General features: G+C 38.4%; 4 protein-coding genes and 1 long non-coding RNA gene across 11 annotated transcripts in view; 2 read left to right on the plus strand and 3 right to left on the minus strand.

Annotated features, from left to right (window-relative positions):
* Window positions 1-5,973: 5,973 nt before the first annotated feature.
* On the minus strand, window positions 5,974-50,264 carry LOC114469926 (nipped-B-like protein A). Of its 3 annotated transcripts, none has more exons than XM_028457829.1 (48): window positions 49,927-50,264; window positions 48,006-48,141; window positions 47,758-47,923; window positions 44,831-44,931; window positions 44,606-44,717; window positions 44,370-44,533; window positions 43,744-43,892; window positions 39,119-39,209; window positions 38,289-38,504; window positions 32,802-33,017; window positions 32,122-32,729; window positions 31,028-31,241; window positions 30,763-30,939; window positions 30,510-30,683; window positions 30,029-30,190; window positions 29,849-29,952; window positions 29,694-29,780; window positions 28,963-29,194; window positions 27,480-27,631; window positions 27,328-27,408; window positions 27,134-27,234; window positions 26,891-27,020; window positions 26,706-26,788; window positions 26,382-26,514; window positions 26,107-26,250; window positions 24,911-24,997; window positions 24,537-24,757; window positions 24,362-24,464; window positions 24,133-24,231; window positions 22,727-22,873; window positions 22,293-22,427; window positions 22,128-22,226; window positions 21,991-22,044; window positions 21,805-21,913; window positions 21,579-21,709; window positions 21,347-21,487; window positions 21,172-21,265; window positions 20,840-20,994; window positions 20,683-20,773; window positions 20,443-20,616; window positions 20,164-20,354; window positions 19,977-20,084; window positions 19,534-19,734; window positions 16,732-16,878; window positions 16,284-16,663; window positions 16,032-16,206; window positions 15,711-15,908; window positions 5,974-6,749 (listed from the first exon to the last, which is right to left on the minus strand). In XM_028457829.1, exons 2-48 carry the CDS (start codon window positions 48,067-48,069, stop codon window positions 6,387-6,389), a joined length of 7,464 nt encoding a protein of 2,487 aa, XP_028313630.1. In that variant the 5' UTR covers window positions 48,070-48,141; window positions 49,927-50,264; the 3' UTR covers window positions 5,974-6,386. The 3 variants fall into 3 exon arrangements, with proteins under 3 accessions (XP_028313630.1, XP_028313631.1, XP_028313629.1); XM_028457830.1 differs by having other exon boundaries at window positions 32,554-32,729; window positions 38,289-38,507; XM_028457828.1 differs by having other exon boundaries at window positions 38,289-38,507.
* A 3,526-nt stretch (window positions 50,265-53,790) lies between these two features.
* On the minus strand, window positions 53,791-66,588 carry LOC114469927 (excitatory amino acid transporter 1-like). Of its 4 annotated transcripts, none has more exons than XM_028457831.1 (10): window positions 66,462-66,588; window positions 65,903-66,162; window positions 64,895-65,032; window positions 56,897-57,101; window positions 56,576-56,618; window positions 55,659-55,927; window positions 55,357-55,590; window positions 55,012-55,206; window positions 54,461-54,595; window positions 53,791-54,243 (listed from the first exon to the last, which is right to left on the minus strand). In XM_028457831.1, exons 2-10 carry the CDS (start codon window positions 66,084-66,086, stop codon window positions 54,036-54,038), a joined length of 1,611 nt encoding a protein of 536 aa, XP_028313632.1. In that variant the 5' UTR covers window positions 66,087-66,162; window positions 66,462-66,588; the 3' UTR covers window positions 53,791-54,035. The 4 variants fall into 4 exon arrangements, with proteins under 4 accessions (XP_028313632.1, XP_028313635.1, XP_028313633.1 ...); XM_028457832.1 differs by lacking the exon at window positions 53,791-54,243 and adding an exon at window positions 54,684-54,735 and having other exon boundaries at window positions 54,480-54,595; XM_028457833.1 differs by lacking the exon at window positions 53,791-54,243 and adding an exon at window positions 54,666-54,735 and having other exon boundaries at window positions 54,546-54,595.
* LOC114469929 (uncharacterized) lies at window positions 61,172-63,063 on the plus strand. Its single transcript, XR_003674811.1, has 3 exons — window positions 61,172-61,959; window positions 62,097-62,170; window positions 62,746-63,063. It is a non-coding gene; the product is annotated as an uncharacterized LOC114469929 (long non-coding RNA).
* Window positions 66,589-88,802: 22,214 nt separating the features above from the next.
* On the plus strand, window positions 88,803-109,552 carry golm1 (golgi membrane protein 1). Of its 2 annotated transcripts, none has more exons than XM_028457484.1 (10): window positions 88,803-88,951; window positions 89,607-89,748; window positions 89,884-90,063; window positions 92,814-92,868; window positions 92,960-93,062; window positions 96,814-96,934; window positions 97,551-97,650; window positions 97,738-97,887; window positions 99,831-99,953; window positions 109,306-109,552. In XM_028457484.1, exons 2-10 carry the CDS (start codon window positions 89,617-89,619, stop codon window positions 109,398-109,400), a joined length of 1,059 nt encoding a protein of 352 aa, XP_028313285.1. In that variant the 5' UTR covers window positions 88,803-88,951; window positions 89,607-89,616; the 3' UTR covers window positions 109,401-109,552. The 2 variants fall into 2 exon arrangements, with proteins under 2 accessions (XP_028313285.1, XP_028313284.1); XM_028457483.1 differs by having other exon boundaries at window positions 97,741-97,887.
* Window positions 109,553-121,674: 12,122 nt separating this feature from the next.
* naa35 (N-alpha-acetyltransferase 35, NatC auxiliary subunit) overlaps window positions 121,675-125,000 on the minus strand; it is an 8,872-nt gene continuing 5,546 nt past the window's right edge. Inside the window, 9 exon segments of the mRNA XM_028456436.1 lie at window positions 121,675-121,886; window positions 121,945-122,025; window positions 122,163-122,285; window positions 122,362-122,502; window positions 124,320-124,387; window positions 124,454-124,590; window positions 124,655-124,733; window positions 124,736-124,832; window positions 124,913-125,000. The exon segment at window positions 124,913-125,000 is cut by the window's right edge and continues 11 nt beyond it. Of these exon segments, the coding sequence (XP_028312237.1) occupies window positions 121,827-121,886; window positions 121,945-122,025; window positions 122,163-122,285; window positions 122,362-122,502; window positions 124,320-124,387; window positions 124,454-124,590; window positions 124,655-124,733; window positions 124,736-124,832; window positions 124,913-125,000 (874 nt within the window). The 3' untranslated portion in view covers window positions 121,675-121,826.

Consider the following 125,000-nt stretch of genomic DNA (forward strand, 5'->3'; position numbering starts at 1 on the left):
CTTCCCCCTCCCTCTTCATTTAGGTGTAACACTGCTCTCCCTTTTTATACCCTCCCTATAAAAAAATATTTCTTACTCTTCCTTAGGGAGGGCTGGTGATGGTCACAATTAAGCAATAAAATAAATCAATTTATTTTTATTTCAATAATAAAACATGCATTACTGTCTCATAATAACTGCAGTTCTTGTTGTGTTGACCTTTGACATCATGTGCAGACAAAGAGAAAAAAAAAAAAAAAAAAGAACGTCTAATATTGTCCTGTGTGTAGTAAATCCAGTTTGATCACTGTTGATCAGCTCAGGCATAAAGTAATCTCGTCTCCCTGATAAGATTGATTGTAATTTATAATGTTGATTTAACGTAAAAATCAGTCTGTATGAGCTGCACAGCATTTTATTCTTTCCCTCTTTTAGGGAAACAGTAATAATTGCCTCATTCCACGGCTTAAATGAATTCAGGAGTTTTTGGGACAAGTCTTCTTTAAAAATCTTATACCACTCGGCTGGTAATCCATCACTTCCTGGTGTCTTATTATTTTTTAATTAATTTACAGCGGTATCTAAATCTTTTTTCGTGATCTGTGATATTAAACATTTATTCTGGTAGATCTAATGAATTTAAGAATGTTTTTATGTTCTCATCATCTTGTTTTGGTTGTGTATAAAGCTTTTATAATATGTTTGAATTGCAGCATCAATCTCATCCAGGTTGTTATAAATTTGTCCTGTTTTGGTGTCCAGTATTTTATATATTGATTGTCTGTCTTTTCCGTATTTTTTTTGCTAATAATTTTGTAGCTTTTGGTCTGACCTCATAATGACTGTTTTAGGAACTTCTATTTTTTTATGGATATCTAGAATTTGATTTTTGGTTTCTTTCATTTTAATCATAACTTGGGGATCTTGTTTCTTGCTGTGTTTCGTTTCCAGGTCTTTTAAATTATTCTCAAGTTCTGTGAGTTTATTTTCTTTTGCTCTTTTAATTGCTGAGCTAAGGGATATTAACTTAATGTGGGTTAACCTTAACCTTAACCCTTAATGTGTCCTAGAGTATATTTAGGTTTACTTCTCCAGTATCATTTATCTCCAGGATGGTTCTGTGATTTCAGATTTTATTTGTTGTATAACTGTTCTGTTGTTAAATAAGCTTGTGTTGAGTCTCCAGATTGTTTTCTTTGGTCTACAGAACCAGATAAGTTGGTGAATGGTCAGAAATATCCCTAGTTCATATCTCACATTTTGTAATTCTATGTCTTTCATTCTAAAACATAAAACAACCTTGAGTAAACTCCATGGAGAGCTGAGTAAAAAGTATACCGTATACGGCTGCATGTCTCTCTAGACATCCAGAAGACCCATCTCATCCAAACCTCTTCTCAAAGTCTTAGTTTCTGTTATTATTAGATCCCATTTGTTATTTATGATTGTATTAAAGTCTCCAGCACAGATTAATATACCTTGTGATTCTGTAGTTATCAGCTCCAAAACTTTTTTAATGATGTTTTGTTCACTTAGCGTAGGTAGGTTTACACAAATAAAAGTGATCCGTTTATTCTCTATTTTTCCTTATACTGGAATATATCGGCCCTCGTTATCCCGTATCTCCCTAATCAATTCAAAATGGATGGAATTATGAATTAATATTGCCACTCCTCTTTTATGACCTCCTTTATGAGTGCTATAAAAAGTATTCTTATATCCAGATTTTTTTAATTTTTCATGTTCGTCCTGAGAGAGATGTTCTTTTCTTCTTTTTCACATCACTCTGTTTCTTTTCACTGGGTTATTTAGAACATTCACATTCCAAGTTACTATTCTGAAATTACTGTACCTCATCACCTGCTCCTGCATCATTAACATATCGACTGTGACAGTAACAAACAATATTAACAACAACCTTAACATGAACAATAAAAAACAATAACATGTTGACTTCCAGCCTCAGGGACTCACACTGTCCTCCCATCTTCACAAACCTTCACCTCTGCCAGTGGACAATCAGTCCTACCTCTAATAGGGGGCGGGGCTCCCTCTTTGCTACAAACAACGTCTCTTTTTCTTTGAGCTGAACAGTCACATATTCTCTTCCTGGTCAGATTGTGTTATAGATGTCCTGAGCTCAATGGGGAAAGTTATTAATAGAAAAATAAAAAATAAAATAATAATAATAAAGATTAATTGGAGGGGGGGGGGTAGATTCCGTGTAGAAACATCCAAATTGTACCTTGTAACACCATTAAATGTCCATATTTATTGTCTCTGAAAAACTCTGAGTCTCTCCCGGACCCGTTCCGTGTGGTCTCCGCCTCTGCTCCCAACTGGTGTCTGTCGTCCGCGGTTGACCCATCAGATATCCTCTCTTTATCATGTCCTTGTCACTTGTGTAGAAGCAATTTTCGTGTTTTAGTGGGGCTTTTTTTCTTAAATTGACCAAGAGAATTTTCTAAGCTGCCATCTTCAATCGTTCACCGGAAGTCTCCTCATAATTAAGAAGTTTCATAGCATCAAAACATAAGACAACGGCGACCATACCTCTGTTATCAGCAATTGAGGAAATTGTGTTTAATAATTTGGATGGTAAAAGACACATAACTAGATTCTATAACCTACCGACAGAGGCTGCTCAACAGAATCAACAGCAGATCGATTAAATGCTTGGAGAACAGATATACAAGATTAAGATTAAGATTAAGATTAAGATTAAGATTAAGATTAACACATTAGTGATGAAGATTGGAGGATAACGTGCCTAAAAGCTCAGAAATACTTAATCAACACAAGTTTAAAACTACTTCAGTATAAATGGATAACAAGAATCTATATAACTCCCGTTAATTAATTAATTAATTTTTACACTCCACCGTATATCTCCTAATGTTCCTGATGTTTGTGGAAAATGTCTTAATGAAAAAGGAACTTTAATTCATTGTTTATGGGAGTGTCCTAGGATTCAAATTTTCTGGGTCAAAGTACTTGAATGTTTATCATGTATGATTGAAAGTAATATTCCACTGAAACCAGGCATTTGTATAATTGGAATATACCCCAAAGGTTTTACAAGAAGTGTGAATGCAAAGGAAATAACAATGATTGACTTTGGTCTTCTCCATGGAAGGATTGCACTAAGCTGAAAAAATACAGAACTACCATTGTTTGGAATGTGGAAGAAAGAGTTATGTATGATGAGTATGAGTCATATATGATTAGGGGCAGACATAGAGAATTTGTTGACATTTGGGATTAATTTATGTCCTTGTCTAATAAGTCGTGTGTCACTGACTGAAGAGAAAATTGTTCGTTCACCGAAATTGATTTATTTCTATCTTGTGTTTTGTTGTTGTTGTTGTTTGAAGTGATTGTGACACCATGTGAGGGGATGATTGTGTTGTGTTTTGTAAAAAAAATGCAAACATTAAATTAAAAACTTTGTTAAAAAAACAAAAAAAATCATTCATCATCTACTCTCCATCTCTCTACACTGCTGTGTGACGTCAGCCGAGCTGTTAACCCAACAGGAAGACGTATGGTACGTGTGCTCCAGAGATCAGTTGTTACAACTGAACTTTAAGAGTTTATATCGTGTGACACACGCTACAACACAGCTGCTTAAGTTCTTTCTGAAGGATTTTAACCATGGTTCCCATGGTAACTCAGACGTCCAAACGAGGAAGAAGAGGAAGCGAGGAAAAAAAGGTGGTGCCAGGCTGCGCCTAAAGAAGCAGCAGCTCACCAGGTTCCCTCTGAAATAAAATTAAAATAAACATTCGGAAATGACCAAATTCCTCCAAAATAACAGATGCACAAACTCGAGGTATTTGGAAGCCTTTGACAAAGTTTCAGGTCGAACAGGCTTCGAGGAGATATTCACTCCACACACACGCGCGCACACAGACCATCCTAGTATTCATAGATAGACTAGTACAGTGCCCGTTGGAAGTATGCATTTATGTGGGAGCTTAAGTAGAGTTGTCAATTATGACCAAATGAGTATGTGTTCAAAGGTTGGATGTACAAAGAGGTGTACATAGTGTGTACTCTGTAGTGTTAAAAAGGGGTTTATTTGCCAGTGCAAAATGTGGGTGCAATTTTCCTGGCTTAATTCTATGGGACATGTGCATGATAAATGTGTTTGTTGCTTTTTTGTTTTTTGGAGTCATTATGTGTATTTTTGTATCTTTCTGTTGTGTTTTTGTGCATTTTTTTTTTCTATAATTATTGTTTTTGTTGCTGTTGTAGTGATTCTGGAGTCATTTTGCGTATTTTTTGTATAAATATTTAGAGCCATTTTCATATTTTTGTTGTATTTTTCTGTAATTATCTCTTTTGGAGTCATGTGTATTTTTTTTCTTTCAGTTGTCTTTTTGTGCATTTTTTGTATGTTTGTTTCTGGTTGTTCTGAAGTCATTTTGTGTACTTTTTGTATAAATATTTAGTTTTTTTGTTTTATTTTACATATTTAGTATATTTAGTATACGCTGATAACCAAACTCCATAGACATTGTAGAGCCAATCAGAAAAACAACAAAACTGCGCAAAACAAAACATAAAGCTCCAAACTACATGAGTGAGTAAATAAATTAAAGTATTATCTACAATTCAGCTGTTTGTTTTTTTTTAAACAAAAATCATTGTTTACCTTTGAACCGAGTGGTCAGAGTTTAACTTCCATGTACGGCACCACAAAGAATCTGTAGTTTTCCAGATGGATTATTGAACGGGTTGAGTTCAATACAGACTCTAGTGAAACAGTGCGTTAGTGAATAATTACACAGACAGTTATATGGTTTATACAATGGGAAACTTGTCTGTAAAAGACTCACCAGTGGCTGATGGTTTCATATGATCTATTCAGAGAGCTCTATGTTTGAGATGCTAACGATAGCATGGCAGGCACAGAGATGGAGATGGAGGAGGAAGTGGACTTTTTTTTTATATTATTAAAGGAAATTTTGCATCACAGGGATAATTTTAAATAACCACGAAATATTAACTTAAATAACTTTTAGCAGTACAAAAACATTTTTAATATTGACTTTTTTTTTTTAACCCAAACAAATTGCGACACAGTGACATCATGAACCAGGAACCGGAAGTAGCGCAATCATTACAGAGGGAGCCGTAATCTTAAAATTAACGTTTTGAATGTTTCGCTACACCAAATTACTCCAAAATAACAGATGCACACAAGGGGTATTTGGAACCATTTACTAAGTTTCAGGTTGAACTCCATGCGCACACACACACACACACCTTTTTTGATTTTAGAGATAGATAAATGTTAAAAGAATGGGCAGAAATGCGTCAGGATTGTTCCATTCAAAATAGATTTTATCAAGACAATAAAACCTGCAGAAGACCTCGCGGCTAATGTTAGGTATATTATTATTTTATTAGAGGCTTACAGGGGCTAATATGATAATCTAACTAAAAGTATATATAAAGAATTATTTATATTTATCACACTGATATTTGATACATTCCTTTTTCAAATGTTTACCCGAGTCTCATCCACTTCCTGAATGTTGAAGCTTTCTAATTTGAATGTTTAGGCAGCATTTCCTTTTCTTCGTTTGTAAAATGAAAAGATCAGATTAACAATTTGAGAAGACAAGTGACAAAGAAGTAGAAAATTTATTGCAGTATTTGTTCCACCAAAGGGTTCAAATCCCCTTTCCTCTTATTATTCAGGTGACCTAATACAACAAAATCTACAATTACAAAATATCCTCCTGCAATAGGTCACATATACTGCATGCGTAGCTTGAAATAGAATAAATTATATCCAGAGGACTCTGCCCTTGTACAGCATGGACAAATAAAAGTGAACAAAAATAAAAACTCATATTTTTAATGTATTTTTGTTGAGTAGGTTGTTGTTTTTTTTCAAATGTCAAAGCTGAAAGGAAAAAAAAACAGGGTGCTAAAAGTATAATAAACTCCAAAACACTTTAATAAGAACATCAAAAAGACTAATTTCCAACATTCACTTAAGGTTTTATTATTTTTTTTACAGCTTTTTTTTCAGAGATATAAACATTTTAGTTTTTGTTGTGTTAAACTATAATACAGTGGGAGTAGAAATGAGCGACTAGAATCTGCTGCACAACAGCGAAGGAGCTCCCACAACAATGTTGACAAAACATTTCCCGCCTGGTCTTTGAACGCCTTCAGGATTCTAACGTCCAACTTTGAGCACTAACAAAACATTTAGCAGTCCCTCTAAAATACGTCTGTGTTTTGTGTCATTCTTGTGAGAATGATTCATGTAAAAGTATGTAGTGTCAAATATTCTGGCCCTCTTGTGTTTTCTCAGAAAAATGAGGAAGAACAGGGAGCGGGTGGGAATCCAGTGAAGATTGGCCGTGTGGTTGGTAAAGAAGACGCCATTAGCTAGCTCCGCCTTCTCGTACTGCATACAGTGAGCGTAAAGTCTGAACTACTTTGTTGCTCAGTTTGTGGTTGCTGGTCAAGGCAATCTTCTTAAAAATAATGTCCGACTCCTTGATAGTGTCCACCCAAGGCACCAGTTTACGGCCGTCTCGTTTCTTGGCCTCCGCCCACGGCCCCGAGTACGAGCCGGCCATCCAGTGGATGTTGTATCCGTTGGAGCTCTTTTGGATGACTCGGGCAATCTGTGGCCGGTCTTTGTATTTGGGGCAACACAGGGCAATCACATCCATAGCTTCCACCGTCTCATTCATACGACCGGGATCCGACGAGTCGCCCGTTCGCTTCGACCGACGCGAAGACTGTGAAGAGGAAACATTTTTACTTCACACTTTGTCCAAAAGTAATTTGTTATGTACATTAAATAAATCACAGTATTAATACATAAACACACCATGGGTTTCATGAAGTTATAAGTCATTATTACACTTTATAGTTCATTACACTAATATCAAAGATAGTTCATTAAACACGAGAACAAAGCATCTGGTAAAGTGTATAAAATCATTTTGAACTTGTTTTTAGTCTGTGGTTCATCAATGATGGTTTATATGTTTTATGTATAAACATAATAAATGTATCAGTGATGGTTCTATATAATCTTTATGTTATACAGATTATATACCTATATATAGATTATATAGGTACTGACTACCCAGGGCCCAAGGCAGGGGAGGGGCCCTCAGAAGTCTGTTTTATATACTATATGTACAAAAATGCATTTCAAACTTTTTTAGATGATTTATAGTGGAATAAAAAGGGTCCTGTGTGAAAATAAGTTGCTTTCTAAGCACGGTTAGGGTTAATCAGCTTTAAACGGGACAGTTGGATTTTACCCACATTGGCAGGTGATGTCACCTAACACGCCTCCTAGAATGTTAGCTCCTCCCTCTCCAACTATCTAACAGCTAAAACAAACACTGCTGTTTAATATATATTATACTTTATTACCATATATGTAAATACAAACCACTACTTTTTCTGCTGCTGATTGTGTTGGGAGTCACTGCTTGGAGCCACAGAACCATTGTTTACACACATCAGCTGTTAGCACTCCATGCTAATGCTACACCAGTCTATGCAGTGAGACCTGGTGTAGTGTAAGGTGGAAACAATGAGGATGTTTACGTATTCATGGCTAACAGCGCTAACAACGGACTCTGTTGTGGAAATGGACAGTTTCCAACTTTTACGCGGTGATGGAGAGCAGTGAGGAGAGTCTGGATGTGTTGGTGTGTGAAAAGGAGGAGCTGCTGCTGGTTCTGTAGCAACGCACACACACTTTTCCTACTCTAAATCACTGCACGTTGTTTGATTGCGTCATACACTACTATTCTGGCTAAATGCTTTTTTGCTCCACTGTACACAGCAGCATATTTTTCCTCAAAAAAAGAAAATCAGAGTAAAAAATCAAAAAAAGTAAATAAAGTAGAGGGATTGAAGGTGAAATCAGGTAAATCTGCTGTTTACTCAGTTCTTCAGAGCTCAGCTTTAAAACACACCTTTTTTAGACAATATATTATTTTGTTTGAAATAAACTACGTGCACTCATTAAATGGTGGAACATTCATTTTGCAAGTCAAATCTTAATTGGAAATAACATTTTGCTGCCATTAAGTCTTACGTAGGTGTCCAGAGTGTCTCCATGATTCTAATTATTCTATATTTACCTTTTATTAACCTTCGTACGTTTGCTTTGTGTGTGTTAGTTATACCCCCCTCCCCCCAAAAAACTAAAATAAAAAATGACCAGCCGCCCCTTAATTGTTGCAAAAATATGTCACAAACACAATATTGAAGAAATAACTAAAATATCGTAGAATAAATGTATACAATACAAGCAATGGATATGGAGCCATTAGCTCAGGGGTCGGGAACCTGTGGCTCTTTTGATGATTGCATCTGGCTCGCAGATTTTGGCTTTTCAGATAAAACATAAAATATTATCGCTTGTTTTAATCCATCCATCGATTTTCCACTGCTCATGTCTTGTTCAGGGCTGCAGGATTATGGGTTTATGGGTAATCTGGTAAACGCCAACTTTTGAATCAGTCTGCTCGGCCATTAGCTCAAAGCTAACCCTTCGACGAAGAAGATGGCAAAAAGAATAAAAGATGATGAGTATCGTACATTTCAGGACGAATGGACTGAAGAATACGCCTTTGTGGAGAGAGCAGGTTCTGCGATGTGCCTAATTTGCAATGACATAATCGCATCGATGAAACGGTCGAATGTAAAGCGGCATTTCGACACACGCCATGCTACCTTTGCATCTAAATACCCTGCGGGAGACAGCAGTAAGAAAGCGTGCCAAGAGCTACTGAGCAGGGTGCAAGCTAGCCAACAGCAACTATATGACTATAATTCCGCTAGTTTTGCTGGATCTTTAGCAATAGTGAGGAACGGAAAACCATTCACAGATGGCGAGTATGCTAAAACGTTCATGCTGGATGTCGCCAATTAACTTTTTGATGATATTTCGAACAAAGACAAGATAATTAAACGGATATAAGACATGCCTCTGTCGGCAAGAACTGTTCATGATCGTACCATCATGATGGCAAACCAAGTGGAGGAAACGCAAGTGAAGGACATAAATGCAGCGCCGTTCTTTTCCCTGGCTTTGGATGAGTCAACAGACGTAAGTCATTTGTCGCAGTTCAGTGTGATTGCAAGATATGCTGCTGGTGACACACTGCGCGAAGAAAGTCTTGCTGTTCTGCCAATAAAAGGGTCCACAAGAGGTGAAGATTTATTCAAGTCTTTCATGGAGTTCGCTCATGAAAAAAATCTGCCTATGGATAAACTTCTCAGTGTGTACTGATGGTGCTCCTTGAATGATGGGGAAAAACAAAGGATTTGTGGCGCTTCTCCGTGAACATGAAAATAGACCCATCCTAAGTTTTCATTGCATTCTACACCAGGAGGCACTTGGTGCTCAGATGTGTGACGGGCAGCTTGGGTTGAAGTGATGTCGCTGGTCATTCGTGTGATCAACTTTATTGTTGGCAGAGCCTTAAATGATCGCCAGTTTAAAACACTGCTGGATGAAATTGGAAATAACTATCACGGTCTGCTTTTGCACAGCAATGTGCGTTGGTTGTCAAGAGGGAAGGTGCTCAGCCGTTTTGCGGCTTGCCTGAACGAAATCCAGACTTTCCTTGAAATAAAAGGCATCGAGCATCCTGAGCTAGCCGAAACCGAGTGGCTCCTCAAGTTTTACTATCTCGTGGATATGACTGAACATCTGAACCAGCTCAACGTGACAATGCAAGGCATTGGAAACACAGTGTTATCCCTTCAACACGCCGTGTTTGCTTTTGAAAACAAGCTGGAGCTCTTTATCATGGATCTTGAAACAGGTCAATTACTACATTTTGAAAAACTGAGACAATTTAAAGATGCATGCACAGCAAGTGAGCCCACTCAAAACTTTGATCTCCACCAGCTAGCTGGTTTCACATCTAGTCTCCTACAGTCGTTCAAAGCGCGCTTTGGAGATTTTCGTGAGCACACTGATCTTTTTAAGTTCATCACCCATCCAAACGTGTGTTCACTGAACACAGCCAACCTGAGTTACATTCCTGATGTCTCCCTCAGAGATTTTGAAGCAGAAGTGGCCGACCTGAAGGCCTCAGACATGTGGGTGAATAAGTTCAAGTCACTGAATGATGATTTAGAAAGAATCTCAAGACAGAAAGCAGAGTTGGCGAGCAAGCACGTGTGGACAGAAATTAAAAAACTTCAACCCGAAGATCAGCTGATTATCAAAACTTGGAATGCGCTTCCTGTCACATACGACACACTGAAGCGTGTGAGTATTGCTGTGTTGACCATGTTTGGATCTACGTATTCATGTGAGCAGTCATTTTCACATCTTAAAAACATCAAGTCCAACCTACGATCACGTTTAACGGATGAAAGCCTCAACGCCTGCATGAAGCTTAACCTCACAAAGTACCAAGCAGACTATAAAGCCACCAGCAAATCCATGCAGCACCAGAAGTCGCATTAATGGTGAGCATTATAACAACGTTATTTAAAAGAATAAATTCAGAGGCTTATTATACTCACATTTAGGTAAATTCAGGCTTAAAATATATTATATGGCTCTCACTGAAATAAATTTCCAAATATTTTGCTTTCATGGCTCTCTGAGTCAAAAAGGTTCCCGACCCCTGCATTAGGTTATTGTAGATTTTTCAACCTTAGGGTCAGGATCCCATTTGGTGTCACCTGGAATTAAAATGGGGTCGCCTCTAATGTCTAGTAATTGTTAAAAAAAAGGAGGTATAAAATAATTAAATATGTAATTCTAAATTTGAATTATTATTTTTCAAATACACATAACACACAATAAATATCAAATATCTGTATTCTATACTTAAACCTTCTCAAATGTATAAATCTAATTCATATAAAATGCAGTATAAAAATATCTAAGGTGGTGCATCCTGGCTACTCTAAAAAAGGTTGGGAACCTCTGGGTTAATGTGAAAAAAAAAGAAAGCTAGAGAATATTATAAGAGTTTGTGGGTGAAAGTGTATGTTTTAGTAAGTCATTTTTATTTATAAAGTGCTTTTCTCAGATAAAATCACAAGTGGTTTACAGAACAGAGAAATTAAAACAAAAGGAGCAACATCATAAAAGGATAATAATAATTTAAAATCCAGTAACTAAAAGCTTTTCTGTAAAGTCTTCAGCAGTTTTTAAAAGTAACCACACAGTTGAGCTCCCTGAGAGACTGGTGCAGGTTATTCCAGAGTCTGGAACACCAGGTCTCCTCTGGTTTTACATTTAGTTTTAGGGTCTTTAGGAGACCCTGGTCTGAAGACTGAAGGCATCACCCTGAAGTGTAGGGGTACAACAAGTCTGAGATATATTGAGGGGTCTGACCATGTAACGCTCATGTAATGTAATAACTAATATTTATAGTTTATTCTAAACTTCACTAGAACCAGTGCAGAGTAGCTAGAATGGTGGTGATGTGGGATGTTCTAGAAGCACCAGTTAAAAGTCTGACAGCAGCGTCTGAACGATCTGGAGTCTGTTTAGGGTCGACTTATTAAAACATGTCAAATTACAATAGTTCATGTGTGATGATATACTGTAAATGTGTGTATGACCAGTTCTAGATCTGATTTTAATAATAAATGTCTGACTTTAGAGATATTTGTTAGATGATAAAACAGTTTTTAGTCAGTAGATGACAGTGACCCTCCAAAGACATGAACTGATCAAACACAAGGTTTTAACAGATGAGCCCAGATCACCAAGAGACTTTTAATCACATGATCAGAGTTTATGTTTTATTAGAATTTATCTGAATTATGACCCACTCATCTTTGTAGAATTATTGTAAATCAGACACATTGGAGGGTTTTCCAACATGAACCTCCTTTTTAAGATCATGACACAGCATCTCAATATGATTGAGGTCAGGACTTTGACTAGACCACTCCAACGTCTTCATTTAGCTTTTCTTCAGCCATTCAGAGGTGGACTTGCTGGTGTGTTTTGGATCATTGTTCTGCTGTAGAACCCAAGTTGGCTTCAGCTTGAGGTCACTAACAGATGGTCAGATGTTCTCCTTCAGGATCTTTTGGTAGAATTCATGCTTCTACTTATCACAGCAGGTCTTCCTGAAGCAGCAAAACAGCCCCAGACCATCACACTACCACCACCATATTTTACTGTTGGTATGATGTTCTTTTTCTGAAATGTGCTGTTATTTTACACCAGATGTAATGGGACACAGACCTTCCAAAAATTAAACTTTTGTCTCATCAGTCCACAGAATATTTTCCCAAAAGTCTTGGGGATCATCAAAATGTTTTCTGGCAAAAATGAGACAATCCTTAAAGGTCCATTGTCATGCTATTTTTAACCCATCTCCATTCGTTCTAAGAACCCCAAAGATATTATATTTTCCCAATCTCGCCTGTTTTCCAGAGTTTTAGCCTCTGAAAAGTCACTTTCTGATCAGTTCTGGAATGGGGCCATTTTGGGGTCTACTTATGCATAATCATGAGTGGGCGTGTCTATAGACAGTCACTTCATGTCTTGCTCTTTTACAGGGTGATCAGTGATCACCAAAGCCATTTTATTTTTACTATCCACACACTGTTGTTGTTTTCAGGCAAAAAACTGCACATTACAGTAAAACACATGGATATTTAAGGACTATTAAGTAAGTAAGTAAAATTTTTTTCACAGACCAGGGTCACAAAGTGCTTCACATTTTACAGTTTAAAACAATAACAGAGTACATATGCCAGTACAGTGCAGTGTCGGTAGAATGCAGGAAATAAAAGGGTCCATAGGGTCAAAGTCTACACTGGGCAGATACAAAAGTGTGGCTAGAAAAGCCTCCCTAAAAAAGTTTGTCTTTAGTTGATTTTTTAAATCATCCACGGAGTCTAGCATGCGCAGTGTGTGTGGAAGTTCATTCCAAAGGTGAGGAGATACCGCTTTAAACGATCGATCTCCTCGAGTTTTAAAGTGAGTGCAGGGGACCATCAGCAGGTTCTGAGAAGAGGACCTAAAGGTCCTATTGGAGACATAGGGCTGGATCAGGCCTTTAATGCATCCAGACACCTGACCATGGAGAGCCCTGAACGTCAGTACCAGGATTTTATAATTAATCCTGTATATGACAGAGAGCCAATGTAGAGATTTTAAAATAGGAGTAATATGGACTGTCTTGTAGGTGCGGGTCAGGAGCCGTGCAGCAGAGTTTTGGACTACTTGTAGTTGAGCCAAGTCCTTTTTACTAAGGCATGTAAACAGACTGTTACAGTAGTCTAATCGTGAGGAAACAAACACATGCACAATCATCTCAAGCTCATGATGAGAGACCATGTGTCTCAGCTTAGAGATGTTTCTCAGATGGAAAAAACAGTTCCTGATGAGCTGTATAGGGTGGCGTTCTAAGGACATCCCTTCATCTAAAGTTACTCCTCAGACGACCTTTAACAGAGCTACTTAGGGCACCAAGGTGCTGCTTAATAAGAGGAACAATACTGTCTGGAGCAACGACTAGAGATTCTGTTTTACAGGAGTTCAGCTGGAGGCTATTTTTACTGAGCCATTGCTTTATTTTAACCAGGCAGTTTGTGAGAGAAGCCAGTCTCTGAGGTTCAGAGGACTAGAAAGAGCAGTACAGCTGGAGGTCCTCAGCATACAGGTGATAGGAGACCTCACTGTTATTTTGAGTCCGTCTCAGTGCTTCAGGGTCTGTGTTTATCACAGCAGCAGCAATCATTCAAACTCTCACCGTAGTGTTAATCTGCTGAGTTCTCCTCCTCTGCTCTTCTAACTACAGGAATAGTGCATTTAATGTGATCATCATGTGTTTTGTCCAACCGCTGCGAAGCATTGTGTCACAAACACGTCAGATCAGCAATACGAGGCAAAATAACAGGTTGGAGTACACCTCCTCTATGGATTATTATGTTGGAGAAGAAGCATTATTGTCAAATTGCTTTTTTTTTTTTTTTTAAAGGCAGTGGCTTCATTATTCTAACTTGATTATTTATATTAGTTAAACATAAATTGATGTGTAATTTCAACCATATAAATTCTAACTTCATTTATCAGTTTTTTTTTATTGCTTATATGATTTTGTTCATGTACTCTTATTTCTCTTGTTCTTGTTCTCTTGTTTGTTCAGTTACTTAATATAAGTAATTAATAAATATTTCTAACTTGTACAAATACGTTTCAGTTCATAAAAATAATAATAATTAAAAAAAAGGCTTCAGTATTGCGATATTACCCGGAACTGTGATACTTTGTCTGGTATAGTATCGTGGTTACTAATTTTGTTATTGTGTCAACTCTAGTGCAAATCAATGTTTTTTTTGTCCCCCACAGTACATCACATGGACAGCTTTGTCTGACAGGTTCCTTATGCACCGTGGAGGTCTAACCACATGGTTATAGCAGTGGCTACACCCGTTTTTTTTATTATGATAAACCTCAGGAAATAGGTTGCATATTTATTTTCTTTAATTTTTTGCCCTGGAATTTGTTTATTATTAAGATGAAGTGTTGAAAAAAAATATTTGAATAAAAATTTGAGGAATAACTGACAATTGCTTGCTCATTTTGGGCTCTATTCAACCATGTGTGTAAGTCCAAAAAACCACACAGTTGTGCTGTTTCTGGCTGTATGCTATTCTCCTCCTGTACTTAAGTCAGTCACTGCACGTCTTCATCTCAGTTACACACTGTGGGTGGAGCAGCCTTGAAAAGTGGGCGTTCCCACTCAAATCTGGCTTTACGTGCATTCTCCGGTGTGCGTAAGTCCTTTTCCTCTTATGTTCTTCTAACCCTGGAATAAGTGCAGCGCCCCCATCAGGTGAAACATTATATTACACTAGAAATATGGACTTAGTTACAATTGAAGCCACACAGACTCGTGTGTCACACAGCAGCAGCTGTGATCACTCAGCTGCTGCTGTGTGATTAATTCAAACTGTTGGTCACAGTGATTCAACTATTTTCATACTATGTCCAACGTAAAGTCACAGTTTGATCCACTACAGAGTGAAACATGCTGTCATATGCAGATGAGGATGGAACACAAACTGTTCCCACACATATTCTAATGAGGCTCAGCTCAGGTCACTTTAAACTATTTATATTTAAAACTGTGTATTATGGAAGTTAATAGTTGTGTTTCACTGTAAACATCCCTCTGTATTAAAGCAGGATGCTCTATTTCATCATATCTACATCATCTAACTCTGTCACGCTTTACAGTGATGATGATGATGATCAAGGAAAGAGATTTCAACTCAGTCACACTGCAATAATCTGATCAATGATCTGATCAATAATCTGATCAATGATCTGATCAATTCAACCTGTTACATTGTTTATCAATGAAGGCGTTTCAAATTAAAAGTGAACTTTATAATTTTCACAGATTTCAATGAAATTTACAAGCGTTGGTAAAACTCCATGTTCTGTGATTTCTAGACAGCCCAAAAAAATGACTTCATCACCTCCTTTCCTTCAGCCCGCCTTCTTTCACACAAACTCGCTTTTGGTCTAACTTACGAGCGGTGGGCGTGTCAGCAAAACTGCATTTTGTGTTTTACTTGTGTTATCTTTGACTCATGTTTACATTTGTTTGATGATCTGAAACATTTAAGTGGAAAACATGTAAGAAATCAGGAAGAGAGCAAACACTTTTTCACACCACTCTATATAGTCTCAAGTGTTTTATAGATAAACGTATTAAACGTCGACGTACCCCTGGGGTCCTTTCGTCTCCATCGCTGTAGTCGTCATCCGTCTCTGGTCCGGCCTGGTTCCGTGGGCTGGGACCCGATAAAGGGCCGGAGGCTCCGAGGAGGGCGTTTATGGCTTTGTTTCTAATGTTGGCGCTGGCCGAGGCTTCGCCCTCCTCGTCTTCTTCATCTGGGTCCAAATGTTCCATCAGAACTTTAAACTGTGGCCAAAGAAAACAAAGTATGAATCACCAAAGAAACAGTTTAAAAAGATGAATCAAATGTAAAGTCTAATGTATTCATTAAGAATAATCCAGAGTTTAGCAGATAGATGAAAGTCTTACATCCAGGTATTGTCTGACTATTCGTTTCTTCACATCCTCCGTCAGCGTTGCTTTTGCGATGTTGTTGGAGATGAAGTCAATGGTTTGACGTGGGTGGAAGTTGACGGTGTTCTTCCTGTTCACGGCCTTGTCGTACACCTTGGCTGACTCCGTTGGTGAATACTTTTGGATTTTACTGTTAGAAAACAACATGTTGTAGTGTGAAAAGCTAAAGGTGTGTGTGAAAGAGAGAGAGAGAGAGAGAGAGGCTACCTGTCAGAGAAGCCGTACTGGTTCTTTAGATGCTGTTTTAGCACCAGTAGAAGAAGAATTCCCTGGACAGCGTTTGCAAAGTCCAGCAGCGCATTGGGATTCTCAGGGAGGAGCCTCATCACCTTCTCCACATCCTCCAGATCCAAATCATCCAGATCTGATTCAGAATCCGAGCTCTCAGAGTGTGCCGCTGCGCTTTTAGTCTTTTTAGGCATTCGTCCCACCTCATGGTCTTCATCTTCATCACTGTGGCTGTTCTCCTCATCATCACTCTGTGGGGAATCACAGTTCATCTTTTCGTTGTCGTCCTCTCCGTCTGACGTATTCTTCCACTCCCTCTTCACCTTTGTTTCTTTACGCTTCGGTTCCTTTAGTAGAAACTAGAGAAGAAGAAAAATATTATTAATATTAATATTGATTTGTGCTTAATAAAGCCTTTGTACGTCACCTCTTTGAATGTCTGCAGTAAGTTGCTCCCTGACACAGACAGAGTGATGTCTATGTGGTGCATGATAAACAACGGTTCCTCCTGACTCTGGTATGGGAAACACGCCAGGTTGTCTGCGATGAACAGCAACATGTTCACTTCCATCTTCTGTTCATGGGAAGAAAAAGAAATGACTTAAAACTCATCAGTTTTGAGATGCTTCCGGGGTAGTGAACAAGATGGCTGCTTAGTTTCGATGCTCCCCGACGGAAAAAGAAAATAGCCCTAAAACACAGAAAATACTTAAGACAACAAACTAAAGCAGACACGACACAAAGTAGGGCTAATAAGAAAACAGGCGGAGGTACTCAAAACGCAGTGGCGTCGGAAACTGAAGAGGAATGCCAAATAAAGGATTTTAGGTGAGATAATAACCAACAACTCACAGAGATCAAACAGGAACTGGAGAGAACAAACGAAAGACTGGAGGAGGCTGAAGAAAGTATTGGAGAGGCAGAGACGGAGCTGAAGGCCTTGGCTAGGCTAACAAGGAGGCTGATTTACCGTCAGGACGGCATGGAAGCTAAGCTAACCGACGTGGAAGGAGGACCTGCCGAGAGAACCTACGAATTCACGGAATACCTGAGGAGGAGGAGGGGGGAGACATGTATGCTTTTCTCAAGAAATGTTGAAAGAAACGTTGGACATTTCCGAGAACATAGTGATAAAGATAGAGCGAGCACATAGAATCCAGGTGGCTAACACGGAAAAGTCACGAGCGAAACCCCGGCCGATTATCGCTAAGTTTTAAAGCTACACGGTAAAGGAAGAAGTGATCCAGAGTGTCTGGCAGAAGAAAGAGGTTTATTACAACAACAACCGCTTCTTTGTAGACCACGATTATCCAGCTGTGGTCCTTAAAAAACGCTTTGAGTACACCGAGGCAAAGAAGGGGAGCGGAGAATCTAATTCCAAGCGCCTTATCCAGCTAAACTAAGAGTTTACTATGAAGACGGTATCCGGCTGTACCACACCGCAACGGAGGTGATGAAAGACATGGTGTCAAGGGGTATCCCAGTAACCATCGTCCCAGCCCCATTCGACAGAGATCACCAAGAGCTCCAACTCCTCCTGGCGTGGCAGAGGGCTGGATCCCCGAACGGAGTACCAGACGAGGCCGGAGGACAACAACAGGACGGGACATCGACACAAAAAACACTCAAAGAAAAACTGCAGGAATTCAGACGATCCACACACACAACCAAGTAAACTGTTGATTTTGTCTTGTATTTAAAATGTGTGACTCCAGGTATGCATCCTGATTTAATTTTAAACATTGTGTTTTCTCCTGGAACCAAAACTCTTTTTTGAAGTTTAGTTATTTTACTTGAAGTTTAGTTATTTTACAACGGGTTTATTAAGACTACAAAAGATCTGTTTTTGAGTTAAAAACTGAGGACTTCCGTAAAAATGCATAAGAAGTCGGGATACAGAAATGACAGGCATGTCATTATATGATATGCGTCCATCTATCAGGACACCTCTCCTGATGAGGGTTTTTTCTCCTGATAAGTGCCTTTACATCGCAGGCACTGAGAAGGCTCGATTAGATCAAGCTTCACTGTTGGAAACAAAAGACACTGAAGAAAGTGTGAAGTTATTTTTGAGTTCTAAGTTCATGTTAAACTTGTTTTTAGTTTTGTTCTTAATGTTCTCAAGTTTTTCTGGGATGTATAAGGTTTTAAAGAGTCGATCACAAAGCAGAGAGAAGGCAGGTTTGGATTATAAACAATTACGACTGACAACCAAAATCTTAAGGGTATATATGGATATAAATGGAGTTAATAACCCAAAAAAAAGAAGCAAAATTCTGAGTAATTTGATTTGTCAAAGACTTCAGTTTGAGAAAATCAGGGAGGTGAAAGATAAGGAAGGAAGATACTTACTAATGTCAGGGAAGATAGAGGGCAATGAAGTGTCAATACTTAATGTATATATCTGACCAGGCAGTGATATTACCTTTTACAGGAAAATATTTGACCTGATGTCACAGGCAACCAGGGTTGACCCTAACCCTAACCCAATATGAGGGGGAGATTGGAACATAAGGATAAATCCAAGGCGTTTATAGAGACTTCACAAAAAATTAAAGATTCTCATAACAGAGTTAGGAGTGTTAGACCTCTGGAGAGACATGGATCCAACAGAACGACATTAGACACATTATTCACACCCTCATGACGTGTGCTCCAGACTAGATTATATTTTATACACAAGATGGATTGTCAGAGTACTTCATTGTGAACATGGTAATATTGACTTATCAGATCATGCTCCTGTTCAAATAAATTCAAATAAAGAATAATTTAGGCAACACTTTATGGAGACTGTACACAAGTATTATTAATGACATGCAGTTTAAAAACACATTAAAAAAAGAAATAAAATATTTCGTAAAGGAGAATTACAATGGAGATGTTGCCTTGTTTGGGACGTTTTAAAGGCGATCTTGAGAGGCAAAATAATGTTGTACTGTGTAAATAAAAAAAGGAAAGACAGCAGGATTTAAAAAACTAAATAAAGAACTGAAGGTTCTTGAAACAAAACACAAAAAAGACTCAAACCCAGATGTCACTCTTCAATTAAAGGAGATCAGGAAAGAGATTCATATCTTAATATGATATATTAAGTGGTATGTTGGCTTTATTTTCATTATTCTCTTTTACTCATAACATTTGACCCTACATGTAATACATATGTATGTATATATGGTTCTCCATTCGGTGCCACTCAGACTTTAGATGTGTGTGATGTGTGACTCACAGCGCTGTCATCAAACAGGTTCAACAGTGAGATGAGGAACGCTCTTCGATGCTGTCGGTTTCCTCTGATCATGGAGTAGAGATGTGAACATAGAGCTGAGTGGGTCTCGTCCTGTCTGAAGCCTCTGATGATGCTTTTACGAGATGAAACAATGGCTTGTTGCAAAGCGTACGACATCTTCATCCCAGCAACAGCTTTCATCTGCCATTACGTCAGAAGGAAAAGTTTAACCTCTGTGTTTATCTGTTCCTATTAGTATAGCTTAACATCCTGATTAAAGAGTTTAAATACATCTATGTCACAATGTAGGACATTAGAATAAATCAGTTATTGTTTCTCAAAATGTATAAATTGGGTCACCAACCATTTTTAATCACTGGAGGAAAAAAGAGAAGGTATATTTAATATATGTTGATTTATAATTAAGAATATTTTGAGCTCACATGGATGAAGCCTGTGTATTTCTTGTCTATTTCCACCAGCTGTTGGTCAGCTTTGTTCCTCATGGTGGCCTCAGGGTCCGTTCCTATGGCGATGAGGTAGGGTACACACTTCAAGCACAGGAGACAACAACGTGTTAGTGTTTTTATTAACTGATTGTGTCCATCAGTAGCTGTAGTGAGTGGTTACCTGCACAGGATGGATGAGGCCCTGGTTCAGGGTCAGAGCGATGACGTTCAGAGCAAAGTGACGAACACTCGACTGATTGTGAAAAAACGCCTCCAACACCTGCTTCAGGTAAAGCTGCATGATGGAGCTGCTCATCCCTGAGGAGATGTCTCCCATCTCCTTCAGATCCTCTTGCTTGGACAGTTTCTTCCCTACAGGAACAGGAAGTCAAAGGCTCAGTGCTACCAGATAACAGCTAACATTAGCTCAAACTGCTAATGGTCTAGAAGGATCACTCACACTCTCTGTCTGCTTCCTGCATCCGTGTGTCCTCCTCCTGAAGGTACGTCTGGAGGTTTTTGAGGATCTGGATCTTGAGGTTGATGGTGGAGCTACTGTCAGCTAGGATGCCGTTGTACAGAGACTTCACCTCTGGGACAAACATCTGGCTGGGATGCATGATTACAAGGAAACCTGATGGAAGACATCAGCATTAGTCAAACATTGTTCACAGCTCCTCCTCACATGAAGATTTATTACCTAAACCAATGATGGCTTTGGTCTTCACCTCCTCGTCTTCATGTTTGGTGAAGTACACCAGCAACTCCAGAACCTTCTCCTTGATCTCAATCTGTTCAACAAACACTCATGAGGACTTTCCATCCAACCACTGACATTCTTCTTCCTGATGCTTTACCTTAGTGGTGCCTTTGAACTCTTCCAGATCAAAGTCAAAGTGTCGACCCAGAGCTCCCACAGTGAACAGTGATCTCAGCAGGAAGGGCTTGTTAGCCACCAACGTGGAGCTGTTTGGATCATCCTGGTGCTGAACCTTCAGCTTGTTCAGAGCACCTAAACATCATCATGTTCATGTTTTAAAACCTTTGATTATGTAATGTTTACCAGGCCTAGCACTACTAACAACAAACTTTTTTTTTACTTTCATGTTTCTGTTAAATTGCAATCATAGCAGAACAGATGAAAGCTGCTTTCTGACAGAAAAGTGTGAGGAATCAAAGCATATCTCACCGTAGAACCTGTTAAAACACGCCCATACAAACTTGTAGTTGTGTGTAACTTTGTTGACGACGGCTCCCAGACAGCTCACACAGTGTTGGACAACCTGAACAACACCACAACATTCACTGAGTCAACTTTAAACTACATCACATGACATCACAACAATCACAGCAACAACAATCACCGTCATTCCATATTTGATGATGAGCTTCATCAGATCTTCTTCTATGGTGGCAAGAAATGTTTCGCTCGGATGCTCCATTAGTGGAACCACAAGTTCCAAAATCTTTGCCACGTTGCAGATCACCATGAAGTCATTGGCAGTCTAGAGAAAAACAATATAACGTGTTATCTAGTGTGGTTCTAAATAAATGGATTAAACAAATATGTGATAGAATAAAGGTGTGATAACTTACGTTACACTTGGTGGTGAGGTAGGGCTGCATGGTCATGGCGTGTTTGACCATGAGCTGAGCTCTGATCTTACTGAACAAGTACAAAGTTGTGATACACGCCACTAACCGCATGGAATTCACCCCCTTGTTCTCTACAAACCATAAATAAAACACAAAGACAGAGAAACCCCTTCACACACCATTACACTTTGAACTTAAAGATCAAAGTTAGACTGAGAGGCGATACCTGACAGAGACTCCTCATACTTCAGGATGTGTTCCACTAGATTATCAACCAGCTGCACACACGCCTTTTTAGCTGGTTTATATGATGCGTCTTCTTCAGATTTTAAAAGCTTAAAATCAGAGTCAGATTATTATTATTATTTATTTTTACTTTAATATGTTGAATGTTGGTTAGTAAATAACTAACGTTTTGAAGAAGCTGTTCAAACCAATCGTAGCCAGTGTCTCGACACGCAGAAACCTGGGAATCATTTTAAAAGAAACATTTTTACACAATCATCTAAAAACACCAACGAATAAGAGAGAGCGACAGGAAGCACTCACCACATCAGTGATGTTGAGGATCTTTCTGGTCATGGTCTCTTTGTCGTGAGCCGGCGTCGGAGTGAACCACAACTTCTGGAATGTTTCATTGACTAATTTCTAAGGAAATAAAGTTTGTTTAATATTTAATAATTAATGACCACTGTAAAGCTTTGTTTTGATCACCTTGATTCCTTCCTCATCGTTGACCCTACGGATCATCCTCACACACATCTCAGTCACCTTACTGAAGGTCGGCTGCTCCAGACAAATGTCTCTGAGGATCTTTATAACTCGCTTTCTCACACTGATGCCAGTGTCCTGTGACAACAAACAAACATGGTCTCCCATCAGTGAAATGCACTGGTTGAGAGTTTGTTCACCAACAGGTGGCAGTACAAGACTGAAGTTATGAGTGAACTTCTCATGAACCTGCCTCATGGTTTCCATGACAACGGGCAAAACACTTTCAACACTGTTTTCCTTCAGAAGATGATTTTAAAGTTAAGAGTAAAAAACATTTCAACAACTGTACTGTTGTTAATACACAGTAGAAGTGGTCATTTATTGAGAAACAACAAACAAATCAAGTAAATATGAAATAAATGAATAAATGTTACCAGGATCCTCTCTATAAGCATGTCGTAGTACTGCTCAGTGAGCTGAGGTCTGCTCAGCACAAATCTACCCAGCAGCTCCACAGCAGCTTCCCTCACACTGGTGGAGTTATCCATCAGACGCCCATGTACCCCACGCTGCATGTCCGACTGCAGCAGAACAAACACACCTCCATTATTAATTCATATATTAATATTAACACATTTATAAAGAACAAAGCATCATAATCACATCACATGTTTTTAGATCAATTGGAGCTTTTCACACCAAATAAAAACAAAGTCCAAGTTAACACTATGTGGGCAGTGAAGAACAGAAAAGGTGACAATTATTTATGTTAGCTTATTTATTTATTTACTTTCTCACATGGTTAAAGGTAAAGACCAAAAAACGATTCTCGTTTAGTTCTGATAAACATGTACTGTATATAAAACAAAAAAGATGAACTACCTAAAGCAAAGACTAATACAATTAAAAGTACTGTAATGTACAGGGCCATGGTGACATGGAATACTCTTCCAGGGCAAATTATTACAGAAAAATGTATTAACAAAACAGCTCTAGGTGTGTAATGATGCATAATCAAAGCTACTAAATACAATTAACAAGGGTGAGTTTAATAGGTTTATGTGATCTATAAATGTCTATGTATATTGATAAATAACTTTCAATGTATATTAATATATAACCAATCAGGTGATGTTAAAAGCCACATGTTGGAGGAATTGTTAATTGGAACCAGGTCCAACTTTATGAATGTTCTTTTTTTTTTGTAAATTGTTGTCGTTTGTGTTGCAATGTTTTACATGTAATTGTGTACTGTACTAATAAGACAACTGTAATGGGTGTTGACTCCATCGAGGGAAACAATGGTTTTAGCCACAGCTAATAGAAATTCATATAAAAAAAAAATAAAAAGAGTGAGTGAGACCGCAGAAGTTAGGGTCAGGTAGGGATAGACATGTTTAAAGGTTTGGGCTACATGAACCCCTCCCCACTTTCTTTCTTACTATGGATATTTTGTTAAGTGCTTTGAGATTATTTTGTTGTAATTTGCGCTATATAAATAAAGTTAAATCCAATAAAATAGGTCCAGGACTAAATAAAAGAGGAGGGTCTTCAGCTTCCTGTGAGAATAACAACCAGATGGTCACCCCACCCAATTTAAAGAGTTCATAAAAATAAATGAATAAAATATGAATATAAAAGATAAAATGCTTGTACCAGGATGTGCAGGCGGGGGTTGGGGATGAGGAGGGTAAGGGGTTATCTGGGGTTAGGGTTAGCTCAAACCAGCTGAGAACCTTATTGAACCAGTGTATGTGAAGGTGTTGGACCAATGAACACATCCTCCTGACCACCTGAGTCGGAAGTGACTTGTTACACACACATTTAAACATAAACACACCCTTGCTAGTATACTGGGGTCAACAGCCACGACCTCAGACAGACACTTCATGGCTTTAGTCCTGACAGCAATGGCACTTTCCCCAAGAACTCTCAAGATCTATTAGAAACACACACACACACACACATATTAAAAAAAGAAAGATACAAACATACCAATGCATGAATAGTTCATAAACAGACCAGACATTACTAATGATAGCGCAAGAAACCAAGTGTGCGTGTGTTACCTGAGTTAAATAAATATCAAAACTCTGTGCAAACGGCCTCATGGAGGCCAAATAACGCACGATCAGACAGGAGTCTTCATAGTCCACAGTGTCAGAGTTCATTCTGTTAGACACAGTGAAGTCAGGGTTAGGGTTGGCAGTATTCCAACAGGTTTTTGTACAAAGTAATCCTTACTTCAGGACAGCAAAGTGAGCCGGCGTAGTCTTAATGATGTTACGAAGGAACTTTTTGCGTTTTTCAGCTCGCTGCATGATTTCACCAGTGGTTTCTATATCCTTTGCATGTTGTGGTCCATCAGAGGAATCATCATCCTTTGAATTCTGGTTCCTCATAGACTTCTCAGCCTCTGTGGTTGCATCGCGGAACCACTGGGCAATGTAGAACTTTCTGGCAAACTAGAGTGCAATGACACTCAGAATCAATTCAAACATATATGTACCCAACATTAGAAAATATGTTCAACAGTAACAGTTTAATCATGTTAAAATGAGTAAAACATGACAGAAAAATGTTTCCACGTTTGATGATAAAATGGAAGAAAAAGTCACCACTAGTGAAGCATCGGTCTCAGCGTTCTCCTCCATGTAGTCCAGTAACGCTTTCTGCAGTTGCTGCGTCTCATCATTGCCAGGGGACTTTAGAATCAGACATCAAAGATTAACAACATCCGATGAAAGCTTCTACACTAGGGATGCACCAAATATTCGGTGGCCGAATATTGCAAAAAAAAACAAAACCCCACATTCTGCCTTTGGTTTATTGAGTTAAAAGCAAGGCCGAATTGTAGCGTGTGACGCAATGACGCAACAAAACAACGTGCATTTTGAATCGGAAAAGTGTGTGCGCGTTGCTGCAGAACCAGAGCAACAGCAGCAGCAGCTCCTCCTTTCTGCACACAAACACATCCAGACTCTCTCCTCACTGCTCTCCATCACCGTGTAAAAGTTGGAAACTGTCCATTTCCACAACAGAGCCCGTTGTTTGCGCTGTTAGCCATGAATACGTAAACATCCTCATTGTTTCCTCCTTACACTACACCAGGTCTCACTGCATAGACTGGTGTAGCATTAGCATGGAGTGCTAACAGCTGATGTGTGTAAACAATGGTTCTGTGGCTCCAAGCAGTGACTCCCAACACAATCAGCAGCAGAAAAAGTAGTGGTTTGTATTTACATATATGGTAATAAAGTAAAATATATATTCTATATTAAACAGCAGTGTTTGCTTTAGCTGTTAAATAGTTGGAGAGGGAGGAGCTAACATTCTAGGAGGCGTGTTAGGTGACATCACCTGCAAACGTGGGTAAAAATCCAACTGTCCTGTTTAAATCTGACTTTTTATAAAATATGTAATAACAAGAGAGGAAACAGAACTTTTTACACTTTGTTCCTCTTAATGAGGCTAAATGATGTTTATCACTGTAGATAAACCATTAGAAAGTCATTTATTCATCATACCTCACCTTTAATGTACTTTAATTTTTATTATGGAATGCATGTTTTGTTTTATTTGAAGGGTTAATATAAATGATAAACTTTGTTGTGCTTTGTATGAAAAGCAAAGGCTACTGGAATATTTAAAAAATGTCTGAATATTATCACTATTTATAAAAATAGTGAAAAACTTAACAACCGCATTCGATATTCGGCCAAGCGTTTATATTTTATTTGGCTTCGCCACAAATTTTAATTTCGGTGCATCCATATTTCACACAATATTTCATTAGAACCAGAGTCACTTTCACCTCCTGCAGGATTCGATCGATGGACCTCTGGTCCATTCTGCTAGTGACGGCGTCCTTTCTTAAACGAGCAGCCACTGTTCCCAAGTAGTCTAGAGACGCTACTCTCAGAGCCATCTCTGTTTGCTTGTTACTGAACTGATGCACCTGAACACAACACCATGGAGTTAAACACCAAACTAAACAGTTCATACGGTATTATCACAATTATTCAATATGACAACAACGTAATGAGAAGGAACGTTCAGTAGGCTGTGGTGGTTACTATGGTTACTAACCAGCAGTCGACCCAGCAGACTGAGCAGCAGCTCTGCAGCAGGCCACTCAGGCTTGTTTACAGTGGACAGAAGGTCCTGGACAAAGTTCTCAAACAACGGCCTGTAATCTTCTTCTCCCTGCTTACTGCCACACCTGGAGGAGGGAGCGTGGGGGGCTTTAATTGTGGGAATACAGTTATATATAATAGTTGCAAATATATAATCTAATATAGTTAGAAAATAATGCTCTGAATGCTTATAGAGTAACCCTAACCCCTGAGAGACGTAGGTCAAAGGTAGAGGCGAGTGCACACACACTATTATGTAACAGTAGTATATATTTACTTTTTGAGGAAGACTGAGAGGAAGTTTTGAGCTGTTCTCATGGCCGTTTCATACGAGTTGGTTATCAGAACATCTTGATCCACCTTCAGTTAAAACAAATAGGTTTTTAATAAAAAATGTATATGAAAAATGATTAACCTTTGAACACTTTTATGTGGATATTGTGCACGATGTTTAACACTTACCTTAGAGTCACACTCATCAAAACTATCTTTATCATTGGGAAGGTGTACAACGCACTGGATGAGCTGCAGCACCAGAGCAGTAACCATCTGGATGTACATTGGTTCTCCATCTTGGTCTGAGCTGTTCAGCCTGCGACAAAGAGGGTTATTTTGACCTAATTGTTTAGACTATAGAATATATTTCTAATACAGATGTCTAACTATATTTACATTAACATTGTTCTGAACCACTGTGAGAGGTACCTAAAGTTCCTGAGGGACCGCTTGCTCGTCGGCAACCTGGCCAAAGACGTAAAAATCTCCTCTAATATGAGCTGCCGATGTTTCTCATATCGAGAAAAAACCTGCAGATAACAGCGTTTTCTTTAGTTTTAGTCACAGAGTAACACAAAAAGATAAAGTTGTTACATTGAGTGAAAGTGGTAAGCAACACTTACAGCTGTAACAAGCTTAATGGCACACAGCTGCAGCTCACTGACATTCTCCACAAAGAAGGGTGTGATTCCCATAGAAGAAACCTAAAGAGAACACAATCATCCATAAGGAGAATAAAACACTATATCTATTATAATTAGTCGCTAATGCTCACCTGAAGGATGGTGGTGTCTGTAAGAAGCTGGATCTCCAGAAGCTCAGAGATGTTGCTGACAATGTCACACACTTTGTTGTACAACATGACAATGACGCGCTGCTTGTGTGTTGAACATTTAGCGCGCTTTGCCTTGGAGCTCAACAAGCCACCTAACACACACAGATCATTTAAAAAACATGATTCCTCCATAGATCTCTGGGACCAACAGGCTCATGAACGTATTCTGAAAATTGGTTCATTGTTACAAAAATATGCTGCTATTCCTTAAAAGGCTCAACCTTTATTTATAGTCCATGTGAAAAATTATTTTAAGTGTTAGAAAAACCAAACCAACAGATTTTTGTTATTCACTAAGGACTCTATTCTCCCATGCACGCCAAGTCAAAAAAGCCACGCAGCGGCGCTGTTTTGGCTGAGTGTTATTCTCCCCCTGAACTTAAGTCAGTCGTTGTGCGCCTTCATCCCAGTTACGCACTCTACGTGGAGCGGCCCTCAAATGTGGGCGTTCCCATTCAAATCTGGCCTTACACATATTCTCCCATCTGCTTAAGTCCTTTTCCTCTTACGTTCTTCTAACCCTGGAATAAGTGCAGCGCCCCCATAAGGTCAAACATTATATTGCACTAGAAATATGGACTTAGTTACATTTGAAGCCACATGAACTCATAATATTGCAGAAGAGAATACCGAAAATAATCCATCCAAAGTGACACCGTGGGGGTGGGAGGAGTCACACAAGCACGCCAAAGGACTGACTAATACGTTCACATTTACCAGTTCTCGACGGGACAAAATGTGTTACATTTAATTAGATTTTACCTGTATCGTCCACTCTTTTTTCAGGGAAAGGTGAAGGCAGCGTCGCGGAGCTGTTTAGCTGTGCCACGTCGGCTACTGTTGATCATTAAAACTCTGACAGACGTGAGACTGATGTCCAACTATTTTAACACTTTGTACAATGTAAAACCACAGTTTGATCCACTACAAGAGTAAATAACAGGTGAAACATTAATGACAAGATGATGACAATGACTAATGTGCACGAAATGTAAAGAGTTAATATAATCAGGCTTTCCACACAAAGAAAAGTTAATCTTGCGTTAATAAGAGGGGCAAAAGAGATATTTTAACTGTGGCTCAAATAGAAACACTCTATGTGTCCGATCCTCACACTGCAGTAATCTGGTCAAATCAACCTCTAACATTGTTTATCAACAAAGGCATTTCAAATTAAAAGTGTACTTAATCATTTCCACTTAATTACATTTACAAGCGTTGGGAAAACTCCATGTTCCATGATTTCTAGACAGCCCCAAAAATAATGACATCATGCCCAGCCCGCCTCTTTTGCTTCAGACCGCCTTCAAAAAAGCAGTTAAGTCCAGACGGGAGAATAGAGCCCTTAATGAAAGGGAGTTAACAAAGTGGAACAACATCCACTTTAATGCTGCTTTACACTTCTAATAGAAATGTAGTTCACCTCCATGTGGGTCCACCCTGTAGACGGGATCATACTGAGGGTACAGTGTGTTCTGAAGGTGGAACTTGGTGTATTGAAGCACACGTTCTATCACATCTTCTATGTACACAGCCTTGGGCATGTGTGTTGAGGTCATGATGTTTAGAGCCGTCAGACAAGCATCTGCAGACTTTGTGACTCGTTCCATTATAAGATCTCTCCAAAGTTTCTCCTCATCTTCAGCGTCATGATCCTGTAGTAACCATGGAAACAAAGACTTCAGTACCATTTATTATTATTCTAAATATTAATGTTGATAAGAATGCTAATAATTACAATAATTAATTACTAGTATGTACAAAATTAATTTGACCTAATGAAAAAGCATTTTAAAATGACATCACATCATTGATGGATGCAACTAGAAAGCATGTTGTAAAGCTACAAAGTATAAAACTACTTTTCTGTGAGGGAAGCAAAACTCTGGAACTCACTGTCCACTGATCTAGAATTAGCCGTGAACTTTTATTTAATCAACTATGGACACATAGTTGATTAAATGTGATTCATTAGCATGAATCACATGCTAATGATTCATATAGCATGTGATTTATGTATAATTTTTGTTACGTGTTGTCTGGTAAAAGTCGTTCTAGGGTTTAATTAGCACAAGCTGTAATTACTGTTGTCTGCTGTTTAAGTATTGCTTCAATAAATGAAAGAAAAAGAAAGTAAACAAAGGTATATCTTACATGGTTCATCAAAGTGGTGAGCTTGGAACCATCTTGGATATTTTTCTCCAGGATGTTCAGTAGCTTCACTAATTTGTCTGATGGTATCTGGATGAACAAACATAATTTAGACCGACACAAACAACATTAAATATGGTGTACTATATTATATATACCCTGCTGGAGATGCCCATGGCCTTGATCTTAGCAGACTCACTGCCAAGTTCATTCAGCTGATGTTTACCAAGCAGCAGCTCCTGAGGAATCTCATCATCATCTGCTGCTCAACAACAAAAAGTGTCAGAATAGGACACAAACATGTCTGTGATGGCATTAAAACACTAAAGAACATATACCCATAGTGTTGAAATCTACATCCTCCAGATTTTCCAGTATGTTGTCGATGCTGGTTAAGAAGCGCTTAAAGGTGGACGAGTCCATGAGTTCTTCCTGGGTCAGCTTGGGCTCATATGCTTTCCTCTTCTTCTGCTTCTCCTTCATCTTCATTTTTCTGGCAACTGGGTTTAAAAATGTTTTAGCATTAGCTGTGTTTTCTTTATGCCAATAACAGTCACTCATGTCATGGTGTTTGTGGAAGTTTGCATCTGTTTAGAAACGTTCACTCACGCTTTAATATAATAAGTTATACATAATAATCTTTATAGTTTGAGATCATGTGTCACATTTATTCAGTTTTTTCTCCATAATGGTCAGTAGTTTAAATAAAATATACATAGACTAGTATACCTGTGTGTGTGTGTGTGTGTGTTAAAATCTCCCTTAGTAATGATCTTACAGTAAACATTGAAATCAAACATGAATATGCTAGATGCTAACTTTCACTCATGCTTGGTGGTGGAGACCCTTCATCAGACGAGTCTCTGTAACGACTTCCTGAGCTCCTCCTACTGTCTCTATGGCCACTCCTCCTGTGATCGCCTGAACCCCGTCGCTCCCTTTCTTCAAACTCCCACGCCCGGTCTTTGTCCCGTCGTTGTCGCTTCTTTGCAGCTGTAAAATGGGAAATTTACATTTCCAATAAGTTACACTTTATAGCAAACACGAGCAGAAAAGTCAAGAAGTCACTTACATTCTCCATTAGCATCAAAGTCCTCATCTGAGCTGACCTCAGCATATTTGGGCTTCTCAGTGACATTAGATCGTTTCCTTTTATTCATCTTCACCCTCTCACACAGAGGCATGGTGGACTCTATCTCTGCCAGCAGCTCAGGAGGAAGCTCTTTAAGAACCGCAGGGTCCAACCCGCCTTCAAAGAACAAAACATTTCACATTGTTCCTTTTTTTTTACCTCTAATTGTGCTTTAAATTGTGTTTATTATTTTCAGTTCTCTTACCTTTACCAGACTTTCCTGAGGAGATCCTGTTCTTTCCAGACTTACTGTGCCGAATGATTCTTTGGATCTGGTCCACTGAGAGCTTTTTTAGAACCACAATAGGTTTGGGCCGCTTCTCAAAGTCCTGCACCAAGCCCAGCCTTTCCAGCTTCACTTTGGGTTGGCTCCAAACCTGACTGTCCCCTGGACCTTCAACACCTTTCTCACGATTGATCTGAAGACAAAACAACAAGCAGACGGTGAAGTTTCTGTGGATTCTACCTCATTCCCATTTCTCTCTAGAATCATACGACATGAAAAATGGTTTAATGATTTATGTTCGTTGAATTGTCTTGATGGCAAAAACATAAAGTTATTTTCCACTGCAAATAAGATTCAGAATCGTTCTCTGCAGTGTTGAGATGCTAAAATATACTGATGCCCAGTTCATTACAACACCTGCAGAATTGAATGCAGTAAAAAACATCACTAAAGGGGCGGGGCTAATCAGAACACACCATTCAATACAACAAACAAGGTCTTCATATTATATTTTTACTGTGATTTTAATCAATGTGAGTTTCTCGTGGAGATGGAAAAGTATCCATCTATTAAATATTATATATATGAGTTGATCTATTAATGCACCAATACTTTAAAACCAGAAAGCGCAACACAAAACCCTGATGAAATGAGGTGGCAGACCATGTTTCATTATATTATCATACCAGCCTCTCTGTAACTCCATGCATTTAAAAACCTGCCACCATATCACTGATCTTTGTCACACTGACCTGAACTGTTTGACGTCAACACTGTGGAACAAACATTGACGCCTGATTAAAGGTTTCTGTCAGGGATTAAATAAAGATTTATTATTATTATTATTATATTAAATGTGAAGGGAAAAAGCAGTGGAAAATGTCTTCATGTCTACACATTAAGAGCTAAAAATAGACATGAGTTAATATGTTAATAGAAGTATAAAATTGTCAGAGATAAACAAAAGACTAATGGCAAAGAACTAGCATGGATAGTGGTGTGGTTTGAGGAGGTTGCAGGCAGTGAAAAATTAAATGATTGGTATATATTTGGTTCGGATAAGCCCAGATCACCTTAGGGATCTGGAAGTTCTTCAGCGAGCCACTATGCCCTCCAAGGAGCTGAGCAGGAAAAGAGTCTGGGATGTTAGAAATGGAAGTAGCAAGGGCTGCTGTGGAACCATGTTGCCTATTGTTGCCCCGACCAGGCTCTCCAGTTGAAGGAGCCCCAAAGGCCGATCTATCTGGATCACTACGCCTGTCGCTCCGATGTCTCCTATCCCTGTCTCGTCCACGTTCCCCTCGGTTTGAGGACTTGTCATCATGTCGATGCTTTGATGGGTCTCGACCCTCTCTTCTGTTGTCATGGTTATCGACCCTGTTCTTGATTACATCTGGTTTCAACCTCAGTGCCGTGTCAGATCCCTCCACTGCCGCCAGCCCACTAGCTGGTTCTTCAGCTGGAATAGGAGCGGCCACACAGGCCTGCTGGAGGTCCATGCTCACCATGAGGGGGGGCCGGCTGGCACCGTTCCCAGCTGCAGTGGCCTCTTGAGGGGTTAGTTTGCCAGCATTGCCCCCTCCTGTAGATCCACTGCCAGGGGCACCTGTGGGACCACCTGGTCCACCTGCTCCTGGCTCCAGAGGAAAGGAGTCCTGTTTCCTCTTCTTTAAAGGTTTGTCTATGAAGGACATGAGATATCATAAAAACACAGTATTATGGGATGGAAACATGTTGTTCCTTTGCGCCAAACCTTTGTCCTGAACCTCTTTGGTGCTTTTCTCACTAGCAGCCTCAGGTCCTATCCTCTCCATCTCACTGAGGGCGTAGAGGTCTGCCTCTTCGTAAGGAGAGCTGGGAGCCCCCCCTGTCTGCACCCGACCTCCAACATTCTGCTGGAGCACAGGGACCTGCTGGTAGCCCAGGTCAGCCTCAATGCTGTCTGAATTGTGATCCAGACCAACATCACCTAGAAAAAACAAACAAGATGTTAAAGATGCTTTAAAACTGCTGCCATTTTATTTCAAACAAACATTTAAGATGCGAACAGAAAGTTACATTAAAACTGAATTTAAGGCTGGGATACACTGTGCGATTTTTTCAATCGTTGTACTCAGCTCCAGCTCAAACTGTGTGACTCATGAGCAGAGCCCGAATGTGCACAGCTCACAAAGCATGTTTTCACACTGTACGTCCATACACAACACGTCGGGGTCTTGTTTCCGTAAATACAACGTACAAATTAGAAGAACTCTGAAGCGTCGCCATTAAAACAGACAAAGAAGAACAACCCAGAAATGGAGAGAAACTCACAAATCTCAGCAAAAAAAGCTTTAAAAAAGAAAAAAATAGCGATGTGATGGACCAGGAGCTAAATGGATAGACATGAGCAGTACAGTCCGTCAATTTTACGGTGTTTGCGCATGCGCAGTGTGAGAGTTTACGGTAAGCCGGTCGGTGGCACTACTTCAACTGTGAGATACCCTCATGAGGAGAGACTAACCCTAACCCATGCTTGATTTCCTTATGACCTATGATTGACGATCGGGAGCTGGTTGTGAGGTGTTCATTGCTTCTCGTGACCCCATATACACACTACCCCATATACACTACACTATATACACTACACTATATACACTACACTATATACACTACACCATGTACACTACACTATATACACTACACTATATACACTACCCCATATACACTACCCCATATACACTACCCCATATACACTACACTATATACACTACACTATATACACTACACTATACTATATACACTACACTATATACACTACACTATATACACTACACTATATACACTACACCATGTACACTACACTATATACACTACCCCATATACACTACCCCATATACACTACACTATATACACTACACTATATACACTACACTATACTATATACACTACACTATATACACTACACTATATACACTACCCCATATACACTACCCCATGTACACTACACTATATACACTACACTATATACACTACACTATATACACTACACTATATACACTACCCCATATACACTACCCCATGTACACTACACTATATACACTACACTATATACACTACACTATATACACTACCCCATGTACACTACACTATATACACTACACTATATACACTACCCCATGTACACTACACTATATACACTACACTATATACACTACCCCATATACACTACACCATATACACTACACCATATACACTACACTATATACACTACCCCATGTACACTACACTATATACACTACCCCATGTACACTACACCATATACACTACACTATATACACTACCCCATGTACACTACACTATATACACTACACTATATACACTACACCATGTACACTACACTATATACACTACCCCATATACACTACACTATATACACTACACTATATACACTACACTATATACACTACCCCATATACACTACCCCATGTACACTACACTATATACACTACACCATATACACTACACCATATACACTACACCATATACACTACCCCATGTACACTACACTATATACACTACCCCATATACACTACACTATATACACTACACTATATACACTACACTATATACACTACCCCATGTACACTACCCCATGTACACTACACTATATACACTACACTATATACACTACCCCATGTACACTACCCCATATACACTACCCCATATACACTACCCCATGTACACTACCCCATGTACACTACACCATATACACTACACCATATACACTACACCATATACACTACACCATATACACTACCCCATGTACACTACACCATATACACTACACCATGTACACTACACCATATACACTACACTATGTACACTACACTATGTACACTACACTATGTACACTACACTATGTACACTACACTATGTACACTACACAATATACACTACACAATATACACTACACCATGTACACTACACCATGTACACTACACCATGTACACTACACCATGTACACTACACCATATACACTACACCATATACACTACACCATATACACTACACCATATACACTACACCATATACACTACACCATATACACTACACCATATACACTACACAATGTACACTACACCATGTACACTACACCATGTACACTACACTATATACACTACACTATATACACTACACTATATACACTACACCATATACACTACACCATGTACACTACACTATGTACACTACACTATGTACACTACACTATGTACACTACACAATATACACTACACAATATACACTACACCATGTACACTACACCATGTACACTACACCATGTACACTACACCATGTACACTACACCATGTACACTACACCATGTACACTACACCATATACACTACACCATATACACTACACCATATACACTACACCATATACACTACACCATATACACTACACCATATACACTACACCATGTACACTACACCATGTACACTACACTATATACACTACACTATATACACTACACTATATACACTACACAATATACACTACACCATGTACACTACACCATGTACACTACACCATATACACTACACCATATACACTACACCATGTACACTACACCATATACACTACACTATATACACTACACCATGTACACTACACTATATATACACTATATACACTACACAATATACACTACACAATATACACTACACAATATACACTACACCATATACACTACACCATGTACACTACACCATGTACACTACACCATGTACACTACACCATGTACACTACACCATGTACACTACACCATGTACACTACACAATGTACACTACACAATGTACACTACACAATGTACACTACACCATGTACACTACACCATGTACACTACACCATATACACTACACCATATACACTACACCATATACACTACACTATATACACTACACCATATACACTACACCATGTACACTACACTATATATACACTATATACACTACACAATATACACTACACCATGTACACTACACCATGTACACTACACAATGTACACTACACAATGTACACTACACAATGTACACTACACAATATACACTACACCATATACACTACACCATATACACTACACCATGTACACTACACCATGTACACTACACCATGTACACTACACCATATAAACTACACCATATACACTACACCATATACACTACACCATATACACTACACCATGTACACTACACTATATACACTACACTATATACACTACACCATATACACTACACCATGTACACTACACTATATACACTACACTATATACACTACACCATGTACACTACACCATGTACACTACACTATATACACTACACTATATACACTACACCATATACACTACACTATATACACTACACCATATACACTACACCATATACACTACACTATATACACTACACTATATACACTACACTATATACACTACACCATGTACACTACACTATATACACTACACTATATACACTACACTATATACACTACACAATATACACTACACCATGTACACTACACCATGTACACTACACCATGTACACTACACCATATACACTACACCATGTACACTACACTATATACACTACACTATATACACTACACTATATACACTACACTATATACACTACACAATATACACTACACCATATACACTACACCATATACACTACACCATGTACACTACACCATGTACACTACACCATGTACACTACACCATGTACACTACACAATATACACTACACAATATACACTACACAATATACACTACACCATGTACACTACACCATGTACACTACACCATGTACACTACACCATGTACACTACACAATATACACTACACAATATACACTACACCATGTACACTACACCATATACACTACACCATGTACACTACACCATGTACACTACACCATATAAACTACACCATGTACACTACACCATGTACACTACACCATGTACACTACACCATATACACTACACCATATACACTACACCATATACACTACACCATGTACACTACACTATATACACTACACCATGTACACTACACTATATATACACTATATACACTACACAATATACACTACACAATATACACTACACCATATACACTACACCATGTACACTACACCATGTACACTACACCATGTACACTACACCATGTACACTACACAATGTACACTACACAATGTACACTACACAATGTACACTACACCATGTACACTACACCATGTACACTACACCATATACACTACACCATATACACTACACCATATACACTACACCATATACACTACACTATATACACTACACCATGTACACTACACTATATATACACTATATACACTACACAATATACACTACACCATGTACACTACACCATGTACACTACACAATGTACACTACACAATGTACACTACACAATGTACACTACACAATATACACTACACCATATACACTACCCCATATACATACACCATTACACTCACACCATGTACACTACAACCATGTACACTAACAGACACCATGTACACTACACCATATAACTACAACAACCATATACACTAAAACCATATACACTACCTACACCATATACCTACAACCATGTAAACTACACTATATCACTACACTATATACACTACAACCATATAAACTACACAATGTACACTACACTATATACACTACACTATATACCTACATACACTACACCATTACACTACCCATGTACAACTACACTATATACACTACACTATATACCTACACTATAACACTACACTATATCCAACTAACACCATATACCCTACACCATATACACTACACCATATACACTACACCATATACACTACACCATGTACACTACACCATGTACACTACACCATATACACTACACCATGTACACTACACCATGTACACTACACCATGTACACTACACTATATACACTACACTATATAAACTACACCATATACACTACACTATATACACTACACTATATACACTACACCATGTACACTACACCATGTATATGACACGATGCACGACTCATGATCTAGCGGAGACTTGCACGATCCAACAAAATAGATGCACAAGTCAAAAATCAGATCAAAATAGGCCAAAAATCGCACAGTGTATGCCTGTCTTAACCAGAAAGATCAAGTTCATACTAAACTAATTAGAAGGATCAGATTAAACTAAACTAACCAGAAGGATCAGATTCGTTAGACTTGACCCTGGTCAGCTTCAGGGTGAGTTTGGTGGAGTCTTTGTTGGGAGAGCTGACAATGTCGTACAGATCTTTCTCTTCTTTCACCGTCAGGTCTTTTTTCCGTTGCTGGAGCTGTTTGAGATCAGGACCTGATTCTCTTGGTGAGGCCACGTAAGGAGGGGGCGACTGCAGAATCAGGGGGGGGCGGGAGCCTGCTGGGACCAGAATCACAATCGTTTTTTAATGCCAAGTACATTATCATATACAAAGAATTTGTCTTGGTGTATTAGTGCAAAAGAAAAAAACAAGGCTATAATAACAAGTACTTAATGAAAAAAAATAAAATATAGGGAGCAATAACCCATGTATAAAAAATAATTTAAACACAAAATGTACAGTGATGGACAAACTGATTCTAATGCTTGCAGAGGACATTGTGATGTGTAGTGGGAGCAGGTGGAGGAACATAAAGAAGAACATGTGGAGGAACCTATGATATGTGATGAGAGCAGCCATGTTGTTGGGTTAGAGACAGAGGACTGATAATGATAAGATGAGGAATGAGTCCATCACATGTGAGATGTTTAGGAGAAGAATGCTGAGGGTGGAGGACTAGAGCAGAGAGATTAATGGATGTGGAGAGAAGACATTCATTCATAGGGTTAGATGGAGGCAGGTCATTCTCTGTGACCCCTCCCTCAAAGGAACAACAAAAAGAAGATGCTGGTCTATTTTTTATTATGGATTAATGTCCCTAACTTAGTGTATACCTCATTTTGAACACATTTTACACTAACAGCACATCTTTAACTTTGACTGTTTTTACCTTTGGACGCTCCTTCACTTCCTGCTGGAGAACAACTGGACTGTGGAGACCTCAAAGTGAAAGATGGATTCTTCACAGCAGAGTCCCCCTCCTGGACATGCACACAAACACACGAAACTCATTTGAACGCTATCTGCTACCTGCCATGCTAGTGCACGTCTACATGCACAAGCATGTGATGGAGCTCCCACAGAGAAAACTAGAGCTGTAGAAAATTGTTTCCCATCGAAAGACTAAGTTTTTATTCTATATTTAATAGGGATGTAACGATCAATCATAAGGCAGTTAAAAATGGAATCATAGGTATCATGCTTGATATTGATTTTCTGATAATTGAATCGCAGTACCTTTTTATTTATCCTTCTCTTGTCCAAATGCTGGGGCGGCAGGCGGAATCTGCTACTACTTTCTTTCTGGCCGCCTTCTACTCTTAAACATATTCATAAATGATTCCTTACCCCTTTAGCACCGAAAGAATATCTGTAATATTACGTGAATATCTGTAAAAGTCACGTTTTTCTATTAGCTCTGTCTGCTAGCATAGCTTATCTTCTTCACTACACAGAATAACTGCATGCCAACCGACCACTGGGTTACCAGCGCCCTCTGCTGGTCCAAACAAATATCTGACGTAAATTCAGTGAAATTACTGTTTTTTGTTTTTTTTTAAAGTCCAATTGTTAAAGCACAAAATACATTTTCAGTTGCACTTTTAACTCATTCAGTGCCAGCCATTTTCAAATTTTCTACACCCCTCAGTTCCAGCCGTTTTTGAGTATTTTGATTGATTTTAAAGACCCACAGAATATTTTCTACTATGACTATCTGAAATCTGACACCAGATTCTGAAAGACTGAAGCCTCTACTGTCATTTGTTCTTTTGTTATCAGCCGTTGAATAGACCAAGTTATACACAAATCTTCAGTTTCAGAGCAAAAAGCTGAGAAAACAGCCTTTTTGTAAAAAAAACCCTGTCAGTGACTTTAAAGCTATTTTTTTTCTTTAGTGACAACTATAAAATCTGAACATTGTTTCCTTATATAAAACATTAAAAAAAAAAAAAAAAAAACACTGAGACCGGGCTTTTGATGGCAAAATTATTATTATTTTGCTGTCTATGTCAGAGTTGAATGGATTTCTTACTGTATTTTGGCATTCCTCCAACTTTCCCTCCCGTCAGTCTGCACACAGACGTAACTTCCTCCCGACACTCAGCAATGACCCGTTTAGCCCAGTTAGTTGATGGTTTTATCTCACGATCACAACATTATCAATAATCCACTCAGGTCCACATGTTCTGTGTTAGTATGTGGAGCTGTGAGCTGCTGGATACGTCACAATATCACTCTGTAGCGCCATAATCTCACTCGTTCCCGTTTCTCCTCCCCAGCAAATGGTAACATCAGTGGCTAATCTCTCATCTAAAGGTGTACTGCTGCCATCGTCAGGGCACAGTTGGTCACTACAACACCCCACAGCTTTGATATTGATGAGGGACCTCCGCCAGGGTGTTTTCTAGTAATCCCCGTGAAAAACCGCAAATGACGAGTTTCTTGTCAATGGCGCTGAGCATGTGATTTGAAATGACGAGATATCTTGTCGGGGGCACTGAGTGAGTTAAAAAGAAAAGAAACTATTATGCAGTTTTGCATTGTTTATTATAGAACCAGAATTTAAATTAATAGGCTTCTTCTTCATTTGTATTATTCCTTTATTTATTTCATTGAAGATTTATTTCTAGTTAAATTGCATTGTTTTGAATAGTTTATCAAGGGATTCTTTTGACAATGAAAAATAAAAGGAAAATAGTACAGTTTTTTCTAGTTTTTTTCCCAAAAAATAAATCAAGGAATATTTTTCAATCATGATTTGTCTATAGTCCCATTTTGTAAAAAAAATCGTGAGAGAATCGTATCGGGAACCCAGTATCGTGATTCGAATCGTATAGTCGTTGAGTGTATCGTTACATCCCTAATATTTAACATTTGGTCAAAGCAGAAGTTCATTGACGAGGATGGACAAAGGTAAAGGTATGGCAAATGTATTTGTATTTGTAACTCAATGTGTTTTATATGATCAAAAAGTGCAACAGAAAGCGTTCAACAGCTTAAAATATATAAGAACATTTAAAATCAGCAGCAAAAACATGACATCATCAACAAACACATGACATCATCAACATGACCATAAATCTCTCAATCATACACAGTAGAGAAAAATAGTTCCTTTAACTTTGATTTAAAAATGTTCACATGTGATGCTGACTTCAGCTCTGCTGCAGTTTGTTCCACTTCTTTGCAGCATAACAACTAAACACAGCATCACCATGGTTACTGTGAGCTCTGGGCTCCACTATCTGACCTGTGTCCATAGATCTCAGAGACCTGCTGGGTTCATACCTGACTAACATCTCACTGATGTATTCTGGACCAAACCCATTCACACATTTATAACCAGCAGCAGAACTTTACAGTCTCCTCTGGGGCTGACTGGGAGCCAGTGTAATGTGTTCTGACCTCTTTGTTGTGGTTCAGACCTGAGCTGCAGCGTTCTGAACCAGCTGTAGATGTTCGATGAAGACCATTACAATAGTCCAGTCTGCTGGAGATAAAAGCATGGACCAGTTTCTCCTGATCTTTCTGAGTCATTAAACCTTTCACTCTGGAGATGTTCTTTAGGTGGTAGAAGATGTTTTTGTGATAGATTTGATCTGATGCTGAATGTCAGATCTGAGTCAATCAGAACACCAAGGTTTTTGACTTGGTCTTTATCTTCTAAAGATCCAGACTCAGATACTTGCTGACAGCAGTCCTCTTTTCCTTGTTACCAAAGACAATCACCTCCATCTTGTCATGGTTTAGTTGAAGGAAGTTTTCACTCATCCAGCAGTTTACTTTTTCTAAGCAGTCACACAACACCTCAATGGGACCATAGTCATCTGGGTTCAGTGATAGATATAGTTGTGTGTCATCTGCGTAGTCCAACCCATGTTTGTAATCTGTGCAACAAAATTGTATGATCTACAGTGTCAAATGCAGACTTAGATCCAATAGAATGAGAACAGATACTTTTCCTGAATCAGTGTTCAACCTTATGTCATTGATCACTTTGATCAGATCAGTTTCTGTGATGTGATGAGAACCAAAACCTGACTGAAATGTATCAAATATTTTGTTGAATGTTAAGAATTGACTCAGTTGGTTGAAGACCACCTTCTCAATGATCTTGGCCATGAATGGAAGGTTCTGATTGACTCATCCCTCAGTGGTTGAAGCTGTTCAAGCTTTTTGTTATTTTGCTGGTTTGTTCTGATGTTTGATCTTATTGATTGTATTTTTTTATTGAAATTTACAGCAAATTCATTGAATTTTCCAGCTGACAGTAATTCAGGGGCTATCTGATCTGGGGGGGTTGTGAGCTTTTTAATTACAGAAAACAATGTGCGAGAGTTGTTGACATTTTTAGCAATAATTTCAGAAAAGTATTGCTGCCTTGCTGTGAACAAGCCATCATTGAATTTTCGCAGACTTATTTTGTACAGTTCTAGATGAATTTGGAGTTTTGTTGATCTCCATTTACGCTCAGCTCTTCTACAGTCAGATTCAAATTCTGCATTATCTCAGTCCTCCTCCAAGGTGTTTTCTGTGTGTTTGGTTTTCTCTTAGTTTTGATTGGAGCCACCACATCTATGACATTACAGAATTTTGTATTAAACTCATCCATAAGATCATCAACTGTATCACCACTCAATGTTGGTGTCATTGCTATGGCTTCTATAAACTGTGCACTTGTGTTGTCATTTATGTACCTTTTCTTTAAACACACATAACTAGGGGGAACAGATGTTACAGTCTCTAGGTCAAAAAAGACACAGAAATGATCAGATAGAGCAAAGTCTCTTACATCAACAGCAGAGATATCAACACCTTCAGAGATAACCAGCTCCAAAGTGTGACCTTGAGTGTGTGTCGGACCAGTCACATGTTGTGTAAGACCAAAAGTATCCATTAAAGCATACAGTTCTTTGACAGTATTGTCCATGTTATTGTCTACATGAATATATAAGTCACCTGTTATTATTAAAAAGTTGTATTCAGTGCATACAACTGACAGCAGTTCAACAAACTCATCCATGAATTCTCCAGAATATTTTGGGGGTCTATAAACTTCGACTTCACAATTACATAATTTCATCAAAGAATGTGCGACAAAAAGGCAATAACACTTTTTATTTATCCCCAATTTTTTTAGTTCTGTTTTGTGTTAAATATATATATATATTATTTTTTTTTCAATAAAAAAGCATATGAAAAGGCATGAGAAAGCAAGTGAGTGAGAAACATTATAAGTGAGTATCGGATGTTATTATTATTATTTATTTTTATGTTATATTAGATGTTATCGTGAGTGTATCATTAATAATTGATATCATATCAGTGGTATTGATGATCTAAAAGCTTGAATCCAACCCTAACCTAACCCATTTTATTTGTGTTAATTGCTTTTATTTTGAAAATGTTCCCTAATTCCCACAATCACATCCACCTTAATCTTTGTCCTGATGAAAGTGTTCCAGGATTAAAAAGCCAGGCATGTTATAATGATTCTAAATGAGTCACATGTACCTCAGAGCCCAGTCGATGCACCATGTTCAGGTAGTCCTCTGGTCCATGTCTGTCTGAGTGGTGGTTGGCAGCGTTAGACATCTGTCCTGGTACTTTGCTCTCATGGAGGTTTCGTATCGCTCCTGGAACCATAGGACTGGCCACAGACACTAAAAAGAAAGCCACAATATGTATTCACTATGAAAAAAGGCAGCTGTTAAAGACCATTTAATGGATTATTCCATCAATTAATCACATTCAATATACTCAATTTTAAATAAACAAAAAAACAATCAAATCAATCCTAATACCAAACAGTTTGTATCTTTCAAAGAAATGTTTACATTTATTTATTACATATTTATCACTCAAAGTAGAAAAAGGGAAAAAAATGCATGAATGAATCACATTAACATGAAAATCAAATCTTTCAACTAACTGCCCTTATTTTATTGGTAAAAAACAAATATATGGTCTCTCAAATGTTTAAAAAATATAAATGTTAAGGCACTGATTTGGGTGAAATAAAATGACTTTTTATGAGATATTTGAGTGATTGTTTTTCTTTGAACCTCCTTCTTCCTCTTTTCTTTGAAGTAGTAACAGCTAGCATGCGCGCGCACGCACACACACACACAGCGTATTACCTTGCTGTATGTGCTGGTGCTGGTTGTAGCTGGGGGGCTGTTGGTGGGGGTACTGCTGTATGTATCCAGGGGCAGGGCTCTGAGGGGTGTAAGGACTGGGTACTGGACTGTTCTGTTGACCAAGGTACCGACTACTGGAACCAGTCTGAGGGGCCACAAACCGACTGTAGAGCAGATGAAATAATAAGTATATAATAATATATTACATATATGTAAATCTGATTACGCTGACTCACTTTGATGGGTTGGGGGAGATTGCAGCTGGTTGGTAGTTTGCTGACGGTGCAGGACTATGCAGGGAGTTTGGGGTGATCTTAAATGGTGGAACCATTGCCTGCTGCATAACATCTGCAGAACAAGTGCTAGATCAGAACATGTATCCTTCTGTTTTTCTTTATTTACAGAACTTCAAAGATAACTTGTATGACATTATCAACACAACAAAAGAGGAAAGGCTTTACTTTTCTCCCTGAAGATGCCAGGATTCCTGGCCAGCATGGTCTGCAGCAGCATTGGAGCATCTCCTTCAGGCTCATCACTGCCCAAGTTATCCTTCAGCTCTCTGAAATATTCACACACACATAGTTATACAGGTGCTGGTCATATAATTAGAATATCATGAAAAAGTTTATTTATTTCAGTAATTCTCTTCAAAAAGTGAAACTTGTTTATTATATTCATTCATTACACACAGGCTTATATATTTCAAATGTTTATTTCTTTTACTGTTGATGATTATAACTGACAGCTAATGAAAATCCCAAATTCAGTATCTCAGGAAATTAGAATATTACTTCAGACCGGTACCGTTGACCTTGGACCTAAGGAACCACAGTGGACCAACACCAGCACATGACATGGCACCCCAAACCATCACTGACTGTGGAAACTTTACACTCCACCTCAAGCAACGTGGATTCTGTTCCTCTCCTCTGTTCCTCCAGACTCTGGGACCTTGATCTCCAAAGAACATGCTAAATGTCCTTTGATCAGAGAACATCACTTTGGACCACTCAGCAGCAGTCCAGTCCTTTTTGTCTTTAGCCCAGACGAGACGCTTCTGATGCTGTCTCTAGTTCAGTGTCTTGACACCAGGAATGCTACAGCTGAAACCATGTCTTACATACGTCTGTACGTGGTGGTTCTTGAAGCTCTGACTCCAGCTACAGTCACTCTTTGTGAATCTCCTCCACATGTTTGAATGGGTTTAGTTACACAATCCTCTCCAGGGGGCGTGGCTATCACTATTGCTTGTAGACTTTTTTCTACCACATCTTTTCCTTCCCTTCACCTCTCTATGAATGTGTTTGGACTCCAACATGAACATCCAGCCTCTTTGGTCATGACCTTTGTGTCTGGTCCTCCTTGTTCAAGGTGTCAATGGTCGTCTTTTGGAAAACTGTCAGGTCAGCAGTTTTCTCCATGATTGTGTAGACCTACAGAACTAGACTGGAGAACATCTAAAGGTCTTTGTAGAACACCAGGTGTCTTTAATATTCAACCTCTCCATAATATTCTAATTTTCTGAGATACTTAATTTGGGGTTTTCATTAGTTGTCAGTGCTTATTCTAATGTTGATGATTATAACTATGTCAGTCTGTGTAAAATGAATGTATACATTATACAAGTTTACCTTTTTGAATGGAATTACTGAAATAAATCAACTTTTATATGATATTCTATTTACATGACCAGTACCCCAATCCAACAACCAGAAAAAATAACATTCATGTGCACTACATTCTTTTAAATGAAATCACACATTGTAGCGCTCTTAAGCTGAAGCATAATAAATCAAAACATCTATCAACGGGTTGTGTAATTCATAAAGTGGTTGATTGTAATACTTTAGTCAAAGTAGGACCTGGGTAACTCCACTAGTCCTCAGTGTGGAGCCATAGCTATGCAAACGCTAGCACTATCACTAGCATGAGAAACATCATCACCACTGTGATCAACCAACCAATGAGAAAACACTAAAGAATGGTCACATGTTCACATCCATAGCTACTTTCATTACACACACACACACACACACACACACACACACACACACACACACACACACACACACACACACACACACACACACACACACACACACACTCTCTCTCTCTCTCTCTCTCTAATGGAAATAACCAGCTAATGAAAATCCATCTTAAATGTTATTATTTAGGGCGACCGTGGCTCAGGTGGTAGTGGGTCGTCTTCTGATCGAGAGGTTGGGGGTTCGATCCCAGTACCTGACTATGTGTCGAAGTGTCCTTGGGCAAGACACTGAACCCTAAGTTGCTCCCAGTGGTCGACTAGTGCCTTGCATGTCAGTCCTGTCCCACTGGTGTGTGAATGTGAGAGTGATTGTGTGAATGAGCTGATATGTAAAGCGCTTTGAGACTGTTTCAGTGGTGATAAAGCTCTATATAAATCATGTCCATGTACTAGGGATGTAACGATTAATCGTAAGGCAGTTAAAAATCGATTCATAGGTATCACGATTGACATCGATACTTTGAAAATTGAATCGCAGTACTTTTCTTAAACAGCAGAGGGCGCTCTATATTTATCCCTTCTCTTGTCCAGCAGTGTACCGGCGGGCGGAATCTGCTACTATTTTCTTTTTGGCCGCCTTCTATCTTACATGTTAATGTTACATGTTAGTAAATGATTCATTACCCCTCTAGCACCGAAAGAATATCTGTAATATTACGTGAATATCTGTAAAAATCACGTTTTTCTATTAGCTCTGTCCGCTAGCATAGCATCTCTTCTTCACTGCTACATTAGCTGCATGCCAACCGACCACTGGGTTACCAGCGCCCTCTGCTGGTCCAAACAAATATCTGACGTAAATCAGTGTAATCACATTTTTTTTTCTTTTAAAGTCCAATTGTTAAGGCATAAAATACATTTTCAGTTGCACTTAAAAAAAAAAAACGAACTATTATGCAGTTTTGTATTGTTTACTAATTGAAATTAATAACCTTCTTCTTCATTCGTATTATTTCTTCTTTTTTTTTTCATTCAAGATTTATTTTTAGTTAAATTGCATTGTTTTGAATAGTTTATCAAGGAATTCTTTTGACAATTAAAAATAAAAGGAAAATAATACAGTATTTTCTATTTTTTCCCCCCAAAAAAGAAAGGAATATTTTTCAGTCATCATTTGTCTACAGTCCCATTTTGTAAAATAAATCGTGAGAGAATCGTATCGTGAACCCAGTATCGTGAATCGTATCGGGAGTTGAGTGCAAAAAGAATATTTTTTTTTCACTCTTCTTTAGGACAATTTGTAGACTAATACTAATAATAATTATCATCATAATTTGACACTTTCACTCTTTATTGTAAAGGAAACTAACATATTCAGATATGATATTAAACACTCACATGTGCTCTGTGGAGACCTGGTTGAGACTGTGAGCTAGCTGAGTGGCTAGGTTCTCATCCCGACAGCCCAGAAGACACGTGACCTCCTCTGCAATCCTCCCATTGTACAGGAGGCTCTTAGTGGTGGTGGCAGGTAGGGGGGAGGGGAGGGGCAGCTGGTTCAACACTGACACATTCAAACACAACAAAGATAAAAACAAGTGTCAGTCATCCTAACTAACATGTTTCCATTGATAGTAATAACTCACAGTCTGTGAGGCTAGCGATCCCAGCGAGGGTGGTGATGGGAACATGAGGCATATCCCCATTCATGCTTAATGTGTGGGGTGTGTGTTAATACACAGGTAGATCAGGGTGGATGGACGTCCTCACATCTCCTGGCACCTACACACATGACAACAAGTAGCACAGTGTAATATTACTCTATTACTAGTAGTACACACACATATGCTACCTTTGAACTACTAATACATGTCATGATAAAAATGTTTATTATTGAGCTTATATAAGATCTCATCATCATTTAATTAGCTCTAAAGGGTACAATACGTATAGTCTGCTTTTTATTAGTTAACCTTGCTTGGCTTTTGATCAAATTTAATCATTTATTGTTATACAATTAAACGTTCATGGTGACTGCATATGATACATAAAGCTGTAAGTAAACATTGCATGGGGGTTGTACATAATTAAATTATAGTTTGTTTGTTTGCATATTTATACTTAATGACCAACTCACTAATCACATATCTCTTCATGTTTGATTGTATTGATGGCTCCTAGATTAATATACAAGTAATATATTATTATTATAAACATTGTGAATTTAACACTACTTCCATATATCAACAATCACAACCCAGCTGTCAGATCACTAAAATAAACTTGTTTTTCTGCTTAATGTGTATTAATAAAGGTTTGTTGTTTACTTTAAATTGTAAAGTCTAACATATGTATACTGTGGATTGCTTTAAATCATGTATACACAAACAATAATATAATATAAATGCTGCAGTTTACACATTTAGACACTGTTTGCATTTATAAATATTTGTCTCACCTGCAAAATTATCTGATTAAAAAAAATACAAAGAAAATAGATATAATTAAGATGTGAGTAAATAAAATCCATTGCGCTACAGTCGACATGAGCACAATAATAATAATAATAATAATAATAATAATAACAACAACACACTCAGTGGCGTTTCAGAGTTTATGTTTTTTTAATTATTATTTGTTGAAAACAGATTTTTGCAATAGTTGTTAAAGTAGGAGAGTGAGGCTGGTGAAACATAGAAAAGCTAAACCTTTAAAACACAAGACAAAAAACATTTGATGCTAAGGTATTTCTCACATTAATTATATTATTACACTATTACTCTAACAAATAATTGATCTTCAATTCAAACCTTCGGAAAGCATTAAGACAATTAATAAAATAATAACATAATTGTGTTCACCAACTTAGTAACACTATAGTCAACTGTTAGCATGATGCTAGCTCAGTGTGATGTTCTGACAGCTGGAAGAATAGAACCAACAACACACAGTGACGTGAGCTAACCATGAACAGAACAGCCAATCAAAACACAGCATGACATACCTGCACTATCAGGTTAGCACAGTTAGCTTCTTCTTTCTACTGTTTCACTACATTAACATTATGTTCACCGTGCGAATATTTAACAAGATGGAAAAAAAAGTCCTCCGAGCACAAAAACACTGTCTGCATGACACCATTAAGAATAAAAGTAGCTTTTAAAGTCAGTCAGGTGAGCTAACTATTAGCTGTAAACTCTGCTTCTGTAATAATAAACAGGATAAATAAAAGGACAGGACGGTTGGAGCTAACACATGCTAACGCTAACTCTGCACACAATCACATTATAGTTTACACTAATCAGTGCAGACAGAGGATTGTGGAACAAATTTCGGGCTCAACAAATGACATCCAGAGGAGGGCCGAGCGCCTCGGTTGAGCAAAAACACACCTAGCACCTAGCTAGCTCAGTAGACTAGCTGCTAACTGCTAGCTTCCGTTACCTCCCGGTCAACAAATTACGGCCCCGTAGGCGTTCCTTAGCACAGCGTTTCTCAGCGAGAAGAATAATGAGGGCAAATGTAAAGAGTTTAATTGTGAAGGATGGGCGGTGTGGTTGTATTTACCTTGTGATGTTCGTTCAAAGGGAGGGGAATGTTGTCTCTAGCTCCCCCTTTCTTCTCTCTGGGTTAGCTCCAGCTAGCCGCGGAGCTAGCCGCGGAGCTATCAACAATAATCCGGGTCGGACGGAGTCGCTGTTCTTCTGTCACTCAGCGGTGAATAATTCGGTCTACATTCACGAGGAAACATCCGCTCTTCTGACTTCCAGTCGGTCTACACCGACATGAGCATCAAACGCAGCTAATTTCAACAGTAAATAAGAAATATGACGATTGTTGCGATCATCCACAGACTCTCCTCTCGTAGAACAAAATGCCGACCGGAAGTGCTGCGTCGGACTGACCGAGAACCAGAGAGTGAGTAGTTAGTGTATAATAGCGCCTCTAGTGGTTAGTAGTAGTTAGTGTATAATAGCGCCTCTAGTGGTTAGTAGTAGTTAGTGTATAATAGCGCCTCTAGTGGTTAGTAGTAGTTAGTGTATAATAGCGCCTCTAGTGGTTAGTAGTAGTTAGTGTATAATAGCGCCTCTAGTGGTTAGTAGTAGTTAGTGTATAATAGCGCCTCTAGTGGTTAGTAGTAGTTACTGTATAATAGCGCCTCTAGTGGTTAGTAGTAGTTAGTGTATAATAGCGCCTCTAGTGGTTAGTAGTAGTTAGTGTATAATAGCGCCTCTAGTGGTTAGTAGTAGTTAGTATATAATAGCGCCTCTAGTGGGTTAGTAGTAGTTACTGTATAATAGCGCCTCTAGTGGTTAGTAGTAGTTAGTGTATAATAGCGCCTCTAGTGGTTAGTAGTAGTTAGTGTATAATAGCGCCTCTAGTGGTTAGTAGTAGTTAGTATATAATAGCGCCTCTAGTGGTTAGTAGTAGTTACTGTATAATAGCGCCTCTAGTGGTTAGTAGTAGTTAGTGTATAATAGCGCCTCTAGTGGTTAGTAGTAGTTACTGTATAATAGCGCCTCTAGTGGTTAGTAGTAGTTAGTATATAATAGCGCCTCTAGTGGTTAGTAGTAGTTAGTGTATAATAGCGCCTCTAGTGGTTAGTAGTAGTTAGTATATAATAGCGCCTCTAGTGGTTAGTAGTAGTTACTGTATAATAGCGCCTCTAGTGGTTAGTAGTAGTTACTGTATAATAGCGCCTCTAGTGGTTAGTAGTAGTTACTGTATAATAGCGCCTCTAGTGGTTAGTAGTAGTTAGTGTATAATAGCGCCTCTAGTGGTTAGTAGTAGTTACTGTATAATAGCGCCTCTAGTGGTTAGTAGTAGTTAGTGTGTAATAGCGCCTCTAGTGGTTAGTAGTAGTTAGTGTGTAATAGCGCCTCTAGTGGCGTCAAACGACACGACATGCACATTTTGACAGTGCGCCGCAGGGTGGCGCTCTCACACTGTGTCAATAATACACTATTAATAACAATACACTAATCTAACTTTTTATTTATAATATGTATTAATTCCAATAGAATTAATTAACTAGTTTATGCTTTTATTCTATGTAAGATGACCTTTGGTGAAAGGCACCATCAAACATATTATTATTATTATTATTATTATTATTATTCAGTTTCTGTTGGTATAACTTCAGCTCTTATATTCACAAGTGTCTAATATACCACACAAACAAATACACAACAATAATTGTTTTTTGTTTTCATACTTTTATTGAAAAATATTCATGCAAGATAAAACTAAATAAAGATATCAGCAGCATCTGTAAACATAGAAGCTTTTCCTTTTGCTTTGGAGTAAAAACCTGTAAATCATTTTCAACACTTCAATTTCACAACAAAACTATAGCAAATATTAGTCAGCTTATTATTTATTATGAAATCATGTTCTCAATCACTCTATGTATCTATATAATTTTAAGGCCTCAGTCTGAAGTTAATGTACATTTATCTACATATTTTAATACACTATATTCAAATGATTCACCAAACAAAACAGGCTAAATTCATTCATTAAACTTTTGTTCTGGTCTTTAATCTACACAAAGGAACCTAAATGCTATCATTTGGAACATAGTAATCATAAAGTAAATGAATAACGTTATAAACAAAGTGAACCCTTTGTTTTGGTGTTTCTTTTATTACATTTTTTGGTCCAATTGATTGAAATGAAGTGATTTTGACGTCTTGGTTTCTGCTGATTATGATTTGGTGTAAACTTTGTATCTCAAAGTTACTGATGCCAATAATATGTTTAAAGAATGAACACAAAAGCTTTAAAACATTTACAAATGTCTGCTTTTGGTTTTAAATTAACATAGTTTTCTCAGACATTTGTAGTTTTAGTCCATGATGTTTGAATGTAACGTTGATTTATTATTGGCTCGTGAATTTTAACCTCTCGTTTAAATCACAGGTTTCTGTACAACTAATCTAAACTAAGCTAAGACACACTAAACTAAGCTAATCTAATCTAAACTAAGCTAAACTAAACTAATCTAAACTAAAATAATCTAAACTAAGCTAAAACACACTAAACTAAGCTAATCTAATCTAAACTAAGCTAATCTAATCTAAACTAAGCTAAACTAAACTAATCTAAACTAAAATAATCTAAACTAAGCTAAAACACACTAAACTAAGCTAATCTAATCTAAACTAAGCTAAACTAAACTAATCTAAACTAAAATAATCTAAACTAAGCTAAAACACACTAAACTAAGCTAATCTAATCTAAACTAAGCTAAACTAAACTAATCTAAACTAAAATAATCTAAACTAAGCTAAAACACACTAAACTAAGCTAATCTAATCTAAACTAAGCTAAACTAAACTAATCTAAACTAAAATAATCTAAACTAAGCTAATCTAATCTAAAGTAAGATAAACTAAGATAATCTAAACTAAACTAAGCTAATCTAAACTAAGTTTAAACAAACTAAGCTAAACTAAGCTAAGACAAACTAAGCTAAGCTAAGATAAACTAAGCTAAGCTAAGCTAAGATAAACTAAGCTAAGGAGCTAAACTAAGGAGCTTAGTTTAGTTAAGATGAACTAAACTAAGCCAAGATAAACTAAGCTAAGATAAACTAAGCTAAGCCAAACTAAACTAAGCTATGCTAAGATAAACTAAGCTAAGCTAATCTAAACTAAGCTAAGACAAGCTAAGCTAATCTAAACTAAGCTAAGAAAAACTAAGCTAATCTAAACTAAGCTAAGCTAAGATAAACTAAACTAAGTAAAACTAAGCTAAGCTAATCTAAACTAAGCTAAGACAAACTAAGCTAAACTAATCTAAACTAAGCTAAGATAAACTAAGCTAAGCTAATCTAAACTAAACTAAGACAAACTAAGCTAAGATAATCTAAACTAAGCTAAGATAAACTAAGCTAAGGTAATCTAAACTAAACTAAAACAAACTAAGCTAAGCTAATCTAAACTAAGCTAAGCTAATCTAAACTAAACTAAGACAAACTAAGCTAAGCTAATCTAAACTAAGCTAAGATAAACTAAGCTAAGGTAATCTAAACTAAACTAAAACAAACTAAGCTAAGCTAATCTAAACTAAGCTAAGCTAATCTAAACTAAACTAAGACAAACTAAGCTAAGCTAATCTAAACTAAGCTAAGATAAACTAAGCTAAGCTAATCTAAACTAAACTAAAACAAACTAAGCTAAGCTAATCTAAACTAAGCTAAGATAAACTAAGCTAAACTAATCTAAACTAAACTAAGACAAACTAAGCTAAGCTAAGCTAATCGAAACTAAGCTAAGATAAACTAAGCTAAGCTAAGCTAATCTAAACTAAACTAAAACAAACTAAGCTAAGCTAAGACAAACTAAACTAAGCTAAACTAAGCTAAGCTAAACTAAGCTAAACTAAAATAAGCTAAAGTAAGCTAAGGTGAAATAAAATAACTAAGATAAGAGAAGCTAAGATAAACTGAACTAATCTAAATAAACTAAGCTAAGATGATTGACACTAAGGGGGGCGGGGTTATTCTACTGTGATGCTGAGAAGCTGTAGCGTGTAGAACCTTCACATTCAGTTCACTGATAAACAGCTGATAGTATTTATGAAACATAACCAAACGTAATCTATAGAAATCCTTGTAAATCCTGTGAGATGAAGGTTCTTCAAGAGTTCTATGACATTTACACATTGATTCTTTACATTTTGGTCTCGTTATTCACAGGTCGTTGGTTCTCACACTCGTTCTCCTGAGAGATCAGCTGGTACGGCTTCTTGTCGGCCTCCTCCACCACTGAGCTGCCCACCTCCAGGTCTTTGCTCTTCAGCTCATGACGAGAAAGATGTTCCACGATACCTGCACCGATGGAGTCTCCCAGAACGTTGGTGGTGGTGCGTAATCGATCTCTGATTGGAGGAGAATTCAGGTGAAACATAACAGTAAATGTTTATTTATATATACTGTAATTATGAGTGGATAGAATACAACTCAAATGTTTTGATTAAAGTCACTATAATATAAACCTCACTTTCTTCTTTCTTATGATCAAACTCAGCATCTATGAAGCTAAACATATTTTCAGAATCAGAAATACTGTAATAATCCCAGGGGGAAATGACTCACAGAAACCAATCAACAGCAATGATCAGGGAGACGTCGTCTGTTGGCAGGCCCACAGAGGTGAGCACTATCACCATGGTAACCAGCCCAGCCTGTGGGATTCCTGCTGCTCCGATACTGGCTGCAGTGGCAGTGATGCTGAGAAGAAGAGAAGAGTTTAGATATTAATGCTTCATAAACCGCAGGTCCCACCGTCTAACTTCTATACCCGCTTATCCCAGCGTACTCAAGGCGGAAGGTGCGGTACACACTGGAGAAGTCCCCAGTCCATCGGTTGGCTAAGACACACAGATAGACAATCACAGTCACACATACTGTAACTACCCCTACAGTATGGGCTCCAAACATGCTGAGGGAGAACATGCAAAGCCCAGAACACATCTAGGGTGAGATGCACCAATAACACTGATTCTCCTGTTTCTCAACTTTAAAATATATGGATGAACATATTTCAGACCTGTTATTATCTACAGGTATCATGAAGATATCTGAGCGTTATCTTAAAAAGTGAAGTGTTTATTATTTGGATTGTTAGCAATCATGTGACCACATACCTGATGGTGAGGATCTGTCCGAAGTTAAGATCATAATCATTGACCTGAGCAATAAAAATGGCAGCCAGGGCTTCATACAGGGCTGTTCCATCCATGTTTATAGTGGCACCAACAGGAAGCACAAAACGAGTCACACGCTTGTCCACCTTGTTGTTTTCCTCCAGACATTTGAACGTGACAGGAAGTGTGGCTGAACTGTAGATACATTTATTTTGGAGGTCACTTTAAAGAAGGTGGATAACGAAACAAAAAAGCTTGGACTGCTTCTAATGTTGTTGTTAAAAGTATTTTTGGTTATGGTCACACTAAACTGGTAAATATAGCCTGAATTTATGGTGAACCAACCTGGAGGAGGTTCCAAGGGCAGTGATGAGTGCCTGTAACAGTCCAGCCATAAAGACCAGTGGGTTCTTCCTGGTAATGATGAAGTAAAGGGTTGGTAGGACCAGGACGGCGTGGATGAGGAGGCCACAAATCACCGTTACGGTATACATTCCTAGCTGGCCCCCCATGGCTGAGATGTCTTCCATCTCCACAATTTTCCCGGCGATTAGAAACAAGATACCAATCGGTGCATACCTGAGGATTTGACATTTTTAGATGAGTCACTTTCTTCAGTCCATTAGAGTTTCTCTCCTACAACTTACCACATTATTATGGCAACCAATCTCATGATGGCTTCATTGAGGCAGTCAAAAAAGTCCTTGAGTGGTTTTCCCTGTTCCCCCATACTTCCAATAATCAGACCAAAGCACATGGAGAACACCACCAGGCCAAGCGCATTGATCCCACTGACCGCCCCTGGCACAGGGATCATCTCCTCCTCTGTGATCTCATCACTTCCATTGAGCATTAATATTGAATCATTCACAGTTATTTTCACCTGAATGATCCTTTTGACATATTGTGTCTTAAACTAAGGAGCAAAAGAAGAAATATAAGCTTAGTTGCTTGATTCACATATGTCCAGTTTGTGCATAGCTTTCAGATTAAGAACATGGTCATGTGACATCTGGGACTGAGCCACACTTCTATCAATAGTGTGAAACTGTCATTATTCAAAAAGAAATGCTAGAAAACAATTTTGTCTACTGTTGTTCAAAATTCCACATCTTGCTTTTATCTGTACTTTTCCCACTTTTTATTGCTATTAATTAGAAATGATTTAAGCCACAAGGACAGATAATCCACCTAAATATTATTAGTAAATGCTGTTTCTATATCATATTTCAGATGATGGTGAGGTTGGAAAGTGCAATTTAAAAACTTAATATTAAAGAGAGGCTGGAAACATTTTTAGATTCTTTTCACTTCCTAAAAAACTGTCTGATACACTACATTTCATAATCACACTAGAGCCACTACAAAAGTATGTGGAAAGAGGAAGAAGAGTCTCAAAGGCATTGGTCTGGGTTTTAAACCTCTGAGCTGTGATCTTAAACTTGTTTTGAGCTCCTGACCACACAATAAATGTCATTGAATAATTAAAGTCTGAACATAAAATCTAACACATGGAACCTGATGCAAATAAAATAACCTAAAAACACACTCGTATTCTGAGTACCTGTTTAGTGCACGCTTCCACAAGGTTCGGAGGAAACATGTTTCTGTAACAAAGAAGAAACTCCATTAATTCTTAAAAAGTCACATTTACTCCTTCCCTTAAAACTGCAGGCAAACAATATAAAGACCATCACCTCCAACTTGTTTGATTGTTGCTCAGGTTTTTTCAACATTCATACACTCCTTAAAGTGTTTCAACACCTAAAAATCCTCCTAATCTCAACATCCATAAAGAGAGTGAAGGATTCATGGACGTGTGAAGCGGTGGGAGTGATTTTAGGACTTTTTGTGTGGTCTCGTAGCGGTTCGTGTGTTGATGTACCTGATAAGATCCAGAAAGGCATCAGCAGCGCTGACCTGCTCTATCTGCTGGGGTTTGGTGAACTCATCCTTTGAACCTTTTCCTGGGTGGATGATGAGGACCATGATGATACCAATGAATACGGCAATGACTGTGGTGGTGGTGTAGTACACAACAGCTCGCATCCCCATTTTACCAGAGGCTCGGCTGTCCAAAGCTGCAATACCTAAAAGGTGAACATCATAAGGTACCCGTCATTAAAGCAGGTCTAAATAAAATAGGAAATACTTTTTGATTTTAATCAAGAAAGTCTTAGAATATTGTTTTCAAGAGAATCAGTTGGAAGCAGCTTGGTTTGAGGGACTAGTTGATGACCCGGAGTGGATTCAAACCATCAACCCTCTGGTAGCAAACTATGAAAGAATAGAGTGCAAAACGTTCCATGTTATCACCATGTGAAATCAATATCAGACTAGTTTTTGACTCCTCAATAAAAACAATGACATTCTTCAATGTTAAGTCAAAGTACTCCATCCACCGCCCGACAACATCCCCAGTTGAGGTCAGCAGCTCCCCCCCTGCACTGTAAACAGTGTTGGTGAAGCACTGCTTCCCCCTCCTGAGGCGCTGAACGGTTTGCCAGAATCTTTTCAAGGCCGACCAACAGTCCTCCTCCATGGCTTCTCCGAACTCCTCCCAGACCCGAGTTTTTGCCTCTGCGACCGCGCGGGCTGCAGCACGCTTGGCCTGCCGGTACCTCTCGGCTGCCTTCGGAGTCCTACCAGCCAAAAAGGCCAGGTAGGTCTCCTTCTTTAGCTTGACGGCATCCCTTACTTCCGGGCGCCACCACCGGGTTCGGGGATTGCCGCCGCGACAGGCACCAGAGACTTTACGGCCACAGCTGCGAATGGCCGCATCGACAATGGAGGAGAACATGGTCCACTCGGACTCCATGTCTCCCACCTCCTTCGGGATCTGGGAGAAGCTCATCCAGAGGTGGGAGTTGAAGACCCCACTGACAGAGGGATCCACCAGACGTTCCCAACAAACCCTCACCACACGTTTGGGCCTGCCAGATCTGACCGGATTCCTCCCCTGCCAGCGGATCCAGCTCACCACCAGGTGGTGATCAGTTGACAGCTCAGCCCCTCTCTTCACCCGAGTGTCCGAGACACGCGGCCGGAGATCAGATGATACAACTACAAAGTCGATCATCGACCTCAGGCCTAGAGTGTCCTGGTGCCATGTGCACTTATGGACACCCTTGTGCTCGAACATGGTGTTCGTTATGGACAAACTGTAACTGACACAGAAGTCCAACAACAAAACACCACTCGGGTTCAGATTGGGGAGGCCGTTCTTCCCAATCACCCCTGTCCAGGTCTCACTGTCGCAGCCCACATGGGCGTTGAAGTCCAGCAGTAGAAGAATAAGGTCCCCAGTCGGGACACCATCTAGTACCCTTCCCAGGGACTCCAAGAAGGCCAGGTACTCTGCGCCGATGTTGGGCCCGTAGGCCGAGACAACGGTGAGAGACCTATCCCCAACCCGAAGGCGTAGGGACGCGACCCTCTCGTTCACTGGAGTGAACTTCAACCCGTGGTGGCTGAGCTGGGGGGCAATAAGCAAGCCCACCCCAGCCCGCTGCCTCTCCCCGCGGGCAACGCCAGAGAAGTGGAGCATCCAGCCTCTCTCCAGGAGTTGGGAACCAGAGCTCAAGCTGTGCTTGGAGGTAAGCCCGACTATATCTAGCCGGTACCTCTCAACCTGCTGCACAAGCTCAGGCTAGGGCTAAAAAACTAATCCATACATGTGTTACATCTAGATTAGATTATTATAACTCTATACTGTCAGGATGTCCTGGTAACTCACTAAGGTACTAACAGGTACTAACAGGAGAGAACATATTTCTACAGTATTGGCTTCCTGTAAAATCTAGAATAGAGTTTAAAATCCTCCTGTTAGCATACAAAGCTGACTCATAACATAACCAAACTGCTAGAGCGGACATGGGCTCATCTGTGAATGGTCGCATTTACAGATCTTAGAGTCACTGTTAGCTTACCAATAAACAGGAAGAGATGGGTCACCTTTCTAACAAGTGCTGACTAGGCCACTGGGAGTGAGGCCCAAGGCCTCATGTCATGTTTTTCTGCAGTCAGTGTCTTCTCCTCGTCCTTCTCTCTCTGCTCTGTTTCAGGTGAAGCTGATGATGTCACTTCCTGATCTGTGGTTCACGGCTCAACTAGTCTGGAACACTCTGATGTATTATCTCTCTCTCCTGTTCTGTTGGTCCTTCTGTCCACTAACCACAACCAGTCCACGCAGATGGCTGCCACCTCTGAACCTGGTTCTAACAGAGATTTGTTCCTGTTAAAAGGAAGTTGTTTCTTCCCATTGTCGCTAAATGCTTGTTCATGTGGATCTTGTTAGTTTTTTTTATTATTATTATTAATTTTATATTTTGATAAGCACATTGAGATGACGTTGTTGTAAATTGTGCTATACAAATAAAGTTGATTTGAATTGAAATGAATTGAATCTCATATTCACACTGATTTTATTGCATCTGTCCTTTTTAATTAGCTTCCATTCCTTTCAGAACTCCCAGTCCGTCCTGTTCCTTTCTGACAGGCCTGGGAATACAAATGTACACAATGATCTCCAACTGTTGTCCAGGCAACAGCGGATGCAGCCTCACCAATTTAATCTTTTCAAAAGAGTAAAAAAAGAGATTCAGGTAGAAAATAGTGAAGGACTTCCTTCTCCTGTTTATCAAACACTAGGTCTTCAGAACAGGAACAGTAAGAGGTCCAAGCACAAGTTCTTCTATGTCAGCAAAGACAGAGAACAGGGCTTGAACACAGTCACTAAATAGCTTCACTAACTTTTCATGAAGTTAAAATAATTAACAGATATTGTAACTGTCGTAAGTTTTACTGTCAAGATTTTTAAGAAATTTTAAACTAAGTCAACAAAAGTCTGTCATAATAATGTTTTCCCATTTTACAAACTACTTGTGATTCTTGTTTCTATGGAATTGAACCATCCACCCATTTATCCATCCTTGTCCTATTATTTCAGGCTCAGTTTTGATGAGAATGATGTTGATCAGAATTGAAGGTGCAGACTTTTAATGAACTTAGATTCATCCTTTATGTCATTAATTAACTTTCTTTCTCTAAAATTGTTGAAACTTATTTTTTGTCTTTCTTTTCCTGTTCAACAACAGTCATCCTCTGTTTTAGGGCTTCCTGTCCTGTTTCTGCTTTAAATAAAGTTGTGGCTGTAATTCCACAAATAACTAGTATTTTTTAGTTTTTTAAATGTGGTCATTGGGGAGATTAGAAAAGCTACTTTTTTGTAAATTGATCTTGTTCTCTTCCTCTACAAATAGTAATCAGCTGTTCTCCTCCACAGATTATCTTTACATTGGGGGGCCCCCTCATCTCTGGGGGTCTTTCAGAACCCTTTGCTTCCTTTACATTCAGCTTCCACTCCAGGCTGGATCAGAGCTAAACATTATTTCCAAACGACACAAAAACACTCTTCAGCCTTAGCATGACTTGTTACCCATTATTAACCATGAAACCTTTGTCCAAGGCCTTACTGTGATACATAGGGACAGATTTAACATGTAAATAGCCTTAAAGGGCAATAAAACAAGTATCTTTGTTTGTTCGACCATTTATTAACATTTGAAGGATGACTTGGTTGATTTTTACATGATGTCAATGGTCATGTGACATGATGTCATTGACCCTGATGTTGGTCTCCTCTGCAGCACAAAGCAGGTTATTATGTCTTTGTCACCCTATGTCAGGCTTTACTTCTGCCAATCAGAGCTCAGTGATTCTACCAGTAATGTTGACTTTGAAACCAGAAGTTAGAACAACTTTAGCTTTTATCAATAAATAGAGTTTGACAACAGACGGTAAATCATTGCTGTAAATCAACACCAACACATTTCACTCTGAAAGAAATGATTGAAAAGTTTCTGGAATAAATTACAAAGTGGGAGAATGTGATCATGTAAAGGCACAGTGATACATTCAACCAATTTAAACTAAATCTAATCAATCCAAACTACTTTTTTTGGTTGATTTGTATTCAGATCTTTAAAAAAAAATGGCCAAGCTTGTTAATGGCAGTAAAAGGTTAAAGTTTGACTCCTCCATGACTTCAGGCTCATTCTGACTCAATCAAAAGTAGTGAGTGAACAAGCAGCTATAGCGGACATTCATTCATCCATCCATTTTCTTACCCGCTTATTCCCATTTAACAGGGTCACGGGGGTCTGCCGGTGCCAATCTCCGGCTCTCATAGGGCACTTGGCGGGGGTACACCCTGGACAGGGCGCCAGTCCATCACAGGGCAACACAGACACAGACAACCATTCACTCTCTCATTCACTCCTATGGGCCATTTAGAGACTCTATCAACCTTAGTCATGTTTTTGGATTGTGGGAGGAGCCGGAGGAAACCCACGCAGCACGGGGAGAACATGCAAACTCCACACAGAAAGGACCCAAGTCCACCCCAGGGCTTGAACCCAGGACCTTCTTGCTGTGAGGCGGACGTGCTGCAACTGCAACTTCTTTTCTAAAGAAACTGTTGCTCCCTAAAAGGATTTAATACCAGAAAATCCAAGTGGAAGAAAGTTTGGCATCTCTTTTGCTGCAAGGGTTCATTTCTACGTTCTTCATTGGTTTCAGTCCCGTGTAAGAAATAAGTGTAGAGAAAAAACACACATAGGGCTTTTCCACTGAGAGCACGGAGGTTTTTTTTGGAGCTGGGGTTGGTGCCAGAGCTACTTCAGAGCTAGTCCTGTTTTGCTGAAGAACCGGTTTGGTTTTCTACCACAGCAGCGGCAAGTTGGATCCATGTCCTTGCGTCACCACAATACATCAGTACGTCACTGATTACGTAAAAGTTTACTCATGAGCACTTGCGCCATAATAAAGCCCATGTTTTGACTGTTGACATCGTATGAAGACCATCTTATCCTACGTAAAGATTCTGCTGAACAAATGTAACGTCTTCATCAGAGTCACAGGAATCTGCAACAACATTAGTGAACACAGGTAATTATCAAAGATGTTTTATTGCTTAACAATGACCGTGTTAGCATTTGCTAAGCTACGTAGCTTCAACTACGCCTGCATAAGTTCAGCAGATAAAGACAATAAGTTGATTTTGATATGTTTGTTTATCATTATAGATGCTCTTAATGCTGACTGTGCACGTCTGTGACCATGCTGTTGGTGGGACTCAATACGAACAGAATCAGAACAAGTTTGTGTCAAACTAACGAGTCCTGATGTCATTTCATTCATACTGTATATATTTGGACCAAGGACTTACTGTGTGTGACTGAAGAGATGCTTTATTAAAATGTTTGTGTTGTTTAACTTGTGTTATTAATGATCAATGACACCTTATTGATCCAACATGTTTTATATCTATTGCTGCTGTTTGATTTGTTTCAATACATTTTGAATTGAAGAAATCATAATTACATTCTATTTAAATGTCCTACTTAATAGGTGAGTGTTATATGAACTTTTCAATTCTATAAATGTATCAAAATAAAAAATACAAACCTAATAGTGTTACAGCAGGTTATGTTTCTATCTTTGGGCAAAAAAGTGGATGTAAAGAGTAATTAAATGATCTGAATAGAAATAAAATACATGTGTGTGTTTACAAGTACACAACACACAAAGTCCTTGTAGAATACAAAATAAATAACTTTATTTACACAAAGTAAAAATAGATTTTACAAATCAACTCAATATATATTAACATTTACTTAAATGATAGTGAGTTTTTTATTAGAAAGGACCAAAGTCTGATTTTATCTCCTCCAGAATCAACACCAGTGCTGAGGAGTTCATCATGAGCTGGAGGTTATGGACCATGGACGTAGTCCTGGTCCTGGTTCTGGTCCATGAACCGTGTCGCTGACTGTTCCATGAAGAACATCTGCATTAACATCTTCCTCCTTTTTTTACTGCATAGAAGCATTAAAATAATATTTAATTTATTATTTATTCCAGCATTCTCCACAATAAGAAAATACAAAAACAAACACTCAACTGTGTAATCCTTAAAGTGTGTAGTTTGAAGCAAAGCTTATACAAACCTACCTTATCACAATAAAACTAAACAAGGTTCTCTAGATAATCACACACACAAAATATTTAGCTTATATTAATATTTTAACTATTTATTCAAGTTTTATATACAGTGTATACATTCACATCAAACACATATACACATGAATGTATATATGACATGTACTTGGTAATTCTTATACTTACTAACAATATATGATTTTAAAGAACTTTTTAAACTGATTTATGTTATGTTTCATCCCTGATATTGTTATATTCATCCTTTTGACTGTTGTTCTAGTATTTTTCATCTTGAAAGGTAGTTCTCTTTAATTATTTTCCACTTCTCTCTCTAAAATCTTTTCTGCAACACTTTTGGAAATAAACCTTGACTTTATAAATCATTTGGACAGTTTAGAGTTTGATGAGATCTGGAGTTTTAAATGTGGTGTTTTTAACAATAATCCATGTGTGTGTCTCTGTATCCAGCGTTATGTCTGAGTCTGATGGATCTTTTTTATGAAATATGAATAACAATTGGATGTTTGTCATGTATGTATTTCCCCAAACCTCTAGATAATATCTCAAATATAGTAAAAGAATTGTACAATAAAGAGTGTGCAATGCTTTTTGATTAAGAAAGTGCCTGGTTTTGTCCAGGAATAGAAAACAATATTAGTTATTAATAATAGTTTCATTTGTTCATAAACAAATGATATTTTAGGATGGACCAACAGATCATATTGTACATGTTTGCATAGAATAAATAAATCTAACTGTATTTGTTCTGAGATGAAGACGAGCTGAGCTACAGATGAACCTTTAAATCTAACTGTGATCAGAAACGTTGTTACCACATTAATATTATTATATTATCAATACATAACAATAAGATCAGTTCTGAATACAGATCAATGATATATTACTGCTGCTTTCAGGAATATTAAAGCATTGATATGGTTTCCTAGCTAACCAGAGGCTAACTGACTAGCCTGCACCACGTTAGACGTAATATTGATGAGGGAATATTGTAGCAAGTTAATATTGGTAATAGTTTAATAACAGGTGAAATAAAACTTACCAGAATTATTAACAGTTCTACAGGACCAGCTCCTCCATGGCTGTAGTTCTGTTTGGTCCATGGGGCTCCGCCCACTTTCCCCTGAACCTCTTCAGACACCCACAGAACCAGGAAACAATGTTCTCCTCCTCTGACCACTGCTCTGTCTTCTTGAACTTACTTTGGACTCACTTTTAAATGTTTTTTGTCGGATTTGCGCTAACGTGACCAGCCGCTCGCCAGCTTAAAAAAATGGCTGCTTTTCATTTTTGGAGGACCGTGGATAACCCCGCCTCCCATCCGCCCACTTCAGAGCTGAGCTGTAGCCCAGAAGCTATGTGGGGCCAGCGTAGCCCCGGTTTTGGCTCCGAGAGCTGAAGCTATGTTGGTGGAAACAGAATGGCCCGGAGCCAAAACACGAGCTAGCTCCAAGTTAGCTCCAGCTCCTGCCTGGTGGAAAAGCCCTGTGAGAGTAGGAGCAGATGTAATGATCCATGTGTCACACTGATATCATTTTAACAGTCACATGGTCTGAAAGAAGAAACCTGTGCTTCTGTTAGAACAGTTTCTGTAGAACAGTCCATTCACAGAAACAGAAGCTTCTTCTTCTTCTTCATGGGCCCCTGAAGGTGTCAGGGTCCATGGCCCCTCCACTAAACACATGCTACGATTGTTAAAGCAAACATAATGTTTTGTAATGAATGAATTTATTCTGAACTTATTTATTTATGAACCAGACCAACAGTCGGACCTTTTATCAACTCAATACCACCAGGTGGACCAGGGTCAGTGGACCACTAGTAGAACATGTAGTTCCATGTGATGATCCTGGTATTAAACTACCTGTGATGAGACTGGAGACCAGCAGGGGCAGAACCAGCATCTGAAGCATTCTCATCAGAAGTTCTCCAGGGAAGGAGAAGAACTTGATTTCACGGTAAGAGAAATGGTACGGCCTCAGAGAAAACCCCAGGATGATTCCTATTTGGAGCAGAACACATCCTTTGATGTTTATATCCTTTGAACTAAATTAAAATCAACAAAACATTTGTGATGTTAAATATCAAGGTACAGTATGTGGTGCTGGATCCTCAGCATTTTAAATAGTTCTCAGCAAAAAATGGATGTTAATGTTAATCGTTTTCTGCTTAGAAAGGGGTGTGTCTGTTTTCATTAAAGCGTTAACTAGGCTAAGCTATGCTATGCTAGGCTAGGCTAGGTTAGCTATGGACCAACTGGTGGAACTCTCAGTGTCCAATCCTTTCAGATCCTTCAACGCATGCGTGCAACGCGTCTACATCCTGTCGTCCTATTTTACAGCAGTTCATTTACTATTAAAAGTCTGCTATTTAAAAATAATTACAAATGTATGTTTTGAGTGAATTTCAATATATTTTGGTTATTATCTTCTTTTCTGTTTGGTTTTTTATTGTCAATGTTGTGTATCGTATTTTTTTTATCATTTTTTTTAAAATTAACAATTAAAAACACCACATAATCACATATTAAAATATTTAACAAACGTTGTATGGTCGGTTTACATTGAAAGATCACGTCCCAGCAGCTCTACGCACACGCGTTAAAAGGATGTGAAAGGATTGGGTTCTGACAGGAACCTCCTGCTGATCCAGGAGAAGCAACAGGTCAAAGGTCATTTGAAGGGTCAGACAGAGGTCAACCTGCTCACATGATGGATGAATGATGGAGAGCATTACAGACTCTACACATTTAGTCAAATGATCAATAACTATTGATTGTTATCAGCTGCTAATCTGGCCTGTGATTCTTAGTGTTTTAATTTAAACGTGTCTAAATAAATAAATACATAAATAAAGTGATTATATGACTCACCGATGATGACGGCTGCTACTGTGAAGATGACGAAGGAGTTTCTGATGAAGAATGTCTTTACATCATTTTTTGTGATGTTCTGCACTTGGTTCTTGACCAGCAGGGACTGAGTCTGGATCCTGTTGTGGAGCTGGTTCAGAACCCTCCAGGTTCTGGGCAGGTTTTCTTCATTATGCTGAGTCATTGTACAGTTTCTCACAATCAATGGAATGAAGTGGGTGAAGATCTTGTTTCCTTTGATCCTCCCAGTCACACGTTTCCTTTGGTGTTTGATCGTCCAATCAGACGGAGGTAAAGGGTCAACACTCATACACTGGTTTGTGATTTTTCAAATTTTTGAACATGTATTTCTTTCCCTTAAACATTGTTAGTAAAGTTAGAGCAAAGCGTTAGTGTTATTGAGGTTTATCAGACGCACACGTGTTTCACTCACCAAACAACACACGACTTTTAGCCCTGATTCTGATTCTCAACCTGAGGTTCAAACATCTGCTCAACAACACATTCACTCCTCAAATAAATCAGTCAGATTCAAAGAAGAGAAGAGTTATTTCTGTACCTTGAGAAAAACAATCTCCCTTTGGGCTGAAGTCAGTTCTTCATTAAGTTCAGTCTTAAAGTCTTAAAGCGACGGAGCTGCTCTTTGGTTCTGAGCTGGAGGAGGAGACGCAGTAAAGAAAGAGGAGAGGGAGGAGAAAGAAAGGAATGAAAGAGCCCATGAGGGAAAGGAGGCGGAGCCTAGATTCACTCCCTCCCACTGAGAGTTTGTAGTGATCTGATCCAGACTGTGGAAAGGAAAGGAAAGTGGAGAAGGGGGGAGGGGGGGGGGGGGGTGTATAGAGGAGGAAAGAAAGAACCTCCTTGTTTTCATCTGATCCTTTAACTCTTCTATTCAATGCTTTTTCACATCTGATCAGTTTATCCTGATCAGTTCATCCTGATCCTCTAAAGAACAAGTGGATGGAAAAGACTAAAATAATAGACTAAAAGACTAAGACCTGTCCATTGAAAAGTACAGATTAGTCCTAATGTTATTGCAAAGTCTGTCTTACGTTGGCAGCTGTTTTGAGAAGGCTGCCAGTCATTTCTGAAGCACTCAACACTCAGACTAATGTGATGAACAAACTCAAAAGTAAGCAGGAGGCTACTTTGATGCTACTTTGGAGCGTTTATGCGGGATTGAAACAAGCTTGGAGAGGCTGAGTGCTCGGCTTGTAGTTTGAGGCCACGTTATTGGATTTTACTGATGAAGACCAAAGAATCAAGGTTACCAAAAATGTGCTAGCCTGAATCTAAAACCAATCCTTATCACCATTGGCCTCCCCCACGCCCCAGCTGCTCAATGCTGTCTGTCTTCTATTTCCAAAGATGTTATGCAGACTGATGCTCCGTTCCCCTGCATCTCACCCTCCTCCTACCCCATCGCCACCTGGACTTTTGTTTTCTGAACCAGATCTACCAAGGTTGTCACAGATCATCTGACTGTATCAAGGGGAAAGCAAAGGGTTTATTTTTCAACGCCTCCACCGGCCCTTTGTGTCCCCTCCATCCCCGCAAGCTACAAGGGAGCATGTGGAGCGCCTACAGAGGCTGCACGACCCCAGCAGCTGGCAATTCTTTCTTTTCTCCTCCCTGCAATCCTTACTTTCTCCACCCTAAACCCTTTCCCCTGCCATCTCACCACCCCACCCTCACCATCACCCCCCGCTCACGTGCTATGTTCTTGAGTTTTTGTTGTAACTGTGTTCTGCTTTTGGTGCACGTACGCCAAGGGGTTTTGTCCTAGTTTTATACTGTCCTCCCCAATAGGGAGGTCAGTTTGAAACCTGCTTTTTCCCCTCACCTCTCCTCCTGTTGTTCTCCCACTTTTCATCTAAATACGGGGCGCCTCCCATGCCCATGGTGACCCACAGCTGTCCCATTCTTGTCCTCCCATGTTATATGTGATTGTCTTTTCATGTTTCTTTGAACGGGATGATACTGAAATGTTTGTACTGCACTTTGTGATTTTTTACCTGTGAAAACCTTTAAACATGACGTCTGTGTGTAGAACAGAACAAACAGATTCATAAAACTCTTCCATGTGTGAACCAGCTTTAAAGAAATAATAATATAAAGATTCGTCTACGTATTGGAATACACACACGTTCATTGGATGGTTTATGGTCCAATCATTGTCCTATATCTCTTATATACTGTAACATCATTACTATTGTTTCTCTAACTAATGCATTAATAATCACATTATAAAGAACATGTCCATTATTTGTAGGGTTAGAACATTACTGTGTCCATCTCAGCCTGATCTGGTTAGATCTCTGAAGATCAGCAGGTCTGGTCCTGGTCAGTAGATGATGGAGATCACTGAGAATTCCAGGGGCCACAGTGGGGGACAGTCAGCGCTGTGGTATCTGTCATTGTGTCCTTGGGCAAGGCACTTCACCCACATTGTCTAGTATGAATGTAGTGTGTAAGTGAGTGTTGGTGGTGGTGGGAGGAGCCTATGGTTCATTATGGCAGCCTCGCTTGTGTCAGTCTGCCCCAGGGTAGCTGTGGCTACAATAGTAGCTTACCACCACTAGGCGTGAAAGAATGAGCTCTTAATTCTGTAAAGTGACTTTGAGTGTCTATGATAAAGCGATATATAAAATCCAATACCAAATTACACCCTAATCTTTCCAGTTTTTTATTCCAATTCAAGTCATGAAGTCCAATGAAAAGCTTGAAATGGTCCAAAGGTAAGAACTGAACAGGAACAGGTTAAATAAAGGTACATTTCAGAATGATACAAATAGGCTTTTTCAGAGAACATGAAGTGTTAATAATTTAAATCTGTTCTGCAGCGATGGTTGGATCAATATTAAAAGCTGGTGCTACTCATTCCTACAGATGTTCCAACTTTACTTGATTACTTACAAACCCTTTTGTCTGCATCAAAGCAGTGTTGGAATACATTTAGATTTTCTTTTTCAACTCAAATTTCTTATAAAGTGCGGTGTTCTAAAACCTTTGACTGGTGTATATATATATATATATATATATATATATATATATATATATAGAGGTGCTGGTCATATAATTACAATATCATGAAAAAGTTGATTTTTATTCAGTAATTCTGTTCAAAAAGTTAAACTTATATATTATATTCATTCATTACACACAGACTGACAAGTTTCAAATGTTTATTTATTTTAATGTTGATGATTATAAACTAATGAAAATCCCAAATTCAGTATCTCAGAAAATTCGAATATTACTTAAAACTGATACAAAAACAGATTTATAGAAATGTTGTCCAACTGAAAAGTATGAAGATGAAAAGTATGAAGATGAAAAGTATGAAGATGAAAAGTATGATCATCTACTCAATACTTAGTTGGTTTTGTCTGAATTACTGCAGCAGTGGGCGTGGCATGGAGTGGATCAGTCTGTGGTACTGATCAGGTGTTATGAGAGCCCAGGTTGTTCTGATAGTGACCTTCAGCTCTTCTGCATTGTTGGGTCTGGTGTCTCACATCTTCTTCTTCACAATACCTCATAGATGTTCTATGGGGTGAAGGTCAGGTTAGTTTGATGACCAATCAAGAACAGGGATACCATGGTCCTTAAACCAGGTACTGGTAGCTTTAGCACTGTGTGCAGGTGTTAGGTCCTGTTGGAAAATGAAATGTGCATCTCCATAAAGTTGGTCAGCAGCAGGAAGCATGAAGTGCTCTAAAACTTCCTGGTAGACGTCTACGTTGACCTTGGACCTAAGGAACCACAGTGGACCAACACCAGCACATGACATGGCACCTCAAACCATCACTGACTGTGGAAACTTTACACTCCACCTCAAGCAACGTGGATTCTGTTCCTCTCCTCTCTTCCTCCAGACTCTGGGACCTTGATCTCCAAAGAACATGCTAAATGTCCTTTGATCAGAGAACATCACTTTGGACCACTCAGCAGCAGTCCAGTCCTTTTTGTCTTTAGCCCAGACGAGACGCTTCTGATGCTGTCTCTAGTTCAGTGTCTTGACACCAGGAATGCTACAGCTGAAACATGTCTTACATACGTCTGTACGTGGTGGTTCTTGAAGCTCTGACTCCAGCTACAGTCACTCTTTGTGAATCTCCTCCACATGTTTGAATGGGTTTAGTTACACAATCCTCTCCAGGGGGCGTGGCTATCACTATTGCTTGTAGACTTTTTTCTACCACATCTTCTCCTTCCCTTCACCTCTCTATGAATGTGTTTGGACTCTGTGAACATCCAGCCTCTTTAGCCATGACCTTTGTGTCTGGTCCTCCTTGTTCAAGGTGTCAATGGTCGTCTTTTGGAAAACTGTCAGGTCAGCAGTTTTCTCCATGATTGTGTAGACCTACAGAACTAGACTGGAGAACATCTAAAGGTCTTTGTAGAACACCAGGTGTCTTTAATATTCAACCTCTCCATAATATTCTAATTTTCTGAGATACTTAATTTAGGGTTTTCATTAGTTGTCAGTTATAATCATTAACATTAGAATAATTAAACACTATGTCAGTCTAATGTATACATTATACAAGTTTCACTTTTTGAATGGAATTACTTTCACGATATTCTAATTATATGACCAGCACACACACATATATATATATATCTGTCAATTTAAATGAAAACACATTTAAAGCTTATTTCATATGGTATTAAGGCTGGATATTTAGTTATCAACCGTAGAGTTGATCTTACAGCTTGAAAATTATGGTGGAGCAATGGGTAAAGAAGCATGCTTGGGAGCGTGGGTCTGGGGGTTCGCATCTAAACTGAGTCATCTTTATTGTCACGTCTTTTTTAACATTAAAAATCAATATAAATGATGCGACATCAAGGGGCAGCCACTGTCTCTATAGCTGCTGCAGTGGGAGGGCTGTACACTTCCCCAACTTACTGGGGCCAAATGAAAGTGGAAAACTTCTTAAATAGACCTTTTAAATTCTAATTATATTTTGAGTGAACTCATACTTTAGTAACTCTCTAAGTTGATCATTTAAACCGTAAGTACAGGTGGAGCTGTCTATGATAAGTGCTGTAAATGTACGGCTGTAGAAAAAGTGATCCGCCCTCTCAGTGCAGCAGCCCTGCACATAAGTAATATGTGCCCCCGCACATATTATTCATATTATTCCCCAGTCGTCACGTCACTGGAGCGATGACGTGACCAATAAGCGCAACTAATCACAGGCGATTTAAGCGACTATGAACACCTTCATAAAAGGCTCATATTCCCTATAAACACCTGCTTATTTCACACATCGGGGTGAATAAATCACTCTCTTCCGGATGGTTGCCATGGTATCTCTGTTCAACTGATGGCTTTTTATTGCGCTTGTGCACGTAAGTAATCCAGGTTAACATACTCAGGGTTGATTGACCCACTTCAGTGTTTGTGTTTTAAGTTTTATAAACTAAAGACAGAAGCTAAAAAGTAAAGAAATTTTAAAAACAGGTGAAAGTTGTATTTGAGTTTTTCACACCATGATGAATATTACTGGTTGATTCTGTCGTCATGTTTCATCTTCAGCCTAAATATACAGTATATGTATATATATATATATATATATATATATATATATATATTTATATATGACCAGGAGGAAACACGTTCAATACTCTATAATATGATTGGTAACATCACATCCGACTCTAAAGTGACTATTTTATTAAATTCTGTCTTTATTCCATTGAATCAAATCATTATTGATTGTAAATAAACGTGTATCATGACATGAGCATAAAAACTTTGCTTTATTACAGCAGAAACACGTGGAAATAAACACATAAAACTGCATCATTACAGTGTTTGACTTTATTACTGCTGTGGACTCACTATATTCTATATTTATAGAATAATTCACTTAGAATAAAAACATGTTCAAATGTTTTTAAAAAGTTTGAAAGCCTCAGATTAATAAAACATTGTCAGAATGTGTTGGTAACACATTTCCTCTTTGGTCCATTATCCAAACTCTCAGCCTTAATGTGGGCGTGGCCTCATCCCAAAGGCGCTAAAGCAGCTAATGTGGCTCTCAGGGGACACAGAACTGGGCTCCCATTGTTCACCAGTATCTTTGTGTTGCACAGTTTCCCAGGATCGAATTTTACTCACTTCAAACAACAAGATTTAGTAATACTCGAGTACTGAGATGATGGGACCGGAGGAGGTCATTTTACTGAGATCTACGAGTTCCTCATTCACCACATGAAGACTTGGGTTAACCAGATATATATATATATATATATATATATATATATATTTAAACATAGAAATAGTATTTACAGACAGACAGGGGGATTATGTTATTATATTATAACACCAGTATGCTCAGACTAATCTAAAAAGTATGTGTATTTCTATTTGTGGGGTGGTTTTGTGGAACGATGCTGATGAAACAATTAAAGTATGAATATAATGCAGCTAAAAATGTACAATCTAAAATCAATTGACTCTATAACAAAATAAATTATCATAAACATACAAAACATGAATAATCCAAGCATCCATAATAAATTAATGTTAATTCATTCACCTCCAAGCTTTTAAAAATCCATAACTTGACTTGGTTTAGTCCCTCTGGTTTTCTGAAACCTGGAAATGCTGCTGTTAAAATGATGATGAGTTACAGTAGCTGCTCACAAACAAACACTAACGCTGGTCGGCCTTTCCCTGCATAGTGGAAGTTGTTTGACTGGTAACATGGTTATTGAGAAGGGTGCACAAGAATCATGAAACCACTAACCAGAACAATGATAACAGACAGATGAATAAGTAAGTAGTTTATTTATAAAATGCTTTTTACAGATAAAATCACAAAGTGCTGTACAGAGTTGTGGTAAAAGTACAAGTGCAACACAATAGAATAATAAAACAAGAGTGCATAAATATCATAAGAACAGCAACATTAAAGGATGAATAAAAATTATAATCCAGTAACTAAAAGCTTTACTGTAAAGTAAAGTCTTCAGCAGTTTTTAAAAGTGACCACACAGTTGAGCTCCCTGAGAGACTGGTGCAGGTTATTCCAGAGTCTGGAACACCAGGTCTCCTCTGGTTTTACATTTAGTTTTAGGGTCTTTAGGAGACCCTGGTCTGAAGACTGAAGGCATCACCCTGAAGTGTAGGGGTACAACAAGTCTGAGATATATTGAGGGGTCTGACCATGTAATGCTCAGAAAGTCAGAACTAATATTTATAGTTTATTCTAAACTTAACTAGAACCAGTGCAGAGTAGCTAGAATGGTGGTGATGTGGGATGTTCTAGAAGCACCAGTTAAAAGTCTGACAGCAGCTTCTGTACGATCTGGAGTCTGTTTAGGGTCGACTTATTAAAACATGTAAAAACACAATTACAGTAGTCAATACGACATGATATAAATGTGTGTATGACCAGTTCTAGATCTGATTTTAATAATAAATGTCTGACTTTAGAGATATTTGTTAGATGATAAAAACAGTTTTTAGTCAGTAGATGACAGTGACCCTCCAAAGACATGAACTGATCAAACACAAGGTTTTAACAGATGAGCCCAGATCACCAAGAGAGTTTTTAATTAGAGGATGTTTTTATCAGGATCAATGATCAGAGTTTATGTTTTATTAGAATTTATCTGGAGATCATTTGATGACAACCAGTTTTTGATACAGGATATACAATCTAAGATCTCTGATAAAAAGTGAAACGCTGAGTCATTAAAGGAACAGTACAACTTTATATCATCATAAAAATGATTAGAAACATTTTTAAAACCATGGATCAACGACCAAGAGGCATCAGATACAATAAAAACTAAACAGGAACCAGAACAGAGCCCTGGGCTACTCCACATGACAGGTTGGACATATTGGACATTACATCATTAATAGTAACATTAAAGGTTCTTATATTAATATAAGATGTAAACCATTGGAGAACAGTATCAGAAAACCATCTCAGATGTAAGTGGATCAACCAGTATACTATGATCTACTGTATCAAAGGCAGCATCAGATCAAGTCAAACTAAAACTGTGTAACGACCAGAGTCAGTGACATCATCACGTCACTAGAAACTTTCAGAAGATCAGTTTCAGTGGATTGATCTAAAACCAGATTAATATTTATCATAAATATCATCCTGTTCCATGTATGAGGTTAGCTGCTTAGCAACCATTTTCTCTATGATTTTAGACATGAAGGGAAGCTTAGATATGGGTCAGTAGTTTATAGGCTCCCCCGGATCAAGATTGGGTTTTTTAAGAATGGGGTTTATTATCACATGTTTAAAGAAGCTGGAGACAGAGCCAGATAAAAGTGAGAGGTTTATCATATTTACCACCCAAGGACCAACAACATCAAAAACATTTAAAAGCAGAGAAGTAGGAACAATGTCTCCAGAGCTCGATGAGGGTTTGATCTTTCTACTAAAACCTGAACATCCTGTAGGCTGACAGGAGTGAAGGAGGACCATGAGCTCACAGGGGCTGATGCACTGCACAAGCTAACCAAGGGAGGAGTGATGCTGTAGAATAGTCTGGCCAAAGTGTCAAGGACGGTGATAGGGAAACAACATCAGATCCTCTTTGCCTTTTTAGTGCTTTTATTTACAGTGTTTCTTTAAAAGCAACACGTGTTCTCCAAAATGACATGTCCATAGCACAATCAGCTTTACTTGGCAGACACATGTTTGTAGCAGCATGACCTCCCCCCCCCCACCAATGGGGGGGGATTCACACAATGGTGTGAATCCCTTCATCCACTTTGTCACAGATGCTAGTCCTGATGTCTTGTACTTTATTTACAAAGAAATTTAAAAATGGTTACAGTCCTCCTGTGTGTGTACAGACACATGGGACGGTGAGGATGCAACAAGATCTTCAATAGTATTGAACAAGATCTTGGGGTTTCTCTTATTTTGCAAAACAAGATTAGTGAAATAAGCAGAGCGGGCATGCTTTATTAATTCATTTAGCTCCATTATCTTTTCTTTTAAATGGAGTCTGTGCACCTCTAGTTTAAATGGTAAATGAACATGATTTATATAGATCTTTATCACCACTGAAACAGTCTCAAAGCTCTTTACATATCAGCTCATTCACACAATCACTCTCACATTCACACACCAGTGGGACAGGACTGACATGCAAGGCACTAGTCGACCACAGGGAGCAACTTAGGGTTCAGTGTCTTGCCCAAGGACACTTCGACACATAGTCAGGTACTGGGATCGAACCCCCAACCTCTCGATCAGAAGACGACCCACTACCACCTGAGCCACGGTCGCCCCTAGTGGTTTAGTGGTTTTCCACAACTGTTCCACTTTCCAGCAGCTTCTCCTAAAGCTAAAAATAGCTTAATTCATCCACGGACAAGGTTTCTTATTAGAGCCTGGAGTATTTCTAGCTGGTGCTACTGTGTCCAAAACAGTCAAACAATGGCTATTAAAGTTTGTCATAAAAGTGTCAACATCATCACTACTAACAAATGCAGTTGGGTCAAAAGACGCAGAAAATCCACTGATTGCTGCTTCATTAAGAATGCGTCTCCGCTTTTTCACAGTGGAAGTAGTCCGTGCTAGTGTGATTGACAGATTAAATATGATACAGCAGGGATTGCTTATTTGTAAGTCTTCAATACCTAATACCAGTTCTACACGGCCATCATCGTGTCCATCCTCACCTCCTCCATCACCGTGTGGTATGCTGGGGCCACTGTCAGGGACAAACAGGGACTACAGCGTATTGTGCGCTCTGCAGAGAAGGTGATCAGCCGCAGCCTTAGATTGCTCCAGGACCTGTACGTCGCCAGAACCTGGGGGCGTGAAGGTCGGATCACAGCCGACTCACCCTGCACAAGGGCTATTCAAATCCCTCCCCTCGGGCAGGAGGTTACAGTCCATCCGGACCAGAACCTGACACCATACAGGGTTAGGGTTAGTCTTCCCCTCTGCTGTTGGACTTATGAACACTATGTAACCATGTAACACGGTCACTTTTACATTCTCTACAAACTTGACACTTCATAATCTGCTATAATCTGGGTCACTTTATAAATCATGTTCTTAATAACCTGCGCTGACAACATGTTTATTGTATATAATATTATATTATATTTATTATGTATATATATTATTATCAAGAACGTATTATTGCATGCCTTGCTCTTATTTTATTTTAATTTAATCTATTCTATTCCATTGTTTGCTATTGCACCTTTTTTAAGCACCTGTAAGCCAAAGCAAATTCCTAGTTGTGAATTCTGTTCATCAACAATGGCAATAAAACATTCTGATTCTGATTCTGATGCCGACATGTTCTATGATCTCACCAACATCATTCCTGCATCTCTCACAACGCTTTTCCCTTGGTTGTCTATACTTATCCAGGACATCAGCCTCAAAGTAAGGCAATTCTGAGAGGTGTCTAACATTGCTTAAGGCTATACATTGCATTTGACAATTATTATTATTGTATAAATGTATTATTACTGTATTATTGTTATTGCTATTCTTATAATTATCAATATATTCAATATTACTGTATTCGTGTTTTTTTATTATTAATGTTTTATATTACAGTTACTGGTATTCTGAAACTTCACGCTGGAAAAGCTGCAGGACCTGATGGAGTCAGAGCCAGAGTACTGAAGGCTTGTGCTTCACAGCTCTGTGGAATATTCCAGCACATCTTCACCATGAGCGTGGGTCTGCAGAGGGTCCGTGTGCTGTGGAAGACCTCCTGTCTGGTTCCTGTTCCAAAGACATCACGTCCCAGCAGCTCCAAGAATTACAGACTGGTTGCATTGACCATCCCACATCATGAAGACCCTGGAGAGACTTATCCTGGTGTAGCTCCAACCATCTATCAGACCACACCTGGACCTACTACAGTTTGCCTACCAGCCCAAGGTTGGAGTTGAGGACACCATCACTTTCCTGTTCAACCATGTCTCCTCTCACCTGGACGTGGTGGTGAGCACTGTGAGAGTCATGTTCTTTAACACCATACGTCTGGTTCTACTGGGTGAGAAGCTGTCAGAGATGCAGGTGGACTCCTCCATTGTGTCCTGGATTGTGGACTACTTAACTGGCAGACCACAGTATGTACGTCTGAGACACTGTGTGTCTGACAAAGTGGTCAGCAACACCGGGGTGTGGCCCCTCAAGGGACTGTACTCTCTCCTTCCTCTTCACCACCTACACCATGGACTTCAGCTACTGCACTGACACCTGTCATCTCCAGAAGTTCTCTGATGACTCTGCAGTGGTTGGATGTATCAGGGAGGAGGACGAGGTGGACTACAGGGCTGCTGTGGACAGCTTTGTCACATGGAGTGAGCTGAACCATCTACAGCTCAATGTGACAAAGACCAAGGAGCTGATTGTGGACCTGAGGAGAACCAGGAGACCAGTCAGACCTGTCTCCATCTAGGAGGTCAGTGTGGACATTGTGGAGGAGAACAAATACCTGGGAGTGGTGATTGATAATAAAAAGGACTGGGGGAGGAACACTGACTCCCTCTACAGGAAGGACCAAAGCCGCCTCTATTGTCTGAGACGACTAAGGTCCTTCAAAATCTGCAGAAAAATGCTGAGGATGTTTTATGAGTCAGTGGTGGTGAGTGCGATCCTCTACGCTGTTGTTTGCTGGGGGAACAGACTGAGGGTCACAGACGCCAACAGACTCATCCACAAGGTCATGACGTTGTGGATTAAACTGGACTCTCTGACAGTGGTGACAGAGAGGAGGAGCCTGTCCAAGGTGAAGGCCACCTTGGTCAATGAGTCCCACCCACTCCTTTAGAACCTTTAGCACCAGGATGATCCAACCATGGTGCTCCACAGAACGCCATAGGAAATCATTCCTGTCTGTGGAGATCAAACTGTATAATTCATCATTGTAACCTCACAGCTCGATTGTTGTAAATATCTAAAACAAAGTTGTATATTATTATTATTATTATCTTACTTTATTTTTACTACTGTGTATCTAATCCTTATTTTTAGCAGTCTTTTACTTAATTATACACTTATTCAGCAATTTCCCCCTGGGATGGTCTCTGACTTGCGTCACCTGCCGCTTGAAGCGCTGCTCCACAGATGCCTTCCCCGGCACGGCGGTGTAGATCATGGGTGGCTTCGTCCGCTGCGCCGATGCTCTCCACTAGCCTTTACTAGCCATCAAATCTCACCTCCTTAAGGTCCTTTTTATGTCCGGCAGGTTAGATCTGATGTACCTTACAGAAACATGGCAACGGGAGGATAAGTACGTTCATCTTAATGAGCTGTGTCCTTCAGACTGCTCTGTATTTGGAACTCCACGGTTCACGCGAAGTGGAGGAGGATTAGCGCTCGTATACCAGGACGCTTTCAGCTGCAGACTGTTGGACATAAACACGTTTAACTTCTTTGAGCTCCAGATGTGTAAGGTTGGAAATGAACACTCTTTTTACTGTGTTTTAATCTACTGACCTCCTGGTCCTGCTCGTTTATTCCTAGATGAATTCTCTGAGTTTATGTCATCTATTGTTAAACTGTGTATTAATCCTTGGTGATTTTAATCTACATGTTGATAATTCCTCCTGTCCTATGGCAGCTGAGCTGATGTCGCTAATGGACTCTTTTCACTTTGTACAACATGTGTCAGGTCCAACACACACTAAAGGTCATACTTTAGATTTGGTCTTTTCTTTTGGTTTAATGATTGACCATCTAGGTATTGAAGACTTACAAATAAGCAATCATTGCTGTATCATATTTAATCTGTCAATCACACTGGTACAGACTACTTCCACTGTGAAAAAGCGGAGACGCATTCTTAATGAAGCAGCAATCAGTGGATTTTCTGCGTCTTTTGACCCAACTGCATTTGTTAGTAGTGATGATGTTGACACTTTTATGACAAACTTTAATAGCCATTGTTTGACTGTTTTGGACACAGTAGCACCATCTAGAAATACTCCAGGCTCTAATAAGAAACCTTGTCCGTGGATGAATTAAGCTATTTTTAGCTTTAGGAGAAGCTGCTGGAAAGTGGAACAGTTGTGGAAAACCACTAAAGTAGAGGTGCACAGACTCCATTTAAAAGAAAAGATAATGGAGCTAAATGAATTAATAAAGCATGCCCGCTCTGCTTATTTCACTAATCTTGTTTTGCAAAATAAGAGAAACCCCAAGATCTTGTTCAATACTATTGAAAATCTTGTTGCACCCTCACCGTCCCATGTGCCTGTACACACACAGGAGGACTGTAACTATTTTTGAAACTTTTTGTAAACAAAGTACAAGACATCAGGGCTAGCATCACTCCTCCCTTGGTTAGCTTGTGCACTGCATCAGCCCCTGTGAGCTCATGGTCCTCCTTCACTCCTGTCAGCCTACAGGATGTTCAGGTTTTAGTAGAAAGATCAAACCCTCATCGAGCTCTGGAGACATTGTTCCTACTTCTCTGCTTTTAAATGTTTTTGATGTTGTTGGTCTTTGGGTGGTAAATATGATAAACCTCTCACTTTTATCTGGCTCTGTCTCCAGCTTCTTTAAACATGTGATAATAAACCCCATTCTTTAAGTGGTTGCTAAGCAGCTAACCTCATACATGGAACAGCATGATATTTATGATAAATATTAATCTGGTTTTAGATCAATCCATTGAAACTGATCTTCTGAAAGTTTCTAGTGACGTGATGATGTCACTGACTCTGGTCGTTACACAGTTTTAGTTTGACTTGATCTGATGCTGCCTTTGATACAGTAGATCATAGTATACTGGTTGATCCACTTACATCTGAGATGGTTTTCTGGTACTGTTCTCCAATGGTTTACCTCTTATATTAATAGAAGAACCTTTAATGTTACTATTAATGATGTAATGTCTAATATGTCCAACCTGTCATGTGGAGTAGCCCAGGGCTCTGTTCTGGTTCCTGTTTAGTTTTTATTGTATCTGATGCCTCTTGGTCGTTGATCCATGGTTTTAAAAATATATCTTATTATTTTTATGATGATATCCAGTTGTACTGCTCCTTTAATGACTCAGCGTTTCACTTTTTATCAGAGATCTTAGACTGTATATCCTGTATCAAAAACTGGTTGTGATAAAATGATCTTCAGATAAATTCTAATAAAACATAAACTCTGATCATCTCTCCTGATAAAAAGATCCTCTGATTAAAAACTCTCTTGGTGATCTGGGCTCATCGGGGGACATCGGGGATGAGGGATGCCGTCAAGCTGAAAAAGGAGTCCTATCAGGCCTTTTTGGCCTGTGGGACTCCGGAGGCAGCAGACAGGTACCGATAGGCTAAGCAGTTAAAGAGGCAAAAACCCGGACAGGGGAGGAGTTTGATGAGGCCATGGAGAATGACTTCCGGATGAATTTGAAGAGGTTCTGGACCAACATCCAGTGTCTCAGGAGGGGGAGCGGTGCACTGTCAACATTGTGTATGGTGCGGATGGTGCGCTGCTGACCTCGACTCGAGACATTGTTGATTGGTGGAAGGAATACTTTGAAGACCTCCTCAATCCCATCAACACACCTTTTGATGAGGAAGCAGGGCCTGAGAGCTTGGGAGTGGACTCTTCTATCTCTGAAGCCAAGGTCGCCGAGGTGGTTAAAAAGCTCCTCAGTGGCAGGGTGAATGAGATCCGCTCGAAGTTCCTCAGGGACCTGGATGTTGTAGGGTTGTCATAGCTGACACGACTCTGCAGCATCCCGTGGACATCGGGGGAAGTGCCCCTGGATTGGCAGATTGGGGTGGTGGTCCCTCTTTTTAAGAAGGGGGATCGGAGGGTGTGCTCCAACTTTAGAGGGATCACACTCCTCAGCCTCCCTGGTAAGGTCTATTCAGGGTACTGGAGAAAAGGGTCCGCTGGATAGTCGAACCTCGGATCCAGGAGGAGGAATGTGGAACAGCTCTACACCCTCAGCAGGGTGCATGGGAGTTTGCCCAACCAATTCATTAGTGTTTTGTGACTTGGAGGGTTTAAGATCTGTCTGTTCCCTGTACGACCGGAGTCAAAGCTTGGTCTGCATTGCCGGCAATAAGTCAAACTCGTTTCCAGTGAGGGTTGGACTCTGCCAGAGCTGCCCTTTGTCACCGCTTCTGTTCACAACTTTTATGGAGAGAATTTCTAGGCGCAGTCAGGGCGTTTAGGGCGTCCAGTTTGGGGGCCTCAGGATTGCATCGCTGCTTTTTGCAGATGATGTGGTCTTGTTGGCTCCATCAAGCCGTGACCTTCAACTCTCACTGGATCGGTTCGCAGCCGAGTGTGAAGTGGCCAGGATGAAAATCAGCACCTCCAAATCCGAGTCCATGGTTCTCAACCTGAAAAAGGTGGAATGCCTTCTCCGGGTTGGGGATGAGATCCTGCCTCAAGTGGATGAGTTCAAGTACCTCTGGGTTTTGTTCACAAGTGAAGGACGGAGTGAGAGATTGATAGGCGGATTGGTGCGGCCTCCCTAGTGAGGGGTTCAGGGCACGTCCCTCCGGAAGGAGACCTTCGAGGAAGACGGAAGTGGCCGGGGAGTGGGAAGATGGGCTTCCCTGCAAGGGATGCTGCCCCCTCGACTCGGCAACGGATAAGTTGAAGAAGATGGATAGATATTATATTATTATTATGTTATTAGATTACTTGTAGATTATTGATTATATTAATAATTTTATTATATGATTAGGTTATTGGCCTGGAAACAAAGCTGCTGTTGCGTTATTTAAAAAGGAGGAATGTCTTTGATTCTGTGCTTTAGAAAACAAGATAAAGTAGGAACATGTGCACGTCCACCTCACAGTGAGAATCAGCTTATAAGAAAAAAACAACAAACACAGAGAGAGAGAGAGAGAGAGAGAGAGACAGATGGTTGTACACTCTAAGCTCCCCCACAGGTTTGATCTGCTCTGACTGTTGCTATGTACGTGTATAGGTCTGTATGTCTATAGTCTGTTTCTCTATAGTCTATAGGTCTATATGTCTATAATCTGTAGGTCTATATGTCTATAATATATAGGTCTGTTGACTCCTTTAATACTAACCCGAACCTAGACAGGAGAACATTTACCGTCATTGTGAGTAACACTAGAAGCAGTCTATAGTCTATATATCTATAGTCTATGGGTCTATACTAACCATAACTATCTGTATTCTGAACAGAAGAACATTTACCTTCATTGCAAGAAACACTAGAAGCACATTGAAGGAGAACATGGACCTGATGGAGAACATGGTGGAGGACTGGCCAGGGTCCCTGGACATCATGGGCTCTCTGTGGATGGAGGCCCTGGGCCAGTTTAGACCTGATGATGAGAACTGGGGCTTCTGTTGGAACCTTGTAGAACATCTGTATCTGGACCTGCTGGGTCACATGGACCTTATGTTGGAACACAGAGAGGTTTGTTTTAATGTGTTGAGTCCTCAGTATCTAGATGATCTGTGTGTGTGGATGTTTGACTGTTAACACGTAATAATGTAATGTTTGACTGTTAACACGTAATAATGTAATGTTTGACTGTTAACACGTAATAATGTAATGTTTGACTGTTAACACGTAATAATGTAATGTTTGACTGTTAACACGTAATAATGTAATGTTTGACTGTTAACATGTAATAATGTAATGTTTGACTGTTAACACGTAATAATGTAATGTTTGACTGTTAACACGTAATAATGTAATGTTTGACTGTTAACATGTAATAATGTAATGTTTGACTGTTAACACGTAATAATGTAATGTTTGACTGTTAACACGTAATAATGTAATGTTTGACTGTTAACACGTAATAATGTAATGTTTGACTGTTAACACGTAATAATGTAATGTTTGACTGTTAACACGTAATAATGTAATGTTTGACTGTTAACACGTAATAATGTAATGTTTGACTGTTAACACGTAATAATGTAATGTTTGACTGTTAACACGTAATAATGTAATGTTTGACTGTTAACACGTAATAATGTAATGTTTGACTGTTAACACGTAATAATGTAATGTTTGACTGTTAACACGTAATAATGTAATGTTTGACTGTTAACACGTAATAATGTAATGTTTGACTGTTAACACGTAATAATGTAATGTTTGACTGTTAACACGTAATAATGTAATGTTTGACTGTTAACACGTAATAATGTAATGTTTGACTGTTAACACGTAATAATGTAATGTTTGACTGTTAACACGTAATAATGTAATGTTTGACTGTTAACACGTAATAATGTAATGTTTGACTGTTAACACGTAATAATGTAATGTTTGACTGTTAACACGTAATAATGTAATGTTTGACTGTTAACACGTAATAATGTAATGTTTGACTGTTAACACGTAATAATGTAATGTTTGACTGTTAACATGTATAATGTAATGTTTGACTGTTAACACGTAATAATGTAATGTTTGACTGTTAACACGTAATAATGTAATGTTTGACTGTTAACACGTAATAATGTAATGTTTGACTGTTAACACGTAATAATGTAATGTTTGACTGTTAACACGTAATAATGTAATGTTTGACTGTTAACACGTAATAATGTAATGTTTGACTGTTAACACGTAATAATGTAATGTTTGACTGTTAACACGTAATAATGTAATGTTTGACTGTTAACACGTAATAATGTAATGTTTGACTGTTAACACGTAATAATGTAATGTTTGACTGTTAACACGTAATAATGTAATGTTTGACTGTTAACACGTAATAATGTAATGTTGACTGTTAACACGTAATAATGTAATGTTTGACTGTTAACACGTAATAATGTAATGTTTGACTGTTAACACGTAATAATGTAATGTTTGACTGTTAACACGTAATAATGTAATGTTTGACTGTTAACACGTAATAATGTAATGTTTGACTGTTAACACGTAATAATGTAATGTTTGACTGTTAACACGTAATAATTGACCACATTTGTATTATATTAATTTACTGTTACAGAATGTCAGAATACTTTCATCCACAGATAAACAAATATAACACTGGCAAAGTGAATTTGTTTTGTTTAACAAAGACTGGAAACTATTCTTCTATACTTTCATTATATTATTTATTATTTATATTCCATATGTTGTTGCACACAAACCATGAGACGAGGGAGGAAATGTCTGTGAATAATGTTAATAAAAAAGATAAAGGCCAACTTGAACATTACAGTGTAGATAAGAACAAGATTTTGTTGCTATGGCTCGTAGTGCAGGATACAAAACAGCAGCAAATATTTACATAAGGTAAGTAAGCATTTACAAAATAAGGTGCAGATATAAATAGAAATAAAAAGAAAAGCTATGTGTGAAATTACTTTGGAGATAAATATATTGCACGTTTTTTTAATGTAAGTTTTACTGTTTATTTTTTCAGTCCAGTGAGGTAATCTGTTGTGGGGTTTCAGGGGAATGAAGGGATTATTTCTATGGCCTAAGGGAAGAAGCTGTTAAAGAACCTGGAGGTTCTGCTTCTGCTGAGTCCAACAGTGAAAACATTCTATGGTGGGAGTGGGAGGAGTCTACTGATTTTCTGAGCCCTGGTCAGACAGTGGTTTTTGCGTGAAGTCCTGAAGATTTTTTCCGCCATCCTCACGACTCTGCAGAGACTTCCAGTAGGAGGTACTGCAGGCTCCAGACCAGACAGAGATGCAGTTGGTCAGTAGACTCACTATAGTCCCTCCGTAGAAGGTGGTGAGAGCAGGAGGAGGAAGATGTGCTATTTTCATCCGACGCAAAAAGTGCATGTGCTGCTGAGTTCTTTTTACAAGAGGTCTGGTATGAAGGGACCAGGTCAGAATGTCTGTTATCTACACCCTCAGGAACTTTGTGCTGCACTCTCTCCACTGCTGTGTCATTACTGAGGAGTGGTGTGTGGCTGGACTGGCTCTTCTTGAAGTCGACAATGATCTCTGTGGTTTTGTCGACGATCAGAACCGGGTTGTTGGTACTGCACCAGTCAACCAAATGTTTCACCTCCTCTCTGTAGTCACGGATGAGGCAAACTACTGTTGTTTTGTCCGAGGAACATCACGATGTGGTTGATAGTGGACCTGAGTCATCATTATGAATAACAGGACGCCCTGCGGAGAGCCAGTGCTCAGAGAGATGACACTGCCTCAGGTGCTGTTGCCCACCGGCACAGACTGCGGTCTGTCTGTGAGGAAGCCAAGCAGCCAGTTACATAGGGGTGCTGAATCCAAGGGGGGATGATTGTACGCTGAGTTGAAGCGTTGAAACAACATCTGCACATGTGTCTCCTTTTCATCCAGATGTTGTAAGCTCTGGAGATGGCGTCCTCTCTGGAGTGGTTAGGGCAATAAGCAAACTGGTACGATCGAGTGTGGGTGGGGAAGTCTGGAGACGATGTGGTCCTTTACCAGCCTCTCAAAGCACTTCATCATGATTGGTGTTAGTGCTACGGGGCGGTGGTATAGTTGTAGCTCTTTAAACATGATGGTACCTCAGCCTGGGTCAGAGAAGTGTTGAAGATGTCTGTGAGAACTCCAGACAGCTGGTCAGTACACTCCTTAAGCACCCGTCCCAGTATGTCGTCAGGTCCAGCTGCTTTCTGGGTGTTCACTTTCCTCAGGGTTCTCTGGATATACAGTATATACAGTATATATTAAATATACAGAGTACTGTATGTGCATTTGCTCTCTGTATGAAACACATCATTAAAGTTCAGAATAAACTGTTTTAATTTGCTAAACTTGGATCAGCTTAAATCTCTTTTCTGCTTTTTCTTCTTGGTTTGTTTGTTCAAAGGATTTCTTTAGTTAAATGTGAAATAGTAGCAGCAGTAAAGAGTTAATAAGGCAGGGTTAGAATCACCAGGTCATTGGTTCTAATCCAACCTGCTAATCACACCTTTAACGCTAACTGATAGTGTTGGACATCACTTTGGATAAAAGTGATATACTAGTAATAGTGATTTAATAATAATAGTGATAGTAATAGTAATAGTAATAGTGATAGTAATAGTGATAGTAATAGTGATAGTAATAGTGATAATGATAGTGATAGTGATAGTAATAGTGATAGTAATAGTGATAGTAATAGTAATAATAATAGTGATAGTAATAGTAATAGTGATAGTGATAGTGATAGTGATAGTAATAGTGATAGTAATAGTGATAGTAATAGTAATAGTAATAGTGATAGTAATAGTAATAGTGATAGTGATAGTGATAGTAATAGTAATAGTGATAGTGATAGTAATAGTAATAGTAATAGTAATAGTGATAGTAATAGTGATAGTAATAGTGATAGTAATAGTGATAGTGATAGTGATAGTGATAGTGATAGTGATAGAAATAGTGATAGTGATAGTGATAGTGATAGTAATAGTGATAGCAATAGTGATAGTGATAGTGATAGTGATAGTAATAGTAATAGTGATAGTGATAGTGATAGTGATAGTGATAGAAATAGTGATAGTGATAGTGATAGTGATAGTGATAGTAATAGTAATAGTGATAGTGATAGTGATAGTGATAGTGATAGTAATAGTGATAGTGATAGTGATAGTAATAGTAATAGTAATAGTGATAGTAATAGTGATAGTAATAGTGATAGTGATAGTGATAGTGATAGTGATAGAAATAGTGATAGTGATAGTAATAGTGATAGTGATAGTGATAGTAATAGTAATAGTGATAGTGATAGTAATAGTAATAGTAATAGTAATAGTAATAGTAATAGTGATAGTAATAGTGATAGTAATAGTGATAGTGATAGTGATAGTGATAGTGATAGAAATAGTGATAGTGATAGTGATAGTGATAGTAATAGTGATAGTAATAGTGATAGTGATAGTGATAGTAATAGTAATAGTGATAGTGATAGTGATAGTGATAGTGATAGTAATAGTGATAGTGATAGAAATAGTGATAGTGATAATGATTGTAATAGTAATAATATTTCTAGTGATGGGGCTGTTAGACATTGTGACATGTTTCTTTGTACAATAGATGTCCTAATGGGGGCGCTGTTGTCATGTTCTCAATAACATATAATAATATTACCTGATATGTTTCTACTCACAACATCAGCTCATCACTGTGACGTCCTCTCCTACCTGTCAAGTAAGTCAGGCTGGCCACGCCCACAAAGAATGTAGAAGAAGCTACAATAGAATGTCTAAAAAAACAAACGTATATAATTCAGTTTAAGACGAAATGAGCTGAGGCTGGATGAGTAATCAGATATTTATGTCCTTTTGACATGTATTGCATTGTTTTTATTGTAAAGTGTCCTTGGGTGGTTTGAAAGGTGCTTTTAAATAAAATGAATTATTATTACTATTATTATACTGTAAAGCTTCATTCTGTAAAAGCTCCGTCAAAAAGGTCAAAATATAGTCAAATTCAGGAAAGTTTTGTTGTAATTATTCTTTTTAGTGTCTCAAATAAATTAGTTTTAAATATTCACATTTAATGTTGTTTTTTAATGGTGTTTACATCCTTTTCCTCCATAGTTTTTACATTCAGCAGATGAGATGTTATATACAGTATACACAGCAGCTGTGTGTGTGTCTGATTAACAATAATAACATGTCATGCTCCAAATGCTTATATATTTTGTGTTGAAAATGTTTTATTTCAGTGATCATATTTCAACAAAAGAAAAAACTGTTTTCTAATCAGATTATTGGCTCAATAAAAGCCAGTCTATTTCTCCTGTATATGTACAGCAAATACACAGCAGGCGTATTTGCCCTAAATGTAAGGTAGAGACATGGATTCACTGCCTCTGGGAATGTGACAAGATTCAGCAGTTCTGGCAGATTATTTGTAAAGAGCTTATTGTAATAATTAATCAACAACTACAACCAAACCTACTACTCTGTCTTTCAGGCTCCATTCCTGATCACTTCAAATTGCAAAGGAGCATTATGCAGTTTTTACTTATGTTAGGACAGACGGCCATAATAATGACTGAATGGGTCGGTGACGTGTGTTCAACTCTCATTATAGAAATTATTACTAACTGATACTATTGTTTTGGAAAGTTTGCATGAAGGAAAGGAAAGTATATTTACAAAATTGTTTAAACGGGTACTGAATTATCTGGGGACCCAGGATATTTGACATGTGACTAGTGTAATATGTAAGTTGTTTTTTTCTTTTCTTTTCAAGATGGTGGTTCTGTCTTATTGTTATACTATTTGTTGGTTACACTGCTCTTAATTGTTATATTAAAATGTTCAATAAAATATAATATTTTAAAAAAGCCAGTCTATTTGTATTTCTATCTGGAAAAAAGAAATAACTTCTTTAACTTTGTGTTTTATATGTTAAGATTATAATTAAAATGTATTTATTTCATTTCAATAATGAAACATTCATAGCTATGGTAAAGCTATTGACATTTGACAGCAATAGTAGACAAGGTGAAGAAAAAAGTTCTATTTTCTAAACCTGTTATTTCAGATCATAGAATAATAGTATAATTACTTTTGTTTCTGAAAATAAAAAATAAATAAATGAAATAACAGTTCAGACAAACTGTATCTATTGGTTTGTACCTTTACTATTATACAAGAAGTCTATGTACAGCAGGCATTAAAGTGGAAGCTATTATTATTATTATTACTACTACTATGGTGTTTATTTATTTATTAATGTTAACAATGTGAACACTCGGAAAATCACATATTTTATGATAATGATTTTCATTAATATGAAGAATATATTCTCAGGGTTTGTGCTGACTCATTTGTGACCTTTGATGTCTTTAAAATAAATCCTGTTTGACAGTTAAACACTGTTTAGGACATTCCTTCTACACTAACACGTTTTTCCGGGCGACACGTGAAGGCACCACCCTGTGCTGAGCACGTGAGCAGGCGGTGCTAACATTACAGAGCGGCTCTTTTAACTCACTGAGCCGGCTCTTTTAACTCACTGAGCCGGCTCTTTTAACTCACTGAGCCGGCTCTTTTAACTCACTGAGCCGGCTCTCCGTCTCTATACGTCACTGTGGGTGTGTTAAAGTGTGTTAGTGTGTGTGTGTGTGACTCTGCGGGAGAAGCTGCTGCTGTTTTCTGGGACTCTGTCGGTGAGCTACTGCCTTAGCTTGAGTTAGCTGCTGTGCTAACGGTGGAGTTTAGCTTTTACGAAGCTAACATTTAGCTGCACTTTAAATGATTTAAATTGAGAAAGTTTATTGTGAATGTTTGTCATTTTGTACTTCGTAAACACAAAGATGAGGCGATTATTAGTGTAATATTGTTTGTTTAAACTGGTTCCGGTTTGTGTGACGCTGGTTCCGGCTCAGTTTTCATGCTCGTGGGCTTTATCATATGAATTATCTTCATCACAGTCATAGCATTCTGTAGCTTTAAATATTGTTAAGGTTGTAAACCTGTGGTCCGTGGCTCTAACATGGACTGTCTATGGAGGTCAGAGGTAAACATAATAATAATAATAATAATAATAATAATAATGGGAACATTGTTTTTAAAACATTTTCCATTAAACATTATCTGTGACTCATTAGAATGTGGAGTCACTTCTTTATTTGTCAACTTCGAATGTTTGTTTCTTTAAATCAATCAATAAAAGGAATATTGATGCTAATGTGTTAGCGCTGTGATAAGCTAACCATGTAGTGAACTTTAACACTGTGTTTAACACTAAACTCTACAAACTCATCATTAATAAATAAAAACTGTAAAAGTAATTTATCAATAGTTTTGATGGTTTGTCTCCAGTTAATTGATTATGATGGCTGGATTGACCAATGGGAGACGAGCAGGAAAGACGTCATCACTGCTTATCGCTGCCCTTGGAGCATGCTCATTGGTCCTGGGCTTCAACTACTGGGTGTCCAGCTCCCTCAGCCTGGAGCTACAAGTAATTACATTACAATTACCATTATTTGCATCTTTTCTTTCTCAACATGTTTTCAAAGCTCAGGCTCCACTTGTTCTTTGATCTGAACCTTTACCTAAAGCACACTAACAGGGGTTATTGTGGGCGTGTCCTCAGACCAAGCTGTACCACATGGAGGCCCAGGTGAGACATGGAGTAGCAGAACGAGAAGCATTAGAGTTGAAGAAAAGTCAGTTAGAGACAAACCTCCAGAAACAGTTGCAACAGATGAACTTCATCCAGAATTCATACAGAGCCCACGAAGAGGACGCTGAAGCTCTCTGTACCCAGGAGAAGGTGAGACAGCATTATTATTATGATTATTGTTATTACTGTTATTATTATTACTGTTATTATTATGAGAAGGTGAGACACCATTATTATTATGATTATTGTTATTACTGTTATTATTATTATTATGAGAAGGTGAGACATCATTATTATTATTATAATTATTGTTATAATTATTATTACTATTATTATTATTACTACTGTTATTATTATTATTATTATTACTGTTATTATTATTATGATTATTGTTATTACTGTTATTATTATGAGAAGTGAGACACCATTATTATTATGATTATTGTTATTACTGTTATTATTATTATTATGAGAAGGTGAGACACTATTATGATTATTGTTATTACTGTTATTATTATGAGAGGGTGAGACACCATTATTATTATTATAATTATTGTTATGATTATTATTACTATTATTATTATTACTGTTATTATTATTATTATTGTTATGATTATTATTACTATTATTATTATTACTGTTATTATTATTATTATTACTGTTATTATGAGATGGTGAGACACCATTATTATTATGATTATTTATATTACTGTTTTTATTATTACTGCTATTATTATGAGATGGTGAGACATTATTATTGTTATTGTTATTATTATTATAAGTATTATGATTATTATTAGTATGATTATTTTTACTATTATTATTATTACTGTTATTATTATTATTATGAGAAGGTGAGACATCATTCTTCTTATTATTGTTATTATTATAATTATCGTTATGATTATTATTACTGTTATTATTATGAGAAGGTCAGAAACCATTATTATTATTAATATTATTATTATTACTGTTATTATGATTATTATTGTTATTATTATGAGAAGGTAGGACACTATTATTATACGTATTATCACGTATCATGGTTATTACTGTTATTATATTATTACTGTTATTATGAGAAGGTGAGACACCACCATTATTATTATTGTTATGATTATTAGTAGGGATGTAACGATTCACTCAACTCCCGATACGATTCGATTCACGATACTGGGTTCACGATACGATTCTCTCACAATTTATTTTATAAAATGGGACTGTAGACAAATTTTTTTTTTTGGGAGAAAACTAGAAAATACTGTATTATTTTCCTTTTATTTTTCATTGTCAAAAGAATCCCTTGATAAACTATTCAAAATAATGCAATTTAACTAAAAATAAATCTTGAATGAAATAAATAAAGGGATAATACAAATGAAAATGAAGCCTATTAATTTAAATTCTGGTTCTATAATAAACAATGCAAAACTGCATAATAGTTCTTTTTCTTTTTAAAAGTGCAACTGAAAATGTATTTTGTGCCTTAACAATTGGACTTTAAAAAAAAAAAATGTGATTACACTGATTTACGTCATATTTGTTTGGACCAGCAGAGGGCGCTGGTAACCCAGTGGTCGGTTGGCATGCAGAAATTCTAGCAGTGAAGAAGAGAAGCTATGCTAGCAGACAGAGCTAATAGAAAAACGTGACTTTTACAGATATTCATGTAATATTACAGATATTCTTTCGGTGCTAAAGGGGTAAAGAATCATTTATTAACATATTTAAGAGTAGAAGGCAGCCAGAAAGAAAGTATTAGCAGACTCCGCCCGCCGCCAACACTTCCGGATAGCGCCCTCTGCTAGTTAAAAAAAGTACTGCGATTCAATTTTCAGAAAATCGATATCAACCGTGATACCTATGAATCAATTTTTAACTGCCTTAGGATTAATTGTTACATCCCTAATTATTAGGGTTAGTACCTTTGCTTGGAACCCTATTGTAATCGCTTGGATTTTTATTTTTTATTTTTCCCCTGGTAAGAAAGGGAAGGCGGTGCCCTTTGGAGGGTTGGTTCAGACTCCTCTGCGTACCTTGGATGCATAAACTCACATATACCAGCAGGTGGCACTATAACCAAGGTCATTATGGCCTATAACTCCCACACCGTATGTCGCACATTCAAAAACTATTAATCCACGGATTCCCTGAATAGCACTGAATCACCTGGGCTTGGCCCCGCCCTTTTCCGCCAAGAGTTTTGTCGGCGCAAAATTGCAGAAAACTGCAAAACCTACTTTTTCTAACTCCTCCTTGGGTTTTGTCCTATCAGCGTGAAACTTGTCACGTAGAGTCTTCAGTTGGACCTGATTTAAAGTTGATAAAATAATTAGTTTTCCGCTCAAAATATACACAAATTATTAACTAGTAAAGATTTCTATGGAGCTATTAAAATGCAAACTGGTGCATATCTCGGTCAAAATAAATGCTAACAACACCAAATGTGAGATCCTTGGTTGGCATGTGACTGTGAGGGTATTCGCCAAAGTTAAATAATGTGCGCCACTAGGGGGCGCTGTAAATATGGGAAATGTATATCTCTTAAATGGCAAGACTGATTTTTACCAAATTTGGTGGGTATGACCTTGGGTCGCTCCTGGGACTGTATCTTGAAGTTAAACGTGATTGGTCAAAGTGGGCATGATTTATTACATCATAACACATAAATAAACAAACATTTATTTCAGCTGAATTATTATATTGAGGGCTGTGAAATTTACAGGGTAGATATAGAAGAGCACACAGATCACTCATACCAAAAAGTGCACCACTTCCTGACGTGTGTGTGTGGTTACATGCTTACAACTTTTATTTATTAGTATTTTATGAGAAGGTTAGACACTCACCACCATGTTCTGAGATCCTCATTGTGTGTGTGTGTGTGCGTGTGCGTGCAGGCTATCTTGCAGCAGAACATTTCCTCCAGTACTCAAAGCATTCTGCAGCTCAGAGGTATGTGATCAATAATCAGGTGATCTATAAGATGTTGTTGATCAATAATCAGGTGATCTATCATGTGTTGTTGATCAATAATGTGTTTCAGATCAGCTCAATCTGATCAATAATCGTCTGGAAGAACTCAGTAATGAAGTGAAGAAATGTGAAGGAAACGCCAATGATCGGATCAATAAATATTTAGCTGACAGGTAGGAGCTCAGTCGCTGATTATTGATTGTTGATGGTGATGTTATTAGGCCTGGGCCAATAACAGATTTTGCTGGACGATATATTGTCCCAATAATTATTGCCGATAAACGATATTATTTTCTACATTTTTTTTAGACTAAATTAATCACTAATATAATCAACTTGTATTTCTCGTTAGTATTTATTACTATTGTAATTGGAATGTCAATAAATATCACAAACAAAAACAATAAAATAAACACTGTCTCTGTTAAGAAAAAAAACATCTGAAATATAAAACCACACACAACTAAAACAATAAATAAAATAGTTTATCACGTCTCTCTCAGAAACTAAATTACACTTGTAATAAATAATAAACATTGAGACACAGATGTATATAATATAGTTGTACATTCATTAACAGGTAACACTTCTAATCCAGTTAGAACCTTTGTGAACAACAATGCTAGTGGCCCCGCCCCCTCCTGTTTCATGCTGTTCGACGAGGAAAACTAAATACTTAGACTTAGCTTGGTTGCTAGCCCCGCTCGGCATTCTGCTTCCTATCACACCGTTTACGTCTCCTCCGCTGGTGGACACCGTGGGTAAGAGGCTCCGCTGCTCCACAGGCCACTGGGTGTAGCCGGCGTAGCAATCTGAAGCTACGTAGTAGGTCCAGAGTTAATGCATCTACCGGATTATAACGGTTAGATTTACCTAAATCTAAGATTACCTGGCAGTGGAATACTATTTTAGAGTAATTACACTGTAGGTTCACTGAGACATTATTAGAAGTGACTGAGTTATCTCCTGTTTTATAACCGTTGCTAACACTAGCCTCTGCAGCCGACAGGCGCGCTACCAAAAACACATGAATATGGTAATATACCTAGCAACGATTAGTTGACATAATCGATAACATCGACTAAACAAATGAATCGATGCAGATTCTAAAGCATTGACGCATCATTTAATCTTGTAAACAATAACAAAGGATAAAAACTGGCGCGCGGCCACTTCCTGGTAAATGAATGATGTGGGAGAAATACGGAAGGGAGTGAGGAAATGTGACGTGTTTTTATGTGTGCTCACAAAGCGACTCTGAAGATGGATGGATGGATGGATGGATGGATGGATGGATAGATCATACCTTTCAAGTTTTGGATTTGAAAATAAGGGAAATTCTTTAACTCCCACTACTTTCTCCCCCCCCCCCCCAACTAAGCTCCATTATCACTTATACTTTAAGATAAGTGTAGAATAAATCTAAAATAGCCACTTATCAAACACTTACTGAATACAATGATGTGATTATAATCTGGTAGGTCGACCTTTAATAACATTAAATACTGTGAACATTCCTACCAGGGCTGGTGATATGAACCAAAACTCATATCTCTATATATTTTATCTAAATGGTGATAAATTATATAAATCTAGATTATTTTATTAAATAAAGTCTGACCAGAAAAACAATTCTGAGTTAATTTTGATGATGAAAAATGCTACACAGGCTCATTTATTAACAAACAGCTGATCAATATGTGCTACTTTGGGCTTTTTCTCCTGTAATGGACAGCATGTGTGAGTGAGTTCTGTAGTGTAGCTTGTTATGGAGAAGGTCTGGTTTAGAACACACTTGTAACTTGTAACTGTTTGCAAACCAGTATATATTAGAAATTCAAATATTTTATACAAATATATATATGTATGTATGTATGTAGATATTCAATAATAAATATATATATATATTAGACATTTGCACAATGAGAAGAAAAAACAACTCAGTTCATGTGGTGAGTTGTGGATCTTCAGTTCATAAGAGTCCAAGGTTTATTTGATGATTTAGTTGTTTTTTTTAAGTAGGTCCCATGACTCAGCAGAACAAACAAAGGGTTGGTTCCTACCACGGCGTGGTTGAAAAGTTCACATCTGCTGAGTCATGGAGGGGGTGTTTGTAGGCAAATAAACCTAAAGAAGGTCAAGACAAAAATGAGGAATCCTATAATCTATCAGTACATGATCAATACATGTTTCATACTAACAATCACTTGAATTTAAGTGCACTTATAATAAACAAAAATAGATTCATAAAGACATTGCAATGTTCATATTAATCACCATCAATTCATTTTCACAACTGGGCCCATTTAAAACCAAGGTTGGTTTAAAAAACACACAAATATAATTACAACCAGGACAAAATAAGTGTAATAATTACATGACAGCGTTATTCACACATTCAATTGTTCCCTGGATTCAAAACTATACTTCAGCATAAGTAGTTTTCAAAAATAAATAGTAATTTTCAATACCTTGATGCAACTTTGATCAGAAGAATTGTGAAGAGTCCCGGATTGTGGCCGGGTTTCCAAGTAGAGCTTAGCATCTCTGCTACAAACAAACAGGAAAGTCAGAGATCTCTTCCTCCAAAGATTATCCTGTTAAAAACCGATTCACTCACCGTTGAATCAACGATTGATTATTCAGCATCCATCCATCGCTTCAGTTTGGTACTTTTGTACCACAGGAGTTTAGCATGCTTGCTGTTAGGTAGCCCATCGCCCGCAAGTTAAAACAAATATGACCCCATTTTGGAGGCGGAACCCCCGTGATGCAGCGGAACGTTTTCACAATAAAAGTAGGTCAAGTAACATGGGTTACATACTTATTAATCAACTAACTGAGCTTTACATGTTGTTCTGAGAAGTAACAGCAGCAACTCCTAAAACTAGTATTTTAATACATAATAAGCTATTATATACTGTATATATGAAATATTATAGTTTTCTATATATCGCCAAAATAGAAAACTCGAATCTCGATATATCGTCCAGCTCTAATTCCTAAATTATAAAACAACCTAAATAAAAACATAAATGTGTTTATGAAGCACATGTGTTTATTTAATATATTTACAGTTTATATACAAGTCAACACGTATATTTACTGTTAATTTCACATTGTTTGTCTTTAAGTTAGACATTAACATTTTATTTTATTATAATTTCTCATACTCACTCATGTGGTTCTCTGATATTCACTAATGACTTATTAAACACATTTATTACAGACTTTACATTATTTAACACTTTATAAACAGTGTATATTTGTGGAGCTTGTGATTGGATGATTTTTCATGGTGACTTACGTGGTTCCTTCTGCTGTGGTAGACGTTAAAATATCAGTTATTAATCTAACAGAACGTGTAACTGTGTCACATCCTGATGGTCTTTATGAAGATAAACTCTCGACTCATCAAAAAAATGATTCATAGATTAGTTGATTACAGAAATAATCATTAGATGCAGCTCTTTTATCAATGGTGATATTATTGATTATTGATGGTAATGTTACTGACATGTTAGTCAGGTATGAACCCAGCAGGTCTCTGAGATCTATGGACACAGGTCAGATAGTGGAGCCCAGAGCTCACAGTAACCATGGTGATGCTGTGTTTAGTTGTTATGCTGCAAAGAAGTGGAACAAACTGCAGCAGAGCTGAAGTCAGCATCACATGTGAACATTTTTAAATCAAAGTTAAAGGAACTTTTTGTCTCTACTGTATATGATTGATAGAGATTTATGGTCATGATGATGATGTCATGTGTTTGTTGATGATTTTAATTGTTCTTATTCATTTTAAACTGTTGTCTGTTGCACTTTTTGATCATGTAAAGCACATTGAGTTGTCTTGTGTGTGAAATGTTCTATACAAATACATTTGCCTTGACTTGATTATTGATGGTGATGGTATTGATTATGCAGGGATGAGTGTCGTGCCCAGCTCCAAACAATGACTCAGCATTGTGAGGAGAAGGTTGCTGCTACTCAGCTGGAACTGGAGAAGAAGATGCAGACGATCAATACTGCTGTGGGCCAATCACAAGTAAGTTTACCTTCAGAAGAAGATATTGATCTGTTGATTTGTTCAGAGGATCAAGGTGGGTCATTCACAATCTGATCAGTATTATTGATTCATTTGTGAACTGAATGTTGGTGGTGACCATCTTTGATTTTAAAGCAGAACTAAGTAACTCCCCCTAAAGGTCCCTTTGGTTATGTCACTGTCGTAAACACTTCACACCCCTGAGGGAGGCAGAAACCCCCCAATCACCCATAAACACTAATACCTTCAGAAGGACTATTTATTATTTAGTTCTGCTTTAAATGAGTCACAATTAATCTTTGTTTTTAATGCAGATTTTATTCAAATTTCATTTATTTCTGTTGTTAGATAAAAGTCACGCATTCTGTCTCTACTTTCTGTCAAACAAAATGAAACAATTCAAATAGAAATACTGAAAAAATGTATTTGCCTCAAAGCTTCATTAAATATTATTTGACGTCTTAGATCAACGTGTAGTAGAATCAAGTGATTGTTCTCTTTCTGTGTCTATTTAGCTTTATGAAGTATATTTTTAATCAATACTCAGTAAAATATTGGATATCTGCAGGCCTGATAAAACAGTTTATATTTATTAATATATTTATTTATTTTGTAGGAGAATGCATCACATGACGGTGTGAAAGAAGAAGGAGCAGCTCACACAGATTTAAAGTCTAACGACATACAGCTGATAAATGACATCAATGGTGATACAGGTAAATAAAGTATTTAATGTATAATATAATAAAGTATTTATTTGTACAATGTAATACTAAAGTATTAATTAACATGTTTTTCTCCAGTAGAACAAACACCTGTGAAGGATTCTTCAGATGCAGAGATCAACCAGGACAAAGTCGTCCAATCACACGATGAGGAGAACGTAGAGTTAGAGAAACTAGAGAATGAGCTGCCTGAGAACAAAGAGCTGGACGTAGATGCTCCAGCAGAAGGTGACACTGTTAGCATGTTAGCATGAACCACCGCGCTGTTGGCATGTTAGCATGAACTATTGCGCTGTTAGCATGAACCACCATGCTGTTAGCATGTTGAGCATGAACCACTACGCTGTTAGCATGTTGAGCATGAACCACCACGCTGTTAGCATGTTGAGCATGAACCACCATGCTGTTAGCATGTTGAGCATGAACCACCATGCTGTTAGCATGTTGAGCATGAACCACCGCGCTGTTAGCATGTTAGCATGAACCACCGCGCTGTTAGCATGTTAGCATGAACTATTGCACTGTTAGCATGAACCACCACGCTGTTAGCATGTTTAGCATGAACCACCACGCTGTTAGCATGTTTAGCATGAACCACCGTGCTGTTAGCATGTTTAGCATGACCCACCGCGCTGTTAGCATGTTAGCATGAACCATTGTGCTGTTAGCATGACCCACCGCGCTGTTAGCATGTTTAGCATGACCCACTGCGCTGTTAGCATGTTTAGCATGAACCACCGTGCTGTTAGCATGTTTAGCATGACCCACCGCGCTGTTAGCATGTTAGCATGAACCATTGCACTGTTAGCATGAACCACCACGCTCTTAGCATGTTTAGCATGAACCACCGCTCTGTGTTAACTGTAGCTCAGTGTTCTACACCGAACCAATCAGAATCACTGGGTCAAAACATCTGGTCCACTGACCAGGACCAGTTTAACTATTAGACATTAGTTTGTAAAGTGTTTTATATATTTATTGATTGACTCACCAACGCGGTGCCCGTAAGGACCAGATGAGTCGCCCGCTGGCCTGTTCTAAAAACAGCTCAAATAGCAACACTTATCATTGAGCTTTTATATTGTGGCGATCGATGCGGAGGCACGAGACACTGACTACTGATTACTTTTCACACACACCCAAACCTGCAGGTGGTGCTATTTTTAATTAAGCTTCTATACATGCACAGTGTGCAGAGTCACTGCTGCGCACACAGACCTGACACACGGTGCAAACACAACACACCTTCTTCATTACATAACATGAAGACACAACTTATATTTAACAGCCACTTCAGAACATGGCTAAACAAAGTGCACAATTCCACTCTAAAGTGCTAAAACAGAACACCATTGTGCACTCCCACAATCCTTTGCAGACGGCTTCCCCTCCATGGCTGCCACAATATATATAGATTTATTTATTTAGCTATTCTTGTTTAAATCACACTTACATGTAACTTAGAAATGACAATACATATATATAAACACTTAAAATGTAAAGTGTTTTTTGTGTTTAATACATACTTGCCAACCCTCCCGATTTTCTCCTGATTTCTGCCCGACATTGTCCGGGCGGACCATCCTTCACTGAGCGTCGTTTCCAGCTGGACAATAATATAATTAATTAATTAATTAATTATATTATTGTAATAATAATATTGTTGTAATAATAATGACGATTACACTGCATAAGAAGAGGTGTAATCGGTATAGGCTATGTTTAATTTTCCTTTTGTTGATTATTTTTATTTCAAGCATACATTGCATAGATTGATGGATAATTTATGCAATGTATGCCTTTTTTGTTTAATTTTATGTTATTTATTTTATTTATTCTACTACTACCACCATTTACCATTTGCACGGGTACTGTGGAATTTGTTCTTTACTTTATATGTGTTTTTCAAATAAAAGAACACTGTGAAATTGAATTATTTCATTTTCTCTTTAAAAAGCAAACTACCCCCCCCCCCCCCCCCCCCCCCCCCGCTCTTTTGAAAAATCTCCCTAATCATTATTTAAGTGTGTATCAAACTGGTAGCCCTTCACATCAATCAGTACCCAAGAAGTAGCTCTTGGTTTCAAAAAGGTTGGTGACCCCTGGTCTATAATAATAGTAGTAATAATAACATTAGCTCTGCTTTGTTAAAACTCATGTTTTTTCAACAGACCCTGGAATGGAGGAGCTGCTGAGGGACCAACAACATAAAGGAGACGTGAATGACGTGAACCTCCAGGAGAATTATGACTTCATTGAAAATGTCATGGACAACAAACGGGAGGAGATCACGGGTAGGGAGTGGGTCATGAACCTATGATGAAGTCGTTAGGGTTGTAGTGTATTAATGTCAATAAGCAACCGTTCACATATGTTTGGGATAAATTCCCAAAATAAGAAAAGCAGGTTCCTGAGTTAAGCTTTTTAAAGTTTTACTAACTGTTCCTCAATGACTACACTTTAAATAAGTATCTGGAATGTATTTATTCAACTCAAGCACTACTTATATTATAATATAACCTTCAGTTAATAGTTTGTTTTACACTGTTACGGCAGAATTTACGGTTGACCTCATTTGAGACATGATTCATTGCTCTGGTTGAATGATAGAATCCAGGAGAAGCATTGATGATTTAATAAAAAATGATTTTATTCTAAACTAAATAAAAGAATACAAAGTGGAACAAAGTGAAACAAAATTAGCGTCCGTCCAGGCGGACGTCCAAAGGAAGTGCCGCGCCCCGCCCCAACAGTTTCAAAGCCTAAGCTTTTTATACAGATAAGAAAAGGTCCCAACAGTGAGAGACAAAAGGGAGGGAGTCAGATGCCCATAGTGGAAATGTTGGAGGATGATGAAGATGTTATGAGAAGGTTTGGCTCCAGTCTTTATCTGTCTTGATAAGTGTGTACGTCAGTGTATGTCTGCAGAGATTCTGGCCTTGGCAGAGACTGTGCTGCACTGAGAATAATACGATCTGTACTGTTTAATCATGATTCAGCTGTTCAAAAGTGTAAAGATTAATGGAGTCGTCATGTATTAAAACATGACAAATTGTACACATGAACATACATTTGAGGATATGATGATGAATATAAAATTTGCCATGACATTCCCCACTTTTGGTCGCCTCAACGACCAAATCAAGAAACAAAATTATTATATTCCACCTTTGCTGTCTGTCAGGGTTAACCATTAACATCGTTATTGTCATACATTGGATATATTCTTCTTTTGTGAGGCACGGATATAGACATATCAAGAAAAATGTGGAAATAAACCTTAAAAAAAAACTTCATCATTATTATCAATGGCATGAATCATCAAAAATCATCCTTTATTGCATCTAGATAAGCAAAAATCATCATTTGCATCAAGGACATCACTCGTCTTCATCGGCTGAGTTCAGTGGTAACTGGGGTAACCAATAGCATCATGAGTGAAGAACCTTGAGTATTTTCCTCAATCGTAGCAGAAGGGTTTATGACTGTATTCCTGCAGCTAGGTGTGAGCTTGTCCTCCCTCAACCTAGCTATGAGCATTTGGTGTGGCTTATAAACAAAGCTAGGCCCTTGTTCTAGAGAGTTTTCTTGTGTGTGTGTGTCTCAGTGGCCTTGTCGGTTCCCCCTTCATTGTTCGGTCAGCCTCCGTCTCAGCATCAGCTGGTGTCGGCAATCATCTTGGATCCATGTTGCCTGCTCCGCGACCTTCACTGCCGTGTGGGTCGTTCCGGTCGGCGTTGTAGATGATTGGTTGTTGTCTGAGGAAGGGTAGTCTCCACACACCTGGCAACCTCTCTTGGGATCGGAAGGTACCTGAACAGAAGAGGGGGAAAAACACCGAAACAGAACTCTTGGGATTGGCTGGTACCTGAACACATGCGCGATCCCACTACTGAGGCTTTAGCTGGTACCTGGTACCTGGTAGGCTTTTAGCTGGTACCTGGACAGAAAAAAAAGGGGGTGGGGGGGAAAAACACTCACCCAAAATAAAATAAAATAAAATAAAATAAAATAAAATAAAATAAAAAATAAAATAAAATAAAATAAAATAAAATAAAATAAAAAATAAAATAAAATAAAATAAAATAAAAAAAAAAAAAAAAAATAAAAAAAAAAAAAAAGAAATAAAATAAAATAAAATAAAATAAAATAAAATAAAATAAAATAAAATAAAATAAAATAGAATAGAATAGAATAAAAGTTTAGGGGTGTTAGGTTTAGTTAACTAACTAAATGAATAGTTAGTATGGCTCAGTTATAGCTTCCAGGAAGGCAGAGACAGGTCAGAGGTCAGGATCTGAGAGCTTTTCAGATCCTAAAAGAATCACACAATGGTTAGGTGTGGGTTAGTTAGCTTTTAGCTAGCTAGTTTTCTGTAGCCCATTCACACGTGAGTGGGAAAACATGAGGCAGAAAGAAAAGCAGGAAGTATTAATTCGATTTTCCTTTCCTGGAGAAAGGAGAAGCATAGCTGAAGTTGCAGTGTTTCTCAAACTGTGGTACGTCTACTACCAGTGGTACGCTGATACCTGGTGAGAAGCAACAATTTGAGAACCACTGTTTTATGAGGATGGAGAAGGACATGCAAGTCAGACGGAGAAGTGTGGAGTGTGACTACATGTCTTCAAGATGAATACATACAATTGGGAGACATGGTGATGTGAGAAAGCTAAATAAGTTTAACCAAATAAATAAATAATGTTATTCATTTATTTAAATTGTTTATTTTATTTTTCTTATTTGTGAAGGAGAAATCTTATTCTATCCTTTATTTATTCTGAATAATGTTAACACTCCACACCTAATAAAATAACCTAATTATTTTATAGAGCTGAATTTGTCAGTTCATTTATTTCATTATTTTTCCCTCATAATTATTATCCGAGATGTAATTTACTTAATTTTGAAGGTAAATTGATGGCAAAAGTGTCTCAAGATTATTGGCCCTTTAATGTTAGACAGAATTAAAGTTAAGTTGAGTCGAACAATCATATTGTCTTTTGGTCTCTGCATTTATCCCATTTGCAGGGGTGACGAGCCCTAGCACGGTTTGGAGAGCTTCCTTAAATGCTTGGAAGTTACTTAACTTTAAACTATCTCTTATATCAATCAATTATCAAGAATTTCAGGAGGACCCTTTTTAAATCTCAGGCGACCCAGATTGGGCCACCAACCCAATGTTGAGAACACTTAATTTTTTCCTTAAAAATGTCTAAACCCAGTGAAGGTGTTTTATGGTCTAAGTGCTGGTGGAGCAAGAAGAAAATGGTTGGAGGGTTTTGAGGTATATTATTTTCCTATGATAAAATATAAATCAAAAATCAGAGGGACTTTGGCCCTCTCCCTTCCCTTTTTTTTACATAAGAATACATTTGGATTCTTAAAACCATATGATAAATATCATTGGAAAATCACTTATCTGGTCATTTTGGATTTGTCTCCGTTTTCCTCTCTCTTGTGTCCGCCTGCCTTTGTGCCTTCCAGCCTCCTCAACCTCCTCCTCCTCAGCCATAAAGGTCAAAGCCAGGGTCAATTGTACGCTCCTTTTGGAAATTTGAAGATGTGTCCCCACTTTTGCAGTTGGATTGGAAGTCTCTGTAGTCTCTGGAATAGATATTATGTTAGAACATCCACAATATGTCATATTGTCACGTGTCTATTTCAATCTATTTCCCCTTTGCTTCCCAGTTACAGTTATGGACAATACTTCCCTTTAATTCTCATCCTTCATCATAAGAGCGGTGACCAGGCATGGCGGCGAAGAGGAAGGATCGGAGTCGAGAAGGCGGTGGCATTCTGTTAGGAAACACTCAGAAACAGAAAGAGAGGAAACCATTAAGACTTAAATGAATAATTTAAAATATCTCTTTTCTTTAGTTGGATCTGATTCGTCTCCTTACAGCGACCTGTATTTTGGAAAAAGCTACATAATAACAACAACTAAGACGAAGACGTAGACAAGTGCACACCACAACGAGTATACACATATAACAACAAAAAACATGGACACTGAACATGAACAGTAAGGTCAGTCAAGGTCAAAGCCAGTCATTCCACTGAAAGTGGTATCATATATAAAAAATGTCGTTTGGTGTTTTTAAACACCCAGAAAAAAACCTTTAAATCCTGGTAACTTTTTAGAAGGCCCAAGGCCTAAAACCATAGTTCTTTTAACAAGCAGCAGTGTTTTCTGAACACCCCACTACATAATTGGCAAAAACAGGGAGAAGATCTAGTGCATCAAAACCCAGGAGGAAAGGAAGGTGAAACAGAGGAACATGTGTAGTCAAACAGCCATTCATCGGTCAATCACTCAATGACACGTCCACGGCACATTCGCACTCACAACGCGGTTCTCTCAGGCATACGTAACGTGTCATCATTCAGTCATTCATGCACCGCACACGTTCATGCCTCAATTTTCACGTCCATACATTCACAAGGTTTCGCTGCATAGTGTCTAAGTAGAATATAGGTCTCATCTAACCCACCAATGGCGATAGCCAGTCCACCTCGTCTCTCGGGGTCAATGAGCTCTTATTGCCCCCTCATGCTTGGCAACCTTTTAGTGTTAATTAATTGCTTTTTACTGGTATCGTCTGATTACTAAGAGGTACGCTCCTTTTTACTTCCGCCTTTGCGGAGTCTACACTTAGAGTATCGCCCGTAGTACTGACAGTCTACTTAACTGCTGATCAGGCAGAAATCGCACGCGTGCATTCAATAACCAAACTCAACCGCGGTACCAAACCGCGGGAAACTCTCAACAGCTGCAAATTCCAGAAACTTAAAACAAATATCTGAATTAGCCGGAGACCCTCTCAACCTGGCCTTATGAAAATATAAAGTAGGGAGAATTTCCAGGGAACCTTCCAACTTCTGACTTTAAGAAAAATATAAAGTTGGGAGGAGTATGGGGGAAGGGTAACCTCTCGACCTGTGTCTTTATTTAAAATATAAAGCTAGGGAGAATTTCAAACTCGACCACTCGTTACTCCGGAGATTAAAAAAACCCTCCGAATTAGCAGGAGAATTATAAACCAACGCAGACTGTCAGGACTTTCTTTTGGGCACTTCTTAAGATTGAACGGAGCACGCAACCTCTAATAACCCTCACTCTAAGGGAACGTAGAAATTTGTTCAGAACGGTCTTCGGTTACCAAGCATGTATCAAATCAGGTGGACCACTATCCCCCTAAGAGTGCTTTCCCTAGCAAGGTCTATCCTTTTTCTGCACATTAAACCAGGACTTCTTGTTTGAAAAGTAATTGCCTATGTACTCATAGCAACTAATGGGACATTTTTTCTCAGGAAAAATTTGGTACCCCCCCCCTGCTGTCGAGTGGCTTTGGGCCGGCCAGACAGTCCGACGCGGTTAAGGGGGGAGCGCGCAAAATGAAAACAATGAATGTTGAACTAGGCTGTCTGTCGCAAGCAGCTTCAAAAAGGGTAAGGTACAGATTGTTTACGAGGGTATCGGTCAAAAAAATGTCAAAATTTAAACTTGTTGAGGCTGCAGTCCTCAATCTCTGTCTCAATTTTCCTGAAATTGAGTAAAAACAAAAGAGAAAAAGAAGAATCGTTCAGAAATAACAAAGGAGAAAAACGTGTGAGCTCAAAAAAATCATGGCCAATAAAATAATAAAAAATTAAAACTTCAGCTCCAAAAGCTGAGGCAACAGAGGGCTCTGTCTTCAGCGGATGTAACCATATCTTGCATTGTGGGGGGCCTCCCCTCAATCAAGAAAATAAATGAAAGAAAAGCAAACAAAAACAACCTTATCAGTAACACCATTTTCTTCCCCTTTGTTTGTTGTTTTCTCATAAAGGCCAAAGCAGTGTAATAAATGAGCAACATAATGAATAAAAGCAAAGATAAATGATGGGCACACTTGATCTCATGTGGCAAACAGAAGGGTTCTGTGTGAAGTTCTGTGTTTCTCATAGTTATGAATGTGGGTGTGTGACTGTATGTCTGGTCTGTCTGCGTGTGAGAGAATAAATGAAAACAAAATAATCTAGTGCACAGTCAGAAGATAGAGGGGTTAGTATTGTGCGAAGGAGAAGCTTGTTGGCTATTTGCTAGTTGTCCCCCTCCATGCCAAAGTTCAAGGCTAAAGTGATTTAGCTCTACCACCAAAGGCTGTGGTGGACTTCTTGTTGCTTGGTATCCTTGTGGCTTTTGAAACAGTGTCTTTTTGGTGAAGATTTCCAGCAGACGTGTGACCAGTCTGCAGTTGCTGCCCATCATTCAGGCAGTAGTCGTGGCATTTAACTCGCAACTCATTGGTGGGGGAGTGTCCAACCACTCCGACGCCCACAGGTTCTCAGTCTTTGATGATGGGGCAGGATGTGTTAATCCAGCATTGGCATGCGGCCCATTCATAGACGATGAAGAGTTGACTTGGGACTGAGCGAGTTATTTCAGCATTGCTTTGCTGAATGGGAGTTGAGTCCTTGAGTCCTGAAAGGTCACACACCTTTGATTGTCCATTTCCTTCTGATGCTTGGTCCTTTGAATGATGTTGACATTCCATTAGCGTAAGAGTTGAAGGTGATTTCATTCTTTCATTGAAGATGTCGTTTCTTCAGGGGACAACCACAAAGCCAACAGAAACTAACAATTTAAATAATAAAAAATGATAATGATGGTAACAGTAATATTAAAATAAAATAAAATGAAATACTGTATTCATCTGTGTGTGTGTGTGTGTGTTGCCCATCAAACATGAAATCAAAATAAAATTTAAAATAAAAATAAAAATAGTGTCTGTGTGTAATGGCACTATTCTATCGGCAGGGGAGAAGTGAGAAATCACAATGTTGTGTCACAAGTGTGTAGTGCACTAAACTGGCCAGTGAGGGGCGCCACCTCTCTCTCTCTCTCTGTTGGGTGTGGCTCTCTGTGCGTGTGCGTGCCTGTGCGTGTGCGTGCGCCCGTGCGCGTGCCTGTGTGTGTGCTCTCTCTCTCTCTCCCTTTCTCTCTCTCTGTACGTGTGTGTGTGGGTGTGTGGGTGTGTGTGTGTGTGTGTGTGTGTGTGTGTGTGTGTGTGTGTGTGTGTTCACACGTCTGTTCTGAGAGAAAAAAAAAACAAAAAAACACAGCAGCTCACTGCGAGAGAACAACAAAACAAAAAAAACCCAAAGCCGGCTCTCTCCAAAATGAGAGCCTTAAAGCCAAACAACTACAAAAAAAAAGAAGTAAAACTCACTGAATCATGATCTGAGTTCACATCATACCAAGATTGTATATGCGTATGCATTTGTTTATTGGATTCTTCATCTGTTTGATTCACAGAAACACAATTTAGGTTAGATTTGGGGTTTTAATCTTTCGGTACAGAGGTGAACTCAGATCATGGCACCGCTGGGATGTTTTGGAAACCTTGTTGCCCGTCTATCTATGGTCAGGACCTCACAGGCTGTCTGTGGGTGTCCGAACAAAACCAAAGTAAATAATGACCAGCCGTATTTTATGCCTAAACAAAATATCCGAGCCCGAAGAAAACCAGAGAGAACCTACAGCATTAAAAAGCAACCATTTGAGCCTTTCTCATGGCTATTCACTGCGTCAAAACACAGAACAGCTGAGGATCAAAATCAAAGCTCAAAGCTGAAAATCAATACAATGCTTGACTGGTTCCAAAAAAAATCAACACAGAGCAAATATATATGTAAATGAAAATTTATACATATATGTTTATAAAGGCAGCTTTACCTTAGTCCGAATTGGTGTTTGAGGTTCAACCGATGGTTCGTGCTCCAGTCTCTGTCCGAGGGCGGACCACCGCGGGCCAGCCCCGGGGCTTCAAATGTGTCGACCCAGTGCTGGTCCACGATCGACGCCCCACAGAGCAGAAGATGGATTCAGTTCGTCGACGCCAATTGTTACGGCAGAATTTACGGTTGACCTCATTTGAGACATGATTCATTGCTCTGGTTGAATGATAGAATCCAGGAGAAGCATTGATGATTTAATAAAAAATGATTTTATTCTAAACTAAATAAAAGAATACAAAGTGGAACAAAGTGAAACAAAATTAGCGTCCGTCCAGGCGGACGTCCAAAGGAAGTGCCGCGCCCCGCCCCAACAGTTTCAAAGCCTAAGCTTTTTATACAGATAAGAAAAGGTCCCAACAGTGAGAGACAAAAGGGAGGGAGTCAGATGCCCATAGTGGAAATGTTGGAGGATGATGAAGATGTTATGAGAAGGTTTGGCTCCAGTCTTTATCTGTCTTGATAAGTGTGTACGTCAGTGTATGTCTGCAGAGATTCTGGCCTTGGCAGAGACTGTGCTGCACTGAGAATAATACGATCTGTACTGTTTAATCATGATTCAGCTGTTCAAAAGTGTAAAGATTAATGGAGTCGTCATGTATTAAAACATGACAAATTGTACACATGAACATACATTTGAGGATATGATGATGAATATAAAATTTGCCATGACAACACAAACACAATATCATTCATAAATAGACAGTTTATATATAATAGTTTAATAGTTGAGTTATTTCAACAGTTTGACGTCAGTAAATTATAACATTTGTAGAACTGTCTTAACGCCTCTAATTTAGATTTAAATGGTTTTAAAAGATCGCTTTGTTTTTTTTTTAATGAAGTTTCTAAGTTAAATATATTTTTAAAAGTACTTACTATGTATATTACATTTATGCATTTTAAACGACATATCTGAACCTGTCGTATATAAAGCCTGATTTTTTTTTTCTTTCCCTAAACTATTTAAATCTGATGAATTGGTTTGAACATATGGGCTCAGCTGGTTCTTTATAAACTATTTAGCATTATTCTATACTTTAATATAGTCCGTTTCTGAGTAGAAGAAAATATACAGAAGTAAATATGGTTTATTTTATATTAGTGATGGACCTGCTCATTATAAGACAAGTCAGAACAACCTTATTTTAACTCTTTGGTTTTTACATCATCAGTTGAGGAATATTCAACATTTTAATGAAAGTAAAAGAGAAGTTATTGCTTTTAACGCTGACTGGTTCTCGTGAAAACAAACCTTGGTTTTAATCTAAATGATCTTTAATAATTACATCAACTTTTGTCAAATCAAGTTTTTTTTATTTATGGCAACCAGCCAAAATCAAACTTATGCTTACTCAGCAACATTTTGAGACAGTGATCCATGTTTTTATTACCTCTGGACTGGACTACTGTAACACACTGTATGTGATAAGATCAAACGTATTGATCCCCTAATGGGGGAAATTTAGATGTTACAGCTGCTCCAAAAAACAGGAAATATAACAATAATGAATTAAATAATATCTCTGGTCTGTAGATGGTACAGAAGCCCAGAGCACATTTTAAACTCTTTTAATTTGTTTTTAAATCATTACATGAAGCAGACCTTCTTCACCCCATGTCTCTGCTGGGGGGCTTAGATCAGCTGACCAGCGTTAGGACGCTACGCTGTAGCTGTACATATATGATGATTATTATTATTATTATTTCATCTCTGCCTGTTTTTAAATCTCTTTTAAAAATGCATAGTCTTACTTAGGTGTATGGTTTTTATTTTGCATTGATGTACACAGTTATTTTATATTTAGTTTTATTGTTTAGTGTGTGAACCTTTTTAAACTATATTTATTTATTCTTTGTGTTCCACAGACGAAGCTTTGGAGGAGAAAAACGACTACAACGGAGACGAGGACAACGAAGGAGAGTTTGAAGCAGACAAACAGGTTGAACTGACTCAGCTCTAAGGTGTGCACACACACACACACACACACACACACACACACACACACACACACACACACACGCACGCACACACACACACACACACACACACACACACACACACACACACTCCAACATTCCACACTAATATGGAACTATTTCATAATTTTGAAATGGACGTATATGGACAAATGTCAGAATGAAACCTGTCACACGACCTGAAAAACACGTTGAACTGAAGAAGGCGGAGCTTTTTTCAAACTTGTCACATCCTGTGATTGACACGCGTCAGCTTTTATCTGATTCATCAGAAAACTTCAACTTTTTTTAACTGATCGACGGCTGTTGCATTTTAAACAAAACGGGAAGTAGAAGCTCATCATGTGACCAGTTAGAGAAATAAACCTTATTGTTCTCATCACTCACTAAAGTGTGTGTGAGTCATTTAATATTTCATATTTAATGCTCTGCACATGTGGCCTTGAGGCACAAAGTGTGCCAACGTTGTTTTTTAAATTACAAATATGATTTATTTCATTTGGGGAAGGTTCACCTTTGAACACATCATTAAAATAAATGTGATATATATAATATATTTTCATAGCTGGGCCAAGTAGATTTGAAAATTACAAACTTTAATTTAGGAATCAGGGAAGATTAAACAACTGTTTCATTGTTTTTAAAGTCACTTTATTTTTTTAAGTTACTATAAAGCATTTAAAAAGTGAGTTATTGAAAAGACTGTAAATAACGTTATTTCTGTAGCTTTAGACGCTGTGCTTTACAACCTCTGGTTCATGTGATTAAAGATGATCATAGTTATTAATGTTATGTAACTGATTATCTTTATGCACTGAAAAGCCATTTTAGGTCAAATATTCACTCCAAGCTTCTGTTTTAATGTAAAACAATTAAGTTTCTACTTTTTATTTGTTTATGATTGTGATGTAGAAGAACAAAGTGTATGTGATGCTTCCTGTGTGATATATATATATTTATATATATATATTTATATATATTTATATATATATGTACTTTAGTCGTCCTGATGCACAAATTTCTCCTTTATTATTTTATTATTGGGTTGTTTTACTGAAATGGTTTCATAACTGTTATTGTTGATTTTATTACATCTGAATGTAAGATGTTTATTTTGTTACATTTGTATCTAAACTGCTGTAAACTTTTCTAACAGATTTAATTAATCATTCGTTTTTATTGATCATTGAGAATAAAGTCTTTAATTCCTTCACTGATGTTTTCTCATTTTTGGAAATTTAAAATACTGTTAATGTTTATACCTGTGTGATATCAATGTTTCCTGTATATATAAATATACTGTATGTAGAAATGGTAGATTAGAATATGACCAGCCAAGCTTTCTGTTCTATCACAAATACTGCAGTAAACGTAGCTTCTATAAATGTATTTCATGAGATGATCAATACATCCTGTGAGCAGAACTACTGTAGTTTAGCTCATCTTCACATTATATATTATTATTATTATTATTATTAGAACAGTAACTGTCAGAAGTATGTATTCATATAGTGGGAGGAGCTTAAGTAGAGTTGCCAATTATGACCAAATGAGTATGTGTACATACTCTGTAGTGTTATAAAGGGTTTATTTATGAGTGTAAAATATAAGTGTGTGATTTATCTGCTTTAATTCTTTAATATTTTTTTTTTACTAATTTTATGAATTTTTTTGTTTCTATTTATCTGTAATGTATGTTTTTGGACTCATTATGTGTATTTTTGTATCTTTCTTAGTTTAGTTTTTTTGCATTTCTGTTGTTGTTTTGTCAATCAATCAATCAATCAATCTTTATTTGTATAGCGCCAAATCATAACCAATGGTATCTCAAGACACTTTACAGTAGAGCAGTCTTAAGGACGGACTCTTCATTTTATGGATACACACATATGCATATATACGTATATACACATACATATGTATCCCACACCCAACATGAATTCATCATGGCGGCAAGGAAAACCTTCTGTTAAGCAGCAGGAACCTTGTGTGGATCCCATTCCTATGATGAACAGCCATCCACGTTATGCTGTGTTGGGTGTGTGCAGAGGAAAGGGTGGAGACAGAGTTGTTGAGTCTCTGTAACTCCACACTGAGGATCCCACGGACCTGCAAGACAAAAGCCAGAAGGAGAACAGGAGCAAACACACAAGGGAAGAAGCAGACATAGAGGGAGTGTTTGAAAGAGGAATGGGACCCTCTCCGGTCCCTCTCTAACCTAAATGACCTCTCTCTTAACGCCCTCTCCAACCTCTCTCCAACCGAGCATGCCAGACCCCCCCCCCCCGGCAGTCTATGCCTATTGCATCTTAATTATGAGCTATGAGCTGGTTCCTAACTAAAAGCTTTATCAAAGAGGAATGTTTTGAGCCTAACCTTAAAGGTAGAGAGGGTGTCTGCCCCCCGAACCGTGGTTGGTAGATGGTTCCAGAGAAGTGGGGCCTGATAACTGAAAGCTCTTCCTCCTATACTACTTTTAGAGATGAATGGAACAACGAGTAGTCCAGCATTTTGAGAGCGTAGTGTTCTGGGGGGATTGTATGGCACTACAAGCTCCTTGAGATAGACTGGTGCCTGTCCATTTAGGGCTTTATAAGTGAGAAGAAGAATCTTGAATTCTATTCTATATTTTATGGGAAGCCAATGCAGAGAGGCTAATACAGGAGTAATGTGATCTCTTCTCCTAGTTTTAGTCAGTACACGAGGGGGATCATATAGATACAGAAGAGGATTGGACCTAGCACAGAGCCCTGAGGAACCCCGTAGCTTACTTTAGTGTACACAGAAGACTTATTATTCACGTGTACAAACTGGTACCTATCAGATAGGTAGGACTTAAACCAGTTTAGGGCAGTCCCTGTGATTACAAGTAATTCCTCTAATCTCTCTAGTAGAATATAGTGATCTATAGTGTCAAAAGCTGCACTAAGATCTAATAAAACCAGCACTGAGAGTCGTCCTTCATCTGAAGCCCAGAGTAGATCATTAGTTACTTTAACTAAAGCAGTCTCTGTGCTGTGTTGAGCTCTAAAGCCTGACTGGAAGTCCTCGAACAGGCTGTTGTTTTGAAGGAAGTCACAGAGCTGAGCTGCCACAACTTTCTCAAGAATCTTTGAAATAAAAGGAAGATTAGATATAGGCCTGTAGTTTGCTAAAGTGCTGGAATCAAGAGTAGGTTTTTTGAGAAGGGGTTTGATTACAGCTACTTTAAAGGACTGTGGCACGTAGCCTATTGATAGGGATATATTTATTGTCTCCAACAAAGATGGGCAGACCAGGGGAACAACTTCTTTAAACAGCTTAGTTGGGATCGGATCTGAAAGGCAGGTCGATGGTTTGGAGGATGAAATAATAGAGTTAAGTTCCTGAAGTCCTATATGTGTGAAACAGTTTAGGTTAGGCCTATTTACATTTAATGGTACAGCAGGCCCAGGTGAAGGCAGGGAGTGGCTAATTTTATCTCTAATCTTATGAATTTTATGGTTAAAAAATGTCATAAAGTCCTCACAGCTGAGGGCTAGAGGAATCATGGGCTCAATAGAGCTCTGACTTTGTGTTAGCCTGGCTACAGTGCTGAAAAGGTACCTCGGATTATTTTTATTTTCTTCAATTAGTGAGGAGTAGTATGTAGATGGACTATGTCGTAAGGCTGTCATGTATTTACTATGGCTTTCTTGCCAGAGTATTCGTGACTCCTCTGTTTTATTGGAGCGCCACATTCTCTCTAATTTACGGGTTGTTTGTTTGAGTGTGTGAGTTTCAGAGCTAAACCACGGAGCTTTCCTCTGACGTTTAATAGTTTTTTCCCTCAATGGGGCAATTGAGTCCAAGGTGGATTTTAGTAGACTAGCAGAGCTATCGACAAGCAGATCCAGTTGAGAGGGGTTATAATTAATATCATAGTTATTTATTGGATGGTGCACTGAGTTTAAGGCAGCAGGAATGGCCTCTTTAAATTTAGCCACAGCACTGTTGGATAGATTTCTACTTGTAACTATTTTATTGCACAGTGCGAGATCCTCTAGGATAATGTTAAAAGATATTAAAAAGTGATCTGATAGCAGAGGATTTTCAGGGTAGACTTTTAGTTCATTAATATCAAGGCCATATGTTAGAACAAGATCAAGAGTATGATTTAAACGATGAGTAGCTTCATTAATAGTTTGAAAAAAGCCAACTGAGTCTATTAGGGACATAAAGGCTGAGCTCAGGCTATCACTATCTTTGTCCACATGGATATTAAAATCTCCTACTATCAGTATTTTATCAGAACTGAGGACTAAGTTTGATATAAACTCAGAGAATTCTGATAGAAATTCAGAATAAGGGCCTGGAGGACGGTATTTTATCACAAATAAGACTGGCTGGCAGGTTTTTGATTTGGTATGAGATAAATTTAGAACCAGGCTTTCAAAGGAAGTGTAACTGGCCTTTGGTTTAGGATAGATTAGGAGAGAGGAATGATAAATAGCTGCTACACCACCTCCACGGCCTATGTCTCGTGGCATATGAGTATTTAAATGACTGGGAGGAGTGGCTTCATTTAAACTAACATATTCATCTTGATACAGCCATGTTTCAGTTAAACAGAATAAATCAAAGTTATTTTCTGAGATAAGGTCATTTACTAGTAGAGATTTGGATCTCAGTGATCTAATATTTAATAGAGCACATCTAATGCTTTTATGTTTTGGTGTTTCTAGATTTGAGATTTTAATTTTTTTCAGATTTTTATAATTGATAGCTCTTTTATTTGATTTTATGTTAAAATCATTGTGAAATATGGGTCGGGGGACAGACACCGTCTCTATAAAATAATATTCATCACCATCACAACAGTTGTCATGGCGATGAACACAGCTATCATAATAGCAATGGGTGTACTTGTGTACTTTTTGTATAAATATTTAGTTTTTTGTTTTATTTTACTCATTTAGTATATTTTATTATTGTGTCTGTGTGTGTGTTCGGGTGTGCTGCAGGTCCAAATCCGCAGTCACATGCGTGAAACACTGGTGCGTCTATCGACTCAGGAGGTGGGGCGTGGGAATGGGCTTTCCAGTGATTGGCTCTGGTGTGACTGTGGTGGTTTTGGAGGACAATGCTTGCAGAATTTATGAAATAATTTATTAACGTATCATTGAAGTCCAAACAAATCCGACTTGTAACACCCTTGAACCAAGCAGCAGCCGTGTTGAAACTTTCAGCTCAATTTGATCCTGATCCGCAGAGATATTAGAGGAACACACACAGACAGACAGACACACACAGACAGACAGACACAGACAGACGTTCCTTGCTTTAATATAGAGATGATCGGGGCCTGAGCCACAATGGTGCGTAGGATCCTATTGTAATGCACCTCGTTTTTATTATTAGTATTATTCTTACAAAAAAGCGATGCATTTTTGAGGCCTAAACATGTTCAAAAACTCAAAAAATTTAAATGCATATTAGGACTGGTGAAAAATATTTGCACAAGTGAAATAAAGTGAGAAAGCAGCTGCTGTGTTCCAGAGAACGATGAAAACATCTCAAACATGAAGGTACAATCATGCTTGACACTAAATTTTAGCAAAACTATCAGAACGTTTTTTTCAAAAAGGAATTTTTCTCACTCTGCACCGGAAATTATTGTAAAAGGATCAAAAGTTGTAGAAGTGTGTGTTAAATATTTAGGACAGGACATTGTTGTTTAAAAACTGTAACATTTAATTGAACCCAGTTCAGATTAATTTGCCCTCAAATAAGAAGAGCTGAGCTTTATAAGCATGTGATGATATTTTCATATCTTACATATTGCATCACAACTTGGTCTTTATCAACCAACACTGTTTCATACCAAGTATAACTTATTAACGTATTAACGAATGTCAGCTTAGTGTAAAACTCTTCATGATTTGTTTTCTGAGAATGTTTGTGAAATGTTTGGTAGAACAACGTGAGCTTCACCAGAGGAGAAACTTTAGGTTCTACTTTTGGACACAAGTTTAAACTTAACCTCAAGAAGTGTTTGAAAGATGATCAGACTTGTGATCATTAGCAAAAAAACTGGTTAATCAGGGTATTAATAATAATGTATAGAAGGTACATGTTTTAAAAAACTGTAAATAATTGTAATTGCAATTGTAAATACTGTAAATATTGCAATGGAATGTTTAAGGTGATCCTTTTGCCAGTTCTTTATCTGTTTTTTATTTTGTGAAAGATCTCTTAAGTAAGAATCAGTGGTGAAAAACAGTTTTTATGTAGCTTTGAACAAATAAATAAGAACTATTACATTTACAGAACTGTTTTCAAACTAACCATGTTTATTATTATTGAACCCATAAACAAGAACAAATATAGTATATAGTTTTATACCAGTGGGTTCTGAACCCATGTACCCCCTTATGTCCAACTACCACATTATGCTCAGAATACGATGAAAAAACATCTATAAATCATAATAATGGAATGAATGAGTCATAACACACATTTTAAATAATCTCATTTTATAAATAAGTGTAAATAAACAGTATTTAGTGTCTCATCAATAGATTTATTTCTATAGTTTTTATCATTTATGATCATCTCCCTCCTGATGTGAGACCAGGAGAATAATCCTTATTTTATCTGATCATGTTCTAATCAATATCATTTTTATCATCATTTTGTGTGTTTTCTGTCAATGTGTGTGTTTCTGGTTTTATTTTGTGTATTTTATGGTTATTTAAATTATTCCATCTCAATCTGTTTATTATGTCATTATGATTGTTTCTCTGTTATGTTTGTGTAATTTATAGTAATATGTCTTTGTTGTTGTTTTGTGTGTTGTTGGTAATAAATATTTTAATTTCTGAGTGTGTTTTTAGTGTCATTTTGTGTATTTTGTTGTTGGTTGTTTGTTCTTTTTATTATTCACTATATTTTTCTCTTATTTGGTGTTTTTATTGTTGTTTTATGACTTGTTGGTAATATTTATTATTATTATCATTTTGAATTAAAGAAATAAACATAAAAAAATACATTTTTAATCCTTTCATTTGTTAATTTTCCTTAAGTACCCCCTGTAGTGCCATCACGTACCCCTAGGGGTACACGTACCCCAATTTGAGAAACTCTGGTATAAACACTAGAGTGAGTGTGTGTCAGGGTTATTATACTTCATAAAATTTTATTTGTTTTGTTTTTTAGTTTTTCTCCAGTTTTAGTTAATTTAACAAGTAATTAAATAAAAACGTGGGTGAAAAATTAATTTACATAATTTAAGACGTGAAAAATTATAATTTAAGACCTAGTTTACAAACTATGGACATAATCAAGATCTAAAGTCATCAAATGTAGTTTGTTCATGTTTCTCTGTAAAATGCTTTAAATGGTTCTACCTGTATTTATACATGCTGAGTCAGCAGAAAGGCAGGGAACACAGAATGATTTAATTTCTCTTTATTTTGTTTCTCCTTCTAACGTCTCACGGCTTCACCTGTCAATCAACCACTTTATGACGGACCACTGTGACGTCAGCCCCTCCCATGGTGGGAGGAGTTGTTATGTAAATGATCAACTCTGCACAGCCGCAGAGTGTCTGTGGACACAGGTAAACTCCGCCCACAGACACTCCATAGACTCGTATTGAAGAGGCGTTACTGTGAATTCACAACTTTGCACGATAGTGGACGGTTAAGATTAGTGCGCCCTAAACAGGAAACACGTCATCACCAATCAGACACAGATTAACCAAACAACTTCACACATGATTATTATTATCTATATAATATTTATTCTGATTATATAAATACAGATATACATTTATTTCATAGTATTTTTAATTCAATATTAATTTTTAATTGTTTTTGACTAACATGGTAAGTGATGGGGCGGCGCCCTAGCGTCCTCTATTGGATTAATGCTGCAAACCTGAAAGTGATGAAATAACATGACCTTGCAAAAAAAAATGATTGTTACGGCTGGTTCCTCATGGCCTCAGCACTTCCTCCTCTCCTAACACACCTGATTCACATGAGTAGTCAGGTGGAGAGGGAGGAGGAGCTTATAAAGGGCTGAGAGGACCAGAAGGAGTGAGGCACAACATCAGACCATCAGCAGACATGTGTAGGAGGAGTTCTTCAGCTTCATCTTTGTAAGATTTCTGATAGTCCTGTTTTCATCTTCATGTAGTTTATTGTTTTGTAACTTTTTGTAGTTTAGAGGGTGGACACTGGGTAAACACTGGGTGGACACTGGGTAAACACTGGGTAGACACTGGGTAAACACTGGGTGGACACTGGGTGGACACTGGGTAAACACTGGGTGGACACTGGGTAAACACTGGGTAGACACTGGGTAAACACTGGGTAGACACTGGGTAAACACTGGGTAAACACTGGGTGGACACTGGGTAAACACTGGGTGGACACTGGGTAAACACTGGGTAAACACTGGGTGGACACTGGGTAAACACTGGGTAGACACTGGGTAAACACTGGGTAAACACTGGGTGGACACTGGGTAAACACTGGGTGGACACTGGGTAGACACTGGGTAAACACTGGGTAAACACTGGGTGGACACTGGGTAAACACTGGGTGGACACTGGGTAAACACTGGGTAGACACTGGGTGGACACTGGGTAAACACTGGGTGGACACTGGGTAGACACTGGGTAAACACTGGGTAGACACTGGGTGGACACTGGGTAAACACTGGGTGGACACTGGGTAAACACTGGGTAAACACTGGGTAGACACTGGGTAAACACTGGGTGGACACTGGGTGGACACTGGGTAAACACTGGGTGGACACTGGGTAAACACTGGGTAAACACTGGGTGGACACTGGGTAAACACTGGGTGGACACTGGGTAAACACTGGGTGGACACTGGGTAAACACTGGGTGGACACTGGGTAAACACTGGGTGGACACTGGGTAAACACTGGGTGGACACTGGGTAAACACTGGGTGGACACTGGGTAAACACTGGGTGGACGGCCCTGTATAGAGTTGGCTCAGTGTCCAACCTATTTTTATTCAGTTGGACCAGGGTCTCCAGTCCCTTTTAGTTTGTTGTGTTTCTACTTTAAAACTTTTGTTAATAAATACTTTGATAAAGTTTTGCTTTTTGTGCGACGTCCTGTTTATGTTGCGTCCCCTCAAGCCTTGGTGTGACATCCTAGAGGTGGACGTAACAACAATGCTGAGGAACGAAGTAACATCTATGTTAAGAACCAAAGCAGGAGCCAATTCTAAGTTCATTTAGGATCATTTAAAAAAGTGATGCGACAGGAACACAAAGAAAGAAAACATGTTGAACTTTTAATAAATGTCTCTCTGATCCAGCTGTTGTTGCTACGACATTTAACGACTTTGTTGACGTCGTTGCATCTATTGCATCGTGTTTTTCACAGATCAACACAAATATTTGTTCAGTTTTGTCGTCAGAGTCCAGAATATGTTTTTTCTCTGAAATAAATATCAAAGCCTTAATCAGATCAATTAAAACATCTAAAGATAAAGATAAAACATCTGTTCATCACTAGTTATCAATGTCACAAAAATGACAAATCAGTTTATCTCTGAGGAAGAATTTACAAATGTATGAAAGTCAGTTATATTTAAATCTGGAGACAGACAAATCATTTACAACTACAGACACTTTAGTATTTTTCCATTAATGTCAAAGATTCTGAAGAAGTGAGTAAATCAACAGATCAAAGATCACCTGAACGTTCACAGCGTTGTTGGAAAACTTTTAATACTGTTAATCATAGATAATATTCTACAGTGAGTCGTATCTTTACCACACATCACAAACTATTGAATGAATAAATGAAAACATTTTATTTGATTCTCCATTTAATGCACACTTCATTGACAAATACATCTTCCTAATTCATATTTTTATTTTTAACTCTTAGACAAGTGTATATGAGTTAATCATTTCATATTTTAAAGTATTTTTAAATGTAGTATTAATTGATTTGTGTTGATCATTAAGATCGTTCCAGATTTTTATTCCAATAACAGATACTGTACCTTTCGTTGTCTGATATTAATTCTTGCTTTTTTTTGTTTCAAATTGAAGAAAACGTCTAATGTCTAACGTTCACACCTTGTAAAAAATACATAAATGTTCATTGTCCACAGGATGAACCTGAACAGGGACGACAGGTGAAAATTAGCTTGTAGCTATCGCTGTTGTGCAATGTCACTGAATGAATAAAAAAACATTCTGTGATGATGTCATCAGTCCTGCCTCTGCAGTGATGATGTCATCTTTACGTTCCAATGTTCTAGTCCAATCACTGGAGAGCCCACCTCCACGCCCCACCCATATAGTGATGATGTCATCAGTTAGAAATAATTTAGTAACGTTATCATTGCAGTAAAAACCTAACCCCACAAATCTAGACTTGTTTGTTTTTAAAGAATCCTAAGGCCACGCCTTAAAGTGTCTCTCGTCCTCCCTGACACACCTTTATTTCTAGAAGCCTTGATTATCTATTACAAACAATATCATCTAATAGTCTAATGTTTCAAAATGGGTGGGGCATGTGTAGTGGGCTCTCCTGTGATTGGCTCTGACACGCACTAAGCTACAAAGTGCAGTGATTAGCCACCTATTGGTAAAAGGAAATCATAGACATATTTGCACAGAACATTGCAGGAAAGTTTGTGATATAATCCTTAAAAATTTCTGCCACACCCCGACATGCGTGAGGTTGTGAGAACTCGTTCATCACTGGTTACAGCTTTTATTATTATTATTGTTATTACCTCCGCTAAGAGCAAAGAGGTAAGGTTATGTTTTACTGTCCGTTTATCTCAGTCTGTCTGTTAGCAAAATAACTTGAAAAGTTAGGAACGGATTTTATGAAATTTTCAGGAAAATTTTAAATGGGTTAAGGAACAGGTGATTACATTTTGGTGATGTTCTGGCTACCAAAATAATATATATATTTATATATCCCATTCATTTTCCCATCAACACTGTGGAACTTGTGATGATGTCATAGGTTCTCTGAGTCAACAGCTCAATGTTGACAGGTAGTCATGGTAATCCTGAGTTTACCATGGTACCATGACTGGAGCGTGTTAGCGGAGCTTGAGCGCCTTGCTCCGAGTGCCTTTTCAGTTATTATTCCCCACCACCAAGTGGAAGAAGGACATAGGTTTTAGCCCCGTCCGTCCCAGGTAAGGGGACAGCTTTTCTCAGAAACTGTTTAACAACCAAATTCGGTGTGTGGCTTCAGGGTATCAATACTTTAAAGTTCGAAAATCACATGTCAGCCAGCAGGTGGCGCTATAACCAAGGTCAACGCGTTTTTGGCCTTTAACTCCCACATCGTATGTCGCACATTCAAAAATCCCATATCCACAGATTCCCTGAATAGCACCGAATTAGCTGAGCTAGGCCACGCCCATTTTCGCCTCGAGTTTTGTTGGTGCAAAATCGCTAAAACGGCAAAACCTAACTCCTCCTTGGGGTTTTGTCCAATCAGCTTGGCACGTAGAGTCTTCAGTTGGACGTAATCAACTGAATAAAATGCAAACTATTGCATATCTCGGTCAAAATAAATGCTAACAACAAATCTGAGATCCTTGGTTGGCATGTGACTGTGGGGTCCTGACGCTCGCCACAAGCCGTCGTCCTTCGTGACGTACTTCCATGGGCTCAGTGAAACCTGGGGGCGGAGTCACACGGGGAGGCTTGGCCCCCTTTCATAGCAGTTCTATGCTATATTAGCAATTTTATATTGTGATGTGATAACATTCTCTTATGTATACATTATTATTAGATTTAGGTTGTGAGTTATAACCAACCTGGTGGGGGATGTTGATGACTGTCTTCTTCCATCCATCCATTTTCAAACCCACTTGCTCCTGTTTTACAGGGTCACGGGGGTCTGCCGGTGCCGATCTCCGGCTCTTATTGGGCGCTGGGCGGGGGTACACCCTGGACAGGGCACCAGTCCATCGCAGGGCAACACAGACAAACAACCACTCACTCACATTCACTCCTATGGATAATTTAGAGACTCCACTCAAACGTACAGTCATGTTTTTGGATTGTGGGAGGAGCCTGAGTACCTGGAGGAAACCCACGCAGCACGGGGAGAACATGCAAACTCCACACAAGGGAGTTACTGAACAAACATCAACGTGCTTATTGAATCAATGAGGGCTGATCAGTATTTTTAGTGTGACTTGAACCCAGAACCTTCTTGCAGTGTGGCGGACGTGCTAACCACTAAGCCATAGAAACACAAACACAATCATAGATTTCACAGAACTTTATAATGTTGTGAGTCATCGTCCATCAGGGATTTAAACTGTAACAGTTTATTCAGGAGAAAATCAAATCCTTTACTTGATCAAAATGATTGATCAATGTGACCTGGTACTGTTGAACATGTGGATGTGAGTGGAATCAAATGATCTTCACCACAGGGAAATATTTGTGAGCTGAGAAATCAAACTCTGGCAGCACCTGAAACACATGAGTTTAGTTTAGTTTAGTTTGAGAATCAAAACAAACTCTAACTTACCTTTGTTTCTTTCTTATGACCTCCAGCAAGAAGCTTCATCACCACAATGTTGGGTTTGGCCACTTTTAGGGTACGATTCACCTGTGAGCAGAAATCAGCTGTTATTTCACTACGTCACACACACACACACACACACACACACACACGCACACTTACACACACACACACACACACACACATACACACACACACACACAGACAGACAGATGTTTGCTAACCTCAGCATCAGGGCTGGGCGTGTTCTCCAGGATGAGTTTAGCCTGTTGGAAATGTTTGCTAGCTGCCAGGTAGAGGTCAGCTGACCCAGGAGGAGGGTTGTACTTCTTCAGGTCCGACATTTCCTGTAAATGAAAACCAGCGTGGACGACTGAGCACATGGTGGGCGGAGCTACTGAGCACATGGTGGGTGGGGCGCACCTTAAACTGTATGTAGTGTACAGGAGGCGGGGTCACCACACTGTTGAAGGGGGCAAAACGATGCTCGTAGCGAACCTGCTCACTGTCCAGTTCAAACTGAGGTTTGCGGACCTTCCCATCCATGTCCAGAGCCACCATGGTCTGATTGGAGAGCAGTAGGAGACACACACACTAATTAAAACAAAAATAAACACTAACAGTTTGGTCCAATCAGTGGTTGTTCTTCTGAAAAAGGAGTTAAAATTTAAACTTTGTTGCCTCCCTAATAAAAATAAAAACATAGAAATGTAAAGAAAGTAAGTGTAGCTGTGTGTGAGTGGGCGTGTCTAGCTTGTAGATATCTGTGTGGGTGTGTCTAGCTTGTAGATATCTGTGTGGGCGTGTCTAGCTTGTAGATATCTGTGTGTGGGCGTGTCTAGCTTGTAGATATCTGTGTGTGGGCGTGTCTAGCTTGTAGATATCTGTGTGTGGGCGTGTCTAGCTTGTAGATATCTGTGTGTGGGCGTGTCTAGCTTGTAGATATCTGTGTGTGGGCGTGTCTAGCTTGTAGATATCTGTGTGTGGGCGTGTCTAGCTTGTAGATATCTGTGTGTGGGCGTGTCTAGCTTGTAGATATCTGTGTGTGGGCGTGTCTAGCTTGTAGATATCTGTGTGTGGGCGTGTCTAGCTTGTAGATATCTGTGTGTGGGCGTGTCTAGCTTGTAGATATCTGTGTGTGGCGTGTCTAGCTTGTAGATATCTGTGTGTGGGCGTGTCTAGCTTGTAGATATCTGTGTGTGGGCGTGTCCTAGCTTGTAGATATCTGTGTGTGGGCGTGTCTAGCTTGTAGATATCTGTGTGGGCGTGTCTAGCTTGTAGATATCTGTGTGTGGGCGTGTCTAGCTTGTAGATATCTGTGTGGGCGTGTCTAGCTTGTAGATATCTGTGTGGGCGTGTCTAGCTTGTAGATATCTGTGTGGGCGTGTCTAGCTTGTAGATATCTGTGTGTGGGCGTGTCTAGCTTGTAGATATCTGTGTGTGGGCGTGTCTAGCTTGTAGATATCTGTGTGTGGGGCGTGTCTAGCTTGTAGATATCTGTGTGGGCGTGTCTAGCTTGTAGATATCTGTGTGTGGGCGTGTCTAGCTTGTAGATATCTGTGTGTGGGCGTGTCTAGCTTGTAGATATCTGTGTGGGCGTGTCTAGCTTGTAGATATCTGTGTGGGTGTGTCTAGCTTGTAGATATCTGTGTGGGTGTGTCTAGCTTGTAGATATCTGTGTGGGTGTGTCTAGCTTGTAGATATCCACGTGCATGTGTGGGTGTGTCTAGCTTGTAGATATCTGTGTGGGTGTGTCTAGCTTGTAGATATCTGTGTGGGCGTGTCTAGCTTGTAGATATCTGTGTGGGCGTGTCTAGCTTGTAGATATCTGTGTGGGCGTGTCTAGCTTGTAGATATCTGTGTGGGTGTGTCTAGCTTGTAGATATCTGTGTGGGTGTGTCTAGCTTGTAGATATCCACGTGCATGTGTGGGTGTGTCTAGCTTGTAGATATCTGTGTGGGTGTGTCTAGCTTGTAGATATCCACGTGCATGTGTGTGTGGCTCTGTTTCAGAGAATAATAAGTTGTTGACAAAAAACTTGGGGGTAATTTTGTCCCAAGGATCAAGGTCTTTATGATCAAGGTCTTTATGATCAAGGTCTTTATGATCAAGGTCTTTATGATCAAGGTCTTTATGATCAAGGTCTTTATGATCAAGGTCTTTATGATCAAGGTCTTTATGATCAAGGTCTTTAGAAACACTCTGGGCTGAAGGACAAATGACCCTCAATTTCCCACATAGGAATTTATCGTTTCTATGATGGCATTACATATTGTTACTGTTGAGAATGTTTTTGACGATATATCATAAACGATAACATATCGCACATTCTTAGTGTGAGCGTGGGTACTTTATAGATATGTGTGAGTGGGCGTGGCTACCTTGTACATCCCAGCACACATGTTCTGGTAGGCTTGGCTCATGCTGATTTCTTTGCTGAGTGGACGAACTGCAAAGATCCAAACATGATGTGATGTTTGTGTTGTTGAGACAGTGTGTGTGTGTGTGTGAGAACCTTTCTTCTTCTTCTTGGTTTTTTTGCTGCTGCGTCCCTTCAGCTGCTCCTCCAGGATCCTCTCCTCAGCCATCTGAGACGAGTCAGCTCTGCTCAGTGTGGACATGAGCCACGCGTACAGGAACTCAGACAGATACCTGGGGGTGGAGCATGATCACATGATCATCACATGATCAACATATGATCACATCATGAACTTACCAGTAGATGTAATAGTACTCATGCATGCTGTACAGTTCCAGTTCAAATCCACTGAGCAGGTACTGGATCATGATCCTCAGTTGTGGTACAGGATCCACGTTCCCAGACAGGCCAGATGTTGTCTCTGAGGCTCCAGCTTCATCAACACACTGTGTAGAGCTGCATCCACCTTCTCTGCCTGTCTCACACACACACACACACAATGACTGACCAGAACATAGACGCGTGTTTCTAGAACAGCTTCCCTGTAAAGCTCACCTCATCCTGTAGAGTGGAGAACTCCTCCAGAATGTGGCCCAGTTTGTCCCTCTGTCGAGCTCTGTTATGTCCGTGGATCTGGATCAGA

The sequence above is a fragment of the Gouania willdenowi genome, chromosome 9, assembly GCF_900634775.1.
Source record: "Gouania willdenowi chromosome 9, fGouWil2.1, whole genome shotgun sequence".
Lineage (NCBI taxonomy): Eukaryota > Metazoa > Chordata > Actinopteri > Blenniiformes > Gobiesocidae > Gouania > Gouania willdenowi.

Excerpts from the sequence above, each read along its gene's own strand:
- LOC114469927 (XM_028457831.1), bottom strand. The coding sequence starts at position 66,086 with ATGACTCAGCATAATGAAGAAAACCTGCCCAGAACCTGGAGGGTTCTG. Across the intron at positions 55,207-55,356 it reads GCCCTTGGAACCTCCTCCAG|TTCAGCCACACTTCCTGTCA; the intron begins GTTGGTTCACCA and ends ATGTATCTACAG. Across the intron at positions 54,596-55,011 it reads GGACAGATCCTCACCATCAG|CATCACTGCCACTGCAGCCA; the intron begins GTATGTGGTCAC and ends TCTTCTTCTCAG.
- LOC114469926 (XM_028457828.1), bottom strand. The coding sequence starts at position 48,069 with ATGAATGGGGATATGCCTCATGTTCCCATCACCACCCTCGCTGGGATC. Across the intron at positions 20,995-21,171 it reads GTGTTTTAACAGGTTCTACG|GTGCTCTGAACAAGCTGAAG; the intron begins GTGAGATATGCT and ends GATGATGTTTAG. Across the intron at positions 16,879-19,533 it reads ACCTGTTTGATGACAGCGCT|AAGATGGAAGTGAACATGTT; the intron begins GTGAGTCACACA and ends TCCCATGAACAG.
- golm1 (XM_028457484.1), top strand. The coding sequence starts at position 89,617 with ATGATGGCTGGATTGACCAATGGGAGACGAGCAGGAAAGACGTCATCA. Across the intron at positions 89,749-89,883 it reads CCCTCAGCCTGGAGCTACAA|ACCAAGCTGTACCACATGGA; the intron begins GTAATTACATTA and ends GCGTGTCCTCAG. Across the intron at positions 90,064-92,813 it reads CTCTCTGTACCCAGGAGAAG|GCTATCTTGCAGCAGAACAT; the intron begins GTGAGACAGCAT and ends GTGTGCGTGCAG.